The sequence below is a fragment of the Strongylocentrotus purpuratus genome, unplaced genomic scaffold, assembly GCF_000002235.5.
Source record: "Strongylocentrotus purpuratus isolate Spur 01 unplaced genomic scaffold, Spur_5.0 spur5_scaffold_3, whole genome shotgun sequence".
Lineage (NCBI taxonomy): Eukaryota > Metazoa > Echinodermata > Echinoidea > Camarodonta > Strongylocentrotidae > Strongylocentrotus > Strongylocentrotus purpuratus.
The window spans coordinates 4031065-4175243 of NW_022145609.1; the positions used below are offsets into that span (position 1 = coordinate 4031065).

Genomic DNA, 144179 nt, shown 5'->3' on the forward strand with positions numbered 1-144179 from the left:
CCTAGCATAGCCGGGTAATATTGGAGGACCTTGCAAGGTCGATACGTGCGCTATATAAGAATTCAATTATATATCTTTCTCTCTGTCTCTCTCTCTCTCTCTCTCTCTCTCTTTCCTTCTCTCTTTCTCTCTTTCCTTCTCTCTCTCTCTCTCTCTCTCTCTCTCTCTCTTTATCTCTGTTTATCATGTCGGTCACTCCGTCTATCATGGATGTTTAAGTATTTAAGAGGTGAACAAAGTGCTTGTTTAAAATATTGGATCCAAAAAAAATGAGGATTTGCCTCTTTGTTTTGCATTTTAATTACAAAAAGAGCGATATGTATTGTTGTGACAGTTGCACTTTTGTTTCATTTTCATTTGTTTCTTGTACTATTGATGCATGACATGAATACATATATATTTGTAATAACACTTCCTCAGGTAAGGTGCCTAGTGTAGCGCCATCTATTGATATTCACTTGATATCAAACACTCAGAAGGCTACATGAACATGGTTGTGCTGAGGTTCAATAATCCCCTTTTTGCCGCTTAAAGGAGATTTTAAGTCGTAATGTTGTCCTTAAGTCAGGCAAAGAGGTTAGTTTTGTTATATATTTAATGTATTTCTACGTATTTTCGAAACATAAAATGGAATTTAGTGTGCAATTTTTTGAACTACGTACTGAGAGATGTTGATGTTTGCAGTATGTAATGTAATGTAAGAAATACAAGCCCATGCTGGTTTAATATGGTGTATGTACATTTACCTTGTATCAAGAACAAAGATATCAGTAAAGATACTGCCAAATACTTTGAAAATATATTATGAGAGTGCTGAAGCACTAAGCAGAAATTTGGAATTTATTATTGTCTAGTTAATTGTTAAACCAAGCTATAGTGAAGCCTAGTTGAGACACTCGTAGAGCGAGTTTGTATTTATGTAAAGCCATAATGCAGATGGACTAGAATAGTGACTGGGGGTATTTGAATAGGTTATGATGATCATGACACAATATATACTTACTTGGTATACTTGGGTGTAGAGACTGGAAGCTTAGCTTATTTGTCCCTCTTTACTGTTGCATCCCGTCTCAAGTATGGTTCAAACTTAATTGGATTGTTTTTCCAATACCTTTCTAGGGATGACTTGAATTGGTTAATGGTGGCAGCATTGACTACTTCCTTAGGCAGTGCATTCCAATTGTTTACACTCCTTATTGAGAAACTATACTGCCTAAGTCTTGTGTTAAAACGTTGTTTGACAATCTTAAAATCATGTCCTCTTGTTGTTGATCCAGTGGCAAGTTGAAAGAATTTTGAAGGATTCACTCTGTCAAAGCCTTTCAGGATTTTGAATATCTGTATCTGGTCTGCTCTTTGTCTTCTGTAAGCCAAAGTAGGAAGTTGTAGTTCTCTAAGTCTGTCTGGGTATGCTTGTTGTTTCAGTTCAGGAAGAAGTCTGGTGGCCCTCTGCTGGACTTTTTCTAGTATGTCTTCATCTCTCTTGAGTATTGGGCACCATACAGAGTTGCAGTATTCTAGTGTTGGTCGAATAATAGTTTTGTAGAGACTAAGGAACCCCTTCTTTTGCAAGGCTGAAAACGACCTTTTTATCATTCCTAGCTTAATGTTGGCTCTCTTGGCAGCATCTGCTGCATGGGTGCTAAAAGACAGGTTCTGTTGAAACAGCACTCCCAAATCTCTTTCTTCATCGTCAGATGGAACTGTAAATGTATTTGTACCAACAGCCAGTGTGTATTCAAATCCTTGGTTCTTTCTTCCATAATGAAGTACTTTACATTTACTTTCATTAAAGGGCAATTGCCATACATTGGACCAGTTTGTTACGGTGTTGACATCCATCTGTAGCAAATCTGAGTCGGCTTTAGAGTCCACTGTCCTGTATAACTTGGTGTCATCGGCAAAAAGCTTCATGTGGGAGTCAACCGTTGATGGCAGGTCATTGATGAAGATATTGAACAATGTTGGTCCGAGCACACTTCCCTGCGGAATACCGGCTGTCACAGGAATGGATCTCGACTCTTTCCCATTTACTGCAACTTTCTGAATCCTGTCTGAAAGGTAGTCTTTAATCCAGGCAAGTAAGGGACCTTCTATTCCATAAGACTGAAGTTTACATATGAGCCGTTGATGTGGTACGCTGTCGAATGCTTTTCGATAATCCAGATAGACGCAGTCTACATTATGACCCTGGTCAATGACATCTGTCCACTCCTCGCAAACTTCTAATAGCTGAGTCGAACAAGATCTTCCAGCCCGAAATCCATGTTGTTCATCACACATTAACTTGTTCTGCTCTAAATGATGTATGACATGCTTTCTTACTAGTTTCTCCATAGACTTGCAAATAATGGATGTCAGACTCACAGGTCGGTAGTTGGCTGGGTCATTCTTCTTGCCCTTCTTGAAGATTGGAACCACTGTTGCTTGTTTCCATACTGATGGATTTTTCCCTTCGTTCATTAGCTTAGTAAATATTGATTGCAGTGGTTCGACAATCTCAGTATGTGTTTCTTTCAGCACACGCGAATGAATACCATCAGGACCTGGAGATTTGTTGATGTCTAGATGCATTAACAGGCCATCGATTTCTTCGGGTGTAAAGTCAATGATAGTGAGAAGATTACTGCATTTCTTGTCAAGTTTTGGAACTGTATGAATATCCTCCACTGAAAAAACGCTACCAAAGTACTCATTAAGGGTCTCAGCTTTCTCTTGGTCCTCTTTAGCCCATGTTCCGTCAGGTTTTTGTAGATCAGGCAATGATGGTTTTGATTTTGTCTGTCCCTTTACATAATTCCAGAAGCTTTTGGCATTCAACTTAATTTCAGCTGCTAGTTTGTTTTCGAAGTCAGATTTTGATTTTCTGATCACAGAGGTGGTTATGTCCCTTATTTTGGTGTACTCCCTCCAGTTCAAATCCACATCAGGATGTTGTTTTCTTTTACTCTTTCGATATTTATTCCAAGCTTTCCTTTTCCTTCGAACTGCTTCAAGAGCTTCACTGTTCATCCACTCTGGTCTATTCCGTTTTCTCTTTTTCTTCAGTGGGACGCAGTCTTCTATGGTTTTATGGAGAATCTCCTCAAATATATTCCAGGCTTGTATTCCAGAAGTATTTTCAAACTTAGAACTCCAATTAATGTCCTTCAGTTGGTACCTCATTTTATCATAATCTGCATGATAGTAGCTTCTCGTAGGTAACTCCTCCTCTGCCTGTATGTTGCTGACATCCATATCGAAGGTAATGGTCACGTGGTCACTTTTGCCAATGGGTGGCCCAATAGTTACATCACTGACTGTATCTTCATGACTGGTTAAGATCAAGTCAAGCAAGCTAGGTCTTTGGCCTGTCCTTTGTCTGGTAGGTTCCTTTACATATGTTGGTGCAGGAAAAGATCATTCACAGTGTCAATAAATAATTGTTCATCATTGATACTGACTCCACAAGTGGTGTTTGCCTGCCAGTTGATTCCTCTATAATTGAAGTCCCCTACCACTATCAAGTGAGAGTAGTTCATTGTACATGCTGTGCGTAGGAGACAGTTCAAATCCATATTGTTCTCAGAGTTGCTTGAGGGACTTCTATAGACACAGCCAAAGAGAAGATCAGTGCCATTGGTAGACAGTCGTATCCATACAGATTCTTCAAATTGAACTTCATCTACATGTATGTCTACCAAGCTACCAGAAATCCCTTCTTTCAAGTAAACTACTACTCCTCTCTGTCTGGCTTTAAGCTTTGGTGGTAAGAACATATGGTATCCTTGTAACTGCAATTCAGTAGGCTGGATCGCATAATCCTGGTTGATCCTTTTAGGGTAGATCTCAGTCAGAGCTATTACGTCTGGTTTGACAAGTGTAATGGTTGTATAGAGCTCTTCCTTCTTGTTTGTTAAAGTATCACAATTTGTGTAGAAAAACTTAATTGATGACTCAGTTCGCAAAATACAGTCTGGATGATTGGTTAGATCATTAACCTTCTCCTGTTCAGTAACCTTTGAAGATGGTGGATCAATCACTGGTGCATTATACTCAAAGTTTAGATTTGCTCTATGTGCTGTGCTCTGTGTTCCACTATGTACATCGTGATCACAATACTGTGCAGTGCTGGTGAGTGTGTTTAAAAATCCATCTCCTAATTGACTACTGGTCGCCGACTCCTCCATCGCGACGAAAAGTCCGCTTTATTACCTTTCCGCCCCGTATTACAAGGTTCTCTTCGCCTCTTTCAATTCTCTCCTTCAGAACATTTCTTAGTCTCTTGTGTTCCTCTCTCTCGGCCTTCGTGCGATCTCTGGCGATCTGTACTGTTCCTGACTTGAGGGACCTAGCTCCCCTAAAAACTTCCTCTGTAGCAGCTCCATTATCCATAACAACTTTCAATGGTCTAGCTATATCAGACTTTTTACCAAGGCGGTACAGAGATCTTACATGACTGACATCTGCTTTCAGATTGAGGTCATGGTGAAAGATAGAGTTTATCTGGTCACGATCTTCCTTTTTTCTAACTTCGGTATCCTGACTTTGGGATTCTGGAATGCCGTATACTATGATGTTGTTCTTTCTTCTCTCTCTTTCCACAAAATCATCCAGTTTATCTGCTACCAGTTTCTCCACCTCTTCTGTTGAGCATTGTGGTTCCTTGCTGTGGATCGACATATCCTTTTTGAGTTCATCAATTTTTTCCTCCATCTTTTGTTGGTTGTTAGAAATCTTTACTTTACATTCCTTCATTTCATCTTTCAACCCTTTCACCTCTGAAGTAAGTTTAGAATGATTGGTCTGCAATGATGATAGAATTTTCAACATGTTCCCAGCTGTGCCATTGCAGGTTCGGCAGTACCAGTGTAATGTACCACAGTCTATATCGTTGATAGTATCGTACAGCTTTTTGGATACATTTTGACATGTGCAGTGAAACCAAAATTTGCAAAGTTCGCATTCAATTGCATCATCTTCATCCATTACAATAAGATTGCAACTGCCACAATTGTGGTCTATCTTTGATTTAGAAGAGCTTGTTGAGTTTCCCTGGCTTCCATCGGCAATTGCTGCAGCAGTAGCGGTGCTGGTCTTCCTTGTCACTGGCTTACTCACACTTGGTTTCCTGCCAGGGCCGGACATCTTGATACTATTCAGAGTAAGGCAGTTGAACTATTTAGTAGAAACTAAAATCAATATCCACTGCGGGTGTCAATCCTCATCAGCCTTAAAACATAAATCCTCATATATGGGACTGATGTGACCATCCAGGCTTTAAAAAGCCATGTTCAGAACTGTAAAATATCCTCAAAAGTCACTGCAATCAAAACTAAAGGATTACTCACATACTTTGGAGCAAGGAGAAATCAATACCCACTGCTGGTGACAACTTGAAAAAGTTGTAAATCCTCAACAGACATCAAACATAAATCCTCATATGTGGGACTGATGTGACAATCCAGGCTTCAAAAAGCCATGCTCAGAACAGTAAAGTATCCTAAAAAATCACTGCAATCCTCCTCAGAACAGCCTCAAAAATGTATCCAAAGCAATAAATAGATCTTCCTTGGTTTCAAAAAAGACTTTTTGATGACATATCTCAATCCTATCACCAGTAAAAAACAGAAAATTTAAGAGCAAAGTTTCACTACATAACACCATTAACCAATGATTAGGAAATTATATTATTTCATGAGTTTCTCAAAGAGACTGTGTTATTGCTATATTGATGATGCTATGATGTACTTGTATTTACGATTCTTTATCTGTGATTTATCCACAGTTTTCACGGAATGAAACGGATGAAAGGTTTACTCAAATCATTAAAGGCTACAAATTCCCGTAGAAGCCTTTGTTCAGAATTGTTTATTTGATATCGACCTCGCTGCAGCCACAGTATCGTATTTGTAGAAAGAAAAAAAAGTGGCCTAACCTTTATGTTGACATGTTTTGTTCCTGAGTTAAATTGAAATACATTTATATGTTTAAAGTAACGGATATCGATATTGAAATGATTTGGTATAATAGCGATATTAAAAAATAGATATGAGTTATTGCATTTCCAAACTGGATAAGAAATAATATACTTAGAGTGTAACAAGTCTTAGTAAATAGTATTTGGAAAGAAGTTGATTCCATTTATATTAATTTTCAAGAAAATGAATTACTTTCCGCCTTCAAATTGGCAAAGTTAAAAAGTGTATTTCCGAGTTTTGGTTGCAGAAATTACGTAATAGGATGCAATATGTAAATAGTTCACAGATACACAGATCCCAGATACAACTGACCACCTTTTCCTGGTTTGTCATAAGGTTTCGCTTTTTTGGAAGCTTGTATTCAAATTAATGGATACTTCGTTTGATTTTAAAATCTTTATAAACGAAAAAAAATCATTTAATAGGTTATGAAATAGAGAGAAGAGAAATGAATCTTGTAAATCTTATTTTAAACCTTGCTCAATTTATTATCTATAGAAACTTTATTAAAGAATATTTTGGAAATGAAAAGCCAAGATACATGCTGTATTTGATAAACGAATTAAAAGTAGAGATTCGCACCTATCTCAATATGGAATGTAATCATAAGAAATTCGATACAAATGAAGTAACTAAAATATTTCATTATTTTAGTTAGTGATTATGTCACATTAGTTTCATGTTAGTACTACAGAGTGAGTCAAATTAAAAAAAGTATACACCTAGCAAAATTCCTAATTATTTTAAAAATCATTTAGGAACAGTAAACTATTATACATCTTATGAAAAAGTGTTTTATCCCAAATCATTTGGTATCATTTTTGTGTGGCATGTTGTCACGCTTGGATGAACAGGAGACATTGTTTAAGAGAGTGCAAAAATCGACTTGCGCCATAATCTGATTATGTTTGATGAAAACAATTGGGATTGAGTATTAATTCGCTCTTTACAGATCCTAAAAACATCCCTAAGAAAACTAATCGAGCCATACATATAAAAAACAAAACACACACAGAGTCAAACCCAGTCAGTCACGCACACACACACGCTCACACAAACACACAAACACACTTCCGCGCACTCGCATACTCAGATAAATGAAAAATACACGCAGCCAAGTCATTATTACGTAAAGAACATTTCTGTAAAATCGCAAATTTTCCGTTTAATATCAAAACGGAATATAAATTCAATCATAATGCCATAATTAAAGATAAACTTTAGTACTGGTAATGCGATTGCATTGTGAAAGAAAAGGTGTGGAAAGGATCAGAAACAGTTGATCATGTAGCATGTAAGTATTGGTGTGCACTGCAAGGTTCTGGAGTCATCAAAATCATAATAAATTTGACCGAGTCTTGGTAAAGTAACAAGCACATACACAGAAAGCTATGTATGGGACAACACGCATGTTGTCGGGGTTGGTACTACCTTGATTCCTTGTCTTTCTATGCTCATTACTCAGCCAGTATACATTTTCTTCCAAAATTGTTTGGCACATGTCATTTATTTGTAATCTTGAACATTCAGTGTAAGTTTCGTTTGATTCTGTAAGAAATAATTTTCTTTTTTTTACCAGTACTCAACCTTCTCTTTAAAGTTTGGTGCATCACAATGAATTGTTTCTCCCAAAAGACTCTGTCAGTCTGCATCTAAATGTGCTTTGTGTGTGTGTTCCTTGTGTGTGTGTGTGTGTGTGACTTTGCTTCTGAAAAAAGCATATTGCAATGCATCTCATATGATACATTCAATTCATTCTCTTCCTTTGAAACTTTTGCTCAAGTCGATTCTTGCACTCTCGCAAACAATGTCTCCTGTTCATCCAAACGTGAACACACCACACAAAAATGACACCAAACGATTCGGGACATAACACTCGTTCAAAACATGTATGATAATCTTTCATTCATAGCTGACTTTTAAGATAAATTACAGTTTTCTGAGTGTAAACTTTATTTTGACTCACCCGGTATATATGATATAAATTCTGTATATAAACACTGTTGTAAATAGTTGTTATTTTACAATATGAGTGAATAAATTCCCTCGAAAGAGGATAGATAGAAGAAAAAATATCTGTATCTCACTCCCTTCCTCCTCTCACCTATATCCCCAATCACCTAGCTCTCTTCTCTTTCTCTCTTCTCTCTCCCTCATCTCATTCTCTCTCACTCATTATCCCACTCTCTCTCTCTCTCTCATCTCTCTCTCTCCCTCATCTCATCTCATTCTCTCTCACTCATTATCCCACTCTCTCTCTCTCTCTCTCATCTCTCTCTCTCTCTCTCCCTCATCTCATTCTCTCTCACTCATTATCCCTCTCTCTCTCTCTCATCTCTCTCTCTCTCTCATCTCTCTCTCTCCCTCATCTCATCTCATTCTCTCTCACTCATTATCCCACTCTCTCTCTCTCTCTCATCTCTCTCTCTCTCTCCCTCATCTCATTCTCTCTCACTCATTATCCCACTCTCTCTCTCTCTCTCTCATCTCTCTCTCTCCCTCATCTCATCTCATTCTCTCTCACTCATTATCCCACTCTCTCTCTCTCTCTCTCTCTCTCTCTCATCTCTCTCTCTCCCTCATCTCATCTCATTCTCTCTCACTCATTATCCCACTCTCTCTCTCTCTCTCTCATCTCTCTCTCTCTCTCCCTCATCTCATTCTCTCTCACTCATTATCCCACTCTCTCTCTCTCTCTCTCTCATCTCTCTCTCTCTCTCTCCCTCATCTCATTCTCTCTCACTCATTATCCCTCTCTCTCTCTCTCATCTCTCTCTCTCTCTCCCTCATCTCATTCTCTCTCACTCATTATCCCACTCTCTCTCCCTCATTCCTTCTCTCTCACTCATTATCCCACTCTCTCTCTCTCTCTCTCACACTCTCTCTTATCTCTCTCTCTCTCTCTCTCCCTCATTCCTTCTCTCTCACTCATTATCACACTCTCTCTTATCTCTCTCTCTCTCTCTCTCTCTCTCTCTCTCCCTCAGCTCTTTCTCTCTCACTCATTATCCCACTCTCTCTCTCTCACACTCTCTCTTATCTCTCTCTCTCTCTCTCTCTCTCTCTCCCTCATTCCTTCTCTCTCATTCATTATCCCACTCTCTCTCTCACACTCTCTCTTATCTCCCTCTCTCTCTCTCTCTCTCCCTCAGCTCTTTCTCTCTCATTCATTATCCCACTCTCTCTCTCTCATCTCTTTCTCTCTCACTCATTATCCCACTCTCTCTCTCTCTCTCATTCCTTCTCTCTCACTCATTATCCCACTCTCTCTCTCTCTCTCTCTCATCTCTTTCTCTCTCACTCATTATCCCACTCTCTCTCTCTCTCTCTCTCTCTCTCTCTCTCTCTCTCATCTCTCTCTCTCTCTCTCATCTCTCTCTCTCTCTTTCTCTACCTGTCTCCCTCCTACCAGCTCTCACTCCTTATGTCCCCTTCACTCAATTCTCCTCTATATCCCTACTTCTTACTGCAGTTACTTATATTTTACTGTAATTGTATAATGTACCAAGCGACACAACAGACAAGTGTGTTTATCTCTCCCACCCCCCCCCCCCCTTCTCTCTCTCTCTCTCTCTCTCTCTCTCATTATGAAGAAAGGGAGAGAGTAACTGTGTTATAGGACACAAAGATCAGATGACATGTGCTCCATGGTCTATCCAGGGTATGTGATCTATATCCTATCTCCTGCACGAGTCCCTTCTACATTCATGTTTAACCCTAGTCCCAACTCTGTACATTAACCTAAACCTCTACCTTACGGTAACCCAATCACAATGCTAGCCCTAACCATAAATGTCACCTAAACAAATATCAGGTTACCACGAAAGAATATGAAATGTTATCATGGACAGAATTACTATTGATATTTATCTTTTTCCTTTTTATTCATGCAGTGTAATAACATTCTATAAATGTCTAGATAACATACACAGCCTAATAAATTCAAACTAGGATCTTTTGTTACTCAATGTATATGTCACCTCTAGAATGTATTTGGCTTAGTCCATCTACCAATTAGAAAAGTAATCATCTGTGACAATTTGACAAGAACCAATTGCATGTCCATGATTTTGTAGCAAAAAAGAATGCGATTCCAACTATAAGCTTGGATAAATATGAATCTCCTTAAATTGATATTAAAACATTTTATCCAGACACCAGGGCCCTGTTTCACAAAACTTGTCATCGATAACAAGATACCATAACTTTTATAAGCTACTGAAATCCTGGCATTTGATTGGCTGAGAGCAAATTTGTAAATTTGTCATAGCAATTTAGCATTTGTTATTGATAAAAAGTTTTATGAAACAGGCCCAGAATCATGAGTCTAATATAGGTATTTTGTGTAATTACTCAAGAGTCCATGCATTTCATACAAAAATGTATAAAAATCATTTTCCACTTCTATATGTATAATGAAGTTTTGCATGGTATGGGTCAAGGACTGTTAGATTAATCCACAAAGTACCTCAAAATACCTCAAAATATGAGTATTCCAAGGCACTTGTCTGTTAAAGTATACAACTATAAAGGCCCATACTAATAGAGTATACAACTATAAAGGCCTATAGACTAAGCAATCATTATTTTTGTTAAAGTTATGAAAAACTAATAAAAAATTCAGCTACAGAATATTTCTAACATTTACATGCACTTAACAAATCTTATCACTCCTAAAATCCTTTTCTAAGTATCCTATTCTTACTAAGTATCCACTTTGCGATGTTGAATACTAGAGTGTGTATGTCTATGATGTTGGTCTCAAAGAAACGATTATTTTTGACCAGGTATACCAGAACCATCTTCAAAGGCATGAATCACTATTACAGATGAAGACCTGACCCTTGTTAATGAAATGGCCATTGCAGCAATCGGGCGATGGAAGAACTTAATTTAAAATTTAATTTAATTTAATAAGGAACTTTACATAACTATCCTGATCTAAGGAGACATGAACGAACGAACCATTACAATATATATCTGTTTTGACCACAATACTAAATAAACTTCAAACAAAGTTTACACTCGAAAGCCAGTGAGGCATTAACATTTTGGGTGCTTTCTTCAACTCTCTGCAAGGTCACTTGTTTACCACACGTGCACAAAACGGTAGACACTACTAAACAAAACGATTCATTGTGCATCATGGTTTTGCAAAATTACCCGTTACTAGGGTCTTGATTATTTCCATGACAACCCTTTTAATATCAGTATAGATTAATCGTGCACTGGACATAGTTCAATAATCTTGAAAGCCTTTGGTAGGCCTATATCTATCCCATAAAAAAAATAACATTGGCTAACATGTGGCAAAGGGATGATATCTGCATCGTATATAAATAGTATACATAACATGAGGTAATGTTATTCTGACCATCAGAAAATGATGAACTTGTGCTTGACTTATATCGTATTGTGAACAAATTATGTTTAAACGTCTTATTATTGTCAAGATAAGTAGCATTAGTAAGGGACATCAAAAGGCCTGTCATACACTTTTAGAAAGAGTTAGCACCTTTCTGTCTCTGAATAGACAAATCATAAAGGCCCAAATTCACAAAGAGGTTTAAATTCAACCCATGGTTTAAATCTTTATTTACATAACCCATAAGCGCGACACAGACAGAGGTCCAATATTTTGCACTAATTTTTAAACCATGGGTTATGTAAATGAGGGTTTAAAGTAACCATGGGTTAAGTTAAACCTCCTTTGTGAATTCAGGCCCTCGTGTTTACATCACAAGAGTGGGCACCTGCCATTATTGCTTGATAAATAGTTTAAACTAGAGATCCATGTCACAACTCATCATTTCTGCTTCCTCCCAGTGCTTTGACTGCAGATTTCATTGCTTCAGTCACTGTAAGGGATGAATAAGAGACAAAAAAATATATAAAAAAAGAGAAACCATAATTGAAAATTTTCATTCAAAGCTGAATATATGACGAAGATTTGACAAGTGGCAATAAGAGGGAAATAAGATTTAGAAAAAAGTTGTTGCACAATTTAATAATTGGTTAAGAAGTGAGGGAACCAAACAAAAACAAAGAGCGTTTAGATCCTACATGATCACTAGCAGGGGATCTTAATTATTTGTACCTTACTTGTGGAATTCTCAACTTCATATTTGGCAGATTTGAATTTGAAGTACATGTATATTGTTCAGGAGATGTAAATCATTTTGAAAGGAAGATTTGACTGAGAATGCAACCAAGCATATTTTTTGTTTTGTTGCAATGCCACAGTATTGTTTGTACCTGTCTATTCGAAACGTTGGGTGGGGCTGGAGGAAGGGGCTACATATTACAATCCCCCCCCCCCCTCTAATCTGGCAGATCAATATCTATAGGAAGTGTGTTATATTATAGTATTAATGACTGCTTTGAGAGAAATAGTTGTTTTATTACGCTCAAGGGAAGGTTAGAATTGTGCTATTCCCCGAGGCTTGCCGAGGGGAATAGCAAGGGAAGGTTAGAATTGTGCTATTCCCCGAGGCTTGCCGAGGGGAATAGCCCAATTCTAACCTTCCCGAGAGCGTATGAAAACAACTATTTCTCGAATATTAAAGCAGTCATTAATACTTTTATATGCCGAAAAAAAAATAGACTAAAAAATGAAAAATGAAAAATATTTATCATTTTTGTCGAAGACGGGATTCGTACTCTTGCGTACAACAAGAGGTGTACCGGAAACCAACGCTTAGAGCACTCGGCTATGGCCCGCCGTTAACATGCTTGGCAGTTTTCTCCAATATATACATTAAAATGGATTGAAACCGGCTTCGCGTGTGATGAATGCTTTGCAAAAGCTCCATATACGGACTCTTCTTTTACTTTTGCAATGCATATTGGCACGAACTTAGATCAAGATCTATCGGCAGATGTTGTTTTTAATACTAGCAGTCATTAATACTTTTATATGCCGAAAAAAATAGACTAAAAAATGAAAAATGAAAAATATTTAACATTTTTGTCGAAGACGGGATTCGAACTCTTGCGTACAACAAGAGGTGTACCGAAAACCAACGCTTAGACCACTCGGCTATGGCCCGCCATTAACATGCTTGGCAGTTTTCTCCAATTTATACATTAAAATGGATTGAAACCGGCTTCGCGTGTGATGAATGCTTCGCAAAAGCTCCATATACGGACTCTTCTTTTACTTTTGCAATGCATATTGGCACGAACTTAGATCAAGATCTATCGGCAGATGTTGTTTTTTTGTTTTTGGAAGTTTATTTTCGTCTTCATGTCAACAATGCAAGATAAAATTGTCGGTAAGATCGATCGAGATTCAATTGTATTGAAATTACCGACCAATCCTTCGCACACATACGGCATCCTCCATCGCTCAAACCATTTTTTAACATGTAAACCTATGGGGTAACCATGGAGGCTGACCAACTTTTTTTAATAACCATGGTTATTAAAAATATTGAAATGTTTTATGCATGGTTACCGAGAATTTTACAGGAACAGTTGAAGTTTATGAATGCAATTCGACCAATCAGATGGCTGGATTTCTTAAGTGAGGTATATAAAACCTACTAGACATATACATGCATCACTCACGACTAGCTGTACATATCCATTAGAGCATTTGAATAGAAGTACTTGTATTGGGGATTTCCTAACGTGTTGATTAGGTCACTTTGAACTACGTCGTCTGAGTTTAGAAAGAGTATACGAGGAATGTATCCACCGTCGGGTTGAAATTGAGACCCTTCAGGTTCCTCGTCATCCTGGGGAAGATAAACATCACAAAACATCACCATGAAAGTTTGATCTCTTAACTCTCTCAGTACCATTATATATACTTCTATCAACATCAGTTCCTACTTTTTCAACTCCCAAAGTAAATCTTTTGATCCACTGGCCCACAATTTTAGAAACAAATTCCCTGCATTTTTTAACAATATTAATTCCCTTCACTTCTTCAAAAAATAAAATAAACACATACCAATTCAACTACATGTACTTAAAGTGTACCGTTAACCAAAACATATCTTACTCGTGATGTAACGGGTTCCAAGTCGCTATACTTTATTTAAAATATAAGCTTCAAATATTACTTCGACATAGAGATATTATATTTTAAATATTTTCTCAGTAAAAAAGCCAACACACAATTATGCACTTGCATAAAATAGAGAGCGCACGAAACCCAAGTGTGACTTTTTTTCTTTTTCTTTTTTTTTTTTTTTTTTGGGGGGGGGGGGGGGGGTGGTATTATACATTTTAGGTACATGTATACACAATATATATTTCCATTGACTGATGCACTTTAACCTGTTTATACACTAGAGGATAGTGCCTTGTATAATTTGAAATCACTATTGTCATTATTCCTGCCATAAAATGTTCAAAATAAGGGGCTGAAGGCAAATCTGGAATACACATTCACATTCTAGTTTCAGATTGGCCAAAAATTTCATCCATGATACGTGAACATGTTTTGAAGAATCCGGGCTAATTCAGCTCAAAGACAAGTCGGCCCAGCTGCAAAAAACGGTCAGTTTTTGTCATTTTACCCTAACCCTAACTCTAACTCTAACCCTAACCCTAACCCTAACCCTAACCCTTAACCTAACCCTAAACCTGCAAAAACTGACCGTTTTTGCAGCTGGGCCGAGTTGTCTTTGAGCCAAGTAAGCCCGACTCCGTTTTGAACTACTGAGATATCATTTTATATATATATAGGATTTTAAAATGACAACTCACCTCTACGTTGACCATCACAAAGTCGCTGCTTAATTTAAGTATTTCTTCACTGGCAGCAAACTTGGGTTTTAATGCTACATGGTGAAGACAGGAAAGGAAAACAGAGAGAAAATCAACGTGTGGAACACAATGCAAAGTGTCACAATGGGATAACATTCATCAGGATAAGAAGCAATCATCACTTTACAACAGGGCTCTGCACTATTTTTTCCATGCAGGGTCTGAATTGAAACTGTACGAGACTAGGATCCCATGACTTAGATTGTAAGTAGGCAATTATATCAGTCTAGCCACTGTCAGTATTTAGTTATATTTGGCAAGTTTGATGATTATCAAGTTAAGGGTATGAATAATTTAGTTGATGTAAATGAAGTTCTCAGAGTAACAACGCAACTTGGAGGGAGAATGGCCTCAAAACGTAAAGTCCTTCGAAGGGGGGGATCCAGGACTCTCTTAGAGACTCTTGTCTATTTGGTTAAGATAATCTTGATCTGGTTCAATCTGAGACATATTTTGAAATAATTTCAAACAAATTTCATGACTAAAATTTCATGAGTAATGTTTGTTGAGAAGGATTTGGACCTGTGTGTGCGTGTGTGTGTGTGTGTGTGTGACTTTGCTTCTGCGAAAAATATATGCGATGCATTTCATTTGATACATTCAATTCATTCTCTCACTCCGCTAATCCCAACATAATACATGATGTAGGCATCACTTTGGCGCAAGTCGATTTTCGCACTCTCGCAAACAATGCCTCCTGTTCATCCAAGCGTAAACACATACTACACAAAAATGATACCAAATGATTTGGGGTAAAACACTCTTTCATGAGATGTATAATAATTAACTGTTCATAGATGCCTTTTAAAATAATTAGTAATTTTCTACGTGTAAACTTTGTGTTGACTTACACGGTAGTGTGGACAACGGCTGCGAGAGGTAGCTTATCTAGCGCGAGTCAGTAGCATGGCATGGTATGCACCCGGTATGCATATCGTATAGTATTAGTCTTAGTATTGTAACGGGTTTTGTCCGGGGTCCCTGCACCATTTACCGAGCGGTCAATAAATCTCACGAGACTCCAATCACCCGCACGGTTCTTTCATAAACAGTGAAGCTATCACTCCAACATCATCGATCGCACTCAGATCACGCTACTTTTCTATAATACACGGAAACACAGTGTCATTTTACATCAAAAGGTACTTGCCTTTATTCACGAAGAACTCCAACTTTACAATGTAACTTCCCTTCAACAGCTAGTAGCAGTACTCCGATTCACCCTGTTTCACCTATCTTATCCTGCCCTCCCTAGCTACCTGCCCGAACACGTCCTCTCTTGCTCATGCCTAATACCTAACTGCCCACCCGCATGCACTGACCCACATGCGCCCGCTACGTTGAAACAACTCCGTTACACTGCCCCCTCCTTAATTTAAAAACGTCCTCGTTTTATAAACTTAAAAACAACTAATCCCGTGCGTAACATTAACTATAAAACTGCAAGTCACAAAACATCTCAAAACTTGAACAATTAATAACTGATGAAAACATGAAAAATATACAGAGTCCGTTTCTTTTTTTTTTTTTTATTACACGTAGTAAGTCCTTTGGTTATTATCTGCGATCATCATATGAACTTGTGCATAGCGTCTAACATCTCACTGAACGGATTGGGTTGAATCATCAAATCCTGCAATGATGTCGACATGAAACTCCTTCCTTGATTCCTCTTTACTAACAAGGATCCCCCCTTGAAATATTTGCCTAGTGGTAGTCTGCGTCACGCTCTGAATCCTCCCTAAGATAGCTCGCGAGAACTGCTCATCTGACATATGAACACCTACGACTCCAGCTTGGACACTACGCACCTTCGTCGTCCCCCCGCCTTCTTCCTTCTGACTCACGTCGGCACTATTCTGCAAGAAGATGGCGCCGTACTTCCTCTCCCTCGTCTCTTGGAAAACTTTCTCTGCCCCATTATACGAGGTCTGGGAGGAAAATTCATCAACTTCCACCCTCTGGTTGCGCAACAACCTCTTCACGTCAAGGGGCGGAATCGGACGACCTATTTGGACACTCCTGACATCAACAGCTGTGCCTCCACAACCATCTTCCGGCGACGCCACATCAGCGACTGCAGATTCCTCTGATTCAGAACTGGTGAGTTGCTGCTGTCTCATCATAGCGAGTGGCTTACCAGACAGTCTTCTCGAGCGACTGCCTTTCCTCCCCTCTACTTCTTCCCTGGTGCGAGGAGAGACGACAACCTGGAGCGGGTCTTGGGGCAACTCATCGCGTTCAAGCTTTGCCTGAACAACTTGTTTCTTCCTGTCCTTTCTCTTCTTCTCCTCTCTCCGGTTCGGCAAAGGCGACCTCGACGGGCTCCTACTGCGACGGCGATGATCAGACTTGCTCTGCCTTTCAAGGTACCTTCCCCGCGACTGGCTTCGCTCCCGGTCTTGGAATTTCTCAGGATGTCTGTCTCTGCAATGTGCCGTTAAGTTATCTTTCCTGTTGTATGCTCTGCTGCAATGTTGACATACAAAGCGTTGTTCGTCCTTGTGTTCGACGTCAATGTGACGATCCAAGCTCCTCTTGTGTGCAAAGTACTTCTGGCATGTGAAGCACTTGATTGTCCTCTCGGAGTCCCCTCCCATGTTGATCCCTCAGCACGAACACGATCTGTGCAAGCAACAAAGAAAGAATTGAAGTGATTACTAATCTATGATTTCAGTACAAATTCGAAGCTTCATCCGTCAATCCAGCAAAATAGTCACATAATCATGTCAATGCAATCACGCTAAAGTCAAATCTCATATAGAAGTCGCCCTGGCGCATTCCTTGTCCGTGGTGGATTTCGTCTAGGAACTGGGCTTGGCTGTACAGTACTGTCCGCTTTACTTTGCAACAACTCCCCTTCGGCTATGTCTTGTATCTGCTCAGTTTCTGTTTCTGCCTGGACTCCAACACCATCTTCTACAAGGTCTTCTGTTTGTGATATTCCACTCTCCTCTTCAGCGTGGTCTACTTGCTGACTTGTAGGTTCATCAATCCACGAGGCAAGAGGTTCACCTAAATAAGGCTTTAACCTGTCAGCATGAACTACCATCTTCTTTCCTCGGTTCTTTGCCTGTATCCTGTAGACGACATCAGACAATCGATGAATGATGAGGAACGGCCCTTTCCAACGACGCTGCAATTTGGGAGACAACCCCTTTGTCCTAGCTGAGTTGTAGCACCACACAAATTGCCCGACCGTTAATTCATGTGCATGTGCTTTCCTGTCGTAGACCTTCTTCTGCCTCCTTGAACTCTCTGATGTGTTCTCCCTCGCTCGTTCGTGCGCCAGCCTCATCTTGTTCCTTAGGTTTTCCGCATAATCCGTATCCAGACCGCGATCCAGCTCCCGATCATCCTTGCACAAGTCAGCGGAAAGGTCTATTGGCAGATGTACTTCTCGCCCTAACATCAACATGTTCGGTGTCTCGCCGGTCGACTCCTGAGGGGATGAACGGTAGGCGAAGAGAGCGAGGGGTTACTTCTCATCCCAATCTCTTTTCCGTCTGGTAGGTTCGATGGCCATGGACACAATGGTGATCAACGTACGATTGAATCGCTCAATTAGTCCATCGGATTTCGGGTTGTACGGCGTTGTCCGTGTCTTCTCTATGCCCAAGACGCTACACATCTCTCTGAAGACCGCTGATTCAAAATTTCGGCCCTGGTCCGAATGCAAGACTGATGGGACTCCAAAACGACATACAAACTGGTTCACGAACTCAGTCGCCACAGTTGTTGCTTTCTGGTCAGGTATTGCATAGGCTTCCATCCATCGGGTGAAATAATCTCCCACAACCATTATGTATCGGTTCCCTCGCTCCGACTCGGGAAGGGGGCCCATGATGTCCAAAGCGACTCTTTCCATCGGCATGCCGACTTGGTGCTGCTGCAAGGGGGCCCTCCTGGTCTTGTTGGGTGATTTTTTAGAAGCACATACGTTGCATTGACGTACTGTGGACCTAACATCTGTATCCAGGCCAGGCCAGTAGAATCGCTGGCGAACCTTTGCTGTAGTCCTACGCATTCCGAGATGTCCGCCTGAAGGCCCGCTGTGTATTTCTTGGACCATCATCTTCCTGAGGGCCTCAGGCAACACAACATGCCACTCAATCTGATCGCCTCTGTTTGACTCCCATCTTCTACAAAGGATGCCGTTTCTGATCTCGAGTTGGTCCCAGCATCGCCAATATGCCTTCTTCGCAGCTGAAAAGGAAGACATTGTACTCCAGTTGGCCCGGTCTTCTCCTTTCTCCTTCATCTCTATGACCCAACTCATGGAACTGTCATCTAGTTGTCTGTCTCTCATGTCTGCAGAGGTGATTGATGGCTCGAGGGTCACGGCGTTCACTTTCACTCCATTGTCTATGTGAACTTCTGGGATTTTCTGTTGCTCTTCCAGAGGTGGCTCACCTCCTCCACACTGCTTGCAAGCAACACATGGCCTTCTCGACAGGCTGTCAGCGTTGGAATGAGAACGACCAGCCCTGTGTACTATCTCTATGTCATATTCTGCTATGACCTGTAGCCATCATGCCATCTGCGCCTGCGGGTCACGGAAATTCAGCAGCCATCTCAAGGCGCCATGGTCGGTTCTGACAGTAATTTTACTTCCGTATAAGTACTGTCTGAAATGCTTGAGGTAGACAACAACGGCTAGAAGTTCGCGTCTTGTCACACAGTAGTTCCTTTCGGGTTTGGATAGAGCTCTGCTTGCATATGCGATGACTCGCTCCTTTCCTCCTACTTCTTGAGAGAGTACCGCACCTATGCCCACGTTGCTTGCATCAGTGTCCAGTATGTATGACTTTTCAGGGTCTGGGTATGCGAGGACTGGTGCCGTCAGGAGATGTTCCTTCAACTCAGAGAAAGCGCAGTCACACTCGTTAGTCCAGATGAATTCCCTGCCTTTTTCGGTGAGCTGGTGAAGAGGACGTGCAATGTTTGCAAAACCACCAATGAAACGTCGGTAGTATGACGCCAATCCGAGGAAGCTTTGGACTTCTTTAACAGAAGTTGGAACTGGCCAATCCTCCACTACTTTGATCTTTTCAGGATCGGTAGAGATGCCATCAGGTGACACTACGTGGCCAAGGTACAAGACACTCCTTTTGAAGAGATGGCACTTTCTGGGTTTCAGCTTCAACCCGGCATCCCGGAGGCGCTGGAAAACTGTCTCTAGTCTTGTCAACTCTTCATCTACAGTCTTCGCAAAAACAATCACATCATCGAGGTACACGAGTAGAACCTTCCAGTGTAACCCTGCAAGGACACGCTCCATAAGACGTTCAAACGTCGACGGCGCGTTACAGAGCCCAAAAGGCATGACCCGCCAGGAGTAGAGGCCACCACGGACCACAAATGCCGACTTCTTCTGGGCATCCTCATCTAGCTCGACCTGCCAATATCCTGACGCTAGATCTAGAGTTGAGAACCATTCTGATCCACCCAGAGTGTCCAGTGTCTCATCAATGCGGGGTATCGGAAATGCATCTTTCACTGTCACGTTGTTGAGTCGCCTATAGTCTATGCAAAATCTCTTCGATCCGTCCTTTTTGCGTACCAACACAACGTTTGAAGCCCACGGGCTTTCTGTTGGCACTATGCTTCCAGATTGAAGCATGTCCTGTATCTGGGAGTCAATCTCTTGCTGTTCCTTTGGTGGGAATCTTCGTGGCCTCTCCTTTATCGTTGACGCATTCCCTGTGTTGATGCCATGGCGAACAAGGTTGGTCCGTCCAATATCTGTGTCAGATTTCGCAAATACGTCTTGGTTCTTGCGTAGAAGTTCGGCAATGTTATCGTGAAAGCTGTTGGGTACCTCTGTCTTGCTCCGCTTGACCAAATCAACCAAATGTGGAGGGACGTCACCTGTATCTTCATCGTTGGATGTGTGCATTGTCATGTCTACAACATCAGTCTTTTTCACCGGGGTAAAGTGACCTGCCATTGTGCCTCGCTTGATAGTGCATTCCCTGTCTCCGGGGTTGTACACTCGAATAGGTACTGTGTTGTCTGTAGATTCTGCCAAGATTCTTGCAACCATCACCCCTTTTCTTCCTACTTCGTTTTCCTCTGTAGGTTCTAGGATCCCGAGACCGGCTTCACCAGGATTTCCCTTAATCAATCCTGGGACCAATGCTTCATGACCCGGTGGAATCTTGGTAGTCTCCTCTACCACCACCCTGAAGCATAATCCATGCCCCAGCTTATCACTGCATTTGATTTTGTCTCCATTCAAGTCCAGTTGCAGTTGTTGTAAGTCGATCTTCGCATGTGTTGCTATCAGAAAATCCATTCCAAGGATCCCTTCTGCTGAGCCAGTATTGCCAAATATGACACGAATTGAACAAACCGTCCTGCCAACCTTTAATTCTAGACAGGAGCTGCCCATTGTCTCCATTCTGCTTCCATCAGCATTAGAAACGTTTGCTCCATACCTTGTCAATTCTGGCTTTTTTCTCGTTGGGAATTCGGTAGTATACTGTGTTAGAAAGAATTGTATCTGTTGCTCCCGTGTCTACCAAAGCATGGTCTTGACTCCCCTAATCTCAACTTCAACGTAGAGTCCACTCTGGACACATGCCCTAGACACCTTATGTCTTTCCTGATCAGTTCTGCCCCTTTGGTTGTTCTCTACTGTTCGTCCTTTCCGGTTTTGCCCTTGTTTTCTTGTGGCCTTCCCTCGGGCTGCAGAGTCGGCTCGTGCTCGTTTCCCGACGGATCTTGTCCTTTCTCCTGAGGACAATTCCGAGCCAAATGCCCCTTTTCGCCGCAATTGTAGCAGTTCCGAACTTCTCCACGTGATTGGTTCTTCCACGTTTCTACCTTGTTGTCTCGTTCTTCAAGTTTGAGCTTCATCTCTTTTAACTCTTTCCATATTTCTGTGAGAGGTGATTGCTGTTCCTCCGTCGATCTGGCTAGTTTGCGGTGGATCCTGCTTCTCCCACTTCGTTGGTCTTCAAGGCGGAAAAAGTTGTCCGTGGTCATAGCAGCTTGTATTGCCTCATCCATTGTGGTTGGCTGTGATCTGAAAATGCCCTCACGGATTTCCTGCTCCTCTATTGCTTCTGCAAAGTGTGTACGCGCCAAACGATCACGCGCCTCTTCTGGTAGTTCTGGGTATGCTAATTCAGACAATTCTCGAACAGCCTGACCCAACTCCTGAAGAGTCTCCTGAGGTCCTTGCCGCCTTGAACGTAATTCAAGGAGGTAGTTTTCAGCCATCTGCCCTGGGCCGAACCTTTTCTCGAGCAAATGAACGAGTTCCTGGTACGTTATCCTCGAGAGTTGCCTCTGGCTCCCCATGACTTTGATCGCTGCTCCCCTAAGGCTAGCGGCAAGGAAAATCTTGGCCTCCTCGTCGTTCCAACCATTCGCCAACTTGCATGCCCTAAAATGCTGGATGTAGTCGATCCATGGATTCTTCCCATCGAACTTGTCTGGCACAATGCTGGGTCGGGAAATGCGCGACATTCCTGTTTTTTCTTCATCAGAAACCCAGGACTCAATTCCTGTCTTGTCATCCTTGGTTCCTGTGACATGCCTCCTTCACTCGCATGCTCCCTATCCCACTCTTTTTCCTCTTGGTCGGCCCTTGTAGTTGATCCTCTGAGGTTGTACTCACTTGTTTCACTGTGCAAGTGTTGCCTTGATGTTAATGTGCCTTGTGGTTGTACCTCTCTGTACAGCCTGCTGGGAAACTCAGCCTTATCCATTTCTCCCGTCTTCTCAACTGTTGTGGCAGGCAGTTCATAACTCATTGGAGATCGTACTTCGAACTTGTTGGGATTTCCCCAGTCACGAAGCTGCACTTCTTCATCCCTCCGTCCGTGTGCTGCAGTAGCTGAATCCAGTTTCAACTGAAGGAGGCGATTTTGCTTCATCAACAGCCTGTTCTGTCCTTTGGAGTGTTCGAGGTACTCGTTACTCTCTTGCAGTTCAGCCACCAGGTTTTCTAGCTCCTCCACCGAATGCAGGCTAGTTGCCATACTGCCACACGGTGATCCAACAACTTCAAACTGTGTGCTGTGTAGCTGGGCAAGTGTGCTGAGTGTAGGCGCTATTTAGGTGATAACACGAGGAGCATTATAGGCGCTATACGTAGGTGAAAGGATGTGGAGAATAGGCACTTATATATGTAGGTGAACTAGTAGGTTCAGGTAAACTATAGTAAGTGTAGGCGTAGGTGAACTATAGTAGGTGTAGGTGTAGGTGAACTAGTAGGTTCAGGTAAACTATAGTAAGTGTAGGCGTAGGTGAACTAGTAGGTGAAGGCGTAGGTGAACTATAGTAGGTGTAGGCGTAGGTGAACTAGTAGGTGAAGGCGTAGGTGAACTATAGTAGGTGTAGGTGAACTATAGTAGGTGTAGGTGTAGGTGAACTAGTAGTAGGTGAAGGCGTAGGTGTAGGCGAACTAGCATTCCCGATAATCACTTGATGTTGCTTAATTCCTGCTTCAGCATGTTTATCCCACCGCTGCCACCAATGTAACGGGTTTTGTCCGGGGTCCCTGCACCATTTACCGAGCGGTCAATAAATCTCACGAGACTCCAATCACCCGCACGGTTCTTTCATAAACAGTGAAGCTATCACTCCAACATCATCGATCGCACTCAGATCACGCTACTTTTCTATAATACACGGAAACACAGTGTCATTTTACATCAAAAGGTACTTGCCTTTATTCACGAAGAACTCCAACTTTACAATGTAACTTCCCTTCAACAGCTAGCAGCAGTACTCCGATTCACCCTGTTTCACCTATCTTATCCTGCCCTCCCTAGCTACCTGCCCGAACACGTCCTCTCTTGCTCATGCCTAATACCTAACTGCCCACCCGCATGCACTGACCCACATGCGCCCGCTACGTTGAAACAACTCCGTTACACTATCTCTATGCATGCACCTGCTAGCTACAAGCGCGTTGCTGAAAACGATCTTTAGATCTTCATTAGATCAAGATGGATGTCAACGATACCGACCCAGACCTACCAAGTCTCACGCATATAGCTGGTACCTTATATTAAGTTTTGCATGGTAGAATAGGAACTGTTCCTTGTGCATCGTGTAATTTTTGTAAACACTACATGGCTATAAAATATATCAAATTTGAAATGTATTTTTTGTTTCTTCAAAGAAAGGACTTATGATGACTGTGCATTAAGTCCATGTTGAAGTGTACAGGTTAATGTTATTGCTTCTCTATTGAAATAATGTTATACATTATGAATTTTACGTCAGAGGCGCAATTTGGTTTATTTTACATCGTCAACAACTTAACAGGTAAACCATATCGCAATTTAAAATGCTCAAGGGAATACAATATTTTACAATACTTGTTTAGGAGTACACTTGTTAGAAATACCCGAATAGGGTTTGAATTCTGGCAAAACCATGCGAAATCCTCATTTAGGGTGTATTTTGGCTTCAGAAGAAATCCTCGTTTAGGTGGTGACTTGAAAACCTGTGGTCACGCATGCTTACAGCATTTCTACTTGACTGCAGTGGCAGATCCAGGGGAGGGGCGCGGGGAAATAAGGAAATGAGGAATAAAAAATGAAGAGAATGGAGCAAGGCTCAAACCATATCTTCAAGTTTGGACCTCATAGTACCCGCCAGCCAGCAAGTTTCCCAGATATTGACAACCTACAAGTGGTGTCATTTCTTAAACAGTCGTCAATTTTAAATATATAGCTATGGTTGATACACGAAATAATAATAATAGTAATATTAACAATAACAATACCCCTTAGACTAGAAACTTCCGGCTGCTGCTTTCCGGACGTGACATGCTCACAACAAAATGAAATTCGTAGTCGGTAAATTTACCTTCCTTCCCCCCCCCCCCCCCCCCTCTCTCTCTTTCTCTCTCTACCTTTCGCACACTCTTACTATTTCCTGTTCATTTCCCCTCTATATCAGTTATGAGTATTTGAAATATGATATCACTAAATGTATGCGAATCTTAAATTAACAATTTGGTAACTGAATTGTGACGTATTAAAGAACAACTCTCCCGTTTGTCATGTACCAAACTATCATATATTTTTGTTTTTCTCCTAAGCGCCTTCTCCCTAATAGGAGACACCTCACAATATATTGTAGGATGCACGTTTTTAAATGTTCTGGTAAAAGAAAAAAAAACATTCCTGGGTCATATGTTTTGAAACAATTGATATTTTATTCATGTTGTGTATTGGAGAAAAAAAAGATGTGCTATGTATCTGGCATACAGTCATACAGCCGATCGACTCAATTTGAAGTGCCCATACGTATAAACCTGTATAGTGATTACAACTTCTAAACATTCCTAACTTTCGTTTATACTTTCACAATTCTGCTTCTCCGATTAAACTGCTTTTTTAACATTAGTTAACTACTATTAAATGTTGGATTTCCCTTTATTGTTGTGTCACGTAGCGATGCATTTGTAAGAGAGCTTTTCAGCCTTCACTTGATTTTCAAGTTGTAATTATTGTCATATTTTGTTTGCATTTTCAATATGATTTCAGTCTTCGTGATTAGGTTGAATTGAACTTGAAGTTGAGAGGATGTTGGTGGGGAGGGAGGAATCGGGCGTGGTTTGGATGTTTCATATATAAAAAAAAAAAGAAGGGAGGAAGTAGCTAACATTAATCGTAAGCTAGCTGCACCTGTAAATGCTCGTCAGCGTAGCCTCCAGCCGGTAGCGTTAGCCACAAGGCTATGTCTCATTTAAAAAATGTATTCAAGAGTTCTCCCTTGCCAGTTTTAAACGATTGTTCACCGCTTAAATTGTAGTTTCCTAATGTATTTACTTTCTACAGTCCCATCATATCCTTCTCCAGTCTCCAAACATTTTTTCAACATGCAAATCATGATGGGCAGGGATTTTCTTGTCATATAAAAGCGCACTTAACGTGAACGAGGAAATACAAAGGGCCTTTAAAATTCAAGAATATGAGAAGTATCCCCCAACCCCAACCCCCCCCCCCCGCCCCGTCTTCGATAACAAATGAAAAACATTTTAATAGGGGTTTGCACCTCGCCTGCATACCCGCGTCGAATCAGTTAGGGCTCAACAGAGGCAACCAGGCTTCATGAAAGAACTGCTAACGTTAACATTCCACAGATAGGACATACATCCTGCAAAGTTCTACTGAATTTGATGTTGGCTGCAAAAGGGACATAATATGTTTACATATATTTTCAGTTTTCTTTATCATTTTTATTAAATATCGACAGTTTCATCAAAGCATTTACCAGTCTGTATACTACCATTCAATGTGTTTACAATGATACCCGGGCATTTCTCACATTAAAAGGCCGTACATCTTGCATGGGAGAATACGTAAAGGGCTTTCACATTCAATTGACCGAAATTATTTTATTTGGTGTTTTGTCTTAATCAAGCTCGAACAGGGCTATTATGATGTTTAAAATCTATAATAATTATGTACCTGAAAGAGTTTGTCAAACGTTTATCCTTAATAAATATGTTCATTCATATAATACTTGTTCCTGTATCAAATTTCATTATCCAAAGGTCTCTACCCAGTTAATGTTTTACTCTGTTAGGCATAATGGTCACCGTATTTGGAATGATTTAACTGATAAACTAACATTATGCACTGCTCTGTCATCATTTAAGGTTCAATTGAAGAGACAGTTGATCTCTTCTTATTTCCCTTAACTCTTTCAATTGTTAACTCAATTGTTACTTATTATAACTTTTATCATGCAATGTACCATGCATGTGTGTGTGTTCATCGGTGTGTATCTATAATATGTTGTATGTTATTATATACATTTATATTGCTTGGTAACGTGTACAACCCTGCAATCTTGTAATTTATCATCTATGTCAGGGAACTATTGCTAGCAAGTTTTTCAAACTTCCTTTTTAGTCTCTAATTTCTTCATGATTTCCAGAATTGTAAGATTATGATTTTTCATGTTACTTTTGTATTTATATTATTGTATGGCTTTATGATTGAAATGAAAGATGATGAATTGAAATATACTAATAAACTTACGTAGGCCTCCTGGAGAAAGTGGCTAGAATTCGGACTCATATGAAATTAGAATTTAATTTTCAAGCTTGAAAGTATTCATAATTTGTGTGTATTACATTTTAGTCTGATAAAATAAGCGACTTTAAAAAAAGTGGAAACCTGACTGTAGACTAAAATAATGGAAAAGGATTTCAGATATAGGCCCAGAGGCATTAATGTCCTTGGGACGGGGGCGATACTGCGTTGCAAAATATCCACACATACACGAATAAAAAATATAAATAAAGAAATAAATACAGATTTAATAAAAATTCAGGAAAGGGAAAAGATAAAGAAAAAGAAAAGAAGAAAGAAAACCAAAGAAAATTAGGACAGGAAAATATTAGAGACATAATTTGTGCTTTTTACCTCTGCCACTATGCCACTAAACTGTCTAATTGATAAGGTACGTATTGTTACTTTCGTAGGGCCTTACAAAATTTGAAGAATATACACAAATTTTACTCTTTAAAAAGTACCCTAGAAATATCAATTTTCATTTTTACATGAGTGTATTAAAACATCGAAATGGTGAATATTCTTAGTAACTTCAAACCTATATATTTCATAAATGCGAACATTTTTCTATCTCAAAAAATAATTGTTAAATCTCGTTCTCCTACCCCTTCCTGCAGCCATATATATACAATGCAATTTCTTTCAAACTGAAGGCAGTTATATGCAATACTCCAAGCAGGAGAGCCAATTCAGGGTAACTCGGAGTATTGTTTTTACACCTCCAAATCCAATTTTTTTTTAAATGTTAGTGTAAACCAGAACATAATGTTTGTTAATTACTGCTAAGTGATATATATGTATAAACGTTATTGTTAAAAATATATTTTATGTTTTTTGTTGCATCAGCGCTCTGATTAGTATTCAGCAAAAGCCCTTAATAAGAAATGATCATTATTATACAAATGATGACTTTATCTTCAATTGTTGATCAGGCATGTATCAGCTCACCATTTTTTTTAATTGATTTGTTATATATTGTGCATGCATGTTATAGCAATGTATGTATATTGACATCATGAAACTAGGTTTGTGAAACACAGAATATAATTCGGAAAGAAAAAAAATCCCATTTATTTGTTAAAGATAGTTCAAATATGTACAGTGTTGACTAAATCAAAGCATTGAGAATGTGGAAATTATATTGTGACTTTGATAACTTGAAAATAAACACATATCCGCAAAATTGTTTGATTGTACAATCAAAGTAGTAACTGAACAATATTCCAAGTGTCAAAGATGAAATAATTTCATAGTCAGTTAACAAAAGTCCTTCTGACCGAGGGCGTCGATCCCGGGGGGGGGGGGGGAGTCGTCCCCCCGCCACCCCCCCCCCCCGAAAAATTTGAAAAAGTGCAAAGAAAATGACTAAAGACTGCTACGCAGTTTTTAGGCTCTGGATGGCCCAAGAGTGCAGCGTTTAGACTGACACAAATGCAAAAATGTTCTCGCTCGGTCGCTACGCTCCCTGTACAAAATGTACAAGTTAATATTGTAGAAAATCTGTATTCCGTTGGTATTACGTATAAGCACAGATTACACTGTATGTTTAAAAGATTAAGAGTCATAGAAATAGATTAGTGCTACAAAACGAATATCCAGCTTGCTCTGTTATGGAGTCCCTTCCTGCCTGCGGTTATGAAAATATTGTCGCCTAAGGGGAAATGGTGTACATCTTTTTAAAAACATTAAGTCAAGGTCCTTCATTACATGACTAATTTTCAGCACTTTAATGTTTCACTCAAATTTTGAAATCCCATCCATGCCCAAGCTCCCTACTAACTACAATTTGCCTGCTAAATATTTACAACCCTTCGGACTGCACACTAATTACTGGCAAAGTAAAAGTGGAGTGTGAAAAAAGTATATTGCTTGTTTTTATACTACAATTTTGCTAAGGAATGTAATCTTTTAATACAACAAAAATTCGAAAACCTGTGAGGGGGTATTCACTTCTGTCACCTTCGCCCCTCTCATTCACTATGCTCCCTCGTCCCTCGCATTTCGCACCCCCCCCCCCCCCCCGTCATGAAAAGAAATCGCCGCTCCTGCTTTTGACCCTGAATATGGGGGTGTGAAATACAAGACTTTTGCTATCAAATGACACACAATTATTTAGCAATGGATTTAGACGCTATAGGCATGTCAGTATATGTCACTCGCCTGTCCGTCATAAGCCCGGAGCCAGAAATATTCCTCATTTTGGGGTACCAAACTGCGAATGTCACTCAGTCAGTGAAGCGTCGAAAATAAAGCCAAACAACACACTCTGCGCAATACATTAAAGGCATCGTTTAACAATGTTAAAAGTGAAATTCAAAGAAAATCACAAATACGTCAACTAATGTATCACTAGAAACTGGTAAGCTAACAGATGGCCATCGGACAAGTTTTAGGTCAACTACATTTTGGGTGATTTATATAAAATACAAATACAACCACCTCCATATATAGCAGCTTGGTTATACGAGAGATTCGCCGGAAAAAAACAATGTTTTAATGAAGTCACTATATGGACCAACACTGCCCAAGCAGACGACATCCCATAGAGAATTAACATAATTGCAAAGCTATTATTTCTCAAATTATAACGAGTTTAGTGCATATAAATGTAATGGCATGTCAAACCATTCAAAAGGGGATATGCCCCGATTCTGATAACTAAAATATTCTGCTTGTAAATACACAGGATAGGGGTAATAATTAGCAATCAAAGAAACCAGACTTTCAAATTGAAAAAAAAAACGGAATGATATTAAGGACGACTTTTGTTCCCTCTTGAAACGCCGAACATACCCTGGTGTGTGCACCTGAATATACAATGGCGTCTTATTTTGTTTACAAGCGACAGATTCCTTTATTTTTGTATCGCTGCATTTTTCATCAAAATAAAAACATGTGCGGGGTTTAGAGTGAGGCAACAGATTACCTGACGGTAGTGAAATAAGAGAAAGAACTAAGAGAAGATGAAAACGCAGACACTGAAAATGTGTGAGATGTCATGGGACATCGTCTGCTTGTGCAAGTCATGTCCATACTGTGATCTCACACATCTCAGCAGCATTCGGAGAGCTCTTCAGGTGCTATGCCGGGGTTGTATTTAAGCTTTTTGTAATTTATAATAATCATTACTTCGAATGTTTCCAAGCATTGAATTTTGATAACCTTGTCGAATCAAAGTTTCAAATTTGCAATAATTAAAATAAAGTTAGTTTTTAAAATCAATGAATATCTACTTTAAACCTCAGACGCATGGTCCTACGTGTTATCAGTGTCTGTGATGTGGTGTTATATTCAAGCCTTAAAAAAATTGTGCTTCAAAATGATCATGAAGTGCCTCAAAAAAAGTAAAAAAATCTTTGAGTGACCACTTTTACCACACTCATTTTCCACAATAGACCGTAGTGTGAAAAAACCCGTTAGGAAATCGAAATATTAAATTTCGATTCCCAATCATAAATATCTTAATAATCAGACAGGCGATCGGCTTGTAAAAGTCATGGGGTTACTGACTGACCTAAATTTGTATGATAATGATTGCAGCATGAGCTAAATCCAGGATTTTGTTTCGGAATCTGAGGCAATATTACCGAGTCACTTTAAGCCAATTAGTAAATCCACAGCTTTACTACAAGTGGGCAAGTTTACACGTACTTGGCAGTTCTATGTGAATGAATGGACAAGGTTTTGGCAGCTTAAGGGTTAATCCTTCGCACTCGAATGATTGTTATTTCATTGTGGTGTATTTCTGTTTGATTGCCCTGCCATCAGCTTTATCGTGAGAGACTTGATGACAGACTACCATTTAGTTCCGGGTAAATGAGGTATCCAGACGTCATCTGACTAGGAAGGCATTTGTGGATATTCACACTGAATGTCGGGTGAGAGTCCACCGTAAGCGGATTGCTAGCTGATTGAGAAATTGGAAGTTGGAAATCGGAGTGTGAGATGTGAATGTTGCGGAGAACACTGGAGAAAATGGCAACATTCAAAGTTCTGAAACTGTTTTTATCAATTCTGTCGCTTTTCGTCTGTTTTCCGATACTGATACAAGGTAACAACAATAATAATAATAGGCATTTCTATTGCGCCGTCTATCTAGATTATACTATTCCGAGGCGCATTTTATTATTAACCCGGCTTTAGCCTAGCTGCCGTTTATACAGCGCTCTAGCATTTCAAGGAATTAATTCCTGCCAGGTACCCATTTACATCACCTGGGTTGAGTGTGGCAAATGTAAATGTAGATCAATGTCTTGCCAAAGGACATTAGCGCCGCGGCGGACTCGAACCGTTATTATTATTAGGTACGTTATTATCATCAATTCAAATGCATTTTGGTGTGTGAGTGTTTGCGTACTGGGGTGATCATGACTGAGTCGATGATTTTATGGAATGTCATCATGGTAATGCGAACATATATATATATATATATATATATATATATATATGATTCCTTTTTTAAGGGGCAGTATTCCTGTCAACAAAGACAATGTTTCCGTTTTAAGCCGATCCTTGTATATACAAGTGACTAAAGAATATAAAAATAAGATTATGATTTGTAGCTCTTATGCATAACGTAACTTGGGAATAGCAACAATATTTTACTGAGGGCGTCATTAGAGAGACATTTGGAGTGAAAAAATTAGTCATTAAGTAGACATTGTCATTAGGAGGACAATTTGGTGTCCGCTTAACGTTTTTTTTACAATTTATTTCTCATAGAAGGCCCAATTTTGTTATATATCTCTCTCTATATATATGTAATTTTACTAAAGGCGTCATTGGAGGGACATTTGGAGTGAAAAAATGAGTAGACATTAGGGTTGCGGTTAAGTTTAGGTTTAGGGTTAGGGTTAGGTTTAGGTTTAGGGTTAGGTTTTAGGGTTAGGGGTAGGGTTGGGTTACGGTTAGGATTTTTATGATGTCCACTTAATGTACCATGTAGGGTTATATATATTACACCCGGTTGTAGGACAATTACCCCCTGAGCAATCACCCCCAGAAAAATTACCCCCCGGAAAACTACCCCCAAAGGACAATTACCCGCTGGGATATCACCCCCGGATAATCATCACCGAGGACAACTAACCCCAAGGACAATAACCCCCCTGAAATTTACCCCCCCCCCCCCCCGGAGAATTACCCCCCCCCCCCCCGAGGACAATTATCCCCCGAGGACAACTACCCCCCGAGGAAAAATTACCCCCCTAGGACAAATACCCCCGAGGACAATTACCCCCTAGGACAATTACCCCCCCCCCCCCCCCCGATGACAACTACCTACCGATGACAATTACCCCGATGAAAATTACCCCGAGGACAGCTACCCCGTGGACAATCAGGATTCAATAGCAAAAGACGATCTGACACATTGAGAGATGGCTACGAGCCCATAAGATCCCCTGCATGAACCCATATCCGTTCAAATACTATAGCACGTTGTCTTCCTTGTCACGATATCATCAACCGCACTGGCGTTGAATAAATTATAATAATAGGGAAATGTGTTGTAAGGCCAGTGCGGTTGCTGATTTCCACGAAGGATGTAAGTTTTAGGTAATTGTCCAGCGCTTTTCAAAATGCATAGAAATACATTTCTCTGGAGCAGCGTTATTCTAATTTTTGTAAGTCACGGTACCCTCTTAAGAAATGAAGAGTTTTTCCCAAATCCCAAAGTCTTAACAGACTATTAATTGTGCATGATTCTGGCACTCGTCAAGTGCTATGCACACACGTATGGGCACATTTAAGAATAAAAAGGGGAAGATATTTTCAAACTGGTAAAAAATTAGTTTGTAATCCATACACTATAAATGATTTAAAGTACTTTATGCGGGCACCTTGCCGCTGAATGTACATAAATCAAAAGTGATATATTCGGTCATGACCTTTATACACGAATATGAGGATATTCGGGCCTCTCGTTGCCCTTATTTGCCTTGCTGTCAAAATATTGCGAGGAAGGAAGACACTTCAGTATCTTCAAAATTTTATTTTCTCATGTAATTACATAATTTAACCGTTTCTGATATTTGCTTTTTTTTTTACAAAATCAACGTTTTCCAATTCATTCTCTTGCGGCACCCCGGCTAAAAAACGCTGTGCTGGAGTTACAAAATCAAATGAGATGAATTATCAGAGAGCGAATATTTATTTCCTTTTGACATGGCACCGTACTTATAACTTGAAGGCAATTTCTATTTCAAAATAATTTAACGTACAAGAAAACATATTATACTTCAGCATGACAGCAGAAATAAATAGATAACGTGAAGAAAACCTTAATGAAAAAAAAATTAAGGTTAATGAAATTTTCTGTAAATAGCAATTTGGAGATAAGCTTGCATTATACGTCACAGTGTTATAAATTCCTCGTGGTGATTGTCATTGGGGGTAGTTGTCCTCCGGGGATTTTGTCCTCGGGGGCGGGGGGGGGGGGGGGTTGTCCTCGGAGGGGGAAGAGGTAGTTGTCCTCGGGGGTAGTTTTCCTTGGAGGTTAATTGTCCTCGAGGGTAGTTTTCCTCGGGGGGGGAGGGGTAATTGTCCTCGGGGGTAGTTTTCCTTGGGGGTTATTGTCCTCTGGGGGTAATTGTCCCCGGGGGTTGTTGTCCTCGGAGGGAATTGTCCTTGGGGGTAGTTGTCCTTTTCCGGGGGTATTTGTCCTTGGGGGGTAATTGTCCTCTGGGGTAATTCTCCCCCGCCCCCCCCCCCCCCACTCCGTGAACGGAGGGATAACATGCGTGTTACCAAAATGTCCGGTAAAGGGGTACTTTTCACACACCAAAGTCCGGCTCGTACTTACAGCAAAAAGACTTTACACACCGGACTTAGGGGTGTTTTCAAAAGGAGGGAACATGCATATGCGTACCCTAAAAAACACTGAGTGGAGGTGCCGGGAATTATCCGGGGGGGGGTAATTCTCTAGGAGGTAATCGTCCTACGGGAGTAGTTTTCCGGGGGGTAATTTCCCGGGGGGTGAATGCTCATGGGGTAATTGTCCTGATACGATTACACCCGACTTATTCTGGGAATAAGGGTTTTGACACTTTAAAACCTATGCAGTTTATATATTTATTGAATCTTACAAAACCGCCATGTACAATGAAATTGTGAAACAAATTACGAATGAAAAGCATACAACAGAATACGCTTAAAGCGTATCCTAAATTCACTCGTGCAAGTGAAATTGTTCTGCACGTCGGAACAAACAACCTGGTAAACGATGACCCGAGCATGTTAGTGACACAGATTGAATCTCTTGCCGATCAGATCTTAGTGAAATGCCCTACTGTCTTAACGATCGCTCTGAGTTCAATAATCCCCCGAAAAACTTTCCAAAAAGAGCTTGTATGGAAAACGTATGAGGCAAACTGGTTACTGGAACAGCTAGCCGCTAGACGCGGATGGAAATTCATTGAACATGACGCCAAAGATCCTGAAAAGCAACTCGCAAGCGACGGCATCCACCTTAATGCTGAAGGTGTAAGATTAATTGGGTATGTGATCTCAGATCACGTAAATGGAGTTTCTCACCCTAGAAAAATTTACCGGTGCTCCCGCTAAATTTTGACAAATTTCAAATAGCGCCTACGGCCGTACAATGGTAGCTGCGACCATGGAAATCTCAGAATATGTAGTTGTGATATATAATTTCAAACGGGAATAGCTAATCGGTCTATTTTAGTCACGAAACATTGTTGTAGAGCTTAATTAATATCTTGACCTTGAGAGGGAGCTATACAACATAAAGAGTTTATTATTTACAATTTCGTAACTTTAGACTCGATTTCAACCGCAACAATGATCACTAAATATTGTAGGATCGCATATGCTTCCAATATGTTCATTTGAACCAGATTCATGACCATATACCAAAACTTTGTATTAGCCTACCGTTAAATTAAGTCACGGCAAATCATCCCAGGCGCATGATCAGTATGCGGATGTAACAGCTACTTCAAAACGTGATGGTGGACATGGAACTACACCAATTCCATCTATAACTATGAATAATAGGCCAACAATGACCATGAACAGTTATACCGGATGCTATAACTGCGGTGAAACGAATTACAAACAGAGAAATTGTAGATATGAAACTAAATTAAAGTGCAATTCCTGTTTTCAATATGGATTTCAAGCTAACTGCCCACATCCGTCTTTGAGCACCCCCCCCCCCCAGTACACTCATCCGGTGGCATTCCTCATCCTTATACAGTGCGTCCCAGAAAAAGAAAAAAAACGAGAATTATCGATGTTTTATTTAATCACAATTATAATTAATAAATGACATATATCTGTAAAGCTTAGATCCTTCTCTTTCATTTGATGCAACTCATATGATGCATATTTCACGCATGAGGGATTAAAAGTAATTTGAAGAGAGGAAACCAAAAAGTCATTTGGCGGACGGTATCTGACTTTCAAAGGGAAAATCACATATCTAGAAGGTTCATTTTCTGCCCTTTCATATGAAACCTCAATCAGGAGAAATGAGCCAGAAATAACAAAGTTCTGTTTGTTTAAAGTAATGCTTGCATACTGCATCTTCTTTAACATGTATTGACCTGATTCTTACTACAAAAAAAATTCATGATTTGCATGTTAATAGTGGCGTTCTTCAGATCTCTTTAAGTGATCATTACATGATATATACGTGTGTAAATTGTTAAGTAAATAATTCTGGTTACAAAATAATTCTGGTCACAAAATGTCCCGTTTCAGAGCATAAACAAAATTTGAGTTTAAAGGTATAAAGACCAGTATTGGAAACGCCCCAATTTCAAAAAATGAAATGGAAGCTCTCATTACCAATCATGTGAAAGAATATGTTTTGACTAATACATGATGATAAAAAATTTGCTGGGAAACCGCCTTATAATTCATATATTGGGTAAATTTGTTTCTCTCATGGTCTGTGAGAGATATAGGATAGTCCCATATACATCTTTCTGTGTATAGTGCTTGCAACTTTACGAAGAATGGGCCAAATTTCTTATCATTTTGATGATTCCAGAACCTTGCAGATGCTAGATGCTAGATGATCAACCTTTTCTGATCGATTCCATAACGTTTCTTTCACAATGCAATCGCATGACCATAACTGGTCTTTACCTTTAAGGAATTTACGATTTATTAAAGCTGTTGTGATAGTCATGTAAAGGATTACAACCTACAAACGGAAGTTCCATGTAATGACATTTGGTTTTCCTGGATGAATGCATTTTAAAAAAATGGGTAACAAACATGCACCCATTACATATGCTCATGTTAAGAATAGATATAACCCGTGGATAACACCAGACATTGTACCCTCTATGAACATAAGAGATTATCTTAAACGAAAAGCTAAATGTGACGTTTCCTTCAATGAATTTCGTAAACGAAGGAATACTGTACTGAGTGATGTTCGCAAGCAAACGGTATTAAATTTCAAAATAACCCCTCAAAAACTTTGGAGTGAACTCCATCGAGCCACTGGTCATTCAAAATATGAAAATAATGCTCATAATAACTTAAGTTCTGATGAACTGAATGATTTTTTTCATTAATAATAATATTGGCCAGAAGATCACGAACTCTCTTCAGGAATCATTATGCTGGAGAAATCCAAAGTATCTTTATGAATTTAAATTTATTGAAATTTCGGAAGATGATGTTTTGAAACTGTTAAGAAAACTCCAAACAAAAACAATTTAGATATATTAGACATTGACAGCAAATGACTAAATATTGCTGCACCATTTTTATCAAAAAAACTAACCACTATTTTCAACTACTTATTTAAGAATAGATCTACCGACTGGAAATATGCGTGTGTCACTCTTATCTGCACTGTCGCTCATAAAGGTGGATTTTATTTTTTTTTTTATCCCAATTCATGGAATTATTTTAAAAATAATTTTAAAATAATAGATCTAGATAATAGTATACATTCTCAGATTTTATTGAATAATAATTTGCCAATGTGTGTTTTGCGTGACTACTAAAGCATGTGTATGCTACTATGCTTATCAACTAGGGGATCTACGCCCTTAAGTCATAAATGACAGTAATGAGAATTAATGCCCCACAAAGGGGCACTAATATAGCACATCGACACGGTTTTGATCCTGGGGTCTCACAGTTACGAGGCCATAGCTTTGTCACTGAACCATGAATGTACGCAGCAGGGGCTAGGGTAGGGGGCAGTTTCCATAAATATAAAAAAAAAAAACACAAAATGCAATAAATTTTCAATAATTTATTGCATTTTACCCCGGTCCCCAACATAAACAAATACTCTGGACGGCCATGCATTATGGCTCAAGGCATGGGCACACAGATTTGATTTGATTACATATGCGCCTATTAACTAGGCGGACTTAGTTATTTTCACAACTTGTTCATATCTGTGTTATATGCTATGGCTCCTAACGATTAGGAGCCAGAGCATATAACACTGAGTTCCCATAGGACATATATTTATTCAGATGTTCATATCTCAGCCAATACTTAACATATTAAATTGGTTTTCGACATTTGGGCATTATTTCTGATGCTCTTTCGGAAAATGAAGGAAAAATTGAGAAATTTAACCCCCAAAAAAGATTTTTATGACGTCACAGCTTCGGTACTCTATAGCTCCTAAGTCGATTTGACAACCAATAGTCATTATTTTCCCACTTGGAGACATTTTCAAGCCCCACCTTTTTTAGGGCAGTTCTAAATTAGTATTATCTTTTAAATGCCGTTGGAATTTAACGTTTTCATATTTTTGGCCTGCAAATGGGACATAGTACAGGTAAAGACCAGTATTGGAAAAGCCCCAATTTAAAAAAAAATGAAATGGAAGCTCTTATTACCAATCATGTCAAAGAATATGTTTTGACTAATCCAATCCAAAATATATTTGATATAGCGCCTTTTCCTTGCAGTTACAAAGCGCTGCACACCCGCTCCACAATGTTTGGGCCACTTAAAAACAAAGTTAGACACTTCTCAGTGATCAGTGAAGTATATGTAGGCTGGTAATAAAGTAATTTCTAGCAGAATTGATGTGACTTGAGTAGTTTCTTGAACTGGTCAACAGATGAGGCCGTCTGCACAGCATTGGGTAGTTGGTTCCACAGTTTTGCAGCAACCGATGGAAAAGACAATTCACCAGCACGTTTCTTAGAGAGACACTGAGTGAGCCAGATGGATGATGATGAGCGGGTATTTCGGACTTGAGGGCGACGAACCAAGCAGTCAGCTATGTACGGGGGACATCGGTGGTTGAGAGACTTGTAGACCAGTAGTAGGATCTTAAAAGCTATTCTCTGTCGTACATGATGATAACAAATTTGCAGGGAAACCGCTTACTAATTGATATATATGCTAAATTAGTTTATCTATTTGACGGTGATAGATAAAAACGCACGTGTCGCGCACGTGTGCGTAGTCCCATATACATCTTTCTGTGTACGGTGCTTGTAACTTTACCAAGACTGGGCCAAATTTCATATCATTTTGATGATTCCAGAACCTTGCAGTACACACCAATACTTATATGCTAGATGGTCAACCTTTTCTGATCGATTCCACAACGTTTCTTTCACAATGCAATCGCATGACAATAACTAGTCTTTAAATACAGAAAGCTTTGGTCCAGCTCTCCAAAGTCACGATTTTCGAAACATTTCTTCCGGTCGCTCTAGATCGAAATTTCTAAAAGTTTTTTGCCTAAAATGAAACATTGAGAAAAGATTTAGGGTTGCTGAAATTTAGTTCAGTAAGTATAATCGCATTAAATTTGCGTGCGAATATTATCTATCGTGCATATTCTCAAACTCAAGTACTCTGCAAACATTATGAGATGAGAAGAAATCATCCTGTTCAGAAATCGAAACGTACTATAGTGACTAGTATACCATGTATACTATATTACATCTTAGTCAGGGAATAATTGTATTGATGATGATTTATAAGAACGCCGTTCTACCAATATGTACGGTGAACATGTACATTATATAGTTGCATATTGTTCATGCAAAATGACCCTGGTGTTGTTGAATAGAATTGAAACGGTACATGCAATGAAAATACTTCTATTATCATTAAAAAAAAACTTTCGTTGTACTTTGCCCTCAGCGAGCGTGGTTCAAGGTTGTGATCTACGTCAATTGTGTTTAGGGGGGCGTTACATACTTACAGGATGTTCACTAGTGTCATAGAAAGAACAAAATCTGTCATGCTTGAAGGGACAAAAATTCAGTCCTTTTCAGCTTATGCGCAGTTAATTTCCTTTTCAGAAGTATTTTGATGACGAGAGAAATGCTTGTTAAATGTGAGGTGTCTTGTTTGCTTGCTTCCAGCGTAGTTGATTCGGAGTTGTCCCCATGCTTATAATATCAGGGTGTTTATGGAAATGTTTAGACCTTCCTTAGATTATATCAATATATATATGATATGATATAACTTTACAAATCACGATATCCACGACTTTCCCAGAATTGGTTTTGACCGTTGTATTACAATGCGGTAGAGATGTTTTTTAGACTTACTACTAATGTAGGATGGGCGATCAAAAAGGGTAGGGGAAGCAAAACTTAAACAAAACATTGATAGACCGGTAGCCTCTACAAAAATGTCAGGAAATCGGCAACTATATAAGTCCAAATAACAATTCAACGTTCGTTGTTGATACCTGAAAAATCACTAACGTATTCAAAAAATGCAAAATACAAATGTACGTGGGGTTTTGAAAGATTGTCATGATGAGTAGTCGCTAACCTATTTCGCACGTTCTGTCTGTCTGGTAAGATGTTGTTAGAATCATATAAATATATCGTCTTTGCTGGACAGTGAGAATGATGACCGTGTTTGAATGCAAACCCCACTCCTCTCTTAGTAATAATGATAAACAGTTAAGGCTTATACTGTCGTAACCCTATAAGCCCAAAGTTTGCATGGCTCTCAAACCATACAGGCCCAGAGGCGGCGCTCCGGGAGGGGGGTACCCTAAAAGTGCGCCTTTTTACATAAAGTGCCACTTTTACCTTGTCAAGTGCCCCTATAACTTTGTAAAAGTGTCCCTCCCCTTTCCACCTCTTATGAGTGCCCCTTTTATTTTGACACGTGCCTCTTTACCCTTGACAAGTTCCCATTTACCTTTGCAATGAAGTGTCCATTTTCCATTCGTATAAATGTGCTTTTTAAGGCAGTGCTATGGGAGTGGTTAACCCCAAAGTGCCACTTTTTACATAGGAAAGATGCCCTTTGACTTCATAAGAAGTGCCCGTTTTCAGGTACGAAAAGTGTCCCTTTTTAATTTGAAAAGTGCCCCCTTCACCTCTGATAATTGCTCTATTCAAATCTGAGTGGTGTCCCTTTTACTCTGACAATTGCCCATTTTCCTTCTAAAGAGGTGTCCCTCCCCTTTTAATAACTACCCCTTTTTAACTCAAATGAGTGCTCCTTTTATTTTCACAAGTGCCCCTTTTCCTAATGATAATAGCCCCTTTTTAAAAATAAGAGCTCCTTCCCCTTCTCATAACATGCCCCTTTTCATTTCCGGTAAATGACCATTTTCAGATAGGTGCCCCTTCACCTCCGATAATTGCCCCTATTCAAATCTGAGATATGCTAGTTTAACTTTGACAAGTGCCCCTTTCCCGTCCTGATAAGTGCTCTCTTCATCTCTGATGAGTGCCCGTCTTCCTTTCTAATAAATGCTCTTTTTCTTTTTGATAAGAGCCACTTCCCTTTCACTTCCCTATAAATGCCCCTTTTCTGTCAACAAATGAACAGTTTCCTTTATTACAAGTGCCTCTTTTGCATTTTCATAAGTGCCCTTTTTCATATCTGGTCGGTGCCCCTTTTCATGTGCGATAAGTGACCCCTTTCACCTCTGATAATTCCCCTGTTCCCCTTGTTCCCTCTGATGTTCCCCTTGATATATGCCCATTTTCCTTTCTACTAAGGGACCTATCCCCTTTTCATAAATTACTCTTTTTACCTCTTATAAATGCCCTGATCAAAATCTGATGGGTGCCCTTTTACCATCGACAAGTGCCCATTTCCATTATCATAATTGCCTTTGTTCATCCCTGGTGAGTGTCTCTTTTCAGATGTGATAATTGCCAAATGTTTAGCTCTGATAATTACCCTTTGTATTTTGACACGTGCTACTTTTCTTTTGTAATAAGTGTTTTATCAATTTCGATAAGTGTCCTTTTTTCCTCTCATCATTAAACATGCCCCTAATTAAAAAATATTGAGAGCAACTTCCCCCAAAGCTCGCTTGCTACGCTCTCTCGCATTTATAGATGATATAATCATGTTACGTATCAGGTCTTTTCAGTCTTCCGTTATGAGAATATGCTTATAACCCCATCATGATTGTTTTTTCCCCTCTTTATAAGATGTTATCTTTGTACTGCGACCTCACAAATCTTACAAAATGTCCTCGCTCGCTTGCAAATGAATATTCAGATCATCACCCAATTGCAAAGTCTGTTGTCTAAAGGTAATGCACAGTTTTGGGAAATTTTGAAATTAGATGGACAGTAATTCTTTCAATTGTTGATGTATTTGGATGCCTCTGTGGATGTATTATTATCACTAGGAAATCTGACCCAAAAAACACTTCTGCTTTGGAAAAATTGAATAATCAAATATTTACCGGTGCTCCCTTACAAACATTTCAAATAGCGCCTAAGGCCATTCCATGGTAGCTGCGACCATGACAATCTCAGAATATGCAGTTCTGATATATAATTTCAAACTGGGAATAGCTACTCGGTCGATAGTAGTCAAGAAACATTGTTTTAAAGCTAAATTAAAATCAGTCTTGAGAGAGAGCTATACAATATAAAGGCGTTGTGGCGTGCGCCTGTAATCCAGCTAACAGTGGAAGTTACAAACTGATTCAGCCGAGGACGCAGGTTCGAAACTGAGTCACGTCTTTCGGATGGTGACGTTAAAAGGTCGGTCCCAGACGTAAATAATCATATCTGATTGATACACGTCTGTAAAAACCTAATTACACACACACACACACAATTTATTATTTACAATTTCATCACTTTAGACTCAATTTCAACCGCGGCAACGATCATTAAATATTGTAAAATCGAAATTGCTTCCAATATGTTCATTTAAACGAAATTAATGACACCATGCCAAAACGTTGTATTACCTTAAATGTATAAAAAGAAAAAAATATTAGAATCATTCCTGATAATGCAAATCACAATTTCGGGGTGTATGCAGTGTCCTTTTTTTTGCCCCTTCCTCCCCCATTTTGGAAGTCGCTCCGCCACCCCTGTACAGGCATATGAACATATGCGTTTATACGGCAATTTTTTTTTTCGCGGAGGGCTCAACGATGCTTGTACGAATGTTAAATTTGCAGTGACAATAAGTAGAATAGAAAAACTGAAAGTAGGCGCGTACGCAGGGGGTGTTTTGGGGGTTTAACCCCCCCCCCCCCTCAAATAAATTTGTTTTAACAAAACAAAACAAAAAAAACTTTTTTGGCGTGTGTGCTAAAGGGAGACCAAAAAATAATCTGGATTTATATAGCGATTAATACTGAATACCGTTTCTCAGCGCTCTACAGATATCATTATAGTATGGTATACCTGTGAATCATCAGCGAACCATTTTTTCAGTTTTTACGTCTAACATCTCGTGCTGTTTGTACAGATAACCAAAGAACAGAGGAAAAATACGTAAGGAACATGATCTAAACACGCTTGGTAGTTGTTCACGAATTGCATTTATCTTTGAAGTAAATATTTTACAGTAACATGCCTTTAATTTAGCATTGGGTGCATGTTTTTACATGTCTGAATCCAATCTTAAAGGGAAAATCCACCCTGATATGAAAATGGTTTTAATAGAAGCAGAAATGAGACAGAAATTAAACACAAATTGGCAATTCTGTGACGTATCTTTTGAGGTGCTTTCCATTTGCCCTGTGCACGTACTAAAAGTAATTAAAGATCCACATTTTCCTTTAGGAATATTTTCATTAAACCCTTGTGTGAAACAACTCTATTCTGTCATCAATAAGTGAGAAAAGAAAAGTTTATAACACTTTCTGTGCATGGGAAATCGGTGAGTAGCTTGCACGATACGTCACAGTGTTGCCAATTTGTGTTTCACTGATTACAACTTCAATAATCCATTATTTTTCTATTTTTAATCTGCTATTGCTCAAACTTTCACAAATTTGTTTCTCTCACTTTCCCCCGCTTATTAAAACCGACTTAATATTAGGGTGGAAATTTTCTTTAATAGCAAGTTGCTATTAAAGAACCAAGAAATACCAAATGAGTAGATTGGTAAAAGTTGGAACAAGCTTGGACAAATGGGAAAGTTATGAATATTTGAAAATTGTATTTACTATCCATATGGGAATTTCAGAATTGCCAAATTGATTATGAAACCTGTGTGAAATATTGCCTGAAAACGCTCCCATTTGCTTCAACAAACATGATGATTGAAATAGATTATTCCTTAAAAAGTTCAAGTTTTTAAAAATACTGAAAAAACAGCACATAATCTTTTTTTTTTCTTTAACTTTTTTTAACTCTGAATATATTTTTCATTTATCTTCTGTTCCAAATCCTTAAAGGTTAAGACCAGTTATGGTCATGCGATTGCATTGTGAAAGAAACATTGTGGAATCGATCAGAAAAGGTTGATCATCTAGCATATAAGTATTAGTGTGTGCTGCAAGACTCTGGAATCATCAAAATGATAAGAAATTTGGCCCAGTCTTCTTAATGTTACAAGCACTGTACACGGAAAATGTATATGGGACTATACGCACACGTGCGCGACACGTGCGTTTATCTCTCACAGACCATGTAGATAAACTAATTTACCAAATATATCAATTAGTAAGCGGTTTCCCGGCAAAATTTTGATCATCATGTATTAGTCAAAACATATTCTTTCACATGATTGGTAATAAGAGCTTCCATTTAATTTTTTGAAGTTGGGGTGTTTCCAATACTGGTCTTTACCTTTAACCTGAATTGTATTTCATGATTATAAAATATATTCATATGAAGCGTATTTTCCATTTTTCTCTCATGAAAAAAAAAGAAAAATAGTCTTCTGGGAAATACAATCAGAATGTAAAAAAAATAGCAACAAGAATAAAAATATTTTTGTTTGCATGTGGGAAACGACCAAGGACTTGTTTTCGTCCCAGTTCACCCTGTTCTTCGCTTCCGTTTGCTCACAGGATAGGGAGAAAGGGTTAAACAAAAGAAGATAATTCACGGAAGAAGAGAAAAGGAGAAGAAATTAATGCAATGGAGGAAACTATAAGAGGGGGAAGCGTGAACCAATATAAAGATGGAATGGGAGAAAGCAGGACAAACGGGTTGAGAGGAACTTAGCAGGAAATTTACTCTACACATGTCATGCAAATAATGTCCCTGTGTCACTTTGAATTTAGCATTTTTCAACACTGAGTTCCAAGGGCAAGATTAATTTTATACCGGTGTTAAGCGCCATGAGCACCGAAAGGTGGACCTGTGCGCTATACAAGTAGCCACTATTATTATTATTATTATTATTAAAAGGGTTTTCATGGAGCTAATCAACATTAGAAATATGTATTTTGCATAGACTTTGTGTTGCTCAAAGCAATCTTTCCGTCAATTGGTGCCTATTGTTTTGCGCAAAATTGCACATGTGACAAACTATTGACCATGCAGAGAGGTGAAGAAAGCAACCAAACAGTTTAAGAGAAGGTTGAGTTCTGGGAAGAGGTGAAAAACAATTTGTGAGCATTACTCATTCTTATTATGCAAGTGTGGAAGAACAGCAGTTAAGACATGTTCCCTGAAAAGCATGGCTCTTCAAATGCCTTCATATTCTTGGGGTGCGTTTAATCGACACTTTTTCACCCTAGAATCACGGTTTTCAAAGACGTTTAGTTTAAAACGCAATTCGTTCAAGCGAATTTTTCGTCGGTCGTAAAAATAAACGTGTTTGAAAACACAAACATGAAACGCTGAAAAAGATGCGTTTTGTATCATGATTCTGCAGAATCACGGTCGCTAAAATTCGATTGAACGAACGTAGTCTCAATCATGATTCTATTGTGGCCTGTTCCGGTTTGGGCAAAAACCGCTCGCCTGCTTTTCAATTTGCGTTCACTATATACCGTTATGTTATTCCTTGTTTTCCTTCTATCATTTTATCTTTCTGTCTTTCCTTATGTTATTTTTTGTTTCCTCCCTCTATTCTTATGTTTTTCTTTGTTTTTTCCTTCTATCACCTTTTCTTATGTAATTCTTTGTTTTAAGCATTCTATCGACTTTCTCTTTCTGTCTTTCCTTATGTTATTCTTTGTTTCTTCCTTCTATTTTTATGTTATTCTTTGTTTTTTCCTTCTATCACCTTCTCTTATGTTATTCTTTGTTTTTATAATTCTATCACTTTCTTTTTTGTTATTCTTTGTTTCTTCCTTCTATTCTTATGTTATTCATGCTAAACAATGGCCTCGTTACTGTGAGGCCCCAGGATAAAAATTGTGTCGATCAGCTATATATTAGTGCCCTTTTGTGAGGCATTAATCCTCATTACTGTAAATTATGACTTTAGGACGTAGGTCCCTTAGCTGATTAGCAGAGTAGCACACATTTGATTTAGCAGTCACGCAAAACAAACACTTACAAATTAATATTCAATAAAGTCTGAGAATTTATGCCATTATCTAGATCTATTAGAAGTAAATAATTTTTTTAAATCCTTCCCTAAACTGGGGTAAAAATAATTATCCCACCATTATGACCAACATTGTATATGGTAACAGGTGACTCCATTGATGAAGCGTTATGATTTGATGTTAGAAAAAATTAACAGGATGTACCGTGTATTTATTTTTGATACGCTTATTGTGATTTACCTAAAGAGTTTAACCGGAAGACGGTGCTTTATTGTAAATTTTACTTTATAAATGACAACAGGATTAAGAAGTTCAATTTATATATATTTATAGGATATTACCCAGTAAAGACAATTTATATTAATGGAAGATTTGGAATAATAATCTATGTGATATCTGTAATATGCAAGGTACAACACACCACCTTCTCCTGATTTGTAAGAAGGTTTCGCTTTGTTCTGGAAGATTGTATCCAAATCAATCGATACTTTGTTTAATTAAAGAATCGTTTTGAACGAAAATAATTATTTTAATAGGTCATGAAATAGAGAGAAGAGAAATTAATCTAGTCAATATTATTATAAACTTTGCTCAGTTTATTATCTATAGAAACTTTATTAGAGAGTGTTTTGGAAGTGAATAGCACAGGATACGTGCTATATTTGATAAAAGAATTAAAGGTAGAAATTGGTACCTCTCTCAAAATGAAATGTAATCAAGAGCAATTCGATACAAATGAAATAACTCAAATATTTCATTATTTTAGTTACAGATTATGTCACATTAGTTTCATGATTTGTACTTTAAAATGAATGATTTTATGTTTCAATTGCAGGAATTCTGTGCATACAAACTGTTGTAAATAGCTGTTAGTATTTCATATAAACAAATAAAGTACCTCGAAAGAGGATAAATAGAACAAAAATCTCTGTATCTCACTCCCTGTACTTTATCCCCTATCACCTATCCCTCATCTCTTTCTTTTTCTCTCTCTCTCTCTCTCTCTCTCTCACCTTCACGTGCATCAAACACTTCATCAAATTTAGGACTACGCCCTTCCTATAATTTGTGTGCCAGAGTTGGTAAAAGAAAAATTAGATCCTGTTAAAAAACTTAATATTTTAGGATAACACGCTAATTTGTGCATGTTTTAATGTTCCGTTATTTAATCCATGATTTATAATCTTCGATAACTTTAAGTTTGATAATGCGTGATTTCGCGTGTTTTTTGTATTTTTGCAGTTGGAAAAAAGGATGAAATTACACAAGTTTGTGTGCGCTTGGTTTACTCATTAAAGATTCAAAAAATGGATGAGATATTATTGATAGAGACAACGAACATTTGCTGGGATACCATTTACTGATGGAGGAATTCTAAATCCTGATATGTCATGCGCTCTTTTATCTTACCACCTGGTCAACAGTTGCAGATTAGCGCATAACTTTTCGGCGGCTTGGAGCAAGGGGTCAAAGGAGAGCAGCTTGATTCCACTCCTTCTCTTTTACCAAACTATATCTTAGAAATTAAATTCAATTTTATTGTTTCGCATGATTTATTAGTAATATAACCACCTATCCCATTGTTACGCTTTAGAACTCATGCATACGTTTGAAAATTACAAGACTTTCCACTCCTTCTCTATCATCTCCCTGCTTTAAAAGTGGAAGCGCGATGGCTCAGTAGTAGAGTAGCAGTTTCGTGACCGGGAGATCCCAGGTTCGAAACCGGGTCGAAGCGCTATAGTGCCATTCAGTAAGGCATTAATCCTCCTATACCAACTCTTTCGGAGAGGACCTAAACAACGGCCGATCCTTTAGTAGCTTATACTTACTAGAATACAAATAATGTTTTTTTAACAGGCAGTTTAAACATAGAAACAAAAAACACTTCCTGAAATATCATAGATTGAAACGATTTTTCTAGTTAGTTCTCTAACTCTCTCTCTCTCTCTCTCTCTTTCTCTCTCTCTCTCTATCTCTCTCTCTCTTTCTTCGTCTTCACTTCCTTCTTTCGTCTGTCCTTTCCTTTTTCTCCTCAGGTTTTCTTTTCCTCTCTCTGTACACTCACATGTACACTCACATGTAGGACTTTTGCTTTCGATTTGCGAGGTGTATCATACCCCCAATTTGGGGGTTTTACCTTTCTTCTTTCTATGTTGGTATACGTTGAATTCTCTCACCGCGACAATACTGTTGCATGAGATAATAAAAGCATTATACTTGACTCTCATAATTTGATTGATTGAAAGATAACGTGTCTACAGCAGTCAGCAGACTTAATCCTTATAGTCCATTTTCGTGAAGCCACAATCACATCAACACTTCTTCGGGTTTTCTAAACTGTTGTGATATTATTTTGTTCTATATAAAGAGGTTTACACTTTGGGCAGTGGTGCAAATTCTGTGTCACAGTCCACTGTGGTGAGCTGTGGCGCAGATATCAAATAACCCATACACACTGTACTTCATATTTTATTTTGGAATAGGAGTTTCCTTTCTCCAAGTTTTCCACCAAAATTCAGTAAAAAGCATGCCAATATAGAACATTGTTTATGCAAGTGTATGTTACTAGTGGAACAATACAGTTCTATTCAATACTTGTTGTCAGAACCAAATTAACAGCATCGCTTTGCCTCGTTCCTCATGATCCGATATCATGTTGTTAGGCCTTTAGTTTGTTCAATAGTCAGAATGTAGTAACATTCAATGAATGTTGTCATGTTGGGAAAACTCCCAATTTATGATCCAATACGAAAATATTATATAGGACCTAGTGTGCTTAACACTATAACGTCTATTAGTGAATGACTCCATTGAGATGATAATCTCTGACCGTTTCATTGGGTCAGACTCGTCTCAAATAGTAAGATTTATGTCCACGTAATACGTATATATGCCCTTATATTTATACCTAGATGATGAAATTAGCATTTCAACATAATTTTGTTTAAAGTTATTTTTTGCTCGCTTCCAAATTTTGACTTTGGACAGTTGGTACATGTAGCTATTTAGGTTTAGGCTTTTCGGGCAATATTACAGGAAAGCGGGATATGAACGAACTGTGATGCCTTTCAGATCGATTTTCCTTTTCGATTGCGTCATTACTTGCGCTACTCAAGCTGGCAAAGGCAATCACTGTATACGTCAATAGTTTCAAAGAAAGGTTTGCATTGCCCATATATCACTCTCACATGGTGACGCATTACAAGCCACGCGTTTCCCTGACGGAGGCAATACGTCAAGGTCCCTGACGCATTCCATGGTCAGTCAAATTGAGCTATCAAATCGTTTGTACAGCATGTTGTGATTAAAAGAACACACGATCGTCATTACTTTCAAAAATCAAATCAAGGGAAAATTTAATAGACCTACCTATTGTACATCCCAAGGAAATCATGTTCGCACTGTATACGTAGGCCTACACACTAAGGAGCAGATGTGCACTCTCATGTGTAGACTTCGAGTCAACCCGCTTGCGTCTTTTCAAAAAAACCTTTTCAAGCTATTAATTCAAAGCATTGGTATGGGTTCGGAGGTCTAAGCCGCACACCCCCGTCCGACTATAATCTGAGTACCCCCCCCCCCCCCGGAAAAAGGGGGGCATTGTATGCATATCGCATAGTCTTACTAGTCTTAGCTACAAGCGCGTTGTTTGAAACGATCTTTAGATCTTAAGTAGATCAAGATGGATGCCAACGATACCTAATATACCCAGACCTACCAAGTCTCACGCATATAGCTGGTACCTTATATTTTGTTTTGCATAGTAGAATAGCCTATAGGAACTGTTCACTGTAGGTCTACATTGCGTACTTTTTGTAAACACTACATGTACTTTATATAAACTAGATCAAATTTTAAAATGTTATTCATTTTGTCAAAGAAAGGACTTTTATGATGGATGTGCATTAAGCCCATTTGGTACTGGACAGGTTAATGTTATTGCTTGTATATTGAAATAATTGTTTACATTGTGAATTTACATCAGAAGCGCAATTTGATTTATTTCACAGGTTTTAGTTATCTTTCTTTTATAACACACAATACAAATATGACATGAATATAACAAGTTAACATAATATGTCGTTACAATAGAAAGATGAGGTGACCTTGTTTGAAAGCAAGGCTTATGGATTTAAAAAGAAGGTTGAGTTCTGGGAAGAGATGAAAAAAAAATTGTGAGCGTTAATCATTCTTAATCTTATTATGCAGGTGTGGAAGAACATCAAATAAGACACGTTCCCTGGAAAACATGGCTCTTCAAATGCCTTCATATTCTAAATATGTCATGTAACATCTTAACAATCCAGGGTAGGATTTTTACGCCACGTGTTCATGTAGTCCCATATACATCTTTCTGTGTACAGTGTTTGTAACTTTACCAAGACTTGGCCAAATTTCTATCATTTCGATGATTTCAGAACCTTGCAATACACACAAATTCTTATATGCTAGATGATCAACCTTTTCTGGTCGATTCCACACCGTTTCTTTCACAATGGAATCGTATGACCAGAATTCAAATTCATCTTTAAGGTCCCGCATGAGTAGCTTATGAGTATGTTTTAAATGAACAAAATCGACAGATAAGAATAATGGATACAACATTTCGACAACTTAAAAAGGTACTCCTATCGCACTTCAAAATGCTCAAGGGGTTACAATATTTTACAATACTTGTTAAGTAATACACTTTTTCAAATACCTGTTTAGGGTGTGACTTCTGGATATAAAAAAAAACCGAAATCCTAATTTAGGGTGTAGTTTGGCTTCAGAAAAAAATCTTCCTTTAGGGGGTTGTTTGGAAAACCTGTGGTGACGCATGTTTACAGTATTTCTACATGATTTAAACAAAGAATAACATAAGAGAAAGTGATAAAATTATAAAAACAAATAATAGCATACAAGAAGGTGATAGAAAGAAGAAACAAAGAATAATATAAGGAAAGACAGAAAGAGAAAGAGATATAATGATTAAAACAAAGAATTACATACGAAAAGGTGATAGAAGAAAAAAACAAAAATAATATAAGAATAGAAGGAAGAAACAAAGAATAACATAAGAAAATGTGATAGAAGGAAAAAACAAAGAATAACATAAGAATAGAAGGAAGAAACAAAGAATAAAATAAGGAAAGACAGGAAGAGAAATAGGTAGAAGGAAAACAAGGAATAACATATTAAACGGAACAGGCCACGATAAAGAGCATGGTATAGTAAACGCAAATTGCACGAAAAGCAGGCGCGCGGTTTTTGCCCAAACCGGAACAGGCCACGAAAATGACGCCATAGAATCATGATTGAGAACTCCGTTCGTTCAATCGAATTTTAGCGACCGTGATTCTGCAGAATCATGATACAAAACGCATCTTTTTCAGCGTTTCATGTTTGTGTTTTTGAACACGTTTAATTTTACCACCGACAAAAAAAAAAAAATCGCTTGAACGGAACGTGTTTTAAACTAAACGTCTTTAAGTATCGTGATTCTAGGGTGAAAAAGAGTCGATTAAACGCACCCTGAGACCCCCCCCCCCCCCGGGTGTTAAAAGTAGCCATGATTCTTTGTCTTATCAAATGCGCTGTATGGACACAATTTGAACCTGAACAAAGGTCTTAATGGCATGAGTCACTGTGATGATAACAAAGAAAGAATTGGAAGCAGATTTTATTTTGTTGACAAACCATAATAAATCGATTAGTTTTCAATGGCAAGCTTGAGTAATGCAATTGAATTGAACCCAACCTTCTACATGATGTAAATTGCATTTAAGAAAGAGGAACTACAATGAAAAAAATCACATTCAGACTTAAATAATAATCACTTGAACTTAATATCAATAGGGAATCCATAAAAAGATTGTAATGATACCAAATAACGAAACCAAAGCAGCGAGTGAAAATCAGGGCCAGAGTTATCAGATTCCAATTGCAGAGCTTGAAAAGTCGCTATGTACAAGATGAGGAAATAAAAAATGAAGAGAATGGAGCAAGGCTCAAAACATATCTTCAAGTATCGTCCTCATACCCGCCTGGCAGCAATCTATCCAGGCAGCCCTAGGTTCAGCTGAACCGCCTATGATCAGGGGCAGGTCGCTTTCCAGCAAGCATGGATCTCTGGAGTCTCAAACACTCTGTCTGATTTGTGTCCATGTGGTCCAATTCAGAATATTTAGCATATTCTGAATGAGTGTCTTGGAGCAGGACCCTCATATTCCTTCACTGATATTGACATTCCACACGTAGTGTCATTTGAAAACAATCGTCAATTTGAAATAGCTGGTTGATGTACGAAATAATAATCATAATAATACCCCTAGGAACTTCCAGCTGCTGCTTTCCGGACGTGACACGATCTCAAAAATAAAATTCGAAGTCGTTAAATTTACTTTCCTCCCCCCCCCCCCCCCCCTCTCTCTCTCTCTCTCTACCTTTCGCACACTCTCACTTTTTCCTGTTCATTTCCCCTCTATATCACCATCCTTCCCTCTCACTCATCCTTCTTTCCTCTCCAAACTGCGCCCCCCCCCCCTCTCTCTCTCTCTCTTTCTCTCTCTTTTCTCTCTCTCTCTCTCTCTCTCTCTCTCTCTCTCTCTCTCTCTCTCTCTCTTTCTCTCTCTTTCTCTCTTTCCTTCTCTCTCTCTCTCTTTCTCTCTCGTTCTCTCTCTCTCTTTCTCTCTCTCTCTCTCTATCTCTCTTTCTCTCTCTCTCCCCATCTCACCCTCTTTATCTCTGTATCTCATGTCGGTCACTCCGTCTATGATCGATGTATAAGTATTTTAGGTGAACAAAGAGCTTGGAAAATTTCGTTTAAATATTGGATCCACAAAATTGGGGATTTGCCTCTTTGTTTGCATTTGAATTGCAAAAAAGAGCGATTTGTATCGTATTTGTTAAAAAACAGTTGCCGAACTTGTATGTTAACATGTTTTGTTCCTGGGCTGAATTAAAATATATTGATATGTTTAAAGTAACAGATATTGAAAATGAAATAATTTTGTATAATAGCAATAATAATGCAATTTTAAAATCGGGAATGAGTTATTGCATTTTCCAAACTGGATAAGAAATAATACTCTTAAAGTGAAACAAGTCTTAGTAAACAGTGATTGGAAAGAAGTTGATTCCATTTATATTATTTTCAAGAAAATAAAATTCCTTTCCGCCTTTTAATTGGCAAAGTTAAAAAGTGAAATTCCGATTTGTTGATCGCAGAAGTTACGTAATAGGATAAAATATGTAAATAGTTCACCGTCCTCATTGGAATCCAGTACAATAGATATGGTAACAGATGACTCCATTGATGTAGCGTTATGATTAGATGTTAGACAAAAATAAACAGGATCTGCTGTGCATTTTTTTTTGGTACGCTTATTGTGATTTACCTAAAGAGTTACCTGGAAGACGTTGCTTTATTGTAAATTTTACTTTATAAATGACAACAGAATTAAGCAGTTCATTTTTAAATTCATTCATAGAATATTACCCATTGAAGACAAATTGTGTAAATGGAAGATTAAAAACAATAGTCTACGTGATATTTGTAAGATAGATACAACAAACTACCTTTTTCTAATTTGTACGAAAGTTACACTTTTTTTGGAAGATTGTATCCAAATTATTCAATACTTTGTTTAATTTTAATATCTTTTTGAACAAAAAAAACCGTTTAATAGGTCATGTAATAGAGAGAATAGAAATGAATCTGGTAAATCTTGTTTTAAATTTGCTCAGTTTATTATTTATAGAAACTAAATTAGATAAATTTTTGGAAGTGAAAAGCGCAGGATACATGCTGTATTTGATAAAAGAATAGCCACTCCATAAACCTAAAGGTAGAAATTCGCACCTCTCTCAATATGAAATGTAATCAAAAGAAATTCGATTCAAACGAAGTAACTAAAACATTTCATTATTTCAGTTAGTGATTATGTCACATTAGTTTCATGTTTTTTACTATAAAATGTATAATATGTTAGGATTGCATGAATTATGTATATAAACACTGTTGCAAATAGATGTTACTTTATAATATGAACAAATAAAGTCCCTCGAAAGAGGATAGATAGAAAAAAATATCTCTATTTCTCTCTCTCTCTCTCTCTCTCTCCCTCTCCTTCTCTGTTTTTTTTTTCTCTCTCTCTCACTCTCTCTCTTCGTCTTCACTTCCATTTTTTGTCTGCCCTTTTCTTTTTCCCCTTAGGTTTTATTTTCCTCTCTCTGTTATGAATACTCAATTGCAGGATGTTTGCTTTCGATTTGCGAGATGTATTTACATAATGACTATTGAGGAAATCCGGTCCGAGTTTTGCGATTTTACCTCTCTTCTTTCCTATGTTAGTATACGTTGAATTCTCTTACCGCGACAATATTGTTGCATGAGATAATAAAAGCATTATACCTGAATCTCATAATTTGATTGATTGGAAGATAACGTGTTTACAGTAGTCAGCAGACTTAATCCTTATAGTCCGTTTTCGTGAAGCCACAATCACATCAACACTTCTTCGGGTTTTCTAAACTGTTGTGATATTATTTTGTTCTATATAAAGAGGTTTCGCTTTGGGCAGTGGTGCAAATTCTGTGTCACAGTCCACTGTGGTGAGCTGTGGCGCAGATATCAAATAACCCATACACACTGTACTTCATATTTTATTTTGGAATAAAGTGTTTTTTTCTCCAAGTTTTCCACCAAAATTCAGCATAAAGCATGCCTATATAGGACATTGTTCCTGCAAGTGTATGTCACTATATAGTGGAACGATACAGTTCCAGTCAATACTTGTTGTCAGAACCAAAATTAACAGCATCGCTTTGCCTCGTTCCTCATGATCCGATATCATGTTGTTAGGCCTTTAGTTTGTTTAATAGTCATTCAATGAATGTTGATCCAATACGAGAATATTATATAGGACCTCGTGTGCTTAAGGCGAGGCGTCAAAAATATCGATACCAGCAGGCTGCCGCCTCACGTATTAGCGCATCGAGGCTGCAATTACGGCCGAAGCCTGGCTGGAGCAATTATTTTTCTCTTATTAGCCCAGCCGGCTTGCGCCCGGCTGGGATCTGAGGCTCGGTTTCCATTCGAAAGGCGGCAGCCGGCGCATGCTTTTGAATGCCATTTCTTACCGCCAGCGGTAGCCGGCTGAGCTAATTAAAAAATGCAGCCAGGACGCACAAGTGCAGTCAGCTGCCGCTGGCTGGTATATTTATTTTTGACGCCTCGCCTAACATTATAACGTCTATTAGTGAATTACTCCATTGAGATGATAATCTCTGACCGTTTCATTGGGTCAGACTCGTCTCATATAGTAAGATTTATGTCCACGTAATACGTATATATGCCCTTATATTTATACCTAGATGATGAAATTAGCATTTCAACATAATTTTGTATAAAGTTATTTTTTTGCTCGCTTTCAAATTTTGACTTTGGAAAGTTGGTACATGTAGCCTATTTAGGTTTAGGCTTTTCGGGCAATATTACAGGAAAGCGGGATATGAACTAACTGTTATGCCTTTCAGATCGATTTTCCTTTTCGATTGCGTCATTACTTGCGCTACTCAAGCTGGCAAAGGCAATCACTGTATACGTCAATATGTCCAAAGAAAGGTTTGCATTGCCCATTTTTTATTAACGTTATGTGTATCACTCTCACATGGTGACGCATCCCAAGCCACGCGTTTCCCTGACGGAAGCAGTATGTCATGGCCCTTGACGCATTCGTACGTCAGTCAGTCAAATGAGCTATTAAATCGTATGTACATCATGATTTGATTAAAAGAACACGATCGCAAATATTTTCGAAAAATCTAACCAAGGAAAAATTTAATAGGCCTACCCTATTGTGCAACTTAAATAAATCATGCTCGCATTACGTAATAGCCTTATCTCATTGTCATGTTCGCATATTTCATGACACACAAGGTGACCGTCATAGGTTGAATGTTTTTAAGCAGTTTCATTATGTTAAAGGTAATCATGATTCTCTGTGTTATTAAATGCGCTGTAAAAGCACAATTACAAGTTGTAACCCAATCATATGCATAAGGGCATGATTGTAATGATAACAAAGAGAGATTTGGAAGCAATTTTTATTCTATTGACTATTCAAAGCATTATAAAGTGATTGATTTTCAACGGCATGCTTGGGTTATTTTCATTCAACGAAGAGAGAAAACATCACATAAATTGAATAACAGTAGGGAAGCAATGAAGCGATTGTATTAATACCACACTAAATACCACACTACAAAAACATGGCAGCGTGTGAAAATCAGGGCTAGAATAATCAGATTCTATTTGCATTGAAGGGGTTTGGAAAGTCGCTTGTTTACTATACGAGAAACTAAAAGATGAAGAGAATAAAGCAAGGCTAATAAAACCATATCTTCAAGCTTGGTCCTCCCACCCTTCCTCTTTCTCTGACCAAGCTTTAAAGATACTATGTCCCTTTTGCAACCAACATCAACTTCTGTAGAACTTTGCAAGAATTATGAATATGTCTTATATGTCCTATCTGTTAAATTTAAACGTTAGCAGTATCCTATAATATTCAAATTATGCAAGGAAACCCGTTTACTTGCTTGACTGCACTGTCAGACACTATTGAGTGACTGACTGGCTTTTTTTCTTCTTTGGTAACAACATACTTAACTTGAGCTTTAAAGGGTACATGATCATTTGTCTACATCAATAACCCACTTGTTGTTGGCCATAATTAAACTGATTGAATCTTTGTGCACCATAAAACGTACGACCATTCGGTACAATGGTCTGAAAAATCAGACTATTACTTACTGGCTTTATAGTTCCTAAGTCGCTACGACAATTAATAATAGTTATTTTCCCACATAAAGACATTTTCAAGCCCCCTTTTGTTTAGGGAAGTTCTAAATTAGTATTGTCTTTCAAATGCCGTTGGAATTTAACCTTTTTCATTATTTTTGGCCTGCAAATGGGACGTAGTACCTTTAAGAGGGATATCCAGCCTTGATAGCAAACTGTACTCTTAGACTAGAGACAAGCTAAACAAATCAGAAAAGTAAACTGGTAAAAATTTGAACGAAATAGGACAAAAATGAGAAAGTTATGAATTTTTGAAAGTTGTAATCACCTGTTATTAGGGGTAAGGGCTTTTCAAATTGGTTTAATCGGTCATGTTTCCGTGGTGTAGTAGCCGACAACATTTTTCATTTGTTCCAACACACAAGATGACTAAAATTCAAATTTACACAAAAAATTATGACCCAGGAGGACCTCATTTCTTTAAAGGACATATTGATATCCATAATTTATTTTGAGTAGTGCCCGAAGGTAGAAGGCACTAACGAGAAAAGCAAACATTTATAATATCTTTTTGCACACGACTAACGAGAGAGTTATTTATACATAGACCTAGTGTACATTTATTTCAAACATTCATAACTTTCTTATTACTGGTCCGATTTACTTCAAACATTGGCACACATCTCAGGAGCGTTCGGAGCGCTCTTCAGGTACTATGCCGGGGCTGTATTTGTAATTGAAAATAGTCATTAATTCGAATGTTTCCAAGCATTGATTTTTGATAACCTTGTCTAATCAAAGTTTCACCTTTGCAATAATGACAATAAAGTTAGTTTTTTTTAAAGTAATGAACCTTCTCTTCAATGGTCAATGCAATTTCTTTGAAATTAATTATGATTTGATTACCCTGTCATCAGTTTTATCGTGAGTGACTTGATGACAGACTAACATAATCATGGATTTAGTTCCGGGTACAAGAGGTACAGACAGACGCCATCTGAATAGGAAGGTGTATCACTATGAACATGACAGACAATGAAAGCGGACAAAATATACAGTTCCTCAGGTAGACAAAGGAACGTCCCTTCACTGCTATTATGTAAAAATGTGTAGAACAGGTGATATGCATGTGACACCTGTTCTACACATTTTTACATAATAGCAGTGAAGGGATGTCCCTTTGTTTACCTGAGGAACTGTATATTTTGTCCGCTTTCATTGTCTGTCATGTTCATAGTGTATGTGGATATTCACACTGAATGTCGGGTGAGAGTCTACCGTATACGGATTGCTAGCTGATTGAGAATACGTGTTGGAATTCGAGTGTGAGATGTGGATGTTGCGGAGAATACTGGAGAAAATGGCAACATTCAAAGTTCTGAAACTGTTTTTATCAACTCTGTTGCTTTTCGTCTGCTTTCCGATATTGATACAAGGTAGGTAGCTATCATCCATTCATATCCATATTGGTGTGTAATTGTTTGCGTATTGGGGTGATCACGACTGAGTCGATGGTTTATGAAATGTCATCATGGTCATGCGCGCATATATATATATATATATATATGATTCCTTTTTAAGGGCGGTATTCCTGAGAATTTTCAAAAAAGTCAATCGTCCTTTTTTACGCCGGTCCTCGTGCCGTTTCTATATACAATCATGTGACTATAAAAGAATAGAAAAATAAGATTATGATTTTAGCTTATATGCATGCATGTACTTTGGGAATACGAACAGTGATTTACATATATACTTATTACACGCGACTTATTCTGGAAATAAGGGTTTTGACACTTGAAACCCTAGGCAGTTTATATAATATCGAACCTTAAAAAAACGTCAGGTATTATAGCATAGAATAAGCAAATTTACAATAAAATTGTGAAAATATTACGAATAAAGAGCAAACAAAACTGAATACGCTTAGCGCTTCCAAAATACACTCCTCAAACAGATACCTGCCATTATAATACAATAAAAGCCTATAGATTAAAGATAGTTAACAATGATGAGTATGACTTGGCTCTTAAGCTGCCACCCATACAATGCACCTAGTGCCACAGTGCTAATCTCTATTGTGCCAGCCAAAAATCTCCTGTGTGCCAAGTTAATTTTAGGGTTGGTTCAAGTGCGTGTTATTTAAATCTTTACAAAAAACAAATCGCTAAATTACTCGAGAAAATCCAATCTGACTGTTGTATACAAAGACGCGTAATTCAAAGCCGATAATCTGATGCACGCGATGGTACTTTCAATAGGGCTGTAAAAGCACTCAGCATGGTGCAATGGGCATGAACAATTACTGTTATTACATATGCTTGCTAGCGTGCACAAAGCAGAGTAGCGGTGGCTCGCTAGCATGAACGTAGCAATCAATCGATAGCGCGCTCGCGTGCACAGAGAACTATAACAATAGCGCGCTAGCAGTCTCATGGCAGGATATGAGTTGACTTGCTTGTTCATTTGATGAACTAGACTGCTCAACTAGACTCTCATGTACGTAGAACAGAAGAACATCTTCCATGGGTAGCCCTGTGGCTTTGAAGTCTGTCACCCCAGTTCTTACCCTGCTAATTCATTTGCGTAAACTAACCCTCATATTAAAGAATTTGGAACCTGAAATTGTATCAAACATTAGTTACATATATGTACTTAATATTAGGGACTTTTAGATTTGCGTGGACTGATACGTGTGACGTCCATTCAAGGCAGTGCATTCAAAGGACGTCGATCGTAGCAATCCTCGTTGTTGTTGTGCAAATCTAAAAGTCCCTAGTATGAGTTTTTCATCGATGGTAATAACATACATATCTCATTTGAATGTTTATCTGGCTTTATCTTATATACCCAGTAAACATATGGAAATTATATACAAAAGTATTTTTGTTCAATAGATATCGTGAAAACTTCAATTCACACATGACATAATGCAACATCTGAAACAGATAGTCTGTCATCCCATACTAACTTATGTATAGACCAAAAAAAGATTTACAAGGTTAGAAAATGCGTTTTGACTTCAAATTTCGTTGGTGCTGGATTACCCAGCTAGTTGTCTTCTATGGTCCTGCGCCCATAACACCTCCGAGTTGTTAAAAATAAACTTCTGAGCTTTAATGTGCAAAGTAAGAATTCTGTAGTGCTACACATGCTGCACTATACCACTAGTTACATTATTAGGATTGACCAACGTATCGACCCTTCGCCATACCCCTTGAATCGTATGTGTCTTGAATCGGGAAAATGGCCTGTCTGAATTGATTTTCCACAAGACTCCCACTTTTGTTTATCCCTATAGCATGTAAATCTATTTTATATGCTTTTAGTCATAATAGTTCACCTCTCCTGCAAAAATAGTTATTCTAATATTACAGATTATCCCCAAGCGATGATATGTGCAAATGTAGTAACCCTTGTAACATCTCGATCAGATTTACAAGACTCACATTAGAACGGACCGAAACTATCTCTATCCCATCCATCTTATGTAGGGAATGTTTAAAATGCCCACATGCATAAAGGTTCAGATTTTGACGCTTTAAAAACTAGCGCTGTTCATTTTGCTGAAACTTTGAATTGTGGCCTCGAAATGTTGAATTAGAACTATCAAAAGCGCCCGATTTATATGCAATACCGTACCTTTTTTTTTTAAAGCAGAATATTTTTTGTTTACAATTATTTTAGTTAAAGGTATAGACCAGTTTTGGATCCCCCCCCCCCCCCCACTCTCAAAAACTAAAATAGAAGCTCGTATCACCAATCATGTGAAAGAATATGTTTTGACTAATACGTGATGATACAAATGTTGCTGGGTACCGCCAACTAATTGATATATTTGGTAAATTATCATATCGATCCGGCCTGGATAGGTATCGCGAATGCACTTCAACATTGAACATTTGGGCATATTTTTCTATTTTTGCCAAATTAGGTTGAATTATCGCCATCTTAACCTCTGAAGGCAATATTTAAACATTATTGAATGGACATTTTGCACCAAAAACCCTTGAACCGCAATTGTACCACTACCGGTCTTTATCTTTAAGCTAAAGAATCTTAGGTCCCGCTCCCCGAAGTCATGGATTTGGAAACATTACTTCTCGTTGCTCTATATCGAAATTTCAAAGGATTTCGCTCAAAATGGCCATTGAGAAAAAATATATGTAGGGTTGCTAAAACCTAGTTCCGTATTATCTCATTTAAATTTGCGTGCGACTATTATCTATCGTTCACATTCTCAAACTCAAGTACTTGGGATCAGGCGCGTACACAGTGGGGGGGGGGGGGTTAACCCCCCCCCCTTTGGTATTTTCTTGTGTGTAACCCCCCCCCCCCATAACCCCCCTTAACCCCCCTTAGTTTGTTTTGTGTTTGTTTAATTATTAAAAAAGAAATATATATATATATTCCCATGGCTGACCCAAAAAAGTGACCTTACCCCCCCCCCCCCACCGCTTATTCAGCGGTCGGCTGAGTCGTTGCGATTTTTTTTTTTGGGACCAAAAAAAAAAGAAAAAAGGGTCCTCCCCCCCCCCCCCCCCCCCCCCCCCCCCCCCCCCCGCTTATTCAGCGGCTTGCTGAGTCGTTGCGAAATACCTGAAAAAGCTCTGTAGTATTCAAATATGCAAAATACAAAAGATCTTCATGATCAGTAGTTGCTAACCTCCTTAGAATTTTGATTGTTAGAATCATATTACTATATCGTTCTTTTCGGACAGTGAGAGAGAGATGATAGCCCTTGAATGCAAACCCCACTCATTTCTGGGTAATAAGTTAAACAATTAAAGGCTTGTACTATTGTGACCCTATACGATCAAAGTTTGCGTGGCCCACAAAACATTCAGACCTTTTTCTTTTTCTATTATTATAATAACAGTAGTTCGTCCTTATATAGCGCATTTAAGGACCGCAGGCCCTCTCAATGCGCTTTACAGATATGTATTATTACGCCGGTCATCGGATTTATACCTACCCGCACACAAGGTAAGCACATTCTCCACTCCCTGGGGAGCATTCCAGCCAGTCGCCATTTTACAAGCGCCATTGCTAATCGAACCACATTAGCTTTCGCATCCTACCGGGTACCCATTTAACACCGGGGTGGAGAGTGGTAAATATAAATCAATGTCTTGCCAAAGGACAGTAGTGCCGCGGTGGGACTTGAACCGCGGACCTTGTGATCCACAGTCCGTTGACATATCCACTCGACCACGACACCTCTATTTGATAAGAGCCACTTCCCTTTTCTCATAAAAGATCCCCTTAACCTCCTATAAATTCCGTTTTTTTTTTCAACAAATGCACATTTTCCTTTAATACAAGTGCCCCTTTTGCATTCTCATAAGTGCCCCTTTAAATATCTGGTCAGTGCCCCTTTTCACCTCTGATAATTTCTCTTTTAACAATGATATGTCCCTATTTTCCTTTCTAATAAGGGACCTATCCCCTTGTTAGAAATGCCCCCTTTTGCTTCTTATAAATGCACATATAAAAACCTGATGTGTGCACTTTTTTTCGTCGACAAATTCCCATTTCCCATTATCAGAGGTGCCTTTTTTTTTCATCCCTGGTGAGTGCCCCTTTCAGGTATTAGAAGTGCCTCATTGTCACCTCTGATAATTACCCTTTGTATTTTGACACATGCTCCTTTTCTTTTCTAAAAAGTGTATTATTCCTTTCGATAAGTGTCCCTCTTTCCTCTCATCATTAAACTTGCCCCTAATTTAAAGCGACTGAGAGCATTTTCCCCCAAAGCTCGCTCGCTAGCAATATACTGTTATAAATTAGATAATGATGTTACTTATCCAAGGTGTTTTGAGTCTTCGATTATGAAATGTGCTTATAACCCTATAATGATTTTTGTCCCCCTCTTTATAACATGAATTTTGTTTGCGCTGCGACCTCACAAATCTTACAAGAGTTCCCCACTCGCTTGCAAATGAATATGATCATCACACCAAATTGCAAAGTAAGATGCTTAAGTGATTTGTATGATGTGTAAAGAGAAACAAATATTGAATTCATTCCCGATAATGTAATGACAACATTGGGGTATTTTAGCTTTGAGATTTCCCTTTGTAGGTGCCCTTTTTGGTTGTACCCCCTCCCCTGTACAGGCCTATGAACATATGCGTATGAACAACTTTTTTCCGCGAGAGGGCTAAACGATGCCTGCACTAATATTTAATTTCCGTTGAAAATCAATAGATAGAATAACTGAAGAGTTGTAAAAAATAATCAAACTTTATATGATATAAATTTGTCACTCTTCTCCAAAGAGTTAAATGGGTACTAGTTAATAGGAATTTCTTGAATACTGTGAGCACCGAAATCGGTAGCCTAGCTGTGGTATTCACGAGCGCATGGAGCACTTACATTTGCGTGGTGGATATGTGCATGGGTTATAAAATTTGAAATATTGTTAATATAAAATTTCCAGTTCGTTATTGGAACATTAATTTTCCGAAAATGGGCTTAACCCCCCGGCCCATGCTATTCAATCGACCCATCGATTGATTTACATGTTGATCATTCTACAGTTGTGTTATAAATTGAGGGACATATTGTGGTGTAGTACATATATTAGTTATTATATGGTTTAAAGGTAATACAAAGTTTTGGTATGGGGTCATGAATTTGTTTAAAATTAACATACTGGAAGCATATGTGATCCTACAATATTCATTGCTCGTTATCGCGGTTGAAATCGAGTCTAAAGTTATTAAATTAATTAATTAAGTCTTTATGTTGTATAGCTCCCTCTCAAGGTCAAGATATTAATTGAGCTATAAAACAATGTTTCTTGACTAAAATCGACCGATTAGCTATTCCCGTTTGGAAATTATATATCACAACTACATATTCTGAAATTTTCATGGTCGCAGCTACCATTGTACGGCCGTAGGCGCTGTTTGAAATTTATCAAAATTTACCGGGAGCACCGGTAAATTTTTATATTTAATTTGTCTCAAAAGCAAAAGTGTTTTAGGGACTAAATTTTCTTGTGCTTATTATACATCAACAGGGTCATCCAAATATATAAAAATTATAAAGAATCACTATCCACCCAATTTTCAAAATTTCCCAAAACTTTGTATTACATTTAAAGTCCAAAATGCATATGAGAAAAGAAAATTAGTATAGGCTTATACTGTTTATAAAAAAAAAAATCACTCTTGGTATTCCAGGTGAGGTTGTTCATATCACAGTGCTGACCGTGGGATACACCAATGTAGGTTCATCGAGCGGTTTGCAGTACCAATGTTGGGGCAGTGACCCAGATACAGACGCTACACGATCATTTGGTCGATCAGCACCCATAACAACAGACAGATCACCACCAGAAGATGAGAGACACTCTAAACATTACTTCGTCAGAGTGGTCAAATTCCCTACAGGAGATGGATGGGATAGTGATGGTTACGGTCCTTTCTACTGTGAGGCTTCTAAACCTGATCGAGATGTTACAAGGGTTACTACATTTTTCCAACGAGTTGATGGTAAGTTTAATATTCCATTTATTATAATAAGCATAGGATTTCTTTATTTTTAAAGATTTTTTCTTCAATGTATACTATAGAAGCTTCCTGTACTGATGTAAAGTAGTCCAAGTGAAGTTCTGAGCATATTCCCGACAGATCAGTAAGAACATATATAACACTTTGTAAATAGGATGAAATAATCAAAATTAATCCCAATTAATTCCAATTTGTATACCAGATCTATACATATTGTCGAATAGAGAATCGAATATCATATTTTATTATGCGAGAAAAATTGAAATATTATTCGTTAATTATTAGTTTATTATTTCTAAGATCTTCGCAATGCGGCTTTGTTATAATGATGTTTGTTTATCAAATAACCATTATTTATCTTTAACAATATAGACTGAGCTTATATTGCATTTTGGAGATTCCTCAAATATTAGAGGAACCTCCTTAAAGGAATAGTTGAGTTCTGTTGCAAAGGGCGCTACACAAAATAATTTTTTTGTGAGATAATGAAAAACTGAGTGGCAGATTTGAAAGAACATAATATTTAAATGACAAAATCATCTTTGTTTGATCAAAATCGGTGTAGAGACGGCTGAAATATAACGATTTCTAATACTTGTGTACCACCACAAATATTAGGTATTTTGAAAAATTTGAAAAAAAACGTTGAAAAAACGAAATGACGCCTTTTACGTCGTATTTCAGCCAATGCCGATATTGGCTTTTGGTGGCATTTTCGTGTTGCTTATATTACGCACAACCAGCCGGTCCATGTATTGTTATTTTTTGATTTAAAAATTATTTAACGGTCACCATGTTTTTTTGAAAGTTGAGCTGAATTTGTATACTCGTATTGGCTAAATTTCACACATTTTGGGGTCTAAAATTACCTTCATAGCAATTTTAGGTTCTAAAAGGGCACTAGAAATGTCATAGATAAGAATAAGAGCAATAACAATGCACTTTGAAGGCATTTGCGGTCTGAAAACAGAACTCAACTATTCCTTTAATACAAAGATATATCAAGTTTTTTCAATCATGAACACCGTCATATTATTACTCATGGCAGTGGTCGGGGGGCACAAAATCGCATGGGGTGAAGTATATGAAAAACGATGGAGCGAGGCGTCAGCGGCGAGGGAGCGGAGCGACCAAGCGGGGGTGGGTCTGGGAGGGGGTCAGAACCCCTCCCTGAGTAGGAAGCATTTGCAATTTTATAACCACATTAGGTGCATTTTCAGGCACTTCCTGGAGTAATATGATGTAAAATTGCTTTTTCCTACCCCCTCAAAGAGTAGGGATCCAGGAGCGGATGATGGGATCTGGCTTTTTGCTAAGGGGGGGGGGGGTTGACCCAATGACGCCACGGAGCATCGTCCACGAGCCGCGAAGCGACGACGCTATTTTGTTGTTGTTGCTATTTTGGAACCCCGTAAGTGATGTTTTCCTGACATCTTCTGACACAATGGCAATAAAAAGCAGTGCATGATAATTACGTCTTTTTAAATCAAGCAACAGTTTAAGAGGGGTCGACCCAAAGACGATGCAGAGCATTGTCCACGAGCCGTGTAGCGGCGAGGCGATTTTTTGGGGTGCTATTTTAAACCCCCGTCAGTGATGTTTTCCTGGCATCTATATACTGACACAATGGAGACCATAAAAAGCAGTGCATGATAACGCCTTTTTAAATCAAATAACAGTTTAACGGGGGTTCGACCCATGACGATGCGTCCACGAGCCGCCGATTTTTTTTAATTATTTTTTTTTTGGGGGGTGGGGCTATTTTGAAACCCCGTAAGTGATATTTTCCTGGCATCTACTAACACAATGGAGACCATAAATAGCAGTGCATGATAATGTATTTTTAATACGGAGCATCGTCCACGAGCCGCAAGGTCCGAGCCGCGTAGCGGCGAGGCGATTTTTTTTTTTTTTTTTTTTTTTTTTTTTAGGGGGGGGGGGGCTATTTTGAACCCCGTAAGTGATGTTTTCCTAGCATCTACAAACACAATGGAGACCATAAATAGCAGTGCATGATAATGTATTTTTAAATCAAGTTACAGTTAGAGGGGGTTCGACCCAATGACGATGCAGAGCATCGTCCACGCACCTCAAAGTCCGAGCCGCGTAGACCTTATGGATTTTTGGATTTTTGGGGGGCTATTTTGAACCCCCGTAAGTGATATTTTCCTGGCATCTACTAACACAATGGAGACCATAAAAAGCAGTGCACGATAACGTCTTTTTAAATCAAGTGACAGTTTAAGGGGGTTCGACCCGATGACGATACGGATACTGTGTGGGTCTGGACACATGCGTTTTTCTATTCACATCAAAAGCAGTGCACGATAACGTCTTTTTAAATCAAGTAACAGTTTAAGAGGGGTCGACCCAAAGACGATGCAGAGCATTGTCCACGAGCCGTGTAGCGGCGAGGCGATTTTGGGGGGTGCTATTTTAAACCCCCGTCAGTAATGTTTTCCTGGCATCTATATACTGACACAATGGAGACCATAAAAAGCAGTGCATGATAACGCCTTTTTAAATCAAATAACAGTTTAACGGGGGTTCGACCCATGACGATGCGTCCACGAGCCGCCGATTTTTTTTTTTTTTTTTTTTTTTTTTTTTTTTTTTTTGGGGGGGGGCTATTTTGAAACCCCGTAAGTGATATTTTCCTGGCATCTACTAACACAATGGAGACCATAAACAGCAGTTCATGATAACGTCTTTTTCAATCAAGTAACAGTTTGAGAGACGATGCGGAGCATCGTCCACGAGCCGCAAGGTCCGAGCCGCGTAGCGGCGAGGCGATTTTTTTTTTTTTTTTTTTTTTTTTTTTTGGGGGGGGGGCTATTTTGAACCCCGTAAGTGATGTTTTCCTGGCATCTACAAACACAATGGAGACCATAAACAGCCGTGCATGATAATGTATTTTTAAATCAAGTAACAGTTTGAGGGGGTTCGACCCAATGACGATGTAGAGCATTGTCCACGAGCCTCAAAGTCCGAGCCGCATAGCGGCGAGGCGATTTTTGGGGGGCTATTTTGAACCCCCGTAAGTGATATTTTCCTGGCATCTACTAACACAATAGAGACCATAAACAGCAGTTCATGATAACGTCTTTTTAAATCAAGTAACAGTTTAAGGGGGTTTCACCCGATGACGATACGGATACTGTGTGGGTCTGGACACATGCGTTTTTCTATTCACATCACATTTTCACTTGGCAGCCCAAGGGGGGGGGGGGTTAAACCCCAACCCCTCCCCCATCCCCTACAGATCCGCCACTGGGATCTTTTGCAAACTGGAAGCAATAAACATTACATGTAGGCGATGGAAAAAAAGTGCTTGCGAAACGGATAGAAATTTCGCGGCCACAGGGATGACAGAAAATAATATGACAATGAAACCAGCAACTGTGGCAGGATTAATGGCGGGGACAATCTGCATGCTGAAAGAACACTTAGAATAGGTATATCGGAAAATTAATTCAAGACTAAGTTATAAGCTATAAGTTATAAAGGAGATAAAATCTTTGGTATTAGTCATGTTCGACTTAAAATTGCATCCCCCCCCCCCCCCGCCCCTACCCCGGTAAAAAAAACCTTCTTATAATATCATCCCCCTTTCTTTCTTTTCCCTTCTCATTATTCTCCTTTTCCCCCTTTTCTCTCCTCCGTCTTTCCGCGTTTCTTCTTTTTCCGCCTTTTCTCTCCTCTCTGTCTTTCCCTTTCCCCTCCTTTTTTCCTCTCCCCTTTTCTTTCCCCCTCTTTTCTTCTTCTTTCTCTCTTCCCTTTTTTTTCTTTTTCCTCTCCCTTTTCTTTCCCCCTCCTTTTTCTCCTTTTCTTTTTTTTTGGCCGGAGGGGGGGGGGGGGGGGGGGCACGTGCCCCCTGTGCCCCCCCTGGATCCGCCACTGCATGGAACATCACGTAGTGATCTTCATTTAAAAACAATGCATTACCATAGGCCCATTTAAACATGTTTCCCAAACACCAATTTGAAGAATCATCAATTTTTATGACTACTATTTACACTACTGGAAAAAAAAAACCTGTAACAAACCCGTTGAATTTTGATCATACCGATTTTGTTTGTGAGTAGTGCGCACGTGTGACTTGTCGGCGCTCTTCATGCGTTACCACGGAAGCGAGGAGAGTCATGTGAGCGATAATGGGGATCTTACCGAATGTTGCATTTACACTGCAACAAATTTGTGCAATCTTGGCAGGCGTTTAAAAAAAACTACACTCTCGGGGAGTGTTTCACAAAGACTATGATCGATATAGATTGTACTTGAACTATGGCAGGCTGTTCATGTCACTATTTCCTCGAACCATTCCTGGCTTTGGTTTACCAGGGAACGTACAAATCATGGTCACACATCTACATAATTTACATTTTTGTTATTGTTAAGTATTGAAAGAAAAATCTAAAGATCATATCTAAGGTTTTTTCCCTCTACTTTTACATCTTGGTTCAGGACAGGTTAAGGACAGAAATCGCATTTGCAGTAGTAAAATTCCAAGTCTTGAATATAACTTAACAATACAATGTAAGAAACTCTTTTTCTACAACAATGAACGATCAAAAAATGTAAAAACAGGTACTGTGGATTTTTTTTGCAAAGAAGCGTCTATACCGCAAAACGTTTTACTGAGGATCAGGAGTGAGAGTGATTCAATAAAATAGTTCCGCTTATGATGCTTTTGAACATTGTTTGCTTGAGAATGGCTATAACAAAGGTTTGATGCTTTACATATATACTGAGAATGAATCTGAAAATACCAGAGTACGATTATTTTTAAGAGATTTTAGACTTTTGTGTAAATAGCACAAAAGTTTCAAAAATTTATCATAAGCAAAGCATGCACGGTATTGCGTTAAGCCTGAACATGCCCATTTGTGTTGATGTTGTTTACTAACATTAACATTGTCAAACAGAAGTCCAAAGATTTTGAAATACACCAGACTAGTTGCGGCAATGTTCGAATATTTAAAACGATCTAAACTTGTTATTGAAAAATATCAACAGGAACAAATTTATTCCAACATGCAAGTGAATATTTTGAAATATATATTTCAATATGCACGTATATGAATGCAAGCCTTATATAAATGTATGTTTCCTTTAGGGAGTAAATGGCTACAGTGCACATTACATGTACATGTAGGTGCTACATGTATTATTATTATTACATTTTTTATTTGGTTCATTTATTATTATCATCCCTTTTAACAGCTAAATTCATATCAAGGGATGGATTGTTTACAAAGACAGTCAATGTGAATGAAACTGGAGTGATGATCAGCATGACTAGTCGTAATAATCCTGATGCGAATGGCAACGTGATTACTTGGATGAAAGATGGAAGTGAGGTTCTTACATCATTTGGTGGGCAGACTCAGATCAGCTTCCCAACCCAATCCAGACATCAGACCAAGGAATCTATGAGATCTACTATGATAACGAGAGGGATCAAAATAGAGGAGGATTATACAAACTCATCGTCAGAGGTATATTATGTACAAGTGTATTTCTGCTTAATTCAGACTGGGCATTTTGAGAGGGGTCATTTCTTATTTATATAATATTGTTTGTTATGATGCATGTAAAAGGCTCTGCTTCATATTTCGCCAATAAATCTTTATTTTAGAATCATTGGATTTTTATGCAAATTACATGTGGACAACTCATTATTATTTTTTTTTTTTAAATTTGAACACTTGACAAAACAATTAGTTTTAGAGCATTCTAGTAGATAATGTCCAAGCCTGATCTTTTCCGGATGTCGCGTTATCGTAACATGGACATCTCTTTCCCCATTGCAAATTTTGTTCCAAAATATTTATGAAAATTCAACGATAAAATTCAGGTGTCAGCATGTCATGATCTGTGTTGTGATTTTGACATATATGGGTAGTTTAAAATTACCCGTATGTAAATTCAGAATGTGACAGAGCCTATGGCATACGATATTCAATAGTTGTACGTTCGAGAACATTATTTTGTAACAAACTTTGCACTTGTCTACTTCCATTTTATATTACCCTGCTTATCTTCTATCTTTTGTCTTCCGTGTCATGATGTAATCTTTAGTGACATGTATACTTAATTATTTTTCTCCCTCCCTTTCTCAAATAGAATGCGCTGCTGGTAAGTGGGGTCCCCCTGAGTGTTATGGTATCTGTGATAAATGCTACAATGGTGGAGTCTGTGATGACAAGTCTGGTCTATGTATCTGTCCTAACAACTTCAAGGGACCGAATTGTTTAGAAAGTAAGTAGGCCTGTAGAGCTTAATTTTAAATGATGTTTATCTCTTAATAAGCGCTAGTTACCTGGCAGCTCGGCTATAATCAGGGTAATATGTGTAAAGTACCACGAGCGTCAGAGCCTGGCGGATACCGGTATCGATTTATTTAATGAACTTAGGAAGATATTCTTTTCTTATTCCATAGAAAATGGTAATGTACATCTATTCTACATGTTCAATTTCAAATATGTCTTTCTTCTACCTGACGACATTCTTATATATGTACTTGTAAATCTTTATTTTACCAGAAATTATTTGCAAGAATAATGTTGATTTATCATTTATGATTCTGTTTATAACAAGTTGATTTCTGATTTGTTATAGTATATTATCTATGTTATGTCTTATTAGCAGTAAAATGAGTTTGTAAATACTTTGTAAAGTGTCCCTCTCTACCAGAGCTGAGGTTCTTTCTACATATACATGTAATGTTTATACACTGTACATCGAGTGAATCAATGCAAAAATGAATGAAAATAACAAACAGCAGGGGAAAAGATTTGCTTTAGTTGTTATTCCTTAATACCATATGAAATATATAAATAGTATCTAAATAAATGTCTCAATAACATTAATTTGTATGATCGACAAACTTTGCTATCCGTGATATGGGAGGGCTTTATTCAATGTAGTAAAAACTATTATTTTCAAAGAGAATAAGACACCATCGGCAATTTGCAAAGGAGAAGCAACCATATTTGAAATTTATCTCATGAAATCTTATTTCTTAGACAAGTCTACAAGGTTTTGATTCAACAATGCAACTATTTTTTTTCTTCTTCAGTTTGTAGAAATGATGGTGGAAATCGATTTGGATTGAACTGCGAGTTTCGATGTACTAGAAACAATGATCCTGCCACAAAATGTCATGGGTATCTTTTTTGCCTACCTGATCCTTATGGATGTTCATGTGACGTCGGTGCCCATGGTCTTGGATGTAACACACGTAAGTCCTCCGAAGTTATTTAATTGTGCTCAAATTCTAATAATTAAAATATATACATTTAGGCCTCATATAGCACATAACATAATGTGGCTAGATTCATGAGTGAGGTCAGGGGCAACTCATTGGACAAAAGAAGGAGAAGAAGAAGAAGAAGAAAATAAAAGTGGGGGGGGGGGGAAGAGAAGGAGAAGGAGGAGGAGGAGATGAAGATTAATAAAAAGAAGCTATCGTAACATGCACAATATTTTCCTTTCTGCATCTGATGAATGTATTGTATCTGTCCATCTTGATTATATATTTTTGAATTCCTTTACAGAATGTACTAGTGGTACATATGGTCCAGGATGTTCACAGACATGTCACTGTGCAGGCGGTGGTTCATCATGTAACATCTACAGTGGAATATGTACAGGTGGATGTCAGACTGGCTGGTCTGGGGACAGTTGTCAAAGTAAGTCATGGTCAGCAATGATAACAAATGATATGACATAAATGCTCTCCCCAAATAAGAGAAATCAGAATGTTTACATGTACACTGCAGCTTTGTAATAAACTTCCTGTTATTTGTTGTTTACCTATGCCTATATGAACCGGATTGCTCCTGCAACCCTACTGCATAACTCAGTAGTTTTCATTTGAAGTTATTATATTTATTGTTGTAGACATATCCAGATCCTATGTTTTGCGGTCCAATATATTCCATTTTCCTTATGTTCATGGATGACATATTCAACAAATACATGAACTTATTTAGTGAAGGCACGGTTAAATTCAGGAATAATATGTGCCATAATTGAAGTTGGTACGTAGTGCTAGGAAAAAATTCAAACTAGTTACAAGGAAAAGAATTGTGTAATGGAAACAACCATATTGTTGTGGACTTCTTCTAATATTATTTGCTGGTGCCTGCTAAATTGTGAGTTTGTAAATGTTGTTTTTATCATCCACAGTTCCAGATGAATGTGAAGCCGGTTACTATGGATCTCAATGCACTGATAAATGTCATTGCTTGAATGATGAACCATGTGAGAAACAGACTGGAGAGTGCCCTGAGCAGAAGTGTGCTCTAGGCTACAAAGTACGCAGTACTGGCCAGGTCATATGTCAAGGTAATTATAAGATTCTGTTTTTCAATCAAGCGTGTTGAATTTTGCATATCAATTCCTATTTATCACACGTCTATATACAGCATATACATACATGAATGGTACAGTGTGCTAATTTACATACCGGTATTTTGTTTTATGTACCACATATGAACGCTCATAAATACATGTGCATGTAGAGTATGTACAATGGTCATATAAACTATATATATATATTATGTACATAGTTCTGAGATAGTTAATACATTGTTATAATGTATACTCTGGAGGGGGATTCTAGTAGACAAATATCGACTTCTTTGAAGGGCATGGTTATTTATGGTGATTATTCGCACAACGTGATCTTGTAACTATACTATGCCCCGAGACAAAAGCGAGGGACATAGTGCAATCTCGAGAACACTGAGGAGCTACATTTACATGTATTATAGTTTGAATAGTGAGGTAAAAAATTAGCCGTAAATATTGTTTAATATATCGTATTCATTGTTTGGATTAACCAAAATATATCATGACAAAGTATTCCATTTAAAGTGTTTTCATTGATGGAGGGAAAGTTTAACAATCTGAAAAAGGGTGTGTGCCAACTGCTTGTTCCATTGTTAACTTCATGCGTACAAGTAGACTCGAGCCAAAGTTATCTTCGCCTTTAGTATTCAATAATAATCGTTGACCAGATGTCTCCAATATAAACATGAACTGTGTTTTATTTTTTCAGAGTGTGAAGGGAGAACCTTTGGTTTGGATTGTCTTCAGCAATGTCATTGTGCTCAAGAGGCTTGCGAGACGGAGAGGGGTCTTTGCCAGGGATTGAACCATACTGCCTTCAAAGTAATTATACCTAGCATATATTGTATTCTGTTTTGTTCCCTTGTTCGGCGATTATTAAAATGATTATAATTCTTGTTTGTTGCAGAAAATTGAGCATAGTATTTTATACAAAATTGTTTTTAGCCAATCAATAAATCTAATAACTTAAGTTTCTTTGTTGGTGTTTAAAAATAGTCAAAATAAAAATACAAAATGATTTAACATTCTTGGGGGGGGGGGGGAATTATCCAGGATTTTTTAATTTGTAGGCATATTAAAAAAATATTTAAAAGAAATGAATGTACACCCACTCACCAGGCCTCTCGCAGGCCAGCCAGTGCGCGAACAAGTTAGGGAGGTGGTCGTTGTGCACGGACTATTAACTACATGAAATCTCACAGGGGGATTTTAAGTGGTCGTTATAGACAGGTGATCGCTAAGACAGGTTTGACTGTAATACAAACATTATTTTCTCCAGTGGATAGACATCATGATTGGTAAAAGTCTGTGGTATCACGAATGTTACGAGTGGTTTCCTCTACCCGTTGTCCCTAGGTCCTTTGTTCCACAACAACAGAATACACAAAAGTGGTTAGATTTCAAGGGCTGATCTTCATTATTGAGCTTCGTTCTTCAACTCCAAATACTAGACTAACTCGTCCTGAGGACGGTCCGTACAATGTATCTAGAGATTCGGTCGATACACCCCCCCCCCCCCCCCCCCCCCCCCCCCCCCCCCCCATAAATTAGCATTTATACCAGTAGGAGAAGTGCTATAAAAACATTTCTTTTTCAATGTTGTTTCAGCAACTGCTGTCAGAATACAAAAACCGAAAGTATTTATAAGTATGAGGTCTTTGTAGATTTAGAAATCTGATAAACAAGTCAGCTTGTAAAACTATACAGTACCAGCATGCAAATGGTATCACAGCGTTGTCTAGTGGTTTCTGTTCATACAATAACATTGAGTATGAACAGCTATAAGTAAAAACATTAACCATTCTTTTATCATCCTGCTCTATCAACTTCATCGCTGACTTTTGCATATATCAGAAGTCATTTGTACTTAACATAAAACAAAATACAATTCAAATCGCAAAGAAGTTCACCTTAAATGACCTATCAATATTAATATGACTTCATGCTTCTTCGCAAGTTTGAATCGAAACATATTTCTTTGCATAAAAATAATACTAAACAAACTTCAGCAACATTAAACCTGTCTGAAAGATAATATAATATAGCCTTCACGTCAGTTGTAGAAACATGTTACTATTAATCTGAAGTTTTGCATTGTAGTGTAAAACCATATCATCTGTGTTGGTTGAGTATTGAATATTTTCAAGAATAACTTTGATTACTTTATATCCATAACCAAAAATATGGTAAAACACCAAAATACTTTTTGTTCCAAAGTTCCTTCTTTTAATATATTTATCCTGCCTTGGATAAAACATATAAATCAATTTACTGTTTCTGTTTTTATAAATAAACATGCACAGACAAAATGATGACTCACTAGGCTTTCTAGTTCCTTGTGTTTGTACCAAAAGGGTTTTAGCACAATAATATTATCATGCATGTTCAAATTCGTCAACGAATACGATAAGCATATCACATACATATATACACTGGTTTACAGACATCTGGAAAGCAAACATAAGAAAAATACATTTTTCTGTGAGTCCAATAAACAGTTTCAATGAGTCCAATCGGTCTATGTTCACAATGCTTTGTGATTATTAAAGAACCCATCAAAGTTAAAAGTTCTGGTTCCCTTTCTCACATAGTATTCCAATGAATTCACCTAAGTTCAACTGTTCAAGTATGATGCTTCACTGTAAGTGTTCAACTGTTCACGAAATATGGTTCACACAAGGGTTGCTCACTTTTGTCCATTATCACACACGAGATAAAGCGTCCGCAATAACATTGTCCTTTCCTGGCACATGTAGAATGTCCAAGTTGTATTCTTGGAGCAGCAAACTCCATTGCGTCAGTCTTTGGTTCTTGTTTTTCATTCTGTTGAGGAATGTCAGGGGGTTATGATCAGTTAGTACCCTGACTGGATGTTGAGATCCACTGACATACACGTCAAAATGTTCAAGTGCAAGTATCAAAGCCAATGTTTCTTTTTCGACAGTAGAATAGTTCTTCTGACTTGCACTGAATTTCTTTGAGAAGAATGATATGGGTCTGTCGATACCTTCAGCGTCTGCTTGAGTAAGAACTGCACCAGCACCTACATCACTCGCGTCCACCATCATGCTGAACGGCTGGTTGAAATCCGGAGCCATCAGTACCGGATTGGTAGATAAGAGGGCTTTCGCCTGGTTGAAAGCACTCTCGCAGTCGTCAGACCAGACAAACGTCACCTGCTTGCGCAGCAGATTGGTTAGGGGAGTTACAACATCGGAGAAGTTATGGCAGAATCTTCTATAATAGCCTGCCATGCCCAGGAACCGCATCAATTCCTTCCGGTTGGTTGGAATCGGGAAAGCCAGGATGGAATCGACCTTCGCCGAGATTGGCCGTACTTGACCCGAACCAACAACATGCCCAAGGAAAAGGACAGTTGCCCCTGCAAACTCGCTCTTTGCCAAGTTGACTGTCATTTTGGCAATGGACAACCTTTCAAACAACTCTCTGATTCTCTGTACGTGCTCATCCCACTCCTCACTATACACGATTATGTCATCTATGTATGCTTCGCAACCTGCCATATTCGCTATAAGATTATTCACAAGTCTTTGGAATGTCGCAGGCGCATTTTTCATGCCAAAAGGCATCACTGTGTATTGGAAAAGGCCTTGCGGAGTAGAAAACGCAGAGATCTCTTGTGCTCTTTTTGTCAAAGGGATTTGCCAGTATCCCTTTAAGAGATCAAATTTGCTCACATACTTTGCTTTGCCTATACGGTCTATGCAATCATCTATTCGCGGAATCGGAAAAGAATCTGTCTTCGTGCACGCGTTTACTTTTCTGTAATCCGTACAGAAACGATTGGATTTATCCGGTTTCGGAACGAGGATGCAAGGAGAAGACCATGCACTACTACTTGGCTCGACAATGCCGTTCTGTAGCATGTATTCGATTTCCTTTTCAAGATTTTTCAGTTTTGTCGGGTTTGCACGATATGGTGCCTGTTTGATTGGGGTTTTATCTCCCACATCAACATCATGCTCAACAACATCAGTTCGAGAGGGAACATCAGCAAATAACTGTGGATATTCACTCAACAGCTCTTTCACATCACTCCTCTCCTTCACAGATAAGTGTGTTAATTTGTTATCGATGTGTGCTAGAACCTCTGATTTTTTTAATTTCACACATGGGTTATCTCTCTCAATTTTGCACACTTCTTTCTCAACTTCACACTTTGAGTCACATTCAACAGCACTTAACACTGGTTGTGCTTTACTCTCGTCACCTCTTCGGATATATGGCTTAAGCATATTCACATGACACACACGTCTCTTCTTCTGCCTATCTGGAGTATTGACAACGTAGTCGACATCACCAACTCTCTTAGCAATAGTGTACGGCCCAGAAAATCTAGCCTGCAGAGAATGACCAACTATCGGCAGTAAGACCAAGACTTCATCTCCTACCTCGAAATTCCTCTCTTTGGATTTCCTGTCATACCATGACTTCATCTTCTCCTGAGAATCTGACAAATTCTGTCTGGCAACCTCCCACGCCTTATGCATTCTCTCACGGAAAGTACTCACATACTCCAACACATTTGTTTGTGAATCATCACACAACAGTCTCTCTTTTAGCAACTTCAATGGTCCACGTACTGAGTGACCGTATACCAACTCAAAAGAACTGAAACCAAGCGACTCTTGTACAGCATCCCGCACAGCAAACAATAACAAGGGAACTCCCTCATCCCATTGTTTCTCTGACTCCATACAATAAGTTTTCAACATATTCTTCAAAGTCTGGTGGAATCTCTCCAGTGCTCCCTGGGACACCTGATTGAACACCCTAGACATGAAATTTGACCCTTGATCAGATTGTACAGTTTTTGGTAGCCGTACAGTAGTGAAAAATTTCACTAACGCCTTTGTCACATTATTCGCTGTAATGCGCCGCAGTGGTACTGCTTCGGTATATCTCGTCGCAGCGCACATTATCGTCAATAAGTATTCATTACCTGCCTTAGTATTTGGCAGAGGACCTACACAATCTACTATGATCCTAGAAAATGGCTCATCGAACGCCGGTATAATTGGCTTCAATGGTGCTGCCAGTATTTTCTGATTCGGTTTACCTACAACTTGACATGCGTGCCAACTTCTGCAAAAATTTGCAACATCTTTTTACACACCTGGCCAAAAGAAATGAGAAAGAATTTTCTCCTGGGTTTGTGAACCCCTAAATGACCTGCAAGTGGAGCTTCATGAGCAAGGCTAATTATGTCCTGCCGGTATGTAGAAGGGACTACAATTTGGTGGACTTCTTTCCACACCTCATCTGCAGGGACATCTGCTGGCCTCCACTTTCTCATTAGCACACCTGCTTTCTTGTAATAACAAACAGGCACAGTCAATGCCTCTTCCTCAGAAACAGCTCTCTCATTCAAAGAAATCAACTGAGGATCTGTCTGTTGCTCCTTTAGCAACTTACTCTTTTTCAAAGATAGTGGTTCAGATTTTTCACTATTTCCTATGCTATGAACCTCTCTCGCACTCTCATTCACATTGGAATCAGACTCATCCTCAACCAAACGACAAAAGAAAGAATCTCCTAAGTCAACATCTATTTCATTAGACTTCTTCTCTGACTCAACTTTCTTAGCCTTTGAACGAGTTACAGCACATGCTGGGAACACTACAGAAGATTCTGCAACCAACTCATCTGTCTCAGAACTTTTACAAGGACTCGAACTTACTACTGGACATGACACGACTCTATCACCAGCGAGATCATTACCTAATATGATGGATACCTCTTCCACAGGAAGTGATGGTCTAACTGCCATCTTCACCATACCAGAAACAAGGTCTGACTTCAAGTCTACCACATGAAGGGGTGCCTCCACAAAGCCGTCTCCAATGCCTTTGAGCAAAACACTAGCACCAACAGAAGAACTATCACAAAAAGGGCAACGCACTTTCCAAAATCAAGGACTGAGAAGCACCAGTATCCCGCAAAACTTTCACTTTTCTTGCTACATCGCTCTCTGCTACAGATACATATCCTACAGACACAAACGGTTCATACTCTTTCTGAATTTTTTCCATGTTCGCTGGAATAATTCCACTTTGTGAGTTTGACACAGTTTGTACGAATGCATTAGATGTGCACTAGATTCCTGTTTATTAGCCTGAAGTGAAGGACACTTTGACTTTATGTGCCCATACTGTTTGCAAGCATAGCACATTCTTTCTTCTGTTACCTGTCCTTGCTGGGACTGCGGTTTTATTTCATCTTTGACCTGTGATGAACTACTTTTCTGGCTTTTGCTCCAGTTTCCATTTTTCTTAGGTTCTATGCTCACTTTGTTTGAGATTTTGTGCGTGAGCACGTAATCATCCGCGATTCTTGCTGCTTCATCCAGCGAATCGACGCGCTGCTCCTCGAGATGTATACGAACATCCAGTCGCACGCTGCGCTTGAATTCCTCAAGTAGAAGAATTTCACGCAATTTATCATAATCATGATCTACATGGAGAGATGAGCTCCATCTGTCAAACAATTGCTCTTTTTGTTGTGAAAACTCCATATGAGTTTGCGATTCTTCCTTTCGCGCTTTACGAAATCGCTGCCTGTACGCTTCGGGTACAAGTTCGTCAGTTGTAAGCTTTTAGCACGCTCGATTTTACTTTATCGTAATCCGACACGCCGGCCATCGACATTGCTAAGTAGGCATCCCTAGCCTTACCGCTAAACTTACTCTGAATCAGGTGAGCCCACATTTCCCTAGGCCACCCCATGCTTTGAGCTAATTTCTCAAAGTGTTGAAAATACTTTTCCACCCCTTCCTCTTCGAATGGAGGGACCATTGAGCTTCGTTCTTCAACTCCAAATACTAGACTAACTCGTCCTGAGGACGGTCCGTACAATGTATCTAGATTCGGTCGATACACCCATCACACGACGCATGTATGATTTGCAAACCAGGCGTATTGCATTGATATACATTAAGCAATTCGACTTTAAACAAAATAATCAGATTGATATCTCCTCTGGTTTAGGTAAACCTGCATGCACATATACAAGTGTATTTGTGGTATTGTTTTATGATCTTGCCTATAGTTCTTGATCTAAATACTGATACAATGAAGTGACTGAGTTGCAATCTTCTGCTGCAGACATGTATATTTGTATTGATGTTTTGTATTTTTGCTTTGTTTTTGACAGGAAAATCAATATTATAAGTAATTGTTCATTCTTTCTAATACAAACGAATCCATTCTAATAAATAAAAGACTTTTATTTATGAATATCACGATTGGTCAATGTTCCATAAAGTGCATGTAAAATTTGTTCTCCATGTATTGTTAGTAATTATTACATAAAGCAAATAGATGTTGTGTTTCAAACTGTTTGTATTATTTAATGTTCTTCTTTCTTATTGTTTCGTCTTGGTTCTTAACAGGAATATCCAGATTGGTTCCAGTGAGAGTGAACCCATACCAACCATCTAGCTTCACATGTTATGTTGAGGGTATCCCACTTCCTGATGCATCCTCAGTCGATTTTTATCGACGTGCTGGAAGCACCAATAACAGGACAGAAATCACCAGGGGATCAAGCACTGTCTCAGGGTCAGAACGGGCTGTTGTCTTTGATGTTGATAGTGTGTATTCACAGGAAGATGGGGGATAGGAGTGCATTATTGTTGAAAGTATAGGCTATCCCAGTATGCCTATTACCAACCCAACCTATGGTGAGCAAACTGTGTGACATCAGTTTACTTTATATACCGCATGTCTAGATTATAGGCCTCAAGTTTGCGGGCATGAAATTCACTACGGACTGCCGGGCGGTATGGTGAAAAATATTGACCGGGCATAGTTATGTCTTTGTACGGGCGCATGAAGCTTTGTCAATTTAGATTTACAAACATTAAACAAATCGGGAAGAAACAAAATCGGGAAGAAAAAATATCGGGGGAAAATCGGGAAAAATGGAGAAGAAAAAACGGGAAACCGGTTTAAATCGGATTTGTACCAGGCCTGATACTTAAATAATGTAAACGTGGTAACATTCGCGGTGCTTTAATTTTCACGGATTTCGCGCTAAAGTCGGTGTCCACGAATATTAAAACCCGTGAATATTATAAGCATGACTTCTTATGCGTGTTTTGAACTGGCTTTATTGCATGCAACGCGAATTTAGGAACCCACGAATGTGTTTTGGGGTCGCTCAGCGTGAAACATAAATCACACAAAAATAACAGGGTACAGTACTTATGTGAGATACCTATTTAATATTGTGGGATTTTGCCGTTCTGAGGAAATGATGTACAACAAAATTTCCACTCATCTATAATCTTATTAGATATTCCTGACTCCAATACAACATTCCACAAATCACAATATATCAAAGTCCGCGAACACGCGATTGAATAAGTTGTAGCGAAATGTTCACAGTGACATCCTTCTCGAGCACAAGCAGATCAGATAAATATTCACAAGCACAAATTTTATATTTCTCCAAAATATGGGAAATTTTCCGCAAGAATGATATAAGTGTTATAACGTAGATAAAAAGAGCGGAGATATAATACTGTCCGCGAATGAAGAAGTAATGAATAGGCTAGCATAGATGTAAGCTAGAATGCCTCGAAAATATGGGGTAGAAACTTGTAGAGAATTGGTAATGACTACTCCAAAAAATGTCGTACTTCGACGTTTGAAGATATTTTGAGAAGTGATGTAGAAAAGGAGACGGAGGAAAGAAGATGGCAAATCTTGGTAGGTCCTCCTAGTCCCTGTAGTTTCGATTGGTCAACGTATGTCACATGAAAAAGTATTATACATCGTTGATTGGTTAATAGTGTCTCGATACTGCGCTTGCGCCACTTTCGCGTTGGTAGTAGAGGAACCTGTTCTTTCTCAAACTTTTACGGCCAAGGAAACGCGTCTCCAAAGTAGTCCGTAAATGGCAATTGCAGTTCGGTGATGTAAACATAAAGAATGACAGCGTTGAAAGAGGCGTTAATGGAAAATAAAAAGAAATTTTCAAAAACAAAGAAGCACTGTCATTGAGACGCTATAATAGAAAGCATGATATTACGTTCATTAAAGCAGATTCATTCTCAGTCACGCTCAGTGGCGTACGCAGGATTTTTTCAAGGGGGGGGGGAAGGGGGGGGGGGTTAAAATCGGGTCCAAAATTTCGCAACGACTCAGGAAAATATGAAAATCGCGCCGGCCAAAAAGTCGCTCAGTGGGGGGGGGGGGGGGGGGGGGGGGGGTAAGCGGGCACTTTTTTTGGGGGGGGGGGGGGAGTCCAAAAAAAATCGCAACGACTCAGTCAGCCGAAAAGTCGCTCAGTGGGGGGGGGGGGGGGTAAGAGGACACCTTTCTTAGGTCAGCCATGGGGTTTAATAATTAAAAAAAATAATAATAAAAATAAAAATCCAAAGGGGGGGGTTTTAGGGATTTTTTAGGGGGTTTACACACACAAAAATACCAAAGGAGGGGTTTAATCCCCAAACACCCCCCCCCCCCCCTGCGTACGCGCCTGGTCACGCTGTCAGTATAGAGGGTTACAGGGGATCGCATCAGGTATGTTGTTGGAGGTTATGGTTTTTCTGAACTTTCATTTCAAATGAAGAAGCAGGCATATGCCCTCCGTCTCCATAAAATAACAACCACAACAAAAACAAGTATAGCAACAAAAAATGTTACAACATCAATGACAATCATAACTATACCACAAACCACCACCACGACAACAACAACAACCACATACAAAACAACCATTGCATCAGCAACAACAGTCACAACAGCTGTAACAACATCAACAGACATGTGTTGCAAAATATGTGTGAAACCTTCAGTAATACAAACAAATGGCTATCTATTGATATTGATATTAATATTAACATGCAATGTCTGTTCTTATATTGATACAGTTGTTTGTACATGCAAGTCGCATCATGTAAATTGACCCTTACATAGACCCTACTGGCTACATGTGAATTAATTAATGAACTTTACAAGTGTATTAATTAATGAACTTTATATTTTGATATGTGAAATTGGTAATATTCTGGGTATATATGTAGCACTTTATACATCTACAATGTGCTTTACAATGTATTATTACCCCAGTCATTGTATTCAGGTTCGCTCACACACAACGTATGTACATTCTCTGCATCATAATGTTAGCAGTTCTGTAAGATGTCAGTATAGTATTCATGTGTAATTTTGACTTTATGGAAGAACTTAGAGTATAGATGTGTCATTGATTTTGACTGGTATTTTCATAAATTGTTTCGAGTATTTTCTCTTTTGTTTTTTCTTCAGTTCTGCCAGTCATTAACAAAGCACCACTGATAGTGGGTACCACGTCAACTACAGTAGGTCTTCGATGGAATGCACGGTCTGAAGAAGATGATATAGGTGATCCTCCTCTGGTAGGATATGATGTCTTTGTAATGAAGGATGGTGACTGGGTAGTGGATCAGAGAGTAGACCAACTCACAACATCAGCCTTTGTTATCAACCTGACACCCGACACAGAATACATGTTTCGTGTGGCAGCAGTGAGGGAAGGAACAGGTGGAACAGGACCCGTGTCTCCTAGCAACAACATAATAACCCGCTGTAAAAGTAAGGTTTAGTCTGCAGACAAAAATAAGACGTTGAGTGTGATATTTTTTTCAAATTTGTTCAGTTTGATTCGGTACATTTTATCTACAAGTATAGGTACGTGTATTACGGTATTAGTAAATGATTTGTATATATATTTGGTAATTTGGTATATTTACGACTTTCCAATGATTGAAGACTCTTTAACAAATTACATTTTATGAGTCAAATATGTCTCATAGAAATGTTTGTATTTGCCATTCCGTACTTTCTCCTTTTTAACTGTTTTGTCTTTCTAAAATTTGAAACAGAAAATTTCTTCTACAAAACATGCATTTTCCCCAAAATGTTTATAGTGCCCTCGACTGTGTTTTGCCCTTTGGTAGTTACATGTTTGACTTGTAAACGTTTAATTTAAAACCACATGAAGAGTTCTTGTTTTTTACCATAACCGTTGCATTTACAAACAATGAATTCATCTACTATAGGTCCAAGCCATTTAGTATCTTCTATATAATTTTAAACTTCAGAACCCAGTGCTTCTCCAACTGGATCACAAGTTTCAGCTATTAACCCTAAAGAGCTAGAGGTGACATGGGAGGTATGAAGTATTTTCAGAATAACTGTTTGGTCGCTTCGTGAAATGTAGTTGGATGGAAATACTCCTCCAGAGCACAAAATGCATAACTGTTACTGGTCATGTGTTATTGCATACAGGTAGAACCGCACCGTTTATGTGATATGAAGCTGATAAAACACTTACAACCTTAATAAGATTTAATTTTACCTATTTTTCCGTCGAGATTTGTCAAATAAAAACTCCTCCACACCACCAACTATTTTGTAATATTTCTTTACGTACCTAAACAATTGATTAAATGAAATAGATCTTGTGTAAACAAATATAAAAAGTGTACCAATTAGTTTTGTTTGCTTAGTTGAAAGTCAAAACTGTTGGCTTTATGAAATGGAGTTTTTATTTAATTTTACAGAAGGAAGCAAATATAGAATTTTTTTGAAATCAAGAGATTCTTGTTTAGCAGGATAGCAGCATCCTTATTAATGCGAAAATATATGCAAAATATAATAACATCGTATATAGTGTTGTTTATTAGTGTGAAAGTAACTTCTTTCATGTGGTTGTGCTGTATATAACATGTATTTGCACCTTTATGTTTCAGCACCTCCCCTCGGAATCAGCAGAATGCAGGAGTGGAGTGACCCATTATACGATCTACTATGCTTCTACTGGATCAACTTCTTCAAACTCTTTCCTGGTTTTTCGTGACACTAGCTCCTTCACGATAAGCGAGTTAGACACATATCTGGACTATACCATTCAATTAACTGCATCAAACAAAGACGCGGAGGGTGATAGAAGCAGTGAGACTATGAGCAAAACACTTGAAGAAGGTTGGTGTTAATGTTAGGATGTATTTTATCGTGAGGGTGAGGGAGTTGTTGCTTTGCTTTTTAAGTGACACAGTTAATATTCTTGTGTGTTTTTTTGCTAAAACCTTCGTCCAACATGGTTTGATTTTTTGGTTGATACTACTTTTGGTTCATTTCACAATATGCTTTCAGTTTCATCTATAAATTAAATTGGTCTTGATAGATTGGTAATCAGTCATGCTACTAGACTGCAAACTGTATGGTTCGTATACTGCTAAATCATTAAACCCGACTCGAGGACTACAGTTTGCTAGAATTAAACCTTGGTATAAACCATAGGTCCATGATATAACTTCGATGTTAAACTCAACTTCAGGCTATGCTTAAATCCAGCGTCGGGTTGAATGTTAAAGTATGGGCCAGTACATTAGATATCGGAGGAGATCGAGAGCAATGAAATCTGTAAATATATCTTTTAATAGCAGTGTTTGTATACTAAATTACTTTGTCTGCACAATATAGATCATATACATGACTCTTTGAGGCATTAGATTACTATTTCCTTATGTCATTACATTTTCATTATGATTCAAACCCCAATGTATTTTTTATACAATTAGTCGCTTTAATTGCAATCGAAATAGATTTGTTTTCTGGAATTAGAAATTGTACTAACCTGTTAAGACGAGAGTAACAAAAGTAATTGATATTCCGGAATATCAATACATAAGTCTACCATATTTCAACGTGACATTGTTATAAACCATTTTCTTCTAATCAGTCGCGCCTGCTCCTATCAATGTGGCTATACCGCAGAGTACTACAAGTTCCTTCACTGTATCCTGGTCTACCCCTCTACCATCTAACATCAATGGTAACATCCAGAAGTATATCATCCGCTACCAGCAAACTGATCCCGTTGTTGATAGTGACTATAAGTCAGAGGAAGTATTGAACGGTGCGTTTGAAGGAGAGCATACTGTGGTAGACCTCACAGCAAAATCCAACTACTCAGTTCAGGTAATACATGTCATATATTAATATCTACCTGTATACGGCATGGAAAGGTTGGGCCTGGAAGACACTGTTTGAAAGTGGTAATGAGGAATGAATTTACAAGTATGCTTGAGAAGTGAAGATGATGAAAATGTGAAAAGAGCATGGGATCTGGAAGTGGATGGCATTAGAGGGAAAGGAAGATCAACGATTTTAGGAAAAGATATGGTGAAGAGAAAACACAGTAAGGTTGGTCTAAATGAGAAGGATGATTGAGACAAGAAGAAGTGGAGGGAGGGCATAAAAGTCAGTAATCCCTCGCATGGGGTAAAATGCTGACTTTAATGAATAATTAAGATAATGCACACAAAGTGGTAAAAACTGCACATTTCTGATTCACTATGGACTGGGGCAGGCGCGTACGCAGGGGGGGGGGGGGGTAACCCTCCCCCTTTAATTTTTTTGATGTGTGTGTTTTGGAGGAAAACCCCTCCCCCCCCCCCTCCCCTTCGTTTTTTTGTTGTACAACAAATACATGCTAATGGATGACCTTAAAAAGGTGACCTTATCCCCCCCCCCCCCTTCCCCCCCCCCAACGAAACGAAATTTTGATCGGTCAAATTTTCAAATTTCGGGACCAAAACAAATAAAATATATGTCCTCTTAACCCCCCCCCCCCCCCCTGGCCTGGACTGGGGGTAGCTCTATTATGGCGCACAATGCAAGGATGCAATATATTCGCATGAAATGTCAAATATCCCTTTTTGAGAATCCGAACTTGAGATGCGATGTATAAAACAAAAATTGACAGCTGAATTTTCGTTTCTGTCTGAAAATTGAGCTCACTTGGCTTCTGAAAGATAAAGTTGAGTTCTGGTCATGCGATTGCATATGAAAGAAACGGTGTGGAATCGACCAGAAAAAGTTGATCATGTAGCACATAAGTATTGGTGTTTACTGCAAGGTTCCAGAGTCATCAACATGATAAGAAATTTGGCCCAGTCTTGGTGGAGTATCAAGCACTGAAGACAGAAATATGTATATGGGACTACACAACCATGTGGCATAACAATCGGGCCTCATTTCTAAGCTGTTACTTGTCATATTTGAATAGCCATGCTTTTCAAGGAACTTTTTTTTCTGATGTTTTTCCACACTTGTATAATAAAAATGATAACGCTCATAAATTATTTTTCACCTCTCCCAGAACCCAACCCTCTCTTTAAAGGACTTCTATAGATGTTATTTTAGAACGTATAGTTCGATTGTGGAAAGTTGTGGAAAGTTACCTGAGATTTGCCCTGACTCGGTTGCTAAAAGAATTTTTAAGAACAAATATAATCTGTATAGAATTATGGAAACCATAACGGAAATTGTTTAAACATTATTTAATTACATAGGTACAGACTGTTAATGGAGCTGGTTCCAGTAATTGGTCAGAACCTGTGAATGCTAAGACGGTACAATCAGGTAAGAGCATTATAAGGCTTATCACTATTGTGTTTGGATCACTGAAGTTAAGGAATCAAAACCAGGAATGCCGCTTTTAATTGGATAGGTAGAGCTTGAAAATCAAGCTGCAATTTTATTCAATCTGTGAATACAAATGAGACACAAAAGGATCATAAATACATGTACAATCTTTGCACATATAAATGAAGACTGATATATCCAAACATCAACTAAGTTAATGAAAGCTAAATGCCTACATCAAATTAACTGTATCCACTTCAAGCTCGACATATACTATCATTGAATCAACAGATAAACAAATCTAGAAGTTTCTGACAGTGCAGTTTCTATGCTCTGTTCTGAAACTGAAATCAAGTCAAAATACTACTTTAACTTCTTGAAATGTGTAGTGTAACCTCATTATAATAAACTCACTAAGACTAAGGAAACTTCCCCGTTAAATACGAAGCCTAATCTAAAACATCACCAAAAACAATGTCTCATTAATCAAATATAAGATTAAACCCCTAGTCCTTTGTTTACATGATAACTCACAAACTTCCATTTAAAGAGCAAACATTTCCAGTTTATAAGCTTACTAAACCACCTGGATACATGGTATTAAACATATCTACATAGATGAAGCGATATTTAAAGAGAAGGTTGAGTTCTGGGAAGAGGTGAAAAATAATTTGTGAGCATTACTCATTCTTATTATGCAAGTGTGGAAGAACATCAGATAATGTCCTCTGAAAAGCATGTCTCTTCAAATGCCTTCATATTCTAAATATGCATGTAACATCGTAAAAATCGGGGGCCGGCTTTTTACGCCACGTGTTCGTGTAGTCCCATATACATCTTTCTGTGTATAGTGTTTGTAAGTTTACCAAGACTTGGCCAAAATTCTTATCATTTCGATGATTCCAGAACCTTGCAATACACACAAATTCTTATATGCTAGATGATCAACCTTTCTGGTCGGTTCCACACCGTTTCTTTCACAATGCAATCGCATGACCAGAACTCAACTTCATCTTTAACATCGCGTCTGTATGTTATGCATTGTCATTTCTAAAAGCAATAAGACTTCCAATGTAACTCACACAACGTAGACCCTATCACTATTCAGTTTTGTGCATAGCGATTTATACACTGTACTCGGTACACATTAATTATGTAATATCATTTTTCCTCAACAACCTGACCAAAACAAATTCTTAAATCACCACATATGAAAAGCATGATATTTTAAATATAAACTTACTTCTATGGCGACATTTCCTGGCTAACTAAAACAACATAGTAAGACTTTCGTCTCCTGTGGATCCTTTCCTAACGAAAGAAACATGGCATCTGCGAACACGTCGCTCTGCACTGCACTAGAATTAGCATAAATTCCATACGCGCTATGCATGGTAGACGTAAAATAAGCTATACGGTGTATTCTGAATTGAAAGGAAAACAATTCAGCTAACTCCTGGTTTGTCAACAAACCAGTGTTCATACATAAAACCTTTTCCATGAGAATTTAAACTTTGGCTACTAAATTCTACTCATTCCACTATTTGATACAGGACCATATGTTTCTCATAGGCAATGCATTAAGAAGTGTATCACAAAGTTCTATATTAACTGCTGGTACTTATATGATGTATGTATCTCAAAACTTGTCATTCTTTAGTTCCTTATGTTCCATGGATGTCGCATTTTGTCAAAGATTGTCTGCATTGAACACCTTTAGAACACCATGAACAAAATTAAAGATAAATAATAGTTTTTATACAGAATACCACTTCTAATTAATTTCTTGTCCTTGAGATCCCGCAAATCATGGGAAATGGATCTATAAACAGCAAATAACACATAGCCAGGGGCGTCTCCAAAGGGGGGTATGGGGGTGCGACACCCCCCCCCCCCTTCTAATTAATTTGTTGTCTTTGAGATCCCGCAAATCATGGGGAAATGGATCTATAAACAGCAAATAACACATAGCCAGGAGCGTCTCCAAAGGGGGGTGTGGGGGTGCGACAACCCCCCCCCCCCTCCCCCCACCTGTCAGGATATTGTCGGTAAAATTGCGCTGCCGTCGGGAAAAAAGAAAAAGGGGGAGGGAAAAAGAGAGGGAAGGGAAAGAAAAGGAAAAGAGAGGAAAGAAAGGAAAATAAAGGAAAGAAAGGATACGCGCCTGCATTCAAATATATGGTTGTGATACTGACTTAGTCGACGAAAAAAATCGTATATATTTCATGTCGTCGAGCAAAATGACAATTTGCGCATATGCAAGTATCATAGATAGTTCATAGGAAAAACAATTTAGCCTTCGGACACGGATTAATAGGGTTAAATTTGTAGGTATTTTGGACATTTAATTTTGTCGGTAATTGGTGGCTAGTTTTGTCGGTAATCTTTGGCCTCTTCACCCCCCCCCCACTGAAAAAGGTCTAGCGACGCCCCTGCCCCATAGCAAGTAAGTTGTAAGTTCTAAACACGTACTTTTAGAGCATTGTTTTTCTTCAATACATATGCTTGCGAACTCCGTAACAGCAGCGATTCAATCTTTACTCAAAGGAACTGATGCTGTGACTAGCTGTCAACATTTCAAACATCTGCTTATACTTATAGTAGCTAATGTTCCTTACTGCAAAATACATGCATATACAAACACAACAATTCAATGCAATTAAATTCTTTTTTTGCAATGACGACCTTCGTCATTGCCTTGTTTTCGTTCACATTCTGCCCCATTAATATTCTCCTTTTCCTCCTTTTCCTTTTCCTTATCGTCAGGAAATCGCATTCGTTTTGCACGTAATGTTTGTTATTCCTAGTTAGGTGCTTTTCTCATGTCCTTTTCCTTTCACATTTCATAGGCATAGTCTCTAACATCCCTTCAAGGTCACTACATTCTTCGATTTTCGAAATCACTCATGCATAACCGTCCAGGCGCCATTTTGTCCGTTTCTGGTCCATTTTAAGGCCTTTCTTTCTTCCTTCCTATCTCCACTATCCTAGATCCTACACATTTCTAACAAATTCCTCTAGATAGTCCAAGAGATGTTCTTTTATCTGCGACGTATAACCTGCCCTTCAAAATGCCATCTTCATACTCAAAATTCAAATCTGAAACCGACTCCGTCAACTATCTCTCAAATTCTTGAAAAATTGACACCTAAATAATCTAAAACTGCCATAACTTTCTCATATAAATTCCGTTTTGTATTTAAATCTCACAGTATCCTTATCTCATAATTGCACATAGCCATGCCAAATTTCACGCTCCAATGACTTTGCACAACATAAATAGCGCCCTCTAAAGTTCTGGGAATTGGCTTTCTCTCTGTGGCCGTATCTCCATAATGGCTTGGCAAACCCGTACCCTTTTTTGGATTTAGATACTTGAAGATATGCCCTTTCCAGCCATATACAAAATTATATACCCTATCACTGACCAAATTTGAGAAAATTGCCCTCCAAATTCGCCATTTTCAAGAAAATTGAGAAATAACTTCAACTTGCTCTAAAATGGCGATCGTTATACCTACATCAATGAAACTTGGCACACATATGTATCCATATACGTGACAACTGTTTACAAAGTTTGGTAAAATTCGAATATGTCAGCGCAAAGTTATCGCCAAAAATGATTAATTTACTATGGATTACGTAATAGCGCGTTCAATGCGCGCAATACATTGCGCGCAGTTAACAATGGTGTCAAACTGACCGCAATGAAGTGCCCTTTCGGATGATACCAAGTATTATATATGTTCACACAGAAAATTGTGAGTAAATCGCATTTGAACAAAGATCACTACACGAATTCCGCCGAGTTTCCGCCCGAACCTAACACGTTTCGGCTATGACGTCATTTTTTCAGACTGCTTTTCGCCCCTTAAACGTCCTTTTTTTTCCTTGAAAATTTGCAGTGACATGCCGAGTTCCAATACGCAGGGCACCTCTTGGCCGGATTTTTGAAATTGGTCAAGGGGGCCATTTAAGACGCCATTTTGTCCTATACATCTATTTTACATCACGTGTTTCGATAGGATTATCATAGAAAAAAAGAGAGTGGTTTACAATAACAACCATGAAATTCTCTTTCTAATGATACCAAATACGGCCCATAAAGAGACGTAAAGAGAGAGAGAAAAAACAATTTAACTCCGGCCATAATACAGATCCTGCACGTTTTCCGCCCATTCATTACACGCATTGTCTATGGGGCATATCGGGTTCACGCTACAGACTTCGTGCAAATTGCTCTGGATAGTCCGAGAGAAGCTCTTTCGTTTGACACGTAGAAACACGGCGTCATTGCACGCACATCGTTCTGACACGATTGCATTTCTAGTTTTCTCTTTCAATCGTTCTTATTTAAAATGATGGTACATTTTAACATATTCACATTTTTATATACATATAGATCAATTTGCACAATACAATACATTAACAAAAATAAACATGACATTGAAAGGGAAGGAGGGCCGACTAAACAGCAGAGCTTGTAGGGTGTAAGCCCCCTATAAAATTAATTATTATGAATTATTATTTAATGAGAAGAAGAAAAAAAAACTGATTCAGTAATAATAAAAAAATCATATTTAAACGCAAAACATTGATAAATACAAACATGTTTATAAAAAGAAACAATAAAAGTTGCATAAAGTAACACTAAAAATTATATTTGATCGGGGAATGCTTTTAAGTCTCCTTTTGAAAATTTGTATCGAATTACACTGTATAATATCATTTCACAGTTTTGGACTTGTAAAAAGAAATGTCTTTTGTGCAAAAGATGTTCTATTTAATGGTAGATGAAAAGAGCTCGCCTGGCGAGTGAGGTAACTATGAATCGAATCATTTCTTACGAACATAATCATGAATAAATAAACGAATACAAATAAATACTAAATTCCCCCGTCTCCCTAGGCTTTAATACAGAAGGTATCAAATTCCTGTGATTGATTGGTACATCTATTTTCATTTATTGCAATACTTTCTAGGTGGCCCTCCCAGTGCATCGATAGGACCGATAGTAGGGGGTGCCATGGCTGCCCTCTTTATTATCATCCTGGTCATTATTCTCGTCCTTGTCATCTTTAGAAGGTAAGTGACAGGGAAAACGTTGTCAAATGGTCATTAAAATAGTTGGAATACACTGTTAAAAGACACAAAATAAACAAAGACTAAAAACGATCACAAACTTCCATCCATTATTTTGCATAAGTTGCAAAAGATATGATTTGTTTTTAAACTATAGAATGACTCAATATATTGGTTAAATAAATAAAATCAAAGATTACATATCACCGTCAGGAATTTTCCTTTACAATGTTGGGTGTTTGGATTATATACATGTTTCTCACTTTAGGTCAGTAAGGAACTCTTTGCACAAAAAGTCTCATCTTTGATGGATTGCAAGGAAAATCCAGGTCAATTGTTGCATAGATAATATGATATGCAAAACGAAACCCAATGGAAATGAATATTAACCAGACATTACTAAATCTCATGCTTAATTTTAACTTGGTAATCATGTAGCTTTACATGAAAGTTGGTTTATATATTCATGTGCATACAAATAATTCGAATTCTGATTGCTTCCTGAAAAGGCTTATTTAGTGATTCTTTTTATCGGTTGACCCTTTTTATTTGTTAATGGTTTGTGCATGATTTTTATCATCGTTTTTTTAACCAAACTTGACCTGCATGGTAGCATATTGACTCTTTATAAGCCACACAAATAATCCCCCTGTGCAATGTCGTATTTATTATGCGATACATATATCAAGGTCTTTGAAATTATCTAACTGAATGTGTATCAGTTTTTTGTGCAAAATATGTGGTGGTACACAACTATTAGAAATATGGATATTTCAGCCGTCTCTGAACCGATTTTGTTATTTAAATTGTATGTTCTTTCAAATTTGACAGTCAGTTTTTCATTATCTCACAAAAAATTATTTTGAAGGAGGAAATTAATGGTTTTTTTTAATTGAATTTCACTTCCAGGATCAAACAAAGACGTTTAAAAGCTGAACCAGCCGCGTCCCCACCAAACAATACACGTGAGACCTCATCAAAGTATGAGAACCCTGTATTTGATGACTCCAACCAAGACCCCAATACATACGAAGACTTGAATGCTGATACCCATGCCTACCAAGATCTCAATACAGATACCCCAAACTACCAGAATATTACCGACCCCCATACGTATCAAGATCTAAAGAAACCCAACACCGACGTTACCTATCTAGAAGCCATAACATCAGATCCGGGAGACACTTACGAAGAAATATAGAGCCAGCCCAAGCGAGGCAGAGGGATGTGGTGCCAGCAGGATACATACTGGATCAACAATAATGAACAGGTTATGCAATACACAGAGTTGGTAATATTTATCATGGTGCTCATAATTCCTAAATATTCATGTGCTCATACTACGATAGTACACTATTTCAATTGATGCAAGAATTATAACGAAACTTAAACAGCTACTTTGTACTAATGTTATAGAAACATTAAATACCTTATGTGGTTTTTATATCTTTACTAGTTTGTAAATAAAGGGCTGAAAGGGTACATTTACGTTTAAATTCGTCGAAGTAACTATCATTAACAATGCAAAAATGCCACTTTACACTTATTCAATACTTTTGTACAGTAATCTGTTTTTATCTTGTTTTTTACTTGAAGCGGTGTAACATTTCTCATCTTCAAGTCATAGATATATTTTGTATAGATTGGTTAAACGTGTAGATTATATAGATTTATTCAAAATCTTGTGCCTGCAGGACAAATATTTAGTTTTAAGCTTTAAGCTACATGCTGGATCAACAATGATGAACATGATATGTAATGTAATACACAGAGCTGGCAATATGAAACATGGTGCTCATACTACGATAGTACACTATTTCAATTGATGCAAGAATTATAACGAAACTTAAACAGCTACTTTCAAAATGTTATAGAAACAGTAAATATCTTATGTGGTTTTTATATCATTACTATAGTTTGTAAATTAAGGGATTAAGGGTAAATTAACTTCTAAATTCGTCAAGGTAACTGTTATCTACAATGCAAAAATGCCACTTTTCACTTATTCAATACTTTTGTACAGTAATCTGTTTTTATCTTGTTTTTTACTTGAAGCGGTGTAACATTTCTCATCTTCAAGTCATAGATATATTTTGTATAGATTGGTTAAACGTGTAGATTATATAGATTTATTCAAAATCTTGTGCCTGCAGGACAAATATTTAGTTTTAAGCTTGTGTAAGAATATATATTATTAAGTAATAAGGTTTATTAGCCGCCAGCACCATTGTCGAAAAATTTAGTATAATTCCTTTAAAACACGTCGGTCACCCTTTTGCCCAAGTAACGCATGGAAAAATGCATGATAGATAGTTCAGCCTTCGCTTGCTTTCTTCACCTTTCTGCCAGTCACCTGTTTGTCACACGTGCAATTTTGCACAAACCAATAGGCACCAATTATTGACTGAAGCATTGCTTTGTGCAGCACAATCCGGCGCTTTGTCAAATTACTAATTTCTGGTCTTGATTAGCTCCGTGACAACCATTTTAATACTGGTACAGATTAATGTTACACTGCAACTGTTAAATTCCTGAAGTGGAGCAGGGGTTTAATTGTGTTGCATGAAAAGAGTTAACTCGTGAAATAAGCTGTGATAAATAAATAAATGCAAAGTGACACCAAGACTTTTCAGGGTTTTTTTTTCTAGATGGGGTGCCGAATCTGCCATTATTCCTCCCAACTTCAGAATATTGAGACCAGCCTGAATAGTAATTGAATGCACGTAGTTCATTTGCTCTGAAGATCAAGATATCTTTCTCTCTCTCTCTCTCTCTCTCTCTCTTTCCTTCTTTCTCTCTCTCTCTTTCTCTCTTTCCTTCTCTCTCTCTCTCTCTCTTTCCTTCTCTCTCTCTCTCTTTCCTTCTCTCTCTCTCTCTCTTCTTATCTATGTTTATCATGTCGGTCACTCCGTCTATCATGGATGTTTAAGTATTTAACAGGTGAACAAAGTGCTTGGAAAATTTTGTTTAAATATTGAATCAAGAAAATTGAGTATTTGCCTCTTTGTTCACATTTGAATTGCAAAAAGAGCAATATGTATTGTTGTGACAATGGCATTTGAAATTACTTTATCACCTAAGTCATTTGTTTCGTGTACTATTGATGCATGACATGAATACACAATATTTGTAATAGCACTTTCTCAGGCAATGTGCCTAGTATAGCGCCACCTATTGATATTCACTAAGAAGGATACATGAACATGGTTTTACCATGAACAGAGGTTCAAGAATCCCTTTTTTGTCAGCGCATCAAGGAGATTTAAGTCATAATGTTGTCATTAAGTCAGGCAAAGAGGTTAGTTTTGTTATATATTTAATGTATTTCTATGAATTTTCGAAACATAAAGTGGAATTTAGTGTTTATGTTTTGAATTTCATACTGAGAGATGTTGATGTTTGCAGTATGTAATGTAATGTAAGAAATACAAGCCCATGCTGGTTTAATATGATGTATGTACATTTTACCTTGTATCAAGAACAAAGATAACAGTTAAGATACAACCAAATACTTTGAAAATATATTATGAGAGTGCTGAAGCACTAGGTAGAGATTTTGAATTTATTATTGTCTAGTTAATTGTTCAACCAAGCTATTATAGTGAAGTCTAGTTGAGACACTTGTAGTGCGAGTTTGTATTTATGTAAAGCCGTAATGCAGATGGACTAGAATAGTGACTGGGAAATTTGAATAGGTTATGAAGATCATGACACAATTTACATTATTTCATGAGTTTCTCAAAAAGACTGTGTTATTGCTGTATTGATGATGCTATGATGTTCTTGTATTTACGATTCTTTATCTGTGATTTATCCACAATTTTCACGGAATGAAACGGATGAAATGGTTACTCAAATCAATGCTACAAATTCCCGTAGAAGCCTTTGTTCAGAATTGTTTATTTGATATCGACCTCGCTGCAGCCACAGTATCGTATTTGTAGAAAAGAAAACAGTTGCCTAACTTTTATGTTGACATGTTTTGTTCCTGAGGTGAATTGAAATACATTTATATGTTTAAAGTAACAGATATCGAAAATGAAATGATTTGGTAAAATAGCGATATTAAAAATAGATATGGGTTATTGCATTTTCCAAACTGGATAAGAAATAATATACTTAGAGTGTTACAAGTCTTAGTAAACAGTATTTGGAAAGAAGTTGATTCCATTTTTTATATAAATTTTCAAGAAAATGAATTACTTTCCGCCTTCAAATTGGCAAAGTTAAAGTGTATTTTTTTCTGATTTTTGGTTGCAGAAGTATAGGATACAATATGTAAATACTTCAGATACACAGATCCCAGATACAACTAACCACCTTTTCAAGGTTTGTCAAAAGGTTTCGCCTTTTTGGAAACTTGTATTCAAATTAATGGATACTTTAATTTTTAAACTCTTAATGAACGAAAAAATTATTTTGATAGGTCATGAAATAGAGAGAAGAGAACTGAATCTTGTAAATCTTATTTTAAACCTTGCTCAGTTTATTATCTATAGAAACTATATTAGAGAATGTTTTGGAAGTGAAAAGCACAGGATACATGCTGTATTTGATGAAAGAATTAAAGGTAGAAATTCGCACCTATCTCAATATGGAATGTAATCATAAGAAATTTGATACAAACGAAGTAACTAAAATATTTCATTATTTTAGTTAGTGATTATGTCACATTGGTTTCATGTTTTGTACTACAGAGTGAGTCAAATAAACTAAGTATACACCAAGCAAAATTCCTAATTATTTTAAAAATCATTTATGAACAGTAAACTATTATACATCTAATGAAAAAGTGTTTTATCCCAAATTATTTGGTATCATTTCTGTGCGGTATGTGGTCACGCTTGGATGAACAGGAGACATTGTTTAAGAGAGTGCAAAAGTCGACTTGCGCGAAAGTGATGCCTATACGCTCTTTGCAGATCCTAAAAACATCCCTGAGAAAACTAATCATGCCATACATATAAAAAAAACACACACGGAGTTAAACTCAGTCAGTCACGCATACACACCTACACACGCACACACACGAACACACCACCGCCGGCGCTCTCGCACACTCAGATAAATGAAAAGTATACGCAGCCAAGTTATTATTACGTAATGAACATTTCTGTAAAATCGCAAATTTCCCATTTAATATAAAAACGGAATTTAAATTCAATCATAATGCCATAATAAAAATTTGTGGCATCACAATGAATTGTTTCTCCCAAGGACTTGGTCAGTCTGCATTTAAATAAGCTTTGTGTGTGTGTGTGTTCCTTGTGTGTGTTTGTGTGTGTGTGACTTTGCTTCTGAAAAAAGCATATTGCAATGCATCTCATTTAATACATTCAATTCATTCTCTTCCTTTGATACTTTTGCGCAAGTCGATTCTTGCACTCTCGCAAACAATGCCTCCTGTTCATCCCAGCGTGAACACACCACACAAAAATGACACCAAACGATTCGGGACATAATACTCGTTCAAAACATGTATGATAATCTTTTATTCATAGCTGACTTGAAAATAAATTACACTTTTCTGAGTGTAAACTTTTTTTTTTTACTCACACGGTATATATGATATGTTACAATCGCATGGATTCTGTATATAAACATTGTTGTAAATAGTTTTTTTTTTTTTTATAATATGAACAAATAAAGTCCCTCGAAAGAGGATAAACGGAAGAAAAAAATAAAAATGTATCTCACTCCTTTCTCCCCAATCACCTAGCTTTCTTCTCTCTCTCTCTCTCTCTCTCTCTCACCTTCTCTCTCCCTCATCTCATTCTCTCTCACTCATCGTCCCACTCTCTCTTTCTCTACTTGTCTCCCTCCTACCAGCTCTCACTCCCTTCCTCCTCTCTCCTTTATCCCCAGTCACCTAGCTCTCTTCTCTCTCCCTCATTATCCCACTCTCTCTCTCTCTAATCTCTGTCTCTCTCACTCATTATCCCACTCTCTCTCTCTCACACTCTCTCTTATCTCTCTCTCTCTCTCTCTCTCTCCCTCATCTCTTTCTCTCTCACTCATTATCCTCTCTCTCTCTCTCTCTCTCTCTCTCTCTCTCTCTCTTTCTCTACCTGTCTCCCTTCTACCAGCTCTTACTCCTTCTGTTCCCTTCACTCAATTCTCCTCTATTTCCCTAACTGTTTACCTCCGCTAACTACAATTATTTATATTTTATCGTAGTTGTATAATGTACCAAGTAACACAACAGATGTTTTATTCCAACAAACATATGTCCTCAAAAATATTGTTAAAAATGTAGTAACATACTGATGTGTACATACAAGTCCTTGATTTACATCAGAAGTGTGGATGCGTGTGTTTATCCCCCCCCCTTCTCTCTCTCATTTTCTCTCTCTCTCTCTCTCTCTCTCATTATGAAGAAAGGGAGAGAGTAACTGTGTTATAGGACACATAGATCAGATGACATGTGCTCCATGGTCTATCTCCTATCTCCTGCACGAGTCCCTTCTACATTCATGTTTAACCCTAGTCCCAACTCTGTACCTTAACCTGAACCTCTACCTAATGGTAACCCAATCGCAATACTAACCCTAACCATAAATGTCACCTGAACAAATATCAGGTTACCACGAAAGAATATTAAATGTAATCATGGACAGAATTACTATTAAGATTTATCCTTTTTGTTTTTATTCACGCAGTTTAATAACATTCTATATATATATAAATGTTTAGATAACATACACAGCCTAATAAATTCAAACTAAGATTTTTTTGTTACTCAATGAATATGTCACCTAGAGAATGTAGGCAAAAGCAAAAAATTGGTAAAGCTTGTTCAGTTTGTGAGAATGCATTTTGCTTAATCCATCTACCAATTAGAAAAGTAATCATCTGTAACAATTTGACAAGAACCAATTGCATGTCCATGATTTTGTAGCAAAAAAGAATGCGATTCCAACTATCATCTTGGATAAATGTGAATCACCTTAAATTGATATTAAAACATTTTATCTAGTCACCAGGGCCCTGTTTCACAAAACTTGTCATCCGTTACAAGGTACCATAACTTTTATAAGCTACTAAAATCGTGGCATTGATTGGCTGAGAGCAAATTTGTAAATTTGTCATAGTAATTTAGCATTTGTTATTGAGGAAAAATTTTATGAAACAGGGCCCAGAATCATGAGTGTAATATAGGTATTTTGTGTAATTACTCAAGAGTCCATTCATTTCATACGAAAATTTATAAAAAATCATTTTCCACCTCTATGTGTATAATGACGTTTTGCATGGTATGGGTCGACGACTGTCAGATTAATCCACAAAGTACCTCAAAATACTTCAAAATATGAGTATTCCAAGGCACTTGTCTGTAAAAGTATACAACTATAAAGGCCCATACTAACAGAGTATACAACTATAAAGGCCTATAGACTAAGCAATCATTATTTTTTTTTTATTAAGTTATGAAAAACTAATACAAATTCAGCTACAGAATATTTCTAACATTTACATGCACCTAACAAATCTAATCACTCCTAAAATCCTTTTCTAAGTATCCTATTCTAACTAAGTATCCAGTTTGCGATGTTGAATACTAGTGTGTGTATGTCTGTGATGTTGGTCTCAAAGAAACGATTATTTTTTACCAAGTATACCATGAACCATCTTCAAAGGCATGAATCACTATTACAGATGAAGACCTGGCCCTTGTTAATGAAACGACCATTGCAGCAATTGGACTGGAAGAACTTTATTTAAAATTTAATTTAATTAAGGAACTTTACATAGCTATCCTGATCTAAGGAGACATGAACGAACAAACCATTAGAATATATATCTGTTTTAACCACAGTACAATATAAACTTCAAACAAAGTTTACACTCGAAAGCCAGTGAGGCATTAACATTTTGGGTGCTTTCTTCAACTCTCTGCAAGGTCACTTGTTTACCACACGTGCACAAAATGATAGAGACACCACTAAACAACACGATTAATTGTGCATCATGATTTTGCAAAATTAAAATAGATTAATCTTGCACTGGACATAGTTAAATAATCTTGAAAGCCTTTGGTAGGCCTATATCTATCCCATAAAAGAATAACATTGGCTAACATGTGGTAAAGGGACGATATCTGCATCGCATATAAATAGTATACATTATATGTTATTCTGACCATCAGAGAATGGTGAACTTGTGCTTTACTTGTATCGTATTGTGACAAAAGTGATGTTTAAATGTCTTATCATTTTCAAGATAAGTAGTATTAGTAAGGGACATCAAAAGGCCTGTCATACACTTTTAGAAAGAGTTAGCACCTTTCTGTCTCTGAATAGACAAATCATAAAGGCCCAAATTCACAAAGGAGGTTTAAATTCAACCCATGGTTTAAATCTTTATTTACATAACCCATCAGCGCGACACAGTCAGAGGTCCAATATTAGACGCGCGCAAGGCAAGCAACACCTATTTTGCACTAATTTTTAAACCATGGGTTATGTAAATGAGGGTTTAAAGTAACCATGGGTTGAGTTAAACCTCCTTTGTGAGTACGGGCCCTAGTGTTTACATCACCAGAGTGGGCACCTGCCATTATTGCTTGATAAATAGTTTAAACTAGAGATCCATGTCACAACTCATCATTTCTGCTTCCTCCCAGTGCTTTGACTGCAGATTTCATTGCTTCAGTCACTGAAAGGGATGAATGAGAGACAACAAAAGATATCAAAATAGAGAAACCATAATTGCAAAATTTCATTCAAAGCTGAATATATAACAAAGATTTGACAAGTGGCAATAAGAGGGAAATAAGATTTAGAAAAAAGTTGTTGCACAATTTAATAATTGGTTAAGAAGTGAGGGAACCAAACAAAACAAAGAGCGTTTAGATCCTACATGATCACTAGCAGGGGATCTTAATTATTTGTACCTTACTTGTGGAATTCTCAACTTCATATTTGGCAGATTTGAATTTGAAGTACATGTATATTGTTCAGGAGATGTAAATCATTTTGAAAGGAAGATTTGACTGAGAATGCAACCAAGCATATTTTTTGTTTTGTTGCAATGCCACAGTATTGTTTGTACCTGTCTATTCGAAACGTTGGGTGGGGCTCCCGGCCCCCCCCCCCCCCCCCCACTCAGTGTTATTTAGGGTACGCATATGCGTGTTCCAACCGACCCCCCCCCCCCCTTTTCAGCAAAAGTCCGGTGTGTAAAGTCAATACGGCTCGACCTTTTTCTTTTGTATACGAGCCTTTTTCCGCACCCCCCCCCCCCCCCCTTTTCAGCAAAAGTCCGGTGTGTAAAGTCAATACGGCTCGACCTTTTTCTTTTGTTACGAAAAGGACATTTTGGCAACACGCATGCGGTCATTTTGAAACCTGAGTGGGGGGCCGGGGTGGGGATGGAGGAAGGGGCTACATATTACAACCCCCCCCCCCCCCCTCTAATCTGGCAGATCAATATCTATAGGAAGTGTGTTATATAACCTACTAGACATATACATGCATCACTCACGACTAGCTGTACATACCCATTAGAGCATTTGAATAGAAGTACTTGTATTGGGGATTTCCTAACGTGTTGATTAGGTCACTTTGAACTACGCCGTCTGAGTTTAGAAAGAGTATACGAGGAATGTATCCACCGTCGGGTTGAAATTGAGACCCTTCAGGTTCCTCGTCATCCTGGGGAAGATAAACATCACAAAACATCACCATGAAAGTTTGATCTCTTAACTCTCTCAGTACCATTATATATACTTCTATCAACATCAGTTCCTACTTTTTCAACTCCCAAAGTAAATCTTTTGATCCACTGGCCCACAATTTTAGAAACAAATTCCCTGCATTTTTTAACAATATCAATTCCCTTCACTTCTTCAAAAAATAAAATAAACACATACCAATTCAACTACATGTACTTAAAGTGTACCGTTAACCAAAACATATCTTACTCGTGATGTAACGGGTTCCAAGTCGCTATACTTTATTTAAAATATAAGCTTCAAATATTACTTCGACATAGAGATATTATATTTTAAATATTTTCTCAGTAAAAAAGCCAACACACAATTATGCACTTGCATAGAATAGAGAGCGCACGAAACCCAAGTGTGACTTTTTTTCTTTTTTTTTTCTTTTTTTTTTTTGGGGGGGGGGGGGTGGTATTATACATTTTAGGTACATGTATACACAAATATATATTTCCATTGACTGATGCACTTTAACCTGTTTATACACTAGAGGATAGTGCCTTGTATAATTTGAAATCACTATTGTCATTATTCCTGCCATAAAATGTTCAAAATAAGGGGCTGAAGGCAAATCTGGAATACACATTCACATTCTAGTTTCAGATTGGCCAAAAATTTCATCCATGATACGTGAACATGTTTTGAAGAATCCGGGCTAATTCAGCTCAAAGACAAGTCGGCCCAGCTGCAAAAAACGGTCAGTTTTTGTCATTTTACCCTAACCCTAACTCTAACCCTAACCCTAACCCTAACCCTAACCCTAACCCTAACCCTTAACCTAACCCTAAACCTGCAAAAACTGACCGTTTTTGCAGCTGGGCCGAGTTGTCTTTGAGCCAAGTAAGCCCGACTCCGTTTTGAACTACTGAGATATCATTTTATATATATATATAGGATTTTAAAATGACAACTCACCTCTACGTTGACCATCACAAAGTCGCTGCTTAATTTAAGTATTTCTTCACTGGCAGCAAACTTGGGTTTTAATGCTACATGGTGAAGACAGGAAAGGAAAACAGAGAGAAAATCAACGTGTGGAACACAATGCAAAGTGTCACAATGGGATAACATTCATCAGGATAAGAAGCAATCATCACTTTACAACAGGGCTCTGCACTATTTTTTTCCATGCAGGGTCTGAATTGAAACTGTACGAGACTAGGATCCCATGACTTAGATTGTAAGTAGGCAATTATATCAGTCTAGCCACTGTCAGTATTTAGCTATATTTGGCAAGTTTGATGATTATCAAGTTAAGGGTATGAATAATTTAGTTGTTAAATGAAGGTCTCAGATAATGTTTAACACAGAAAATGTAGAGTAACAATGCAACTTGGAGGGAGAATGGCCTCAAAGCGTAAAGTCCTTCGAAGCAGGGTTCAGGGCTCTCTTAGGGGCTCTTGTCTATTTGGTTAAGATAATCTCGATCTGCTTCACTCTGAGACATATTTTGAAACATTTTCAAACAAATTCCATGACTAATATTTCATGAGTAAAGTTTGTTGAGAAGGATTTGGACCTGAGTGTGTGTGTGTGTGTGGGTCAGAATTGGTTCTTACAGACATGATATGATTATCTACTATAAGTCTGGGGACCGACCTGTTACCTCACTATCCTAAAGACATGGCTTAGTTTCGTGCCGAGGTACAGAAAGCTTGCCAAGTGACTAATAATATAATAATAATAATGTTTAATTTTTATACAGCGTAAATGTCTCTAAGCGCTTTACAAATAATGTGATCAGCATAAACTGATCAGCACATTTTGGGAGAAGCAAGAGTTCGAATCAGGTCAACAAACTTTGGGGTCAGAAGTATCAAAACATGCGCGTAAAGATCCGACTCATGTGGTGTGCATGTGAACATTTTCTAGTGCGGAAATAATTTGGCAAAGTTATGCGTGCAAATGAGCGCGCTTTGAATAGCCATTCTCGCTACATTTTCCGTTCAAGGCAGTCGATTGTTTCAGAGCTGCAAAAAATTAAAAAAAAAAAAAAAAAAATGGGAAAGAGAAAGACTAATGAGTGCGCCAATGGCGGTGCTACTGCCCAGCAGAAAAGACAAAGAACAGCTGCAAAGAGTCGGAAGGGCACTAGAGCCAGCTCAATTAGCAAGAAAACTAACAATTCAGCGCAAACTCCGGCCAGCAGTTGCTCAGCCACAAGCATCAACGGACGGGCGAGGCGCAGTCGTCAGGCAAGCAGCACAGAGAGGGCACGGGCAGTGCAGTCTCGGCCGCTAACAGTAGACAGCGGAGTAGGCCTACCTGAAGCGATCTCGGCATTACCGGCAGCAGGCATCCCACCAGCAATTTCGAGCACCCCACCACCACCAGCAGCAGCCCTGAATACCCAACCATCACAGCCGGGATCACAGTTGCAGTTACAGTCAACAGGTGAGGTACGGATAGATCTAGATCTTGATCTACCCACTGGTACTAATGCTACTTCAACCGAAGTTAGATCTATGGCTAATTGCACAGCAATTAGTGCTGGGGTCGGTACGACAAGCCCCAGGCCACACAGAGGGGCAGACAATAGTCACATAACAGGGGCGAACCCACTTTTAACTTCGTTCCCTACAATCGTGCCCCATGTTGACTGGGAGTCGGGGAATCAAGGGCATGTCTCAAGAGGCATTCAATATAGATCTAGGCCAATCGGAAGTCAGTATGATAATAACAGCAGACCTAGCTACACAGGTATCGGTAATTCATCGGTACCACATACCGAGCATAGGTCCGGGTTCGCAGTAAATGACTCCCCGCCCCAATCCCCACTACGGCCAGTTGGAGATAGACTAGGCTCGGCCATTCCCAATAACATTAGGGAGAAAATATGGAAAGGCGAGTATGTGGATTTTAATGTGTTAGTGAATGCCCAAGAGGTGTCAGCACTCACACAGTGGGAAGCTAGAGACGAACAAAGGACGAATTTGGCAATGACTCAGGAAGACGGGAGATTGGTATTGAAACCTGTCAGCGCGACATCCAAGAATAAGATTGCAACCATAGAGTTGTGGACTAATGCATTTCTTGTGTATGCTAGCATTGTTTTGGAAGCAAATTTGAATTGCGCACAAGACTTACTGAAATACTGCCACCTTATTCGATCTGCTGCTTCGCGCTATTATGGGTATGGGTGGAGAGATTATGATATCGAATTTCGTCACCGCTACCACAAGAAAGGTGGATCTTGGGCAGGTATAGATGGAGAATTGTGGCTCCTTCATGTAGTGGGAGGGGGACCTCCTCGGGGAGTTCGTGGCCAAGACCGTCCACTCGGGCGATCGGCCCCATGGTCCAACAGGAGGGAATGGAAGCGAACATATAACCCTAGCACTAGCCAAACACAGGGCAAGGGTAGGTTTGTGCCCCCCAGGTCACCCAATTTTCGCAGTGGAATCTGTCACGAATTCAACTTCAGGTCAGGGGCTTGTAGCCGGAAAGATTGTAGGTACGCGCACAAGTGTTCCCTGTGTGGAGCAAGTGGCCACGGCAAGGTTTTCTGCCCAAACAATCAATCCAACTCAAAAGCCCCCAAACCCAAAGCTCAGTAAGGAAAAGGCAATTCCTAGGAGACAGATATAACACACAAAAAATAGAAATCAGGACAAGCTTGAAGGTGAAATACACAGTAACAGTAGAGATGTACAGATTACAGGACAGGTTATATCCTTGGGGAAGTCACCCATTAAAATAAAGAGCCTACAACAATTGTTAAAAAGCTACCCAAATGAGCGAGCAGCCAGGTTTTTGGAAAGTGGTTTCACAGAAGGATTTTGTTTGAATTATACAGGCCCTCGCATGCCAGTAGACTTACCCAACCTAAAATCAGCAGAAAATAACAAGGACATTACACGAGAGAAGATACGGAAGGAGATTAAGCTAGGGCGATACATAGGTCCCTTTGAGTCCAGGCCACTAAAAAATTTGAGAACTAACCCAATTGGCCTGGTGCCAAAGAAATCCCCGGGGGATTATCGATTAATCAATCATTTATCATACCCGCCTGGATACTCTGTGAATGATTTTATTGCAGATGAGCATTGTAAAGTGGAATATACTAGATTTGATACAGCGGTTGAGATGGTCGCCGAGGCTGGAATGGGAGCCGACTTGGCTAAGGAGGATATCAAGTCCGCCTTTCGATTGTTGCCTATGCACCCGAAAGATTTTGAGGTGTTAGGGGTCAAATTTGAGGGGAAATATTATCTCGACAAATGCTTGCCCATGGGGGTCAGATGTGCTCCAGCGTATTTCGAGACCTTTTCCACATTCATAGAATATTGTGTTCGGGAGCGAAGTGGCTCAAACGGGATTATACACTATGTTGATGACTTTTTGTGTGTTAGTTCAATAGAGCACGGGGGCGTGTCATGCCTCGAGATGGTACAAGTTCTCAAAGGAATCTGTGAGGAGTTAGGGGTTCCATTAGCGGCAGAGAAATCCGAGGGGCCTACCAAAAGATTGACATTTCTCGGGTTAGAACTTGACTCTGTGTTAATGCAGGTTCGAGTTCCACATGATAAGCTTACTGAGGTTAGGCGCAAGATTAAGAAGGTGTTGTCACACAAATATGTAACAGTTAAGGAGATCCAATCAGTCATTGGGTCACTGAACTTTATTAGTCGGGCTGTGCGACCAGGAAGGGCATTCTTACGCCGGTTGATAGACCTAATAAAGGGAGAGAAGACTAGTTCTAAGCCACTGTCCATTTCGGAGGGTGCTCAGCTAGACTTGAGAGCATGGCTGGAGTTCATAGAGTATTATAATGGCGTAACAGTAATTACACAGGAAAGGTGGGTAAATAGTAGAGAAATGAGCCTCTACACAGATGCAAGTGGAGCAATAGGCTTTGGCGGCTACTTCGGAGGCAAATGGTTCAATGGGAAATGGTCTTCACGGGAAATAATCACTGGAACTTCCATAGCATGGAAAGAGATGGTACCTATTGTACTTGCAGTGTCAATATGGGGAGATGAGCTAAAGAACAAGAAAGTTGTCGTGTACACAGACAACATGTCAGTGATGTATGCAATAAACAAACAGACATCATCGTGTACAAAAATTATGGCTTTGGTGAGATCGTTCGTCTTGGTGTGTCTGAGGCAAAATATCTTGTTTAAGGCAGTTCATGTACACACATATGATAATGGTATTGCGGACTCCCTTTCCCGATTCCAGATGTACCGATTTCGCAAGCTGGCGCCGTTGGCGGAAGAAAGGGCCTCACTAATACCGCCTGGAATATTACAGACCTAGCAAAAGAAACACAGAGGCTGTTGGGACAATCTCTAGGGGAAGGATCTCAGCGCGTGTATCAGAGGGCAGTGGATTCTTTTCAGGAATTTCGGTTGAATCACCAGTTGAATCCTTCTTGGCCGGCATCAGTGAAACAGGTCATGGCATTTATTGCCCAACTTTCTATCAGTGGGAAAGCACCCTCGACAATCACAGTGCATGTTGCAGCCCTAGCATATTTACATAACATGCATGGTTGGGCAGATCCCACAAAACATTTTTTGATTAGGAAAATGCAAGAAGGTAGTAGAAGAGACAAATGTTGTGTAGATACTAGAAGACCCATCACATGGGAGCTAATGCGACAACTGTTGCCAAACCTAGCATATGTATGTTTTTCACGATACGAAGCAATCATGTTCAAGGCAGCGTACTTACTAGCATTCTTTGGTTTCCTGAGAATAGGGGAGTTCACCATCCGAGGGAAGGGTGATGATACAAGGAAGGCGTTGAATATCACAGATGTACAATTAGGCCGAGGCATTCCTGAAACTTTACTGTTACAAATACGATTTTCTAAGACAGACCAATATGGGAAATCTACCACTTTGAGGATTAATGCAAACCGGGTAGAGGGGGTATGCCCAGTACAGGCCATGAAATCATATTTACAAGCAAGGCCACAGGTAGAGGGTCTACTATTCTGTCATGAGAATGGCTCCCCCCTTACAAGGTACCAGTTCAGTGCAGTCCTGAAAAAGAACATTCAGCAAATTGGGGCGAATGTTAGTCGGTATGGGACTCACTCTTTCCGAATTGGGGCAGCTACCACAGCTGCCTTGAATGGTGTGCCACCAGAACAAATTAGGAAGATGGGTAGGTGGCGCAGTGAAGTTTATTTGCGCTATATAAGATAAGTTACAGTTACTCCATACTAAGTACTAGGGAGTTATTACAATTATGAAAATAAAGCTCACAAGAAAATTTTATATGTTCTTCCCAAATATATGAACATGTTACTTTCGGGAGTTTAACTATTTTATTTCAGGACGAGTACGCAACCGAGTCTGGATAGTGGGGGACAGTATCGTAAGAAGGGCCAAAGAGCGAGCTACTGCACAGAACCGCCTGCACTTGGGAGCAGAGAAGGGTGCAGTACAGTGGCATGGTCAAGGAGGTGCTACTCTCCATGACTTCCCCCGAATGGTCACAAATAGGCTGAATTACAACGCCCCACCCGCACTGGCGATCGTTCACCTGGGAACAAACGACTTGGGTCAGAGAGATGCATGCCGTTGCAGAATCGCAATCGATACAGCAATTCAAACTCTACGAGCAAGAATGCCAGGAACCCACATAGCCTGGTCTGGTATTCTTCCAAGATTGTTTTACTACGGTAGCAGACCAGGCCCAACATCACAAGAGACAATGGATGGTGTGCGGAAGTCACTTAACAAATTCGCAAAGAGGAGAATCTCCCAGATGGTGAACACATCAATGATAGTGCACAACATAGATACCAAAGAGCACAATCTGTTCCATAGGGATGGAATTCATCTCTCAGATGTGGGCTCGGACATGCTCATCGATAAATTCGAATCTGCAGCCAAGGACACTGGCCTTCTCTGAACAGATTCAGCCTAATGTCAATAGTATTCTATGTAAACCTAAAGTGAGCGACAAAAGTCAATTAGTTGAATTGAGTTATATTTGGGTTATTCCATGAGATTGGGTGTGAAAATATAAGATGATAGCCAGGTAACGGGAGGCATGAGAAATACTATTACACACTGAAAAGTAATTCAGTCGTGGAAGATTCTGATACATTGAATATATAACTCTGTACTGTCAAGTCATGCTTGTTTCAATAAGTAATCTATAAAAGATATATACTGTGACACAAAATTGTTTACCTATGGGGATAAGGCAGTCAGTGCGCATGTAAAAGGGTGATGTATGATTCGTCAATGTAAATGTATTTGGCTTTGTTTATCTTATGAGGTGGAAATGTTTTGATTCTGAATCTGGAAAATCTGAAGTCACATGGCATTACATTATAATTGTCTAGTGATAAGGGAGCCTGAGTCTGCTGGCAAGGACTGGAGTCAGTAAGACTTGGTCGCACTAAATGTTTCAGGAACCAGTGGGCCATAGGGGAATTTTCCCGACTACGAAATGTAGCTAGCTCGACGGATCTTTAAGTCCGATCACAATAGCCGGTTTTGCCCCTATCTTTCCTCGCGCAGCAGGAGTAGCTCCAAACAGTTTAGAATGCAAATGCATTAACACCTCAACATGAAATGTATAGTTACCCAACTTTAATGCATGACACAAGTGTAGAAGTGAACGGCAATGAGCATAGTTCACATGATGACATCATGAGTGTATGGTTAAATAGGTCAGGATGAATACCTACAGCAACCGGGGGAGAAAGTAGGAGATCTCAAGAGATCTGTATAGAAGCTGAATCTAGTTTTAAAAAAACAAACAATAATAATAAATTAATTAATTAATCACAAAAAAAAAAAAAAAAAAAAAAAGGTATTGGGTGGAGGTTTGAATTTTATATAATGTAATTTGAACACGCGGGACTGCCAATATCTTTGGCCAAGCAGGCCGGGATACGCGTCCGCGTTTAGGAGTGATGAGGGGGACAGGAACCCCAAGAAGAGGGGGATATCAGCGGGAGTTACTATCCTGCTGGTGGATCACGTTCAGAGCCCCATGAATTGGGGGGCTACCGGGAGGAGCTACTATCCTTTCTGGTGATCACGTGACCAGAGATCCTCAGGATTATTCTGACAAATTAATTCTCACAGTTTGATATTGCAGATAGGATTATATTACATGTATTTTGGTTTGGAGTTTCGCAGAATTATGTTCCTGAGTTTTCATGTTCGTACATAGCAATTTGCATCATGTATGTGTATTGGTATTACAGGCAGACATTGCCTATTTTAAATGTTAACGCCTTGAAGCGGAAATAAATGTCGAGCAATTGCAATTCATGTTCGTACAGTTGCTTTCTTCACAAAATAATGTGATCAGCATAAACTGATCAGCACATTTTGGGAGAAGCAAGAGTTCGAATCAGGTCAACAAACTTTGGGGTCAGAAGTATCAAAACATGCGCGTAAAGATCCGACTCATGTGGTGTGCATGTGAACATTTTCTAGTGCGGAAATAATTTGGCAAAGTTATGCGTGCAAATGAGCGCGCTTTGAATAGCCATTCTCGCTACATTTTCCGTTCAAGGCAGTCGATTGTTTCCCCCCCCCCCACCCATTCCCAAGTGACTATTTAGGGTTCACACGTTACGAGGTTGTGTAACAACGAATGAGGAATAGTTAGTGGGAGTTTGTTACTCAGACATGTTTGTAACAGTTAAAGACAATGATGTATTATTGTTGTTAAGGGGACATGATCTATGCACACATTCTGCTCCAAGGCCAAAGATTGGGGAGCGAGGTAGTTGCAAATTCTTGTACATTAAGGTGGATTTAATTGGGCATGTCTGAAAATAGGAAATAGTCATAACCTTCTCCATAAGTTGGTACATAGTTCAAGCCTTAGTCCCGAGTCAAGAACCACAAAGGATTTAAGCTGGAGTTATGTTGGAGTGATATATATCAGGGCAGAGGTCACAGTGGTTATGTTGCCTGCACTGGCTATAGCCTGCCTTAAGGTTAGGTGGTTAGGAGGAAGGTATGGGGCAGGTACTTTGGCACAGGAATAGTATTAACATTACAAGGTGGCAAAGTTCAGATATGGAGATACTGGGCGTGGAGGTTATGCAGCATAATATTATTGTGTATTGTTTAGCTTTGATCATGCAGTTAGTTGGAGGGCCGGGCAGGAAGTGCCCAGGGTAGGATGTATGTGTATTTAGCACTATGTTAGTGTAAACACTTTGAGTAAGGTTCTGGTGGTCTTGAAGTCTTAAACTGAGTCTATTACATTTTATTAGTGACACCCTGTTAAGGTTGGGAGGTTGGGCTGCACGGGGAGTTAATCCTGTTCACAGGTCATTGTCACACATCGTTTTAAGGTTGGGAGGTTGGGCTGCACGGTCAGTTAAATCTTGTAGTTATCTACAGGACTTTTTCACATGATTTACGGATGGGAGGTTGGGCTGCATGGACAGTTAAATCCTGTATTTATCTACAGGTCATTTTCACATGATTTACGGATGGGAGGTTGGGCTGCATGGAGAACCAAATCCTGTGTTTAATTACAGGCCATTATCACATGTCTTACGGTTGGGAGGCTGGGCCGCACGGAGATTTTAATCCTGTGTGTTCAAGTTACAGGTCATTGTGACGTGTTGTTTTATGGTTGGGAGGTTGGGGTGATTGGAGAGATCAATCACGAGTATACATGTAATTATCGTTATATGTATGTTTTTGTAGATGTGTTCAAGGTTAGAGAATACATATTCATTCAGAGAACAAGGATGGTAGTTTAAGTTAGTTACGGTATAGAGGTTTGAATTTTATATAATGTAATTTGAACACGCGGGACTGCCAATATCTTTGGCCAAGCAGGCCGGGATACGCGTCCGCGTTTAGGAGTGATGAGGGGGACAGGAACCCCAAGAAGAGGGGGATATCAGCGGGAGTTACTATCCTGCTGGTGGATCACGTTCAGAGCCCCATGAATTGGGGGGCTACCGGGAGGAGCTACTATCCTTTCTGGTGATCACGTGACCAGAGATCCTCAGGATTATTCTGACAAATTAATTCTCACAGTTTGATATTGCAGATAGGATTATATTACATGTATTTTGGTTTGGAGTTTCGCAGAATTATGTTCCTGAGTTTTCATGTTCGTACATAGCAATTTGCATCATGTATGTGTATTGGTATTACAGGCAGACATTGCCTATTTTAAATGTTAACGCCTTGAAGCGGAAATAAATGTCGAGCAATTGCAATTCATGTTCGTACAGTTGCTTTCTTCACAAAATATACTATTACCCTGGTCATTGGATTCAGTGCTTGACTGCACACACTGTGTGCACAATCTCCACCCCCTGGGGAGCATTCCAGCCGGGCGTTACTTGACGCTCACAAGCTGTTTGACCAACAATGACGGCCGCATCCTACCGGGTACCCATTTGACACCTGGGTGGAGAGTAGCAAGTGCAGGTTAATATCTTGCCAAAGGATATTAGTGCCGTGTCCAAAATTTCGACCTTCGCATCTCCAGGCAAGCGCCTTCAACCACTCGACCACGACACTCCGGAATGTACCGCTAGATCAACTCACATCTCATAAAACATGTCCATTTAAAATTTAACCTGTTGCTGTTCAACATTAAAACCCAACCTGTTTCCACTGTTCCAGCATGCATTATTCACTTCAGATTTGTCAAAAAGTTTTCTCATACATCTAGAGCTTTCCTGCTTCCTTCACTATATGTCTGTCATTCGATCTCACATAAAGAGTGTGAGATTACTCACCTTTACATGCTCCACACCAAGTCTTGTGAATGACCAACATCATAGGTTTGTCGCTGAAAGAACAATATTATTAGAGATCACATGGTAATATACACACATACATGTACATACACTGTACATACAGATACTGGCTAACTCGGACCCGGGGACAACGCGGCCCGTCCCCATACATATGTGTACATAGTTTTGTGCTTTGGCTCAAAAACTTTAATATTCCTAGGTCCATATCAAATTAGCATTAGCATTTTTACTTCGATAAGAAATTCGGATTGCATCTGAGCATTTTACTTTTAAAGCAAGCCAACTGCAAGGTAAAATAATTACTGACAAGCATTGTGATGTCACATGGTCACTGCAAATTTATGAGCAATAAACCCATCCCATCATATGCACCCTTATATAATTGTGTGCAGCATTTGATGACCTTGTATGAAGGCTTGCCAATCAGGCCCTCTAGAATAATTGGTCTGCTAGGGAGGCTTATCCATCACATGTAGATCACAATACCTAGACTCTAGATATGTTTTAAGTTGGAAACATACATGTTTAAGTTTAAAATCAATACTCCACACAAAGTGGCATAAGTTTTACTCCAGGATATATTAGGTCCATGAATTATTACTTCAGGAAATCATTTATTTCCTACCTGAAAAGTACACCAATCAGCATCACCCATTTGAAAAAGAACAAAAAATAATGTATTTTTTTAATAAGTGAAGTATGGGTTTTAACCAAATTGAGTAAGCTACTTATCATCATAAACTTACTTCTCTTTGGCTAGCTTCAATCCATCTTCAAAGGTAACCCAATCATATTGTTCTCCTAAACCTGTTAAAGGAAAAGAAAACATTTATCTCAAAAGTGCAGGCTTTTTTCTTCTATTCTTTCAGATATAAAACGTGATTTTGAAACTGAACAACAATAACGATTACTGTATAAAGGCGAGCGCGGGGGTGAACCTAAATTCAGCACACTCCCTGCCAGTGGCGGATCCAGGGGGGGGGGGGGCCCGGGGGGCCCGGCCCCCCCCCCCCCCTTGAGAAAAAAATCATGTAAAATCACGTGATTTTTACCTTTTTTTGGGGTTGGGCCCCCCCCCCCCCTGGCGCTCAGGGGGGGGGGGGGGGGGGGTGCAAATTGAAATTTTTTTGAGGATCAAAAAAAAAAATGTGCTCACTACCCCCCCCCCCCCCCCCCCCCCCCCATTGGTGACGTCATCATCCTTTATGCGCAGTAACAGTTTAAACTACGGCTGCAGGAATTTCAACACAGGGTGCAACTTCGACCAACAAAATGCTGGAAAAAAGACATCTAAATGCATTATGCAGTGAAGCCTAGGCTTAATTTTCAAGTATAAATGTGTAGTCGTGATTCAGCCCGAGCCCCTATTGTCGTAAAGTGAGCGTCAACATTGAGCTGCGAAATCAGTCATAGTCATGTATTTGTGTTTCCGGCAAAACCAATGTTGCAAACTTTTGTGAGAAGTTAGAAACCAATTCCATGACAGTCATATCTTGTTTCACAAAACCATGATAAGCGACAAATTCATGCTTTCGATACTATCGGCTAAAAACCTAATCTTTGTCACGATCCATCAGATTTTATCCTAAATCAACAAAAGAGATTAGAAAAATGAGAATTAATTCGAAAGTACAAAAAGGTGTATTCTTTGCAATTTCTATGACAAGTATTATGTTCAGTTGGCCCGTAATTTTCCCGTAGAATACCTATCCCGGTGCCAGAAATTGACCCATATAATTATTCTGCTCAATTTGTTGTACCAAATTAGAAGGAAAACTGAAATGCCAAATACCTCCCGAAATGCAAATGTTACTAATAAAAGCAGTGAAGCGCCAAAATAAAAGACGAACAATACACAACACATCCCATAAAGAATGAACATAATTGCAATGCTATTATTTCTCCAATTATAATGAGGTTAGTGTATATAAATGTTATGGCATTTTACACCATTAGGGATATGGAACCGATTTGATAACTGAATATCTTTTGTTTGTAAGTACACAGGATAGGGGTATAATGAACAGTGAACGAAACCAAACTTTCAAATTGACAAACCCCGGAATGACAGCATGGACGGCATTTTCCCCCTCTTTAACATATCGCGGCGTATGCAGCTGAAAATACAATGGCGTCTAATTTCGTTTACATGTGATGGATTCCTTTATTTTTTATCGCCGCATTTTTCATCAAAATAATACCATGCGCGGGGTTTAGAGTGAGGCAATTGAATAAACATTTATCCTGACGGTAAGTGAAGTATTAAAGAAATAACTGAAGAGAAGATGACAAAACAGGCATTGAAAATGTGTGAGATGTCATTGGACATCGTCTGCTTGTGCAAATCATGTTAAACATGATTGTGACGTCACACATCTCAGTAGCGTTTGGAGAGTTCTTCAGGTAATATGCCAGGGCTATATTTATGCGTTTTGTAATTGATAATAATCATTACTTCGAATGTTTCCAAGCATTTAATTTTGATAACCTTGTCTAATCAAAGTTTCACCTTTGCAATAATGACAATAATTTTTTTTTGGTTTTAATCAATGAACCTTCTCTTAAATGGTCAATGCAATTTCTTTGAAATTAATTTCGATTTGATTGCCCTGCCATTAGCTTTCTCGCGAGAGACTTGATGACAGACTAACATCATGGATTTTAATAGTTCCGGGTACAAAAGGTATACAGACGGCATCTGATCGGGAAGTTGTTTGTGGATATTCAAACTGAATGTCGGGTGAGAGTCCACCGTATACGGATGCTAGCTGATTGAGAAATTGGAAGTTGGAAAGTTGGAGTGTGAGATGTGGATGTTGCGGGGAATACTGGAGAAAATGGCATCATTCAAAGTTCTGAAACTATTTTTATCAACTCTGTCCCTTTTCGTCTGTTTTCCAAAATTGATACAAGGTAGGTTGCTAGTATCCATTCAAATCAATATTGGCGTGTGATTGTTTGCGTACTGAGGTGATCACGACTGAGTCGATGGTTTATGAAATATATATATATGATTCCTTTTTAAGGGCGGTGTTCCTGAGAAAGTCAATTTCCTTTTTTTACGCCGATCCTCGTGCCGTTTCTATATACATGTGACTAAAGAATAGAACAATAAGATTATGACTTTTAGCTCTTATGCATGCATGTAATTTGGGAATAGGAACAATGTTTGAGATATATACATGTATATATGTATACATATTACCCCCGACTTATTCTGGAAATAAGGGTTTTGATACTTTAAAACCTATGCAGTTTATATATTCTGTAATATGTTCTGTAATATTAACATGACTTATTTACATAATTGCGACTTAATCAATATTTTCCTATTGACATTACTGTTTACTAGGTTGATAATATATGTTTATTTTGCAAACGAGTATTATTTTGTTAACTGTTCTGTATAAACGTTATAAACGATGTATATGTTCATGTTCATTCAGGGCCCCATGGAAGACCACTACTTGTTCGTGAATGGGCTACCCTGTCAAAAGATTAGAAATAAATAAATAAATAAATAAGTAAATTGAACCTTTCAAAAATGTCCGAGTATTATATAGCATAGAATAAGCAAAATAATGTACAATGAAATTGTGAAATATTACGAATGAAGAGCATAAAAACTGAATACGCTTAGCGCTTCCTAAATACACTCCCCAAACAGATACCTGCCATTCTAATACACTAAAAGCCTATAGATTAAAGATAGTTAACAATGATGAATATGACTTGGCTTAAACTTGCTTCAACCAGACTCTAATGTAAGTAGAACAGAAGAACATCTTCCATGGGTAGCCCTGTGGCTTTGAAGTCTGTCTCCCCAGTCCTTACCCTGCCAATTCAATCGAGTAAATTAACCCTCATAAGAATTTGGAACCTGAATTTGTATCAAACATTAGTTATGTACTTAATAATATAGTTCACCAATGGTAAATACATACATATCTCATTTGAATGTTTATCTGGTTTTATTTTATGAGCCCAGTAAACATATGGAAATTGTATATAAATATCGTGACAACTTCTATACGCACATGACATAATGCAACTTATCAAAAATTAACAAACATGATCTTTCATCTCATACTAACTTGTGGATAGACAAAATATAGAATTACAAGGCTATAAAATGCGTTTTGACTTTACACTTTCGTTGGTGTTGGATTACCCAGCTAGTTGTCTTCTATGGACCTGCGCCCGCAACACCCCCGAGTTATAAACTTCTGAGTTTTAATGTGCAAAGTACAAGTTCTGTAGTGTTGCCCCAGTGCACTCTACCACTGGTCAAATTAGTAGGCACTATGAATATGACGTACAATGAAAGCAGACAAAATATACAGTTCCTCAGGTAGACAAAGGAACATCCCTTCACTGCTTTTATGTAAAAATGTGTCACATGCATATTCACCTGTTCTACACATTTCTACATAATAGCAGTGAAGGATGTTCCTTTGTCTACCTGAGGAACTGTATATTTTGTCCGCTTTCTTTGTCCGCCATATTCATAGTGAGGGTGGACCAACGACCCTTTGTCGAGCCCTTTGAATCCTATGGTCTTGAATCGGGAAAATGGCTGGTCTGAATCTATTTTCCCCAAGTTTCCCATTTTTGTTCATCCTTATAAACATGTTAGTCTATTAAGGACCAACGTGTTTTTAGTCATAATGTAACACCTCTCCTGCAAAAAAAGTTGTTCTAATATTAAAGATTATCACCAACCGACGATATATCCAAATCGAAAGAAAAATGTCAAAATGCATAAAGGATCAGATTTTGACGCTTTAATAAATTGCTCTGTTCATTTTGCTGAAACTATGAACTTCGGCCTCGAAATGCTATAAGTATTAAAAGCGCCTGGTTTAAATGTAATACCGTACACAAAATATTTTTAAACAAAATTTTTTTGTTAAAAATTATTTTAGTTAAGATAAAGAATCTCAGGTCCCGCTCCCCGAAGTCACGATTTTGGAAAAATTTCTTCTCGTTGCTCTATATCGAAATTTTATAAAAGGATTTCGCTCAAAATGAACCATTGCGAAAAGATATATGCAGGGTTGATAAAACTTAGTTCCGTATTATCTCATTTAAATTTGCGTGCGACTATTATATATTGTTCACATTCTCAAACTCAAGTACTCGGGATACAATATGAGCTGAGAAGAAATCCTTCTGTTCAGAAATCGAAACGTACTATAGTGACTATATCATGTATATCATACTACATGTTAGTCTGGGAATAATTGTATTGATGATGATTGATAAGAACGCCGATATGTGCATATAATAAACCCGTTCTACCAATATGGACTGTGTACATATTCATGCACAATGACCATGGTTTCGTTGAATAGAATTGGAACGGCAAATGCGCTGAAAATACTTCTATTATGGTATAAACAATGTCGTCGTACTTTGCCCTCAGCGAGCGTGCTTCAAGATTGTGATCTACGTCAATTGTGTTTAGGGGGGCTTACAGTATGATTACTATTGTCCTAGAAAGAAAAAAAAATGTGTAATGCTTGAAGGGACAAAATTTCAGTCCTTTTCAGTTTATGCGCAGTTAATTTCCTTTTCAGAAATATCTTGATGACGAGAGAAATGCTTGTTGAACGTGAGGTGTCTGTTTGCTTGCTTCCAGCGTAGTTGATTCGGGGCTGTCCCCATTCTTATAATATCAGGGTGTTCATAGAAATGTTTAGACCTCCCCTAGCTGCTCGCATTTGATCTACCAACCAGACGCATGATAACACTTTGCAAATCCTCGACTTTCCCAGACTTGGTTTGACCGTTGTAGAGTAGAGATTTTTTTAAATATCCCATAAGACTTACTACTGATGTAGGATGGGCGATCAAAAAGGGTAGGGGAAGCAAAACTTAAACAAAAAATTTATAGACCGGTAGCCTCTACAAAAATGTCAGGAAATCGGCAAATATATAATGTCCAAATAACAATGTGTAACTTTCGTTGTTGATACCTGAAAAATCACTGTCGTATTAAAAAATACAAAATACAAATGTACGTGGGGTTTTGAAAGATTTTCATGATGAGTAGTCGCCAACCTCTTTCGCACGTTCTGTCTGTCTGATAAGATATAGTTAGAATCATATAAATATATCGTCTTTGCCGGACAGTAAGAATGATGACAGTGTTTGAATGCAAACCCCACTCCTCTCTTAGTAATAATGATAAACAGTTAAGGCTTATACTGTCGTGACCCTATAAGCCCAAAGTTTCCGTGGCTCACAAACCATACAGGCCCAGAGGCGGCGCTCCGGGAGGGGGGGGGTACCCTAAAAGTGCGCCTTTTTACATAACGTGCCACTTTTACCTTGTCAAGTGCCCCTATAACTTTGTAAAAGTGTCCCTCCCCTTTCCACCTCTTATGAGTGCCCCTTTTATTTTGACACGTGCCTCTTTACCCTTGACAAGTTCCCATTTACCTTTGCAATGAAGTGTCCATTTTCCATTCGCATAAATGTGCTTTTTAAGGCAGTGCTATGGGAGTGGTTAACCCCAAAGTGCCCCTTTTTACATAGGAAAGATGCCCTTTGACTTCATAAGAAGTGCCCGAAAAGTGCCTCTTTTTAATTTGAAAAGGGCCCCTTCACCTCTGATAATTGCTCTATTCAAATCTAAGTGGTGTCCCTTTTACTCTGACAATTGCCCATTTTTCCTTCTAAAGAGGTGTCCCTCCCCTTTTAATAACTACCCATTTTTAACTCAAATGAGTGCTCCTTTTATTTTCACAAGTGCCCCTTTTTCTAATGATAATAGCCCCTGTTTAAAAATAAGAGCTCCTTCCCCTTCTCATAACATGCCCCTTTTCATTTCCGGTATATGACCATTTTCAGATAGGTGCCCCTTCACCTCCGATAATTGCCCCTATTCAAATCTGAGAGATGCTAGTTTAACTTTGACAAGTGCCCCTTTCCCGTCCTGATAAGTGCTCTCTTCATCTCTGATGAGTGCCCCTCTTCCTTTCTAATAAATGCTCTTTTTCTTTTTGATAAGAGCCACTTCCCTTTCACTTCCCTATAAATGCCCCTTTTCTTTCAACAAATGAACAGTTTCCTTTATTACAAGTGCCTCTTTTGCATTTTCATAAGTGCCTTTTTTCATTTTCATAAATGCCCTTTTTCATATCTGGTCGGTGCCCCTTTTCATGTGCGATAAGTGACCCCTTTCACCTCTGATAATTCCTCTATTACCCTTGTTCCCTCTGATGTTCCCCTTGATATATGCCCATTTTCCTATCTACTAAGGGACCTATCCCCTTTTCATAAAATGACTCTTTTTACCTCTTATAAATGCCTTGATCAAAATCTGATGGGTGCCCTTTTACCATCGACAAGTGCCCATTTCCATTATCATAACTGCTTTTGTTCATCCTTGGTGAGTGTCTCTTTTCAGATGTGATAATTGCCAAATGTTTAGCTCTGATAATTACCCTTTGTATTTTGACACGTGCTACTTTTCTTTTCTAATAAGTGTTTTATCAATTTCGATAAGTGTCCTTTTTTTCCTCTCATCATTAAACGTGCCCCTAATCTAAAAATATTGAGAGCAACTTCTCCCAAAGCTCGCTTGCTACGCTCTCTCGCATTTATAGATGATATAATCATGTTACGTATCAGGTCTTTTCAGTCTTCTGTTATGAGAATATGCTTATAACCCCATCATGATTGTTTTTTTTCCCCTCTTTATAAGATGTAATCTTTGTACTGCGACCTCACAAATCTTACAAAATGTCCTCGCTTGCTTCGCTCGCTTGCAAATGAATATTCAGATCATCACCCAATTGCAAAGTCTATGGCCTAAAGGTAATGCTAAGTTTTGGGAAATTTTGAAATTAGATGGACAGTAATTCTTTTAAATTGTTGATGTACTTGGATGCCTCTGTGGATGTATTATTAGCACTAGGAAATCTGACCCCCAAAACACTTCTGCTTTGGAAAAATTGAATAATCAAAAATTTACCGGTGCTCCCTTTCAAACATTTCAAATAGCGCCTAAGGCCATTCCTTGGTAGCTGCGACCATGACAATCTCAGAATATGCAGTTCTGATATATAATTTCAAACTGGGAATAGCTACTCGGTCGATAGTAGTCAAGAAACATTGTTTTAAAGCTAAATTAAAATCAGCCCCTTCCTCCCCCATTTTGGAAGTCGCTCCGCCACCCCCATATGGAAACGTTGTATCATCCGCTCAATCTGACTTGCGTGCATAGAACAAATAAACATTTTTCCATTAAAAAGTGAAGTTTTCTAAAATGTGCGTTTCTTTCCAGCATTGGGGCGCCCGGAAGTCACTCGGGTAACATTTCATAAAGTATAATATAAAAAGACTATATGCAAATTTTCTGTACTTTTGTCGGAAAAAAATACATTTATCCAGCACAATGTCGTCTCTTTTTGCGTTGGAGAAGAGCAAATAGCGAGTTTCAATCACACTTTGGCCGCTCTCGCAAGCTCTCACTCGTTTCACTGTGGTCAAGAGACTTTGGGGCAAGCGGTTAATGAAAATACTAATCGTTAGCTTTCTTCTGGTATTAAACTTGTTTTGATTGATTGTATAATTTTGTCGGAATAAAGGAAACAAAAATGCTCGACCAACAACTCATCAGCGTCTGAATTGACCTTTTGACCTTGAATTCCCTGATGCAAGCGCACTAATGACGTGATCTTTGCTAAATCGGTGTCTTTTATCGTAAAATGCGACACTTTCACAATGTTTATACATCTTTTTTTAATTATTAGTAAGATATAACATATTTTTTCTGATATCACTGAAGTTTTGGGTTTCATTTAACAAGTAATTTTTAAATAAGAGTCATTTTATTGTTTTAATTTAATGGATCGTACCATTAAAGTTGCAGGGTAGAAAGATGCATTTTCCAACCGCGCCAAATTTAATTTACGTTCCGACATTATGTTAAATGGGTTCGTGTTGTTAAGAATCCACTGCTTTCTGCTCCAACAAACGTCCACATGCGGAGTCGTTTATCAACTAAATTATTCAAATTTATGAATGCTTCCTAGCTTCCCAGGTGTTTGTGTTGCTGTTGAAGCATTTCATTCACCTGCTATCATTCTTTGTACTCCAATTGCCAGAACGCAAATTTCATTTTGGTTTTATAGTTTCATCGGAGTCGTTTATCATATATATGTATTCAAATTTATGAATGCTTCCTCCCCAGGTGTTTGTGGTGTTTATGCATTTCATTCACCTGTTATTATTCTTTGTACTCCAATTGTTAGAATACAAAATGCATTTTGGTTATATAGTTTCATGCAATAAGTAAGTCAATGAAAGAGTATGTTCTGCACAATAAAAACAATGTGTGTCCCTATTGTACAATGTAATGTGTCCCCTCATTTTGTAAGAGTTAATTTACCCATTCACATAATGGAACTACCTGCCCGATGAAGCCATTGGCCTGTGACCCCTGAGCACTCAACCCCGTGTGGGAGTCAGTTCGTGCTCATATTCTTTTATGAGACAAATACAAGCAAACGTTTCCATATGGTACAGGCATATGAACATATGCGTATATAGGGCAATTTTTTTCGCGGAGGGCTCAACGATGCTTGTACGAATGTTAAATTTGCAGTGACAATAAATAGAATAGAAAAACTGAAAGTTGGCGCGTACGCATGGGGGGGGGGGGGGGGGGTGTTTTGGGGGTTTAACCCCCCCCCCCCCCCCACTCAATTTGTTTAATGTGTGTGTTCTCGAGGGAACCCCCCCCCCCCTAAAATACATTTGTTTTAACAAAACAAACAAAAAAAATATAGCGATTAATACTGAATACCGTCTCTCAGCGCTGTACAGATATTATTATAATATGGTATCCCTGTGAATCATCAGCGAACCATTTTTTCAGTTTTTACGTCTAACATCTCGTGCTGTTTTTACAGATAACCAAAGAACAGAGGAAAATACGTAAGGAACATGATCTAAACACGCTTGATAGTTGTTCATGAATTGCATAAGTTGAAGTAAATATTTTACAGTAACATGCCTTTAATTAAGCATGGGGTGCATGTTTTTACATGTCTGAATCCAATCTTAAAGGGAAAATCCATCCTGATATTGAGATGGTTTTAATAGAAGCAGAAATGAGACAGAAATTAAACACAAATTGGCAATTCTGTGACGTATCTTTTGAGGTGCTTTCCATTTGCCCTGTGCACGTACTAAAAGTAATTAAAGATCCACATTTTACTTTAGGAATATTTTCATTCAACCCTTGTGTGAAACAACTCTATTCTGTCATCAATAACTGAGAAAAGAAAAGTTTATAACACTTTCTGTACTTAGGAAATCGGTGAGTAGCTTGCACGATACGTCACAGTGTTGCCAATTTGTGTTTCACTGATTACAACTTCAATAATCCATTATTTTTCTATTTTTAATCTGCTATTGCTCAAACTTTCACAAATTTGTTTCTCTCACTTTCCCCGCTTATTAAAACCGACTTAATCTTAGGGTGGAACTTTCCTTTAATAGCAAGTTGCTATTAAAGAACCAAGAAATACCAAATGAGTAGATTGATAAAAGTTGGTACAAACTTGGACAAATGGGAAAGTTATGAATACTTGAAAATTGTATTTACTATCCATATGGGAATTTCAGAATTGCCAAATTGATTATAATACCTGTGTGAAATAGTGCCTGAAAACTCTCCCATTTGCTTCAACAAACATGATGATTGAAATAGATTATTCCTTAAAAAGTTCAAGTTTTTAAAAATACTGAAAAACAGCACATAATCTTTTTTTTCATTAACTTTTTTTTCAACTCTGAATATATTTTTTTTCTTTTATCTTCTGTTCCAAATCCTTAAAGGTTAAGACCAGTTATGGTCATGCGATTGCATTGTGAAAGAAACGTTGTGGAATCGATCAGAAAAGGTTGATCATCTAGCATATAAGTATTAGTGTGTACTGCAAGGTTCTGGAATCATCAAAATGATAAGAAATTTGGCCCAGTCTTCGTAATGTTACAAGCACTGTACACAGAAAATGTATATGGAACTATACGCACACGTGCGCGACACGTGCGTTCATCTCTCACAGACCATGTAGATAAACTAATTTACCAAATATATCAATTAGTAGGCGGTTTCCCGGCAAAATTTTGATTATCGCGTATTAGTCAAAACATATGCTTTCACATGATTGGTAATAAGAGCTTCCATTTCATTTTTTGAAGTTGGGGTGTTTCCAATACTGGTCTTTACCTTTAACCTGAATTGTATTTCATGATTATAAAATATATTCATATAAAGCGTATTTTCCATTTTTCTCTCATGAAAAAAAAAAAAAAAAAGTCTTCTGGGAAATACAATCAGAATGTAATGAAAATAGCAACAAGAATAAAAATATTTTTGTTTGCATGTGGGAAACGACCAAGGACTTTTTTTCGTCCCAGTTCACCCTGTTCTTCCCTTCCGTTTGCTCACAGGATAGGGAGAAAGAGTTAAACAAAGGAAGATAATTCATTGAAGAAGAGAAAGGGAGAAGAAATGAATGCAATGGAGGAAACTATAAGAGGGGGAAGCGTGAACCAATATAAAGATCGAATGGGAGAAAGCAGGACAAACGGGATGAGAGGAACTTATATTATTAGCAGGAAATTTACTCTACACAAACCATGCAAATAATGTCCCTGTGCCACTTTGAATTCAACATTATTCAATAATTCCCAGAGCAAGATTAATTTTTATACTGGTATCGAAAGGGCTGTCATGGAGCTCATCAAAACCAGAAATGTGCATTTTGCATAGATATTGTGTTGCTCAAAGCAATCTTTCCGTCAATTGGTGCCTATTGTTGTGTGCAAAACTGCACATGTGATAAACGATTGGACATGCTGAGAGGCAAAGAAAGCAACCCAAGAGTTCAAGATTAGAGAGGCATGTATACACAGTAATAAAGGGGTGGGGAGAATGAGAATGTACTTTAAAAATTGGACAAAAGCAGGCCTGACATTCATTTAAACTGATTTGCTCATTCATCTTGCTGTCATGTCAGAGATGGTAACAATCATATTTTATCACAGTGATAAATCCTCATAGATGTGGGTACAGTCTTAAATATATGATCTTTGTCCTTTTTCCTGTTTGGTAAAATCTCTATGATGTATGGTACGTTGTAAATGATACTCACTTTAAGTAAACAACTGTGTGTAATTGATCTGTGACTGATATGTATTTGTGCAAAAAAAAAAATGTTGAAATTCAAGGGAAACACCAATTTCATGCACGAATGTACATGTCATTGAAGGGATATACTGATTTATGTACCTGTCAAAAGTTTTGCCATATTATATCAAGTCTTGCTAATGTTGCAGGTGAAGGATGTTTTTTTTTTTTTAGTTGGTAGTTGTCTTAGTGAAGGTATAATTTGAAGTACTGTAAAAAGATATGTTGGTTATATAAGTGTGCTTTAGGATGAAGATTTCTTTTCATTGGACTATTTCTATGATTTATCTGTACCTTCTTCACCCAAGTATTTCTTAACTACATGTCTGGGGCTAATTAGTTCTGATATGAATATTTTGCTTCTCAAAACATGCTACACTGATATTTAAATGCATTAAGTTCCTGATCAACACAGGGTTAGGTATTGAATGAACATGTCTTTCCCAGTGTACATACACATACATTTATGAGACTAAAATTGGTGTATTAACAAGTGTAATATCTCAATGGCAGTTATGTTATTTTGCAGCTCCAAGTACTAATGATGTGCTTCTACAAATCTGCAATAAAATTATGATTTTTAATAACTATGTATATTTGCATTATGAATGAATCTTAATGCAACAGTACGCTTCTTTTATTATAACTGAGTCCTTCAAATGCAGTGCCTGAATGCGTGCAACAGTTAATTTCTGTGTATTTTTTATGTTGCAGGTGAGGTTGTTCATATCACAGTGGTGACCGCAGGATACACCAGAGTAGGTTCATCTCGTGGTCAGTATCAATGTTACCCCAGTGACCCAGATACAGATGCTACACTGTCATTTCGTCGATCGGCACCCATAACAACAGACAGATCACCACCAGAAGATGTGATTCATACAGGAGCTGGCAGTGCATTCATCAGAAAGGTCGTATTCCCTACTGGAGATGGATGGGATAGAGATGGTTTCGGACCTTTCTACTGTGAGGCTTCTAAACCTGATCGAGATGTTACAAGGGTTACTACTTTTTTCCAACGAATTGATGGTATTAAAGATTAATATTCCATTCATTATAATAAGTACAGGATTTCTTTATTTTTAAAGATTTATTCTTTAACGTATACTAAAGAAGCTTCTTGTAGTGAAGTAGTCAAAGTAAAGTTTTGAGCATATCCCATGTGAGGTCATTATGATGTTAATTTAAGGAAAACATTTTAGTATTTATATTGATAATTTTGAAATTCATAAATTGTTTGTCAGATATCCTGTTTACTACTTCAAACCTGAACAGGTAAAACTGACAAATTTGTATATAGATATATATAATTATAACTGAATTATTAAAATTAAGGACAATTCTATTTCCCTTGCTTCATAGAATTTATAGTGTTATCTTTTATAGATTTAAGATTTGTACATGTATATTACATGTACATGTACGTCATACATGAATAATCCAAATTAATCAGAGTTCATTTCTGAATTGCCGATGAATGTTATCATTTATTCATCCCAAGCACGTGATATCAATAGAAACATGATTTCAGACAGATCAGTAAGTAAGTGTACATGCAGTATCACGCTTTGTTAATAGGACGGAATAAATAACATTAATCACAATTCCAATTTCTAAAAAAAAAATTGTTATGTAGAATATGGAATCGAACATTACATGTTGTTATACGAGAAAAATTAAGGTATTATTTGTTGATAATTAATTGTTATTTTTGTTAATAGTTTAATCCGCACTTTGAGCATTCTAAACTCTTCGCAATACTGCTTTGCTGTAATGATGATGTTTGTTAAGCAATAAATCATTATCTATCTCTAACAATATAGACTTAGCTTACATTGCATTTAAGAGATTCCTCAAATATTAGAGAAACCTCCTTAATACAAAGATATAGCAAGGTTTAACAAAAAATCATGAACACCGTCGTATTATTTGCCATGGAACATCACGGAGTGATCCTCGGTGAAAACAATGCATTACTATAGGCCCATTTAAACATGTTTCCCAAACACCAATTTGAAGAATCATCAATTTTTGTGACTACCATTTACACCACTGGAAAAAACCTGTAACAAAACCGTTGAATTTTAACCATACCGATTTTGTTTGTGAGTAGTGCGCATGTGCCACTTGTCGGTGCTCTGCATGCGTTACCATGGAAGCGAGGAGAGTCATGTGAGCGATAATGCGTATCTTACCGAAGGTTGCATTTACACTGCAAAAAATCTGTGAAATCTTGGCAGGCGTTTAAAACAACCACGCAAAGACTAAAATCGATTTAAGTTGGACTTAAACTATGGCAGGCTGTTCATGCCACTATTTCCTCTAACAATTCCTGGCATTGGTTTCTCAAGGAACGTACAAGTCGTGGTGACAAGTCTACAGGGTTTACATTTTGTTATGGTTAATTATCAAAAGGAAAAATCTAAAGATCATTTCTAAGGTTTTTTCCCTCTATTTAGACATCTTGGTTCAGGACTTGAAACCGCATTTGCAGTAGTAAAAGTCCAAGTCTTGAATATAACTTAACAATTCAATGTAAGAAACTCTTTTTCTTGAGCGATCAATAAACCATTATCTATCTCTAACAATATAGACTGAGCTTACATTGCATTTAGGAGATTCCTGAAATATTAGAGAAACCTCCTTAATACGAAGATATAGCAAGGTTTAACAAAAAATCATGAACACCGTCGTATTATTTGCCATGGAACATCACGGAGGGATCCGCGGTGAAAACAATACATTACTAGGCCCATTTGCACATCCCAAACACCAATTTGAAGAATCATCAATTTTTGTGACTACCATTTACACCACTGGAAAAAACCTGTAACAAAACCGTTGAAGTTTAACCATACCAATTTTGTTTGTGAGTAGTGCGCATGTGCCACTTGTCGGTGCTCTGCTTGTGTTACCATGGAAGCGAGGAGAGTCATTTCAGCGATAATGGGTATCTTTACCGAAGATTGCATTGACACTGCAACAAATCTGTGAAATCTCGGGGAGTGTTTCACAAAGACTATGATCGATATAAATTGGACTTGAACTATGGCAGGCTGTTCATGCCACTATTTCCTCGAACCATTCCTGGCATTGATTTATCAAGGAACGTTCAAATCATGGTCACAAATCTACAGAATTTACATTTTTGTTATTGTTATTAGTATTCAAAGAAAAATCTAAAGATCATATCTAAGGTTTTTTCCCTCTACTTTTACATCTTGGTTCAGGACTTGTTAAGGGCAGAAATCGCATTTGCAATAGTATAAATCCAAGTCTTGAATATAACTTAAAAATACAATGTAAAAAACTTTTTTTCTGCAACAATGAACTATCAAAAAATGTAAAAACAGGTACTGTGGATTTTTTTGGCAAAGAGGCGTTTATAACGCAAAATGGTTTACTGAGAATCAGGAGTGAGAGTGATTCAATGCTTACGATGCTTTTGAACATTTAATGCTTGATAATGGCTATAACAAAGATTAGATGCTTTTTACATATATACTGAGAATGATTCTGAATATAACAGAGAACGATTTTTTAAAGAAATTTTCAGACTTTTGTGTAAATAGCACACAATTTCAAAAAGTTATCATAAGCAAAGAATGCACGGCAATGCGTTAAGCCTGAACATGCCCGTTTATGTTGATGTTGTTTACTAACATTAACATTGTCAAACAGAAGTCCAAAGATTTTGACATACACCAGACTAGTTGCGGCAATGTTCGAATATTGAAAATGATCTAAACTTATTATTGAAAAATATCAAAAGGAACGAATTTATTCCAATATGCAAGTAAATATTTTTCTATATATATTTCAATATACATGTACATGTATGCAAGGCCTATATAAATGTTTTGTTTCCTTTAGTGAGTAAATGGCTACAGTGCACATGCCATGTACATTACATGTATGGTAAATGTATTAAAGTTAACCTTTGTTATTTTGTTAATTTATTATTATCACCCCTTTTAAAAGCTAAATTCACATCGAGTGATGGATGGTTTACAAAGACAGTGAATGTGAATGAGACCGGAGTGATGATCAGCATGACTAGTCGTTATAGTCCTGATGCGAGTGGCAGTATGATTACTTGGATGAAAGATGGAAGTGAGGTTCTTACATCATTTGATGGGCAGACTGAGATCAGCTTCCCAAACCCAATCCAGACATCAGACCAAGGAATCTATGAGATCTACTATGATAACGAGAGGAGTCTAAATAGAGGAGGAATATACAGACTCATCGTCAGAGGTACATGTATAAGTGTTTTCCTGCCTAATTCAGATAGGGCTTCTTGAAAGGTGTCCTTTGTTCGCCAAGATAATATTGTTTGTTATGATGCATGTAAAAGAATTGCTTCTTACTTTGCCAAGAAACCTTTATTTTAGATTAATTTGATTATTATGCAAGTTACATGTGCATAATGAGCTTTCCATATTCATTTACAATTCATTATTAATTTAAAAAATGAATGTGAACACTTAAAAAAAAAATGTTTAGAGCATTCTGGTAAATAATGTCCAAGTCTGATTGTCTTGGATGGCGCGTTATCCTAAGATGGACAGCTCTTTCCCTATTGCACATTTCATTTCAAAAGATTCATAAAACTTCAAATGATAAAATTCAGGTGTAAGCATGTCATGATCTGCGATTTGAATTTTTGAATAAAGGTTGTTTAAAATTACCCGTATGTATATTCAAAATGTGACAGAGCAGCTATAGTTCTACTTCCGTTTTATACTCCCCTGCTTATCTTCTATCTTTCGTTCATCTATGTCATGATGTAATCTTTAGTGACATGCATAATAATTATTGTTCTCCCTTCCTTTCTCCGATAGAATGCCCTGCTGGTAAGTGGGGTCCCCCTGAGTGTTATGGTATCTGTGATAAATGCTACAATGGTGGAGTCTGTGATGACAAGTCTGGTCTATGTATCTGTCCTAACAACTTCAAGGGACCGAATTGTTTAGAAAGTAAGTAGGCCTGTAGAACTTCATTTTGAATGATGCTTATCTCTTAATAAGCGCTAGTTACCTGGCAGCTCGGCTATAACCAGGGTAATATGTGCAAAGTTCCATGAGCGTTAGAGCCTGGCGGATACTGGTATCGATTGCTTTAATGAATTGAGGAAGATATTCGTATTGCATAGAAAATGGTATTTACATATATTCTTGTGATCCCTGCAAAAGAATAATTTTGTAGAAATTTGTACCCCCCCCCCTTTTTTTTAATATACTTGTATCAATACTGTATCTTTTACTTTGGGTAGAGACTCTATGTCTCTGATAGAAAGCTACTGTAAGTACAGTATAGATCAGTCAGTATATTATGCAATCGAAGTGGGAAAGCATTTGCCCCTTTCCAGCTTAGAGGACACACAAACCCCGCCCAAAGAATGGAAGAGTCCAGGATACCATGTGAGGAGGGACTAAATGAGTGATTGTAGTGCCCATGTGCCATTCCACGTCTTGACACTATAGCATCACAACCATCTATTGTTTCTCCTCGTGTTCTTTTATTTTAGCACCCTATACCACTAAGGGGGCGTTACATTTCTGGAGGCACTGCCCGGATGATGCTGAGATGGTGTACGAGTTCTCCCTAGCGACTCCACCCAACTCCAACATCTCCGAACAGCCCTAGACGAGGCCCTACCCAATTCCAGAGATAGCTTGACAAGAAGGCCGACTCCAGAGCTATCTATGATGGCAGGATTTGTGGACCTGATGAACGATGTGCATCAAAGATTGACAGCGAGCACGGAGGAGCAGCTACTAAAGGTGACAGTGGAGCTCAAGCTATCTGAGGAAGTCGTGGGGAAGGCCAAGTCGAAAGGGCGAGTAGGACTGAAGCGGGTCATCAGACGCTTCCTATTTAGGGAGGAGCTGGAGGATTCAGAGGACGAAGGCGAGTCAGTGTGGCAGGGTGTAGCCAAGATCCTGGGGAAGGTGGACAAAGATGGAGATGAACATGTGGTTGAGCTGAAGGCCAGGACCACTGAACTTCCAAGAGACCCACCCAGCCAGCCAGAGCCAGACCAGCCAGCTGAGGAAGAGGCCGAAGACACGTTGAAGAGATCCTCCATCCTCAAGAGGACAAGCCAGCTGCCCACCACAACTGGTGACCAAGAGACATCTGCTCAGAGATGGAAAACAGCCAGGAGGGAAGCCTATGACCTGGCAAAGCAGACATCGCAGGTAAAGGCAGAGGCTACAAAGAAAACCCGAGACAAGGGACTACATCCACTCCCCTTAGAGCAGGGTGATAGGGTACTGAATGCTGACCTCTACGACCCAGAAGACTGCAGCCCTCCACAGCAGAATCGTCGGAAACCACCACGCATGAGACAACCTCCGCCGGTTCTAACCTACACTCAGCTTGGTGAGCCCCAGCAATGGCGACGGGACCCCAATGTCAACATGGTGCAAGCTGAGCTCCAGAGGATGGATCGACAACCAGGACTGTACTACCCGCATCCACACCAGAGGATGATGCAGCAAGCAGACCCCTGGTCATGGGATGCTGGCCTACCGAGAGGACAGCAGCAGGTTCGTATACCCAATGAAATGCCTTCGTTTATCTCCAGGCCTGCGTGGGACACGGAACAATTCCAACAATGGCAGCCATAGATGACAAAGACCACCGCCCCACAATCGACATTCAGCCAGAGAACTACTGTAAACATTTGAAAATACGAACATTGAACATTTGAACTATCCGAACACTGAACACTGGACCGTACATGTCTAGCTCGGACACCGAAATCATGAATAGGACATCGTGGAAAGAGACTGCGGCAGATATTTTCATGGAGAAGATGTCCGAAATCAGCCCCTTGTGTCAACGACTGAAGAGCAATTGATTTGAAACTTTGTTTGAACAATAACTGTAATTATGTACTTGAAAACAATGAACTGAAAGCATGCAGAGAGTAGGTTGGAGCAGATGTTCGAGAGGAAAATCACAGCGCTGTGTAACGGGTTCACGGATGAGAACAGGAATATAAATTCTTATATTATGTTATGCAACCGAGTAAAGACTGCAACATAGCTCATCTTGTCAACCACCGATACAGGAACATCACTCTGATAACCGTGCAGCAACCTGTCCTGATGGAGTTAACTACTATGGACTGTTGAAACGATTTTAGTCTCAGAGACTGCGGATACTAACTTTATGGACTGTGCACACCATTTAAGCGAAGTACACGAAATCGGAAACAGTCACCAGGATGGAATTTGTTGGCTACGAATGACTTTCATTCATATTGAATACTATATTCTCTTGTCTATTGTAACTGTAATGTTATATTTCGAATTATTGTGTTTGTAATGTCGAGGACGACATTTCTTTTAGCGGGGAAGAGTGTGATCCCTGCAAAAGAATAATTTTGTAGAAATTTGTACCCCCCCCCCTTTTTTTTAATATACTTGTATCAATACTGTATCTTTTACTTTGGGTAGAGACTCTATGTCTCTGATAGAAAGCTACTGTAAGTACAGTATAGATCAGTCAGTATATTATGCAATCGAAGTGGGAAAGCATTTGCCCCTTTCCAGCTTAGAGGACACACAAACCCCGCCCAAAGAATGGAAGAGTCCAGGATACCATGTGAGGAGGGACTAAATGAGTGATTGTAGTGCCCATGTGCCATTCCACGTCTTGACACTATAGCATCACAACCATCTATTGTTTCTCCTCGTGTTCTTTTATTTTAGGTAAGACAATATATTCCTACCTTTTTATATTTTGTTATTTTGTATAATATTATGATATTACACTCATTTAATTACAAGTTGCTTTTATATACCATGCATGTAAATCTGGATAATAGGATGCGTTTTGGGAGATGGATATGTGAGAGTTGGATGAGTGCTTCAGTTGGTATTTTGGATACAATCTTTTACATCTGTATCAAAATCAATGTTATTACAACCTAAAGCAAGTTGGTAATCATTAAGATAATGCAGTATAGCATATAGAATGATTTGAGTAGTTTGGATACATTAATGCTGGAAATGTACCTATCGATATACAGCTATATAAGTGTAGGCAAACTTAAGGCGGATAATGATTTAGATGTGAATAGGTCCTGTACCATGATAGTGTGTGTTGTGTCACCAAGTTGACATTGAATGTGAAAGTGGCTATATCCATTTGGAGGTATATGTGAACAAACCCATAGTTATTGTCAAGAGTACTAGTGAGCATTGCCAGTGTGTTAAAGATGTAAATATATCAGATGTAAACAGGGCCTAGGTCCACATAAACTCTTGCGCTGGCAGAGAGAGAGATTAGAGAGAGATAACGACCATGTGGTTGGACAGTGGGGAGACCAGTAATCTCCTTCTAGTAAGGTTAGTCTGATTAATCAGACCCGCTAAGTATTTATATATTCTTTTGTACAGTAGCTATTTACTTCTAATGCAGTTTGTCATGCAGAAAAGGGAACGTGATAGGTTCTGCGTTGTAAAGACTAGGGTTCAGCCATAAAGAGGCTGAGAAGTAGAATAGTCACGGAGAGAGTGATAACTTTGTTTTGGAAGAAGGTGTTCTTTGTTTCCTCCTAGTTATAAAATGCATGTACTGGCATAGGGAGAGAATTCCTTTTTCACCCTCCTTTTGGAGAGGGCTGTTGTTTAATTATGCTGATTATTATACTTTGTTAGAATCAAGGTAGCCATCTTGTTTTCACTTGTGAGACTCCCCCCAAATTGGAGTTTACTTTATTCAGAGCATTTAAACAGTCTGAACCATGTTTGATATTTTACCTAAATTAATCCATTATCTAACCTGTGCTTTTATATAGAAAAGGAAAGAGAAAAGTCCTTAAAGTATTTTGATGTTGCTTTACCAATTCAATTAGGTTATTATGATTGGTGTTGGAATTGATTAGTAAGCTGATTTTAGATTCATATGAAAGACTTCGTTATGAATGAACCTGTAAATACAATCATGTAGTTATTTTAGCAGTTTAGTCATTTTGATTATTATGATGGACATGAAAGGGATTAGGAGGTTAAATGTCTAATAGTCACAAAATGAGCTATTACAATTACTTTTTATATTACCTAGATAATGATTGGATGAGTCAATATTATCATGGGTAAAGATTATTTGCCTTGATACTGTCTATGAATACAGTATGTTGTTTATTATTATTGTTTCTGTGTTTATTATATTGATAATAAATGGCCATTCCACGTCTTGACACTATAGCATCACAACCATCTATTGTTTCTCCTCGTGTTCTTTTATTTTAGCACCCTATACCACTAAGGGGGCGTTACATTCTACATGTTCAATTTCAAATATGTCTTTCTTCTACCTGACGACATTCTAATATATGTACTTGTAAATCTTCATTGTACCAGGAATTATTTGAAAGAATAATGTTGATTTATAATTTATGATTCTGTTTATAGTAGATTTCTGATTTGTTATAATATATTATCTCTCATGTCTTCTTAGCAGTAAAATGACTTTGTAAATACTTTGTAAAGTGTCCCGCTCTACCAGAGCTGCGGTTCATTCAACATGTTCATGTAATGTTTATATATACACTGTACATCAAGTGAATCAGTGCAAAAATGAATGAAAAATAATAAACAGCAGGGAAAAACATTTGCTTTGGTTGTTATTCCTTAATACCATATAAAATATCTAAATTGTATCTAAATAAATGTATCAATAACATTAATGTTTATGATCGACAAATTTGCTATCCTTGATATTGGATGGCTTGATTCAATGTAGTAAAAAATATAATTTTTAAAGAGCATTAGACACCATCGGTAATTCGCAAAGGAGAAGCACCATATTTGAAATTTATCTTATGAAATCTTTTTTCTTATGCAAGTCTATAAGGTTTTGATTCAACAATGCAACTAATTTTTGTTTCAGTTTGTAGAAATGGTGGTGGAAATCGATACGGATTGAACTGCGAGTTTCGATGTACAAATAGTGCCAGTGATCCTGTCGCACACTGTCATGGGTATCTTTTTTGCCTACCTGATCCTTATGGATGTTCATGTGACGTCGGTGCCTATGGTCTATCATGTAACACACGTAAGTCTTCAATATTCTATTAATTTTTGCTCAAATTATAATAGTGAAACTACATTTACCTAGGAGGCCTAAAATGTATCATTCATTTACATGTGCATCTGCAATTCTCAGAGAATTATAATTTTTCTTGGAATATCAAAAGCACATGGCTGGATTCATGAGTAAGGTCAGGCGCAACTCAGTGGAGAAGAGAAGAAGAAGAGAAAGAAGAAGAAGAAGAAGAAGAAGAAGAAGAAGAAGAAGAAGAAGAAGAAGAAAAAGAAGAAGAAGAAGAGGAAGAAGAAGGAGGTGGAGGAGGAGGAGGAGGAGGATAAGAAGAAGAGGATTAATAAGAAGTTATTGTAACATGCACAATATTTCTTTCCTTCGAATGTATTGTATCTATCCATCTTGATTTTGCATTTTGAATTCTTTTACAGTTTGTACTCCTACTAGTAATACATATGGCCCGGGATGTTCACAGACATGCCACTGTGTAGGTGGATCATCATGTAACATCTACAGTGGAATATGTACTGGTGGATGTCAGACTGGCTGGTCTGGGGACAACTGTCAAAGTAAGTCATGGTGCAATGATAACAAATGATATGACATAAATGCCCTCTTACTAAAAAGTAAGATAAATCAGAATTGTACTTGTACACTGCATGTAGCTATGTAATTGTTGTTCTTTTGTTTAATGTCTAACCCAATTGCCTACAGGACCTTGGGTGCCTGAATTGTACCCATTTGGAATAAGATAATTCACAATTATATTATTACTTGAGGTTATTATATTTTCTATTTTCGTAGACATACCCGCACCAAGTGGTGGTTTGTGGACAACTCCTTGTGTATGCTATATTCATGTTTATTGATAGAGGAGATGAATGCTTTCTATGAATACATGAATTTAACTAGTATAGGCTCTATTAAACTCAAGAATATGTGTAATAATTTAAATCAATTTTGTAAAGAAAAAAACAAGAACTTTTGCAATAGAAGCAATCTGAATTTGTGAAGTACATCTGATATATTCTGTATCACATCTGATATTATTTACTAGTAGTAATTGCTAACTTGTGACTTCTAAAATAAGTTCTTATCATCCACACAGTTCCTGATGAATGTGAAGACGGTTACTATGGATCTCAATGCACTGATAAATGTCATTGCTTGAATGATGAACCATGTGATAAAGATACTGGAGAGTGCCCTGAGCAGAAGTGTGCTCTAGGATACAAAGTACGCAATGATGAGGTCAAATGTCAAGGTAAAATGTTATTTTTCAATAAAGAGTGTTGAATTTTCAATATCAAATACTATTTATTTATCTCCAGACTACACACAACATGTACATCAAGTATGGTGCAGTGTGCATCATACACCAGGATTGTTTTTTGTACACATTTTTGAGCACTCATAAATACATGTATGTGCATTGGTCATATCAACCACATCTATGTATGTAGTGTTGCGATAGTAAATACATTATTATAATGTATACTCCGGAGGAGGATTCTAGTATACAAATATTGACTGCTTTGAAGAGCATGTTGAAACTGTTGCCCATGGTTATCTTGAAACTGTACTCTGCCTCAAGAGTTTATTAAATTATGACCTCCAAAATCCGCAATCATTATTTGGTGTACGATACTTGTTTCCTGTCATTATCGTACACAAACCAAGTTCTTAGCTTCGACCCTTTACCCAACAATGACCTTAACCCTAACCATGAACCTTAAATAAAACCCAATTGCAACCCGAACCCTAACGAATACCTGTGATGAAATACAGCCCAGAACAACTGTCCCAGGAGCAAACGCCTGATCTCCATAGAATACCTACTAATGCATTACATAGCAATCCTCAGCTCTATTCTGTAGCAGCGACTGAGAGAGAGAGAGAGAGAGAGATCTGTATCCTAGTTGTGACTATAAGTTATTGTCTTAAAATGAAGAGTTGCAGCCAGCAATTGTTGATTGTCCACCTGAAAGTAGTAATCGAGAGAACAGCAGATCTAGAGGTGGTCCCTGAACTGCTGGCTGCAACAGATTTTTAGAAGTAATGGACCTTCACTTCTTAAATTAAACTAACTCACAGTGACATGAGTCAGAAGAAAATCTACTCGTTTCACCTGATTGAAATAATTAGATTTTTGTGTTTACAACCCTGTTTCCAGTAGACCCCAGCCAAAGTTATATTATTCTGTAGTAATCAATGATTATCATTGACCAGATGTTTCCAATAAACATGACTTTTGTGTTATTTTTGCAGAGTGTGAAGGGAGTACCTTTGGTTTGGATTGTCTTCAGCAATGTCATTGTGCTCCAGTGGCTTGCGAGACGGAGAGGGGTCTTTGCAAGGGACAATGCCTTGATAGCTGGATTGAACCTTACTGCCTTCAAGGTAATTATACCCAGCATATTGTGATCTGGTTTGTCTTCTTCTTCTGCTGTAAAACGTTCAAACACCTCGGAGTGCATATGAAACTATGTGTGCATGTATTTTATAACGTTTAGCCGTAATTCACAATCTTGCTCAATAGGCTTATGGAGCAAGTACTTTTACCTTACTTAAATTTAAAGGAGCTACACAAAGAAAATTCACTAACAACTCATAATTAGAACAAATTACATATGGATGGAAAGATTTTCTATTGAAAAACACGAACAATTTGCTGAGAAATCATATAGATATCATGGAAAGGCGTAAAATGCAATTTTTCAAAACCCTTCTTAGACCCTAAACATAAGTCAAACACACAAGCGTAGCGAGCTCTGAATTGTGACGTCACACACTGGACGAACAGCTCAGTGCCGTGTAGCAGTATGCAGCTAGCCAGCCGTGTCCCGTATGTGACGTCACAAATATTGACGCTCTACAAAGGACCGCGAAGGCAGAAAATCTGGATCTCAAAACTAACATTTTTGAGAGTCGATTACTGCGGGCCCCAAACATATTTTGAAGAGGGAAGTTGTTGTATTTGATCAGTAAGGCTTCCCCTTCGCAATGCTATGAATTTGGCATCAATTCAAAACACTTTTGCTTCTTAGTGTGATTCCTTTAGCAAATTTACCTCAGAGCTCAATGAGTGTCAGCACTTGGCAGATACCGGCGCTATATAAATGACCATTATTATTTTATTTATTTTTTGTAGACACTTGAACATGTACACATTAGTTTACAAACTATTTTTTGTTGTTTCTCTTTATAAAGTCCATTTCATATGTTAAGGAAGTTTCTCCTACCCTATACACGTAGTGAATAGATCCACAACATATTCTTGAAATGATTATCGGTTATTGGGATGTCTTTGTAGTACAAACAGAAGTTTCATATTAGCATGAGTGATTTGCATACCAGAACTATTGCATTGATAAATATGACGCAATTGGATTTTAAACAAAATAATCAGATTTATATCTCCCCTTATTTAGGTACACCTGTATGTACATGTGCAAGTTTTTTATATTTTTATCTTGCTTATTATGAAGTGACCGGGTTGGAACATTATATTGCTGACACGAATTTCAAAATTATAAGTAATTGGTCATTCTTTTTAAGAATTTTTTTTCTTATTTTTGAATATCACGATTGATTAATGTTCTAAAAAGTGCATATAGGATTTGTTTGCCATATGTGAAATACATAAAGCGAGCAGGTTTTGTGTTCAAAATTGTGTGTATTATTTAATGTTTTTCTTTTCTTTGTTCTTGACAGGAATATCCAGATTGGTTCCAGTGAGAGTGAACCCATACCAACCATCTAGCTTCACATGTTATGTTGAGGGTAACCCACTTCCCGATGCATCCTCAGTTGATCTTTACAGACGTACTGGAAGCACCTATACCAGCACAGGAATCACCAGGAGATCTAGCACTGTATCAGGGTCAGAACAGGCTGTTGTCTTTGATGTTGATAGTGTGTATCCACTCGAATATGGGGAATACGTTTGCTTTCTTATTTTTGAAAGTTTAAGCTATCCCAGGACGCCTATTACCAACGCAACCTATGGTGAGCAAACTGTGTGACATCGCTTTACTCAAATGTACATCTGTAAGATACCTGTTTGATAGAAAGCTTGATATCACTTTCAATTAGATGCAGACTTATTCTCAGTCAGGCTCTCTGTATTAGGGTACATGCAGGGGATCGAATCAGTAATATGTTGGTTGAGGCTATGGTTTTTATGACCTTTCATGTCAAATGAAGAGGCAGGCATATACCCTCCGTCTCCATGTAATAAAACCACAACACTGCCACCCCAGCAACAACTGTTACAACAACAACCACAACCACAGCTACATCACAAACCAGCACCACAACTACAACAGCCACAACAAAAACAACATTTTCATGAGCTGTAATATTAATACAGACATTAATAACGCGCAACATATCCACCCAGAGGGTGCTCAAGGCGCTTACAATGAGCTACATAATATACTTAGATACAATTTTGCTTACATTACATTACACATGGTTATACAAAAGAAGAAGATGATATTAGTTCAAGTTGGCCATTAGATAAGTTTTCAGGCAGGCCTTGAAACTATCCACTTAAGTGTGTTAGGGAGACTGTTCCACAATCGGGGAGCAACAACAACAAACATAATGTTGCAAAATATGTGTGAAACCTTCAGTATTACAAACAAATGACTGAGCCCTGGGGGCATACTGAATAAACCGATATTATATTAATATTAACATGGAATGTCTGTTCCTATATTGATACAGTTGTTTGTGCAGGCAAGTCGCATTATGTACATTGACCCGTACATAAGCCCTACATGTGAAATAATTAATATACTTTATATTTCAATATAATTTTATCATAATGGTAATATTCTGGATTTATATAGCACTTGATGAATCTGCAATGTTTCTACGAACATTAAAATGTATCATTACCCTTCTCATCGGATTCAAGTTCGCTCACACACAACGTATGCACATTCCACGCATCCATTTGCAGTTCTGTAAGATATCAGAATTTAATTATTGTGTAAGTTTGACTTTGTGGAAGAACTTAGAGTATAAGTGTATCATTGATTTTGACTGGTATTTCTATAAATTGTGTTTTTTCTTCAGTTTTGCCAGTCATTGAGAACGCACCACTGATAGTGGGTACCACGTCAACTACAGTAGGTCTTCGATGGAATGCATGGTCTGAAGATGATGACATAGGTGATCCTCCTCTGGTAGGATATGATGTCTTTGTCGAGAAGGATGGTGTCTGGATAACGGATCAGAGAGTAGACCAACCCACAACATCAGCCATCGTTAGTAACCTGACACCCGACACAGATTCCAGGTTTCGTGTAGCAGCAGTGAGGGGAGGAACAGGTGGAACAGGACCTATGTCTCCTAGCAACAGCATTATAACCCGCTGTAGAAGTAAGGTTTAAGTCTTGAGAAAAAACAAGATGTTAAGTGCTATTATTTGTTGACATTTGTTCAGCTTGATTCGGTACATTTATCTAATATAGGTACGTGCATTACGTTATTAGTAAATGATTTGTACATATATTCGGTATATTTACGACTTTCCAATGATTTAAGGCTCTTTAACAAATCAAATTTTACGAGTCAAATATGTCACATGGAAATGTTTGTATTTGCCATTCCGCACTTTCTCCTTTTAAACTATTCTGTCTTTCTAAAATTTGAAACAGAAAATTTCTTCTACAAAACATGAATTTCCCCAAAATGTTTATAGTGCCCTCGACTGTGTTTTGCCCTTTGGTAGATACATGTTTGACTTGTAAACGTTTAATTTAAAACCACATAAAGAGTACTTGTTTTTACCATAACCTTTGCGTTTACAAACAATGAATTTTTCTACTATGGGTTCAAGCAATTTAGTTTCTTCTATGTAATTTTAAACTTTAGAACCCAGTGCTTCTCCAACTGGACTACAAGTTTCAGCCATCAACCCTAAAGAGCTAGAGGTGATATGGGAGGTATGAACTGTTTTAAGAATAGCTGTTTGGTCACTTTAATTAATAGTGAAATGCAGTTGGATGAAAAGCCTCGTTCAGAGCACAAAATGCATAGCTGTTACTATTCATTTTTGTATTACATACAGGTAGAACCGCACCGTTTATCTGATATGAAGCTGGTAAAACACTTACAACCTTGATAAGATTTAATTTTACCTATTTTTTCGTCGAGATATGTCAAATAAAAACTCCTCCACACCACCAACTATTTGTGAATGTTTCTTTACGTACCTCAACAATTGACTAAATAAAATAGATCTTGAGTAAAAAAAAAATATATATATATATATAAAAAGTGTACCAATTTGTTTTCTTTTCTTAGTTAAAAGTAAGAGCTGTTGGGTTTATGAAATGGAGTTTTTATTTTATTTTACAGAAGGAAGCAAATATAGAAATGTTTTTTAATCAAGAGATTCTTGTTTAGCAGGATGATACAGGAGCATCCTTCACTGCGAAAAACTGTAGGCAAAATATAATAACATATTATAGTTTTGTCAACTAGTGTGAAACTAACTTATTTCATGTGGTTGTGCTGTATGCAACATATATTTGTATCTTTATGTTTCAGCACCTCCCCTCGGAATCAGCAGAATGCAGGAGTGGAGTGACCAATTATATGATCTACTATGCTCCCTCTGGATCAACTTCTTCAAGCTCTATCCTGGTTTTTCGTGACACTAGCTCCTACACGATAAGAGGGTTAGATACCTATCTGGACTATATTATTCAATTGACTGCATCAAATAAAGACGAGGAAAGTGATAGGAGCCATGAGACTATCGGCAAAACACTTGAAGAAGGTTAGTGTTAATCTTGGGATGTATTTTTCCATGAGGGTGAGGGTGTTGCTTTTTGCTTGTTAAGTGACACTGTTAATATTCTTGTTAGAATCAGACCTCGGTATGACTTCTTTGTTAAACTCAATTTCTGACTATGCTTAATTCCAGCGTCGGGTTAAATGTTAGTGGAGTACGGGCCAGCACGTTAGAAATCGGAGGAGATCAAGAGCAATGAAATATGTAAATATATTTTTTGATAGCAGTGTTGTATACTAAATTACTTTGTCTGCACAATATAGATCATATACATGACTCTTTGAGGCATTAGATTACTATTTCGTTATGTCATTACATTTTCAAACCCCAATTTGTTTTATTTTTATTTTTTAAGACAATAGTCGCTTTTATTGCAATCGAAATAGATTTGTTTTCTGGAGTTAGAAATTGTAATAACCTTTTAAGACGAGAGTAACAAAAGTAATTGATACTCCGAAATATCAATACATAAGTCTACCATATTTCAGCGTGACATTGCTATAAACCATTTTCTTCTAATCAGTCGCGCCTGCTCCTATCAATGTGGCTATACCCCAAAGTACTACAAGCTCCTTCACTGTATCCTGGTCTACTTCTCTACCATCTAACATCAATGGTAACATCCAGAAGTATGTCATCCGCTACAAGCAGACTGATCCCGTACTTGTTGATGGTGACTATAAGTCAGAGGAAGTATTGAACGGGGCGTTTGAAGGAGAGCATACTGTGGTAGACCTACCCCGTGAAATCAACTATACAGTTCAGGTAAGATATCTTGACATCAATCCTTTGGACCCAACGTTTAAGGGAATATTTAATCTCTTCATATTTTAGTGCAAGCTTTCTCTATTTAGAACATTTAAGTTTGAGCTGTTATCCTAAGCGCTTTTGGAGAAACTATATACTTAGGGATGAAATTAAAAAGTGATTCTCTTTTTTACTTGTGCCATTTATGTAGCAAGCAATCCCCAATTACATGCATGATACTGTATTGAAATAAATTACATTTGAATGCTTTAATGGCATCTAAATACATGTATTCAACTGTTGTTATGCGGTCGCTTATGATAATTGTATTTTCCCCAGGACATGAATATCTATAATTCTATAATTAAGACTGAAACAATTTTTGTGCGTGTCTTGTGTGTGGATAATGTTTGTATTGTCAATATTACTACAACACCATATTCTTATTTCCATGTTTGTCAGATCCAAACTATCAATGGAGCTGGTTCTAGCAATTGGTCCGAACCAGTGAATGCAAAGACCATCCTCTCAGGTAAGAGCATGAAACGAATGAAACTTTGTTCTAACCCAAATGTCATACTTGCAAACATTTTGTAGGTAATGTGGGTTTTTTAAAAGATGTAGAAGTAAAATGCTTTCGGCTTTTAATTAATTGTTCTTTTATTTTCGTATTGTTTTATATTACTCCTGTTCTTTTGTTCCAAATACGTTTGCTTTTGCGCGATTTATTTTTCCTTTTTCATACAAGTGTGCCTTGAACATTTGATTTCAAGAGAATAACGCGCATTACAAATCTCATGTATTATTATTATTATTAAATACTAGCTACATGTCAAACTAAAGTCAGTTTGTAACCTTCATAAATATTTATATAAGTTTGTAGTTTATCAGCGTTGTTTACATATTCATCCTAATATTACTCCTTATTCTCTGTTTGATTGGCTGAGACAGTTGAATAGTCTGCATTAATCATCATGTATAGTTTAATATAAGGAGAAATGGACATTTTTCTAAAACATTTCTTTGTTTACAAGTTTTTGTGAAACTTTATGAAACGATAAGAAAAGTTGTCATTTATGGAAGTAAATATAATCTACACTGTTGCTCATAAAGTTGGAATATTTTTTTTTTACCCCTTTTAATGGAATTATTTTGACAATGACTTATTCCTAATAGATCTAGAAAATGCCCTGAAGTAAAAAATGACAGTAATGAGGATTAATGCCCCACAAAAGGTCACTTATATAGTCGACACGGTTTTGAACCTTGGGCCTCACTGTTACGAGGCTATTGCTTTGCCACTGTACCATGAATATACGCAGTGGGGGGGGGGGGAAGGGTAGGGGGCAGTTCCCACAAAAAAGTGCAATAAATTATCAATAATTCATTGAATTTCCCCCCGGTCCCCAACAGAAAAAATATTTTGTGTGTCCATGCTTTGAGCCATAATGCATGGCCGTACAGAGGATTTTGTTATGTTGGAGACCAGGTAAAATGCAATAAATTATTGTGTTGTCGTTAAAGGCTGCAATATCGAAGATTTACATGTTCAAACTTGGGTACCGCATAAATCATTCCTCGACCCTCTCATTGTTTGCTTATTTATTTAATGATGCGTGTAATTTGAATCTGCATTCACACTCAAAAAGATATGTTTATGCAGATGATACATTTATATTTAATAATGATCTTAATTTTACTCAAGTTAAGATTAATTTACAAGATGATTATGATCTTATTGTTAAATGGTTTGAAATTAATGGCATGCATATACACCCGGATAAAACAGAGGTCAGTGCTTTTGGCTCTAAAAGTTATACTTCTTTTTTTTTCTTTTCTTTTTTTTTCTTTTCTTTTTTTTTTTGGGGGGGGGGGGGTTGTGTATTTGTATGTTGCAGCAGGGCGTCATTGTAAAGTATTTTTTTAACTGAATGATCAACCCTGCTCGCTAAAATAGACATGAATAAATAAATGAATAAACAAAGTCAACAAAACCTTTGTAAAACAGACCAACAACATGTATAGCTCATTACAGCATAATTACATGTATGTGATTTTTGTTTGTGCTAAAGGTGATGATAATGGTTCCAGGAAACCACTAAGTGCTGTGATAGGGGGTGTGATAGTACCCATCGTTCTCATCGCAATACTACTAATTACTTTGGTGATGTATAGAAGGTAAGTTAACTCAACTACAGTAGAACAATTAAAAGTGAAGTCCATGCCACTATATGGTAACATTTTTACAAATGAAGAGCTTAATTCCAAAAGGAG

At 38.1% G+C, this 144179-nt stretch overlaps 7 protein-coding genes and 2 long non-coding RNA genes across 11 annotated transcripts in view; 6 read left to right on the forward strand and 3 right to left on the reverse strand.

The window, feature by feature from the left end:
* Positions 1-15863: 15863 nt before the first annotated feature.
* On the reverse strand, positions 15864-23626 carry LOC115918078. Of its 2 annotated transcripts, none has more exons than XM_030996400.1 (2): positions 23420-23626; positions 15864-17363 (listed from the first exon to the last, which is right to left on the reverse strand). In XM_030996400.1, the coding sequence occupies exon 2, from the start codon at positions 17336-17338 to the stop codon at positions 16340-16342; it is 999 nt and encodes a 332-aa protein (XP_030852260.1). In that variant the 5' UTR covers positions 17339-17363; positions 23420-23626; the 3' UTR covers positions 15864-16339. The 2 variants fall into 2 exon arrangements, with proteins under 2 accessions (XP_030852260.1, XP_030852261.1); XM_030996401.1 differs by lacking the exon at positions 23420-23626 and adding an exon at positions 17583-17673.
* On the reverse strand, positions 21375-22214 carry LOC115928755. Its single transcript, XM_030996628.1, has one exon. The coding sequence runs from the start codon at positions 22212-22214 to the stop codon at positions 21375-21377; it is 840 nt and encodes a 279-aa protein (XP_030852488.1).
* LOC115928678 lies at positions 22624-23546 on the forward strand. 2 transcript variants are annotated; one of them, XR_004066166.1, is made up of 2 exons: positions 22624-23034; positions 23065-23546. It is a non-coding gene; the product is annotated as an uncharacterized LOC115928678 (long non-coding RNA). The 2 variants fall into 2 exon arrangements; XR_004066167.1 differs by having other exon boundaries at positions 23085-23546.
* A 75-nt stretch (positions 23627-23701) lies between the features above and the next one.
* Positions 23702-72992, forward strand: LOC115928756 (multiple epidermal growth factor-like domains protein 6). Its single transcript, XM_030996629.1, has 8 exons — positions 23702-23753; positions 63420-63731; positions 69140-69247; positions 69876-70010; positions 70831-70992; positions 71309-71443; positions 71943-72101; positions 72817-72992. Exons 1-8 carry the CDS (start codon positions 23702-23704, stop codon positions 72990-72992), a joined length of 1239 nt encoding a protein of 412 aa, XP_030852489.1.
* A 6758-nt stretch (positions 72993-79750) lies between these two features.
* On the forward strand, positions 79751-92831 carry LOC115928757 (receptor-type tyrosine-protein phosphatase kappa-like). The gene is made up of 8 exons (XM_030996630.1): positions 79751-79809; positions 82403-82708; positions 83218-83288; positions 83869-84100; positions 84861-85099; positions 86476-86545; positions 91531-91633; positions 92540-92831. The coding sequence occupies exons 1-8, from the start codon at positions 79785-79787 to the stop codon at positions 92829-92831; spliced, it is 1338 nt and encodes a 445-aa protein (XP_030852490.1). The 5' UTR covers positions 79751-79784.
* Positions 92832-100170: 7339 nt separating this feature from the next.
* Positions 100171-112881, reverse strand: LOC115928587 (thioredoxin domain-containing protein 12-like). Its single transcript, XM_030995948.1, has 5 exons — positions 112821-112881; positions 112054-112106; positions 102267-102340; positions 101130-101283; positions 100171-100285 (listed from the first exon to the last, which is right to left on the reverse strand). The coding sequence occupies exons 2-5, from the start codon at positions 112094-112096 to the stop codon at positions 100224-100226; spliced, it is 333 nt and encodes a 110-aa protein (XP_030851808.1). The 5' UTR covers positions 112097-112106; positions 112821-112881; the 3' UTR covers positions 100171-100223.
* Positions 107515-111525, forward strand: LOC105442359. The gene is made up of 2 exons (XR_972377.2): positions 107515-109146; positions 111076-111525. It is a non-coding gene; the product is annotated as an uncharacterized LOC105442359 (long non-coding RNA).
* Positions 112882-124221: 11340 nt separating the features above from the next.
* LOC115928758 (tyrosine-protein kinase receptor Tie-1-like) lies at positions 124222-134382 on the forward strand. The gene is made up of 5 exons (XM_030996631.1): positions 124222-124228; positions 125000-125251; positions 128267-128542; positions 129130-129264; positions 134195-134382. Exons 1-5 carry the CDS (start codon positions 124222-124224, stop codon positions 134380-134382), a joined length of 858 nt encoding a protein of 285 aa, XP_030852491.1.
* Positions 134383-135690: 1308 nt separating this feature from the next.
* Positions 135691-144179, forward strand: part of LOC115928759 (receptor-type tyrosine-protein phosphatase kappa-like) — a 9487-nt gene continuing 998 nt past the window's right edge. Inside the window, exons 1-9 of the mRNA XM_030996632.1 lie at positions 135691-135706; positions 136616-136747; positions 138062-138355; positions 139433-139738; positions 140234-140304; positions 140912-141143; positions 141682-141923; positions 142368-142437; positions 143978-144083. Coding sequence (XP_030852492.1) covers positions 135691-135706; positions 136616-136747; positions 138062-138355; positions 139433-139738; positions 140234-140304; positions 140912-141143; positions 141682-141923; positions 142368-142437; positions 143978-144083 — 1469 coding nt within the window. The remainder of the gene's footprint in view (positions 135707-136615; positions 136748-138061; positions 138356-139432; positions 139739-140233; positions 140305-140911; positions 141144-141681; positions 141924-142367; positions 142438-143977; positions 144084-144179) is intronic.

What these genes read in the sequence shown, in the direction of transcription:
- LOC115928757 (XM_030996630.1), top strand. Translation starts at nt 79,785, where the DNA reads ATGCCTATTACCAACCCAACCTATG. An exon ending in TATTACCAACCCAACCTATG is followed by an intron (nt 79,810 to 82,402) that starts GTGAGCAAACTG and finishes TTTTTTCTTCAG; the next exon opens with TTCTGCCAGTCATTAACAAA. An exon ending in TGCTAAGACGGTACAATCAG is followed by an intron (nt 86,546 to 91,530) that starts GTAAGAGCATTA and finishes AATACTTTCTAG; the next exon opens with GTGGCCCTCCCAGTGCATCG.
- LOC115928755 (XM_030996628.1), bottom strand. Translation starts at nt 22,214, where the DNA reads ATGTCGCGCATTTCCCGACCCAGCATTGTGCCAGACAAGTTCGATGGG.
- LOC115928587 (XM_030995948.1), bottom strand. Translation starts at nt 112,096, where the DNA reads ATGATGTTGGTCATTCACAAGACTTGGTGTGGAGCATGTAAAG. An exon ending in TTGTGATGGTCAACGTAGAG is followed by an intron (nt 101,284 to 102,266) that starts GTGAGTTGTCAT and finishes TATCTTCCCCAG; the next exon opens with GATGACGAGGAACCTGAAGG. An exon ending in CTATTCAAATGCTCTAATGG is followed by an intron (nt 100,286 to 101,129) that starts GTATGTACAGCT and finishes CATCCCTTTCAG; the next exon opens with TGACTGAAGCAATGAAATCT.
- LOC115918078 (XM_030996400.1), bottom strand. Translation starts at nt 17,338, where the DNA reads ATGGGAGGGGACTCCGAGAGGACAATCAAGTGCTTCACATGCCAGAAG.
- LOC115928756 (XM_030996629.1), top strand. Translation starts at nt 23,702, where the DNA reads ATGGATGTCAACGATACCGACCCAGACCTACCAAGTCTCACGCATATA. An exon ending in ATTTTTCCAACGAGTTGATG is followed by an intron (nt 63,732 to 69,139) that starts GTAAGTTTAATA and finishes GGGCAGACTCAG; the next exon opens with ATCAGCTTCCCAACCCAATC. An exon ending in TGGCCAGGTCATATGTCAAG is followed by an intron (nt 72,102 to 72,816) that starts GTAATTATAAGA and finishes TTATTTTTTCAG; the next exon opens with AGTGTGAAGGGAGAACCTTT.
- LOC115928758 (XM_030996631.1), top strand. An exon ending in TGGTTTCGGACCTTTCTACT is followed by an intron (nt 125,252 to 128,266) that starts GTGAGGCTTCTA and finishes CCCTTTTAAAAG; the next exon opens with CTAAATTCACATCGAGTGAT. An exon ending in GGGACCGAATTGTTTAGAAA is followed by an intron (nt 129,265 to 134,194) that starts GTAAGTAGGCCT and finishes TTTTTGTTTCAG; the next exon opens with TTTGTAGAAATGGTGGTGGA.